The sequence below is a fragment of the Marmota marmota genome, unplaced genomic scaffold (genome assembly GCF_001458135.2).
Source record: "Marmota marmota marmota unplaced genomic scaffold, marMar, whole genome shotgun sequence".
In the NCBI taxonomy this organism is placed as follows: Eukaryota; Metazoa; Chordata; class Mammalia; order Rodentia; family Sciuridae; genus Marmota; species Marmota marmota.
Window position 1 is genome coordinate 21,319,083 of NW_025999990.1, and position 144,179 is coordinate 21,463,261.

Genomic DNA, 144,179 nt, shown 5'->3' on the forward strand with positions numbered 1-144,179 from the left:
ATGGAACCCAGTACCTTAGCATACTAGGCAAGCACTCTGCCACTGAGCTACAGCCCCAGCCCCCATTTCACTTTTTTATTTTACTGTTTGTGGTACTATGGTCAAACCCAAAGCTAGGCAAGTGCTCTATCACTGGACTACACCCCAGCCTGGCCTTTGTGGTTTCTAAAGTTTGTTTTTTGACCTCTCTCTACCATTTGATACTGTTGGTCACTATGTCACCACTAAAGGACTTTTTTCTGCTTTATTTTTCTAACTCCACACCCTCATGAAAAGCCTGGAATGAGCCCATTTTTATATGATTTAAAAGTTGCCAAGTCATATCACATACATTTCATAGATGCAGATGTACTACTGAAATCTGCACGGGAATGATAATATCTAGGTCATCTCTGGGGAACTGAAGAAATGATAGACATTGGGGAAGTCCCACAGGGAGTTCACCAAAATCTGATGCAAATATGGCCCCCAAATGGTCTGGGGTTGTGGCTCAGCAGTAGAGTACTCGCCTAGCATGTATGAGGCGCTGGGTTCCATCCTCAGCACCACATAAAAATAAATAAGTAAAATAAAGATATTGTGTCCAACTACAACTAAAAAATAAATATTTTAAAAAAATATGGTCCAAGATTCTGACAGAGCTGGGTGGTTGGTATGCAGGTATTCACTATTTTGCCCTCTATGATTCTATATGAAATATTCTGTAATAAAAATACAGGTGAAATAATGCATTTATTTCAAAATACCCAGGTAGTAGGGTAGTTGGTAGTGATACCAGTAAGATAGAATGAGTCTTGGGTTGATAAATGTTTGATGATGGATACACAGGGACTCATTATACTATTCTCTCTACTGGTGTATATTTCAAGTTTTATATTATAATTATTTTTTTGTAGTAGGGATTGAAACCGGGATGCTTTACCACTGAGCTACATCCCCAGTCCTTTCATCTCCCCACCTCCTCTTTTTAAATTTTGAGATGAGGTTTTGATAAGTTGCTGGAACTTGAGATCCATCTGTCCCAGCCTTCCAAATAGTGGAACTGAAGGTGTGCATCACTGTACCTTGCTCAAGTTTTGTATTACAAGAAGCCTAAAAAATGTAGTAGCTATGGCATTCAATGTTTTAAAAAATGTTAATACATATAATACTTACTGTTGCATAGAACATCATCCACTTTGTTGAATAGCTTGATTTTTCAAAAGTTGGCATTTGCTTATATCCCAAACACTGTTGCTTAGGCAGTGACTTTTATTTTAACTTTTTTTTATTATGGAAAAATTTAAACATACCCTAAGACAAAAAACAAGTAAGAGAGCCCCCACGTCCTCATCAACTAGCTTCAATAATTATGACAGTTTTGCTTGTCAAATTAGTAGGAGGGGAGCATGGGGGCTCTGGCAGGCTACACGGGTGGACATGTCCATAAGGCATTTGGAAATGTCTGCCGGAACTCAGGCTAGAACACTGTTGTCTCTGGTCATCATTATGTCTTACCTTCAGAACTCTATCTAGCCCTGTTTATGTTAAAATGTATCAGGATCCATTTAAGTTGTTAGTGCTGAGCTTCTTCAGTGGTGGTGGTGGGGGAGTACCCCATGAGACAATAAGCTTACAGACAATTGAAGGTTGACACTATTTAAGTCCCATCCAGTCTAAAGGATGGCTCCTTTGTCTGCATATGTGTGTACAAATAACTGTCTTTCTGTAGGTATTGGAGGCTCAAGAATGTGAACGAATAAACTTCTTCCGGAATGCACTGTGGGTACATGTGAATCAGCTGTCACAACAATGTGTCAAAAGTGATGATGTAAGTCAGAGGTTCTACGGAGGACTGTGGCTCTGTGTACTGGGTTCATTAGATGGAAAGAACCCCAGGGGCTTATTAGTTCATCCTCTCTCCCTGCTCCCGTGGAGAGAGGCAAAGTGACTTGCCCAAGGCCACACATTGACTTGATACAAGGGCCCAGAAAAACATGCAACCTGCCTGACTCCTGATCCATGACTTTCTAATTAAGACATTCAGAATTAAGGCAGGAGAGCAGAGAAGGGAACCCAAAGACAGCTTAATGGATGGAAGACAGATGTCACAGCATGAATGTGAGTCCCAGAGACTGCTGCAGTCTGTAATAAGGTCACTCAGGATAGCACCAAGTATTGCAGACTGACCTGTGCCCAGGCTGAGGGTCCCTGCAGGGCTGAAGATGTTCTTCACCTGTATTTCCATGACCATTGTCTAGGATCTACTTGTGCACAGTCATTTCAGGTCCCCAGATCTCAGAGCATCACCTCAGGTTATTGCAAACTTCTTTGCTGAGAAATAGCCATTCTTATCCTCACTTAGATGACACACTCACTTTAAAAGAATGTCTTAACACCCAGAAAACCCTTAGAATTGAATGGAAAAATTTTTCTTCAAGGTAGGCAATTGTATTTGTATGTGGTGTTGGTGTTGTATCATGGGACTTTGTATCTAGTTTTTTGTAATATAGTTTTTTTTTTAAAAAAAAACAATTTACAGCCTAAATTTTTGTCTTGACATAAAGATACATTTATTTCCTGGAATATTTTTTTAAAATTGAATAGCACATATTCACAAAAACCATTATATTAGTCTGGGACCTGGGAATGTTTTTTGTTTCTTTTCAAAATTTGGAGTCAGCCATTCATCAAACCTCTTTTTGTGTGTGTGTGCTATAGGGGCTTGAATCCAGGGGGCACTCTACTACTAAAACTACACCTCCCAGGCCTTTTTATTTTGACACATGGCCTTGCTAAATGGCCCAGACTGACCTCTAACTTGTGATCCTCCTGCCTCAGCCTCCTGAGTGACACCATGCCTGGCTCAAATCTCCTTTTCCTTTTTGGTACCAGGGATTAGAATCCAGGGGCTCTTAACCACTGAGCCACATTGCCAGCCCTTTTTCACTTTTTATTTTGAGACAGAGTCTTGTTAAGTAGCTTAGGGTCTCACTAAATTGCCGAGGCTGACTTTGAACTTGTGATCCTCCTACCTCAGCCTCCCAAGTCACTTGTATTACAGGTGTGCATCCCCCCAACCCCCAACCATGACTGGCTCAAACCTCCTTCTTAAAGGAGCTCTGCTACAATTATCACTGACCTGCTTTTATCTAAGGATTCATCTTCTTTTTGTTAGATGTATGAACAAGTTCGTAAAACTTTAGAAATGTGCAGCATTGAGAAGGACATCGAGTACTTTGTGAATCAACGCAAAACTGGACAGATTCCACCAGGTGAAGGGGGACAGGAGGCTGGGATGGGGAGAACTGTTTAAGCCATTCTGTTAGTCTTTCCTGTCAGATGTCATTGAGAATGTAAGGCACCTGCTGAGTTAGTTACTGACTGAAATAAAGGAACTTATAAGAGAAAGGGTTTATTCTGGCTCACAGTTTTGAGGTTCCAGTCCATGGTTGGTTCGCTGGTTCCTTTTGGGCTTATGGTAAGACAACACATCATGGGGGGAGCATGTGACAGAACAAGTGGCTCTCCTCCCAGCTGGGATATGAAAAAGTGAAGGAAGAGAGACCAGGGTCCACAATCTCCTCCAAGGGCACACTCTCAATGACCTCAAGGTGTCCTCCTGGGCCCCACTTCTCCCAATAGTACCAGGATGTGGACCAAGCCTGTAATATATGAGCCTTGGGGGGACATTCCAGATCCAGCCTTCAGCTTCTTAATGGTTCCTTCCTCCATGACTCTCCTAGCACCCATCATGTATGAGAATTTCTACTGCCCGCAGCGGAATGCTGCCCCACCAGGAAAGACCACAGGGCCTAACTTGGCAAGGTAACAACCAGCTACCTTTCACATGACGAAAATACTTCTAATAAATGTTTTTATTATTAATGTTCTAAAGCATAGTCTATTTTTAAAGTTTATTTTTTAATTGACAAACAGAAATGGGCGTATTTATCATGTAAAGACATGACAGTTGGAACAGATCTATCATTGCCTCTGCATAGCGAGGCTGCTAGGTTTTTAGAAACAGCGCTTTGAGCACAAGTGCTAAGTGGATTTTATTGGTCATAGTTCAAGGAGGACTATGTCTTGCCTGAATGTGATCACTATTATTCCTTTATGTATCTTATAGCAGGAGTTAGCAAACTATGACCCCTATGAGTCAAATCTGGTCTGCTTATTTTTTGGGGGATAGCAAGGATTGAACTCAGGGGCACTTGACCATTGAGCCACATCCCCAGCCCTATTTTGTATTTTATTTAGAGACAGGGTCTCACCGAGTTGCTTAGCACCTCACTTTTGCTGAGGCTGGCTTTGAACTTGTGACTCCTGCCTCAGCCTCCCAAGCCTCTGGTATTACAGGTGTGCACCACCATGCCTGGCTGATCTGTTTTTGTAGAGTCTGTGAGTTAAGTTTTTACATTTTTAAATAGCTGAAAAAAAATCAAAAGGATTCTATTTCATGACATGTGAAAATCCTATGAGATTCAAATTTCAGTGTTCATGTAGAGACACATTTTGGGACACAGCCACTCTTAGTGGGTTATATTTTGTTTATGTTTTTCCACTAGAGCTGAAGAGAGTTGTGACAGAAACAGTAAATCATTTTCTACTGGGCCCTTAACAGGAAAATTTTGCTGCCTCTCATATTATAGATCCTGAAGGAAGAGACACTTCTGTTTATATAAAGTCAGTTAGAAGTCTAAGCTGTTGAATTTTCTGTTTAAGTTGTAGGAAACATGGGGAGTGTTTGGGAGGGATTGCATGTTCACTATCGTATTTAAGAACACCAGGCACTGTTCACAATAATTAATGTGAACTAGAAGTTTTAATCCTTACAATGAGGTAGGAGCTGTTAGTATTTCTGTCTACGTAAGAAGATGCTGATGAACAAGGATACCGGTACATCTTGCCCATATAGCTGGGGTTTTAATCCTGCCAGCCTAGGTTGCAGGGGCAGGGCCCTGCATCCCTACCCACTATGCATCTGCCCCTCGGCACCATATCGTGTCTGCACCTCAGATTTCAATAGGTCAGGGCTGCAGATCATCTGCCTCATCTGAGCTTTCTTGGCCCTTTAGTGCAAAAACCTGAGCTGATTAGAGTATACTGTGCTTGTAGTATGAAGCAGGAAATTATGACAATAGCACAAACTTATGTGAAGGACTTTGGTTTTCATTTCTTACAGGAGAGGACCTCTCCCAGTTCCTAAAAGTGTACCAGGTAAGCCATCAAGAAAGGCCTTTTGAAATTCTTAGGTCAGGTTTTCTTTAAGATTGAAGAGTTAAAATTTTGAAATAAGGGGTAAGAAGGGATTAAATAGGATTGAATTCCCAAGAGGATGAACTTGTATTAGAATCTCATGGTAATACTGTTTGTCACAGAGTGAAATTTGGTAATTGGTGGTTTATTTTATAGTTTATCCAAGAGAATTTAACAACTAAAGTGACAAAAGAAACGTTTTCTTTTGAGATCTTCAAACCTGCACACAAACACTTTCACTTTGACTGTATTGCTATTACTTTCAGTACAGTGGGAAAGAGAACATCATATTGTTGCAGGAAATGTAACAAAGGCTAGAGGGTTAGGAAATATTGAGAAAAGGGAAGGTTAACATCAATGACTAGGGAGACAGAGACATTACAGTATCTGATGGCTAAAAATTAATTGTGTAATCCTGTGATTAAAATTCTCAAGCCTGATGATCAACCTGTTGGAGTTCTGATGTAGAAGCTTTCTCTAGAGGTTCTTCCACTGTATAAAAGGGCTAACAAACAATGATAAATTTTTATTAGGGTTGTGGAAAACTAGATAGAGTGAAACCATAGTTTTATTATTTGAGAATTTATAATAAATTGATATCAGAAATGAATTAAAATAGAAGCAATAATGAATGTTTAAAATATTATAAAGGACTTTTTGTCTCTTAAGAACTATAGAAATCTCTATTTTTTAAAAATAAAATAATTATAATTATAAACAATTATTATTTAGTAAATAGACCAACAAAAAGCCTAATGAATTACTGTGTACACTTGCAACCAAAAGAAACTTATTATAAGACAATTTTATCAGAGATTATTTCAACTTGGATCATGTGATACAATTCCCCCCTTTGGATTACACAGACATGTCATTTATGGAAGGTAAACATATCTGAAAGTATGTAACTTAATGTTATATATTTTGTACACTGCTCATAGTGGGATCTTTCACTGATCACACTGGTAGTCCCCTTTTTCTCTGAACTCCTAGGATTCCTCTGGAAGAACCACACATCTCAGCATTTTTTTGTTAGTTTTTTTCCCCCCCTGGATAATTACAAGATCCCTGAGGACAGGCACTTTATCTTCTCTTGAAACCCTACCTATACCTAATATAGTCCTAGGTATATAGTAGGTCCTTAAAAATATTTACTATTTAAAGGAAAAAAAGTGTTATCTACCAGCATTCAAAGGAATGAGGGAAGAAAATAACTTTGTGTTTGATGGCTCAGTAAAAAATGTAATGACTGATGAATATATAGTGCTGAAATCAAATCTTTGAATAATATATTGATTTAATTTATTTCTTGTTTTCTTATAATTACCAGTTGATTATATGGGACTTAATTTTGTATATTTTTTTGTTCTTTTTAGTTATACATGATAATAGAGTATTATTTTGTAAATTTTTGAAGATGGCTTTACTGCAGATACTAATATCTAGACTTGGATGAAGAAGTCATAATAGGGACTTCTAGAATGTTCTCTGGTTTGTAGTCATGACAGTTATAGGTTTCATTGCCAGATACATTTTCTCCTTACAAAAAGGTAGTCACCCAAATCTTTAAGTAGAGTACCTTGGTTTGAAAAGAGTTAAGATCCATCATGAAAAAACAGTTAGAATGCTGTTTTATGTTCTGTCCTCTGTAGATGACCCTGATTATTCTTTGGTTGATGACTACAGTTTGCTCTATCAATAACATAAAGGTAAGAAATTTTAATTTTCACATAGTCAAGTTGCACTGGGATTGGTGATTGTGTTTCTGAGGCCTTTGAATCCTCTTTATGACACCACCACAAACAAACCAGGCCTTGTGACAGGGCAGCACACTGGTGGGTGTGGTGTCATTTCAGCTTGACCTCTTTGGATCCTACAACCAGAAGCTGACTGGAAACACTCCTTGTGTATTTGAACAGGGCATTTCCCCTTAATTAATTATCCTATGATTCTTTCTGCTCTGGTTAAAGTCTTTCATAGCTATTACACATCTACATTTAGGCATGCTCATGAACAACACACACATGGCCCCCCTGTTTAAGTCATTTAGCTTTTAGTGTCTTCTCCTTCCCTCTAAAAGGGGGGAAAAGTCAAGTAAAGAGAAGTCACTGAAAACAATGTAAATGTCATCACACTTATTACATTCACCCTGGAGTCACAGGGGCCATCCCCCTCCAGAATGTCACTGCTCTGAACCCACAAACCACAAGGATTCTTGGAAGAGCACTAGAAAGTCAGCTGTCTCATAGTGGCTGGTTCTCCTTGGCACTCAGATGCTTAGAACAAGCCCCAAATCAAAAGCAGTCTTCACAAATGTAAAAATAAAAAAATTTAAAAAAGGGTTGGAGATATAGCTCAGTGTTAGAGCATTTCTGGGTTCAACCCCAGGACTACAAACAAACAAACAAAAAATTCAATGAAACTCCTCATAAAGGTTTTTTGTTTTTATTTTTGTTTTGGTACTGGGGATTGAACTCAGGGGCACTTGACTGATGAGGCATATCCCAGTCCTATTTTGTATTTAATTTAGAGACAGGGTCTCATTGAGTTGCTTAGTGCCTCACTTTTGCTGAGGTTGGCTTTGAACTCACCATCCTCCTGCTTCAGCCTCCCAAGCTGCTGGGATTACAGGCATGTACTACTGTGTCTGTCTTAAAGCATTTTTTTTTTTTACCCAAATGGGCTTACCTGGGCTACAACCCTATAGGCATTTAGAAGCCAAGAAAAAGTCTGAAAGGCTATATACTTGAATAGGTAGTAGTTTTCCTTTTTGTTTATCCTGTTTTCTAGTTTAGCTACAAGAAGAATGTATTACTTCTTTGATGAAAGGCTGTTTTGAAGGGTTGGTCTATTTGCATTTTCTTGATCTTGTTTTTTCTTGGGAATCATAAGAAGTAGGTCAGTGAGATACAGGAAATCATAAAAGAACTGGACAAGCCTTCCACCTTCCCTCACTGGCCTGGTATTAGTAACATTTACTGTCAATTATGAAACAAAACAGGTTGTTTTGTTTGTGGTACTGGGAATTGAACCCAGAGCCTTACACATATTAGGCAAGCACTCTACCACTGAGCTACATTTCTGGCCCTTAAAATTTATTTATTTTATTTATTATAAAATTTATATTTTGGGGGTACCGGGGATTGAACTCAGGGCTACTCGGCTACTGAGCCACATCCCCAGCCCTATTTTGTATTTTATTTAGAGAGAGGATCTCACTGAGTTGTTTAGTGCCTCACTTTTGCTGAGGCTGGCTTTGAACTCGTTATCCTCCTGTTTCAGCCTCCTGAGCCTCTGGGATTACAAGCATGTGCTATGGCTATTTTAAAATTTTGAGACAGGTTCTTACTAAGAGGCTCAGACTGGCCTTGAAATTGTGGTCCTCCTGCTTAAGTCTCCTGGGTAGCTGGGATTACAGGTGTGCACCCCATCTGACACAAAACAGGAGTTAACAGTGCTCTCAAGGGATTTCCTACGGTCTTCTATCCACTGAAAAGTGCTTGCAAGTTAGCACATCGTACATTGCTTCAGTTCCTCTAATAATACCTACTTTGTGACTTATAGTCACTTTACTGCATAGTACAGAAGCCAAATTGTCTTAATTAAATAGGAATAATTAACTAGTATCTGTTTATATTTAAATACATGTTCTTGCTTAAGAAATGTATTTCATATTTAAGCAACTTGGCTGTAAAAGTTATGGAAATTGGAGAATAAAATACTCCATTCTCTAACTAGATATATCTTTCTGGTCTACAAATAAACTGTACTCTTTACAACCCATCATCATTGCTTTTTTCTTTTATAAGCTTCCTTTTTTCTCACCGAGAGGTGCAAAGCCCTGATTAGAGACAGAGCAAGAACATGATAAATCAATCAACGACTTGGAATTCAGAGGGGAAACCTGTTCCATTTAACACTGCAGATGATGGCTATGGGGCAGGGCATTGGCAGTTCCAAGAGTTTCTTTTTATTTATTTATTTTTTATTTATTTTTTGTTTTTAGTTGTTGATGGACCTTTATTTGGTTCATTTATTTATATGCAGTGCTGGGAATGGAACCCCAGTGCCTCACACATGCAAGTCAAGTGCTTTACCACTGAGCCACAACCCCAGCCCTCTTTTTATTTTTTTAATCTTTCTTTTCTGCCCTTACCTGTTTGGGTAAAGCTTATATTCTAGTAGAATATAATAGCACTGACCCCAAACTATAGCTCCCCAGAGTTCAAGAATCTGATGTATGAGTGCAAGATGCTCGTGCCGTCACATTTACTTGAGTTCTCTCTCTTTCAAGTAATATAATTTTAATGTTTGCACCAGCTCAATGGATAGAGGCTCGATATCTACCTGTGTAATTGACCAAATTACAGAGAATCTTAAAGAAGTGAGCCTGGTTTAGTTAATAATCCAGTTAAGCAATTTATGAAACTTATTACAATACTTAAAATAGTTTTGAGTGAAACTTTGGAATGAAAATTTAAACAGAAAGATTTTGAAATTTGTGATTTGTTCTGTGGTTGTTGATTTTAGCTGCTATTCCTATTTCTCTCTCTCTCTCTCTCTGTGTGTGTGTGTGTGTGTGTGTATATTTTAAGCTGCTATGACTGATTTTAATTCTAACATGTTTAGGTAAAGACATTATAATTTTTGAATTTAAAAAAATGCATATAAAAATATAAGTACTTGTGTTATCTACCATAAAGCATTTCCATTATCATCACCTTTCATTGTTCATTGTGTGGAGTTTCCATTCCTCACCATTTCTTTTCCTTGACTAAGCAACACTTACTTTGGTTGTTACACCCTGAAGGTGATGCGAATAGGTCATTCAAGTGAGGTTTCTTTGTAATTTTCTTTCAGAAGAGGAAGCTTTCTCCAGCTAGTGCTTCTGTGGCATGAAAAGAGGCACCCAGAGCAGCAGAATCTAGAGCTTTGTCAATCATGAAGACTTTGAAGTGAACCCTTGTTGAAATTCTTGAATATTTAAAATTTATAGTAGACATCAATTCAAGTTAGTAAAGTGCTACAGTTTTTGTTTTTTTTTTTTTGACAAAGTTTACAAATTGCCCAGACTGGTAAATAATTCTTTCCCACTCATTCACTGAAGTTGCAAAGGAACTGTTTCCTGTTTGGGATTTGTATTTAAATATGTGTATTTAAATATAAACTGTTTTCTGTTTGGGAACTGTTTCCTGTTAGTGCTCCATGGGGCAGAGGGGGCTGCAGTGGAGACTGAGCTGTCAACTGCAGAAGATGCACTTTTGGCTTTGGGCTTTGGCTTTTGCTCTGTATTCTGAGCCACAGAGCAGCATGGCTTTGGAATCTCACAGCAACACACTCTCATGGTTCAAGATTTAAAGTTACCCTCCTTTTTGGCTGGAAGACTTAGAAGCCACATTCTCATTTTACAGATGAAGAAACAAGGCCCAGAAGTGTGAAATCAGTTTCCTTACAGTTCTGCCAGCAGATGAGAGATGGAACTGGACCCAGTGCGCAAGCTCATTCCACATCACTCTTACTAACTCTTCATGAAGCTGTGATGCTTAGGCTAAAATTAAAATTAAAAATGCCAAATAGTTTTGCCAGCATCTTTTTTCAATTGGGAAAATTACTAGGACTTAAATGTTAAACTTTAAAAAAAATATATGATTCACCGTGTGTACTAAATTACAGAGCAGCATATTTAACATAATCTGAGAAGCTGTAGATTGTAAATTATGCCACTATTTCATGTACCACTCCGAAGATGGGGTAGTGAAGGTGCCAATAGGTTTGTGACAGCCTGTTGACAGCCAAACCCATTTGAATTTGAGACAGTAAATTGTGACCAAAAAAAAAGTTCACAGAGTCAATGACATATGGCATTTTGATTATCTTCAATTCTGGGTCTCTACAATCTTTTGAAAACTTGCTAGACCCTGGAATCTTTCAAGAATCAGTCCTTTTACAAATATTTGGCTCTTCCTCTGTCACCCATAAGCTATGGGGTGTTATGTACCTTTCATACAACTTTTGAGCAATGAGAAAATGGTGCATTTTAGTTAAAATGAAAACAGCACTATTGCTTGTATGTTGTAAAGGTCACTACAAGGAGCAAATATTTATCTCTCCTGCCCTGTGCAATAACTTTCCTAGAACTATAGGAAAAAAAAAATGACTAAAAGAAGATTAATTATTTCCCCCTTTTAATATAAGGTACTTCTAAGCGTGACAGCTTCTTATCATAGCAGGAAACTTGCATCAGTTGAATATCCTTTTGAGAAATTCATATTTGCAAAGGACCATTGACTTCCCCAAACTGAAACAGGCTCAGGAAATTTGCCTTTGCATTCAGATCTGTTTTTAACTTTATTATTTATTGTTGGCTCCTCAGGGATTTCACTTTTCTATCAGTGTAATTGATGTAAAAGTGTTTTATGAATAGAACATGATAATTTTATTGCTCTTTAAGTTTATTTGAAGTAAAATAAAGGTTCTTGGTGATTTGGGATTTCTTTTGCATTTCTGTGTTAAAGACATCTCTCTTCCAAGCTCTATTTGACCCCTTGTCCCGTTTGCAGCTGTTAGACAACAGAAAAAGAAAATGCTGGCTAGGAAGGCTAAGTGGAGATGGTGTCATCTACCAATGTCCTTCCTGTGTCAAGAACAATGTCTCTTCCTCTAAGAGGCACTGACCCTGTCTCTAGATTAAGTTGAGTCTCACTATTGATTTCCCCTCTTTCCTTATTATTACATGATTTGCTCTTGAAAATAATTATTCCAGGTTTGTCTCTCCCCTTAACTCCATGAGAGCAGGACCCTGGTCTGTCCTTTTCCCTGCTATATCTCCAGTGCTTGACACATAGTGGTAAATGTGTTAGAATTAGTGACCTATAATAAAACATAGCTGGAGGTCAGGGTGTGGCTCAATGGTAGAGCTTGTGCCTAGCATTCAGGAGCTATAAGTTCCACTATAGCACTGCAAAAGCAGAAATAAACACAGAAACAACCCATTTGAAAAAGAAGTAAGGAATATAAAGGAAATGAATCTAGACAAAAAGGTATGCATTACATCTAGTAAATATGAGCTGCTCTGTAGATTGTTGACATATACTTCTGGTTCTTTTAGAAGCAGACTCCAAAATAAAGGGTTGAATACAAGTGCTTTTTCAGTATGGGTTGGGAGAGGTCATTTGGCCCACTGAGGCTGGAGTTGCCTCCAAAATTTCTACCAAGAAGTTCCCACAGGTAGTGTCCCAAATTGTCCCCAGCTGGGGCCTTTTGGAATTTCAAAGAAAGAAGCACTAAATACCAGGGTGATCACTCTGAAGCTTTTATTGGGAGAACTTACTTACAGGCAGCTGCAGCACCTTGGATGTTCTACCTAGGTATGGCCTCATCGAAGGGGTCATGTGCTACTGCCCATGAGTCAATGTATTTACCTTGGGCCACATCTCCCTTCACAGTAAGTTCATGACTGGCTGGATTGCATATCGCACTACTTCTTGGGAGTGCTTGTCTTCTCTGTTTTTTTGCAGTCACTTCTGAGTGGGGCTGTAGTGTGGCAGCCATCCTTGCAAAGACCAACAATAGCACACACAACTGACCTGTTGCTGAGTTTTTTCTTCCTTACCAATTGGGTTGAAGGAAATTTATAAAGGATATAAGTATGAGCTGGAGGAGAGACCCAGGTGCAACAGAGAACTGATAGGCCTGCTGCATTACCTGTTGGATACCATGCCTGGGCTTTCTGGATTCACTTTGGCCTGAATGCACTGTGCACCATATCCATTGCAGGATGGATTTCTGATGTGCCCACCTTGTCTATGACTCAGGGGATATGAAGAAAGCTGAAGTAATTTAGAAGTAACATTTTTTGCATATTCATATTTCCTTTATAATTTTTCAAAATGCATCTCTCTCTCTCTCTCTCTCTCTCGCTCTCGCTCTCGCTCTCTGTATCAAGGGTTGAACTCAGGAGCACTCAACCATTGAGTCACATCCCCAGCCCAATTTTTGTATTTTATTAGACACAGGGTCTCACTTAGAGCCTTGCCTTTGCTGAGGCTAGCTTTGAACTCGAGACCCTCCTGTCTCAGCCTCCTAAACTGCTGGAATTATAGGCGTGTGCCACTGCACCGGGCCCAAAATGCATCTCTTTATTTGCACATTTTTGTGACAGTAAGGATTGAACCCAGGAACATTCTATTATTGAGCTACATCCACCCAAGCCTTTTAATTTTATTTTTTATTTTAAGACAGTGTCTCACAAAATTGACTAAGTTGCCCAGACTGGTCTTAAATTTGCCATCTTGTGCTTCAGCCTCCTAAATAGCTGGGAGTACAGGTATGTGCTACCATTCTTGGCTTTTTGCATCTCTTTAAATGCCACCTTAGCAGCTTTCTGGTGTCCCCACTATTCTCCGAGTGACCCGAGCTTATGATTTTCTTTAGCCCGAAACAGCAATTGATAACCAACCTATTCTATTATCATTTGCCTCCATACCTTTAAAAGACATTGATTTTGGGTGAATTCCTGCCCCTGACTTATACCCCAAGCCCCACAGGGGAGGCCAGAGTTATTATGATGCTGCAGCACATATGTGATCATATTCTACTGCCAGTGACATGCTTGTCATTTGGCCAGGTGGGAATAATTGCAGAATGCTATCCTGACACTACTTCTGAGTACCATTTATGATACCAGCCATCTTACTCTGAGGTCCCCCAGAAAGAGGGACTGAGAAAAGGATTTGAGATCAAGTAGTGTACTGAGGAGGTGAACTTAGAAAACATCAATCGTGGAATGGGAAGTGAGAAAGGGAATAAAAGGAAGTAAATAGAGTATGCTATCAATCAAGTTGCTGATGTGGGAAACTGGGGCTTAATTCCCCTGGAGGACTCTGGGAAACAGCATATACTATCTGAGAACTAGTTCAGCCAAGGAAGGGGTGAGGGAACTGGGTGTTAGTATTAGTTTGCTAGAACTGTTGTATAAATTGAGTGGCTTAAATAACAGTTTTGGAGGCTGGAAGTCCTCCAAAGATAAGGTGTGGAAAAGACTGGTTTGTTCTGAGGACTGAGGGAGAATCTGTTCCAGATCTCTCTCCTCGCATTGCAGTTGGCCATCTTTTTCTCTGCGTCTTCCTGATGTCTTCCTTCTATAGGTCTCTGTGTCCAAATTGTCATTCTTTGTAAGGGCAACAGTTGTATCAGATCAAGAGCCTCCCTTATGATCTCATTTTAACTTGATTTCTCCTGTAAAGACCCAATCTCCAAATAAGGTCACATTCTGAGATACTAGGGGTTTAGGAATTTGGGAAGGGGACATAACTCAATCTGTAACTGTATTTATATGCCAACTTCCATGTGTTACTGGCTGAGGGTTGCCTCAGTTTGTATTATTTCTCTGACACTTCCATAGCAATGTTCAAAGGGAGCTCTGAGACAAAGAGATGCCAGTTGTTGGGATTTGGGGTTGCACACTCAGAAATGTGAATGTCACAGAATGTGAGTGGGGGCCCTAAAAGTATCAGATGCTTTGGGGATGCAAATGACTATTTCTTTGACTTTTCAACTTTCTTGTTCTTTTAGCAGAGACTATGAGGACAATAACAGAATAAAGGACAAATATTTTTATGCTCTCCTGTTTATAGAAACAAAATTCTGTTAATGGAAGAGACCCTATCTAAGGAAGACACTCTGCTAACAAAATGTAGGCTGGCCTTTTTTGGTATTTGCTTGTCTCACAAGTGTATTGTCTCAAGACACTGAAATAACTTAGAAGTTGCATGATTGCTTCTCAGTTTTGCAAAAATGTATTTAGTAATCAAGAATGATGAAATATTGTCTTTTACAGAATGTTGTAAAGGAAGTAATTGATTATTGTAGACTAAATGACTTCTCGGGAATCATGTTAGATGTTGCATCAATGGGGGATGGCCACCAGATGGCAACCAGAGACCATGCAATGGATTTTGTAAGCACGCGTAAGAAAGATCAACCCAGGGCTCCTTTGTGAGTCTGGCAGCTTTCACCGAACTAGTTATAAAAAATGATAAGTACTGGTCCAGATTGCGACATAGTCACATTAATTTTTGTAATGCTATAATATGAGAAATATCTTTTTATGAAAGACTAGTTCTCGTTTTTAATTGATCAGGGTTTTTCTCATGAGATTAAATAGTATTTCAAATTCTCAAAGTTGCAGTGAAAATTAACACAACCTGTTAGAGAAAAATTTGACATATATTTATCAAAATTGAAACAAGAATCAGCCTCTGAAAACATTTTCACATCTAAGAATCTATCTTATTGAAATACATATTCATAGGGCTGAGGCTGTAGCTCAGTGGCAGAGCGCTTGCCTAGCATATGTAAGGCACTTGGGTTTGATCCTTAGCACCACATAAAAATAATAAAAACAAATAAAATAAAGGCATTCTGTCCATCTACAACTATAAAAAAAATTGAAAAAAATACACATGTATAGACATATATAAGAATGATCACTTTTATAAGCATTTTTTTTATTTGTTACAGCATTGTTTTTAATAGAGAAAAAATTGCAAGCAGTTTAATGTCTATCAGAAGTCTATTTAAATAAAAATTAACTAAGGGAAAAAATGAGGTAGAATTTTCTGTTTCTGAAAAAAAAGGATATCTAAGGTTTATTAATTAAAAGGTCACAGATGATATATACATAGACGTTGAGCATTTATTTTTGTGTTATTTGTATATGGATTGAAAAAATAACACTGAACTGTTATAATAGTTAACTCTGGGAGAAGAGAATTAACTTATTGGCACATGGACGTCTGTACTGTTTGCAGACACATTTAAAAATAATTATAACTTAATCGGGTGTGGTGGTACATGCCTGTAGTTCCAGCTACTCAGGAGGTTGAGGCAGGAGGATCCTGTGGAGCCTATGAGTTCGGGACCAGCCTGGGAAACACAGGGAGACCATATTTGAAAGAACAAAAAAAATACATTATAATTTTAAGATATTATAGAAATTTTTGAAGGAAAGCAAAAGTATATAATCTCAACAACTAACAGTCAATATACTGTGACTATTATGAAGAATACAGTGTCTTTTTAAAAAATTTAACAATAGTTGTACACATTTTATGGGATACAGTGTGATAAGTCAATACATTCATACAATGTGTAATGATCAATAAGGGTAATTAGCATTTCCATTTCCTTGAATATTTATCATTTCTTTGTGTTTGGAGACTTGGAGCTTCTCTTTTCTAAGTTCTTTGTAAAATATGTAATGAATTGTTGCAAATATATTCACCCTACTGTGCGGTACAGCACCAGCACTTATCCCTCCTATCTATGACTTATCCCCTCATGTTCTTGTTCTCTAGGGAACACTATTCTTCTCTCTACTTCTGAGATTAGTTTTTTTAGCTTCCAAATATAAGTGAGAACATACATTTTTTTCAAGGCAATATTTCTAGAATGAAATATTTCTGAACCTTATCTTGGCCCCAATGTGTAAGTATAGAAAGCTGCAAATGTGGAGAAGATAAGCCTGGCTTCCTATCTTAAAAGCCTATTTATGTAGTATTACTGCCTTGGTTCAAATCCCAGCTCCACTATTTACTAACTGTGTGGCCTTAGGCAAACAATCCAACCTCTCTGAGCCTTAACTTTCTCTATGAAATGAAAACAATAAAATCATCAACTTTGTAGGGTTAGGAGAACCAAATGATTTAATATGTGAAAAGTACTCAGAACAACACCCAGAAGATAGTAAGAGCTTAGGAACTGTTGGTGATCATTACAGCACAGGGTAGCAAATCCCTTCACTAATTTGGCTCTGCTTACTCTCAAGGCAAAATTTTTAGCATCTCTGCAAACAGCAATTATAAATAGAAAAGACAATTTGTAGTTGTTTTATTTTTTGAAATTAATCTGTTAAATTATTTTGAGATTAGCTTTCAATTTCATATACACCCATACATTTAAATTTGCCAGGTCTCTTAACCAGCTAAAGCAGCCTCCTTTGAGTTGCTTTCTAAAGGACCCTCATTTCCTCCCTTCTCTTCCTTCTCCCAACCTCCTTGATTAACCCCTTTTTATATGCAGCTCACCTGCCCTCTTGTAACCTTTTTATTCCATCTTCTCAAAGTAGGTCTCTTTTCCCCACAGATAGCAACATCATGATTTATTTATGCGTTGTGTGGGCTTCCTAACTAAACTGTAAAACTGCAAAAACACGCAAGCACTGGTTCTGTCTTGCAGACCAAGTAGTGGGTAGTATATAGTAGAACTTTAAGAATGAAAAGGAATTTGAATTGGTGGAGACCAGTGAGGGTATTTCAAACTGGGAGAAATATCAGCAGAAGTTTCCAAAAGTACCTGGGCATGGTGGTGTGTACCTGTCATCCAGCTATTTAGGAAGCTGAGGCAGGAGGATTGCTTGAGCTCAGGGAGGGATGATCGGGTGGGGTGAATCAATGGGTACTTAGATAGAAGAAGTAAGTTCTGGTGTTTTACTGCATTGTAGGATGACTATAAATAATACACTGTATATTTTGAATGTGTTCACAAAAAATGATGTTTGAGAAGATAGATATTTATGTTCTTTTTGGAGCATATGTCTCTTTTCCAGCCTGGAATTTCTATGGAAATAATAATGAATAAATACCATTTGTTGAGATGCCTGTTGCTGCAGGTACCTTTCTCAATTTGCCCATTTAATACTCCTGACATCTCAAACATCAAACATCTCAAAAATCTTACCCTGATTTTTTTTCTCCTATACTGCAGATTTAACCCACTGGTACCTTACACTGAGCTTTTACATGCTCATCTCTTCTCCCCTTTTTTTTTTTTTTTTTTTGAAATAGGGTCTTACCAAGTTCCCAAGGCTGCCCTGGAACTTGTGATCCTCCTGCCTCAGTCTCCTGAGTTGCTGGGATTATAGGCAAGTGCCATCACTTCCCACACTTATCTTGATTTGAACATTACATAGTGTATATGTGTACCAAAACATAAATCTGTACACTTTTATATGTCAATTAAAAAATTAAAAATAAAGTAAAAAAGAGCATATAGGAAAATATGTAAATACAACACCATTTTATATAAGGGATTTGAGCATCCACAGATTTGGTGTCTGGGGGGGCTAAGGTGTGAAGAGTATAGAGGTCACGAGGGAAAGGGAATCCTGGAATCAATCCCCTAAGGATTTGCTTACACCAACCCTAGGATACACAAATATACATTCTGGGTGGCTTGATAACATTTTGGTTGCTGTTGAAGATTTGAAATAAAAACATAGAGAACTGGGCTGGGGATGTATCTCAGAGGTAAAGCACTTTAGTTAGATCCTCGACACCGCTACAAAACAAAACAACTCCCCACAAACTGTATTTCATATGATTAACTCACAAACAAGACATCATACAGACTGTACTCTGAAGTCCTTTCCAATTCCCATGCTATATTCCTGGATTTTTCACTCTATAGAGTGTGCTATGGATGAGTGAATTGTCTTTTTTCTCTTCCCATACAGTCTATCTCAACTGTAATTCCAACACCAGACAGAACAGGTCAGATACATTTGCTGGATTCACTGAATCTTGTCTGTGTTGACAATTTTCTAGACACCCTTGGGATACATCAAGGAATGAAAGAAAGAACCCTGCCCTTGAGGAGCTCACATTCTAAGAGGACTGCCAAGCACTAATAATAAACATAAAAACAAATTCTATAGAATTTTAAGAGGTACTAAATGCTTAGGAAAAGAGAAATCATAGAGCTAGGAGAAAGAGATGGGCCCCAATTTTTCACCTTTGGAATTTTCAAATGAAGCGAAGTATGTAAAGTGTACAATATACTTTTTAGAAAAATTTTTTTTGGGTTGTAGATGAACACAATATTTTATTTATTTTTATGTGGTGCTGAAGATCGAACCCAGTGCATCACACATGCAAGGTAAGCGCTCTACCACTGAGCTACAACCCTAGCCAGAAAATATACAATGTACTTTTATGAGTCTTATTTGTTTTATTTATGTTCTTTTTGGAGGATATGTCTTTTTTCCAGCCTGGAATTTCTATGGCAATGATAATGAATAAATACCATTTATTGAGATGCCTGTCGCTGTAGATACCTTTCGCAATTAGCCCATTGAATCCTCCTGACATCTCAAAAGGCAAGTATTACCATTCCCCCTTTTCTAAGAGCAAATTTAAGTGCACTCCCAATGGACATCAACGTTTCTTTCCTGGAGTGCAGTGAAGAGATTTTAAGTTATTTAACTGGATCTGATTATTTCAGGATAAAAAAAGAGATTGACAAGCGCCCTCCTCCGACTTCTTAAAGTCAACCAGGGCGAAGTACGCGAGAGCACCTGGGTTCCAAAGAGATCCTGGTTTCTTTGAGCCTGGTGAACACAGCGGACTCTCAGGCCAGAGAGTTTACAGCTAAGGTCCAGAACGGCCACAGTACGCGTGCGCAGGAAGGAGCCGGAGCCGGCGCAGGCTTGCCAGAACAGTGGGTGGAGCCTATGCAAGAGGAAGGGGGCGGGGCCATTCTCTCCCAGCGCAAAGGCGTCCCAGACTGGTTTGTCCCACGTTGCGGCCCTTAGAGCCTCGGAGTTGCTGCCTCCTGCCTGGGAGTGGTGGAGATTAAATCATGTGACAGCGGGGACGCCGGAACTGGCCCGGCTGTGTGAAGAACAGGGCTTTGATAAAAACAAACGGCGGCGGCGTCTTGGCTGTGTCTATGGCCGAGGCGGTGAAGCCCCAGCGCCGGGCCAAGGCCAAGGCCAGCCGGACTAAAACCAAGGTGAGGAGCCGTGCCTCCCTCCGGAGGCACCGGCAGTGCGCTGCCGCCTTTCTTTCCCTTGGGCCTCTCCAGCCAACTCTACTCCCATTCCTTGAGCCTCTGCATCCTTCGCTTCCAGCATCTGATCCCACCATTCATTGACACCGGCCCTGCACCTCCATTCCTCCTCAGCTCCGCCTGCCACACTGTCAGGAGCCCACTTCGCCTTCTCCCTCCTCTGATCTTACCCAGCTCTTGCTTTTCTGCTCTCTTCTTGACTTTTCTCACCAGGGTTTGGATTCCTGCTGTGAAACACCTCCCCACCCCCTTTTAATTGCATCTTATTTATTTCATTTTATTTTTTTGTAACGTGGGATTTTTGTTAGTCTCTCCTTGCACAAAGAGGAGAGAGACCTCTCCTCCACACTGAGACGGTATCCTCTGTCTGAGCTTTATGGGTAGCGACAGATTATAAAATAGACTGTGATGATGTGTCAGTCCTCTTCACTTTCAAAATTGAGGGTGGTACTGCTGTTTCTTCTTATCCCAGTTGTTTATGATGGACTAGAAATTAACCCCAGGCAGGACTCACATAGTAGGAACTTATTTGGGTTTTTCGAGTTTCCTGGTTTAGACTACCTCTGCTATTAATGTAGTTTTAAGTTGATTTGTTCTGTTTTTAGGTGTAAGTTTGGATTTTCATTTTGTCCCTATATATTTTTTTACACTGAATAGATTAAATGCGACTCCTAGATGGCCGGACCTAGGTAATTTGGCTTACCTGAAGCAATTTATATAAACGAAGCAAAGAGGATGATATTACAACTACAGAAAATTTTCTTTCCAAGTAGTGGGTGATGTTCCAGAGCAGGTGTAACTTAAGCATGATGCCATAATCTGATCCTCCCCACCCCATGGGAACAGGGTTTTAACAAGGTTTTTCATGGTTATCTTATTTACTGAAAATGACTTATGTGGATCACTCTCATTGTGATGTCTTCTTAAAAGTTGTAGTGGAATTAGGCACATCAGTGCATCCAGGTCTGTCAGGAGTCACTCACTGAGAAAGCCATTTTGGTACCTAATTTTAGAAATACTTTAAAGAGAAATAACTTTACATTGTAGTAGATTGGTAGAGAACTATCTACACATAAAAGAAAGAGAAAACTTATTGACCAGGCATGCATAAAGTCCCTGAAATTAAAATAGAGTAAGTAGTACATATGAACATCAGTTGTCTATAGAGAGTAGAATCTAAAATCTTAATATCTATGCTTTTTTCTCCTCAAGTAAATGATGAAACTAAATCATAGATGGTTTAAATGATAGTCCAGAGTCATTCAGTAAGCATGGAACTCAAGGTAAGTCAGAAATTCTGACTCTCAATCAGTAGCTTAATAATTATTTCATATCATATGTCTAGATGTCTCTATTTGTAGAACATTATAAATGCTTAAGACGATCAGTAAAGAGGTTTCTCAAGTTATTTTGTTTAAAACAATTTCTAAATTAAAAAAATTGAAAACTGTCTACTTTTGAATCCCTCCACAAAAGCCAATTGCTTATTTTATTGACATATTTCCTAGACAAACTTTCAATAGATTGTTTTCTTAACTGTTTATGAAGAGGAGATGGGCGCAGTGGCATATGCCGGTAATTCCAGTGACTAGGAAGGCTGAGGCAGGAGGATGGCAATTTATTGAGGCCCACAAGCAATTTAGTGATATCCTGTCTCAAAATAAAAAATAAAAAGGGCCGGAGATGTAGCTCAGTGGTTAAGCACCCCTGGGTTTAATCCCCAGTATAAAAAAAAAAATGAGGAGTAGCAGGTGTGATAGTGCATGCCTGTAATCCCAACAACTGGGAAAACTGAGGCAGGAGCATAGCAAGTTTAAGGTCAGCCTGGGCAACTTTGTAAAATCCTGTCTCAAAATGAAATTAAAGGGGGGCTGTGGATGTAGCTCAGTGGCATAGTACCCCTGGGTTCAATCTCCAGTACTGCAAAAACAAAATAATAATAAAGAGACCTTCATTTCAGAGGCATTTTTTCAAACCAGAAATCATTGTTACATACTCTTTCCTCATCCTGTAAATCTAATTAGTCACTAAATATTATCAGTTGTATTTCCCAAATATTCTTTTTATTCTGCCTATTCCTCTCTGTTCTAACTACCATGACCCTTTTCCAAAGAGGATTTCTGCTGAATTAATCTCTTCACACTCATTCTTGCTGCCCATTCTCTAAACAAGCTTGTTTGATCAAAAATTTTCCTAGGTTTCCCATCTCCCAGGGGTTAGAGTTAAAAGCATTAAAGCCATGCATGATCTGGCCTTCTTCCTCCTTAGCTTTAGTTCTATTACCACTCTCTTTTGATTCTCAACCATATGATCCTTTCCTGCTGCAGGGCCTTTGCACATTCTGTTTTTTCTTCCCTGACACCCTAATTCTAGACCCTCTTCATGTAGCCAACTAATGCTCATTTATGATGTCTCAGTTTAAATACTTACTCAGAGAAGCTTTTCCTCAGCCGATTCTCATGTTACTCTCTCCTTCAGTAACACTTTACCCCCCTTCTGTGTCCTTCATCTCACTTGTAGTTACTTTGCCACATTTATCTTCTCCTTTCTATTGTGAACTAACTGAGGGAGGGACCTGTCTTGTTCCCAGTACCCTTCACAACTCCTGAAGTCACTTGATAATTTGTGTGTGTGTTGGGGGTGGGGCTGGGTGTTTAATCCAGGGCTGCTCTACTGTTTGAGCTATACCCCTGATACCCAATTAATTTTGAGATGGGGTCTTGCTAAATTACTGAGGTTGGCCTTGAATTTGCCATCCTCCTGTCTCAGAGTCCCAAAGTGCTGGGATTACAGAGGTGCACCACCATGCCTGGTGAACAATGTTTGTAGAATGAAGAAATAAATGCCAGAATTGAAGTATACTTCTAACCTTTGTCACTCAATTTCACTCTAGTAAATTTCCTCTGATGGTATAAGAAAACAAATAGAAAAAGTCCACCACCAGCAAGACCCTCTTCCTTGTCAATTTAAGAAAACTAACTCTTCTTTTAGAATAAGATGCCTTTCTTAATGCTGATTGTGGTTCATCGTTGTTTTATAGTCCTTTATTAATGAAACCTTTCCATCTGTGATACAATTTGGCCACTGTTTACAGAGCTATAAAGTAGCTTCAAAGCACAGCTCAAGTGTATAGTGTCATGTGCTATTGTGTTTAGTTTGAGTGGCTTCTGGGTTTTACCCAGCTGCTGATCTACATTCGTCAATGTTAATCATCTGGTAGGTGACCTCATGCACTACATTGCCTTTAGGTGTATGGTGTTTTTCACCTGGTACCTTAAAGATAACATTAGATAATGTTCTAATAACATTTTCATTTCAGTATCATTCTTTGCTAAAACATCCCCCAACTCTGAGGACCCTGACTTCCTTGATCTTGGTGAATTTTGTGTCAGGAAAAGAAAATTCTTAGATTTGAACTTTAGTCTTCAGGAGTAGCAGATTTCATAATTATAGAAAGTATTTTTACAGTTAATATTAAATTCTGAATACCAACAACTCATTAATAGTAAGAGCATCTAGTAATTGCTAAGGAGTGACTGAGAGGTTTCCTGGAAAGCTGGTAGCAGACACCAGAAGATCATTAAATCCCCATCCCTTTGCTCCCTGCTTAGGCATTGAATTCTACCTCTGGTCCCTCCCCACTATGAGGGGATATGAGACTGAATTGGGGCATGCTGTGTAGTATGACTTAGTTTATTATGTGTCTCCTAATGTCCATTCACATGTTAAGCAGTTGTTGATCATCTGTTGTGTCCCAGAAATGATTTTAGGCACTTGGAGTAAAAAAAGAGAAAGAACCCAAAGAACTGGCCTTCATGAAGCTTCTATTCTTGAGGGAGAAGACAGACAAAAAGCAAAGCAAAACAAAACAAAACCTCATAAAAATTAAAATATACCAGGGCTGGGGATGTAGCTCAGTGGTAGAGTGCTTGTCCCATATGTGTGTGTGTGTGTGTGTGTATGTATACACATGCACATATACTTGTATATGTGTATATATGTGCATATATAGTATACATCACATTAGTAGGTGTAAATGCTGTGGAGAAAAGAAAAGAACAGGGTAAAGAGTTGGGGAGTACAGGTGAGGAAGTAGGATGGGATACAGTTTTAAATAGGCAGGGTAGGTCTTACTGAAGGTGACTTTTAAGTGAAGGTGTGTAAGAGATAAGAGATTTTGTCATGTGGGTTATGCATGTGAGTATTTCAGCAGAGGGAACAGCTGGAGTAAAGTTGTTACACGGTCGGGGGAGTGATGGCGATTGAGGTCAGAAGGATATAGGTCCTTGTCAGGAACAGAATCACCCTAAGTTTTGAGCAGACGAGGGATGTGACCTCATTTAAAGCTCTCAGGGATCACTGTGTTTTCTTTGCTGAGAATGGGTTGTAAGGGCTGGGGTAGAAGTACAGAGACCATCCAAGAGACTTGAAGCCAGCCAGGCAAGAGGGAATGATAACTTGGACCAGGGTAATAGTAGCTAAGGTGCAAGGAAGTGTTTCAAATCTGAGAGGCAAGAGGATTTGCTGAGGTTTGGCTGTGGCATGTGAGAAGAAACTGTCGGGAACACAGAGGGTAGAACAGGTTTTTCTGGGAAGCTTAGATGTGTTTTGGATGTGTTAATTTTCGGCATTCACCAGGAGAGTAGGGTTGGGTATGTGAATTTTACCAGAGAGAGCTTCAGGCTGAATAAAGAGATTTGCAAGTCATTAGCAAATCGATGATATTTAAAGCCAGAATCTGAATTAGGTCATTTGGAGAATGATTATAGTTAAAAACGTGACAAGAACTGAACTCAGGGACACTCCTATTTTAAGAGGTTGGGGAGAAGAGGTGCAGCCATCCTGGTAGGATGTGTTCCTGGTACCCTCTACTGAGAGTGTAGTGCCCTAGAAGCTGAGCGAAGAAAGTGTGGGAAGGAGGAGGGAGAGATCAGGCAAGCCAGATGCTGCTGATATAGGAAGTTAAGATTAGTAAGGGCAGCACTGGAGAAGTGGCAGCCCAGGAGGAGGAGTGTTCAGAGTGAAGTGTGTGGTCCCCATTCTCTGCAAGCTTTCCTACTTGGTAGCTTTCTTGTGTATCCCAAAAGGAGCTGGTGAAATTTGTCTGAGAGCATTGATGTCTGAGAGCATTGATGTGATAGTAGTAGTACTAGAGTGTCCACCCCTGCTCCCTGCTTCTTTTTGTACCAGGGATTGAACTCAGGGGCACTCAACCACTGAGCCACATCCCGAGCCCTATTTGTATTTTATTTAGAGACAGGGTCTCACTGAGTTGCTTAGTGCCTTGCTGTTGCTGAGGCTGGCTTTGAACTCGTGATCTTCCTGTCTCAGCCTCCTGAGCCACTGGAATTACAGGCATGCACCACCACACATTGCCTCTTCCCCTTTTTCTTTTCTTTTCATTTTTTAAAATACTGTCTTTAAATTTTTTTTTTGTAATTATAGATGGAGAGAATGCCTTTATTTTATTTGTTTAATTTTATGTGGTACTGAGGATCGAACCCAATGCCTCACACATGCTAGGCAAGTGCTCTACCACTGAGCTACAGCGACCCCCCCCCCCCCCCCCGCCCCNAGAGGCGTATAAAGGCAACCTATGTTTTTATCAGTGTCAACAATGTCACAATAACCATCCTTACACACAATCGAACCTCATTTTCAGATCTGTTCTGTGCCAGGCATTGTGCTAAGTCTTATGATAAAGGCATGAATGGTAGGCAGACTCTGCCCTTAAAATAATTTAGTTATAAGTATACTGTAAAATTGAACCATCATGTTGGTGAAGAAATACCTCATTGTTTTTAAGGAAGGAGTTGTAGTTCTACTTAATGCAGTTTGATGCAAGTAATAAATAGAAACTTCTCATTTGTTTTTCAGAATTTAAAAATAACTTTTAAAAATGATTACTTACAGGGCTGTGGATATAGCTCAGTTGGTAGAATGCTTTCCTTGCATGCATAAGGCCCTGGGTTCAATTCCCAGTGCCACAAAAACAAAAATAAAAAGAAAGAAAGAAAGAAAAAAGAGCTGAGGGTGTGGCTCAGTGGTAGAGCGCTCTGGGTTCGATCCCCAGCAACAACAACAACAACAACAAAATAAATAAATAAAAATGATAACTAATGACTACTTTTCTCATTGCTCACAAAAGTATGTATCAGTGTATACACTTCACACACAGAAATGTACGCCCCAGAAATGAGATGGCCAGCATTCCATGTGTTGGAGATAACTGTTGTTTAACAGTCTGTATGTTCTTCTTTAGCTCCCTGCCCCCATACACTTATATGCCAAGGTGTATTTAACTATGTTAAGAATGTTTTTTTATGTTTATCCTTGTCTCTTCTACTTCTATATTGTTTCCTGATTGTTCTTTCTCCTGTCAAATGACTTTTAAATTGTTTCTTTACCTGTATGTAACTTATGTGGAGGTCAGATGTAAAGAAGGCTAACACAGGAGAATATCGAGTTCAAAGCCATCCTCAGTAACTTAGTGAGGGCCTAAGCAATTTAGCAAGACCCTATCTACAAAATAAATAAATGTACTTATTTAGTACATAAATATTGCTGGGGATGTGGCTTAGTAGTTAAGTGCTCCTGAGTTTAATCCCTGATACCAAGAAAAAGTAAAGAAATATAGATTCTTCTTAATATCCTTGGTCATTTTTAGTTATAAGAAATGTCTTTTGCTTAGAATTATATAAGTATGGATTTGTGAACAGGTGGTTTGATAATACATTGAGTTGATACATATAGAGTTGGGATTTTATTTCACAGTTTATGATGATTATTATATATAATGTGTCCTATATCATTATCTGTTCTTAAGAAGGCAAAATAACTGGAGGCAGGTTTTCTTTTTTAAAAAAAATTTTAATGAAATACAATTTTACATTTTAAGTATAAAAATAGATTTCCACTTCAGAATGAAAGTTCTTTGTTTTGAATTTATTGAATCTTCTTTGTGCTTTCTGGAAAATCATATAAAAATGAACTTCTAAATGTGCCATAGAACATGGTTGATGTAAATATTTGTTGGATAATTCAATAATTTCATTATCCTAGAATGCCAGTACCTGGGACAGAGTCCAGCATGAGTAGGTAGTTATGAATTACAGGTCATTGCTATTATCTTAACTATTTACTGAATACAGTGTCAAAAATCAGTAGTAGATAGGTTTCAAAGAGACCTAAAATAAGTCCATGTCATGTAGATACTTGTGTTGTATTTGGGGAGTCAGAATATAAAGATAAATAACCACATGGGATATTGCAGGACCTGGGCCTGATGGTAAGGACCTGTTGCAGAAATTCCAAGGGAAGCCTGTATGGAAAGGTTTCTCTTGGGACAGAATCATAGCTGAGTCATTGAGGGCACTCAGTGCCAGAGTTGATTTGACCGTTTTTGTTTTTCAGAGTGGTGTTCTAGGGAGACCAGTCTTACAATTGTATTTGGGATGAGTTGCGGTAGAGCAGAGGCTGGAGGCTTGGAGACCATTCAGGATCTGTTTCCCTTTTTGTTCTTTGGAAAAGTAGAGTGAGCCACAGGGAGTCCTCATCATCACTCTGGAGGCACTAATGTTTGATGAAGATCATAGCAAATCCCCTTACTTTCCCTGTGTACTCCAGAGGTCATGTCCCTATCCCTGGGATCTCTGAAGGAGCAGAGTCAGGTCTTTGTCATCTGCTTAGATAGTTGTGCTTCCTGCAGTTGCCCATCCCCCTGCTATCTGTCTCCCTTGGGCTGACAGATCCATTCTTTGAATCAAAGGAATCTCCTTTTCCTGACCTTGTGTCCTGGGGCACCTCTGGTTTAATCCCCTCCTTAGACTAACTTCCTTAACTGAGGCCAAGGTGGAGTTTTCTTTGTTTCTGCTTTTGAAAGAAGTGAGTTCCACCCTCTGGGGAAATAAAAACCTAAACAAAGACTTCTGTGTTTTTCCAGGTAGAGTAGTAGGGTTAGAAAAAAATCTCTTTCTTGCTTGTCTAATTGCCTTACTGTTGCTATCAGTATGGTTATGATTATTCCCAGGAAGGTAGAGTTGCACTCTGAGGGTTAGGGAGATGGGAAGAAGTTGAAATTGTGGGGGCATCCCTGGAGCTGGGGAGAGGACGCAGCGGGGTGGGGCTGGAGTGAAGTGGTAGGGGGCCAGAGGGAAGGTAAAACTGCCTGAGGGACAGGCTAGGGGAGAAACCTTGGGGTGGCCTTGGAATTAGGGAGGTGTAGTTTTCCATACCAGAATTTTGTGACCCATCTTGTGACAGCCTCCAGGTCCCCGCCTTCTCTGTTTTTTTTTTTTTTTCCTTTAGTGTTAGTGTTTAACACCCTAAATAAAACTCCATCTGTTCAACATTTTACTCTATGCTTGCTTACTTTTCATTCACTTCTTAACTCACTTTGTTTATAACAGATTTGTTGAGATAAAATTCACTGTACTGTAAATTGGCCTGGTGGAAGTTCCTATTCAGCTGGTTTTGGAGTCACAGGGTGCAGCCAGCGCAGCCCTGCTCTCCATAGTGGCCACCTCATGTTTCATTCATTCCACCAGCAGTGTAGGAGGGTTTTAAATGTTCTGAATCTTTGCCAACATTTCCTTTTATTTGACTTTTTACAATAGTTGTCCTATATCTTGTTTTTTTTTTTTTTTTAGAGAGACGGAGAGAGAGAATTTTCTATTATTTAATTTTCAGTTTTTGGCGGACACAACATCTTTGTTTGTATGTGGTGCTGAGGATCGAACCCAGGCCGCATGTATGCCAGGCGAGCATGCTACCGCTTGAGCCACATCCCCAGCCCTATCTTGTGGTTTTGATTTGCTTTTCTCTATTGGTTAATAATGTTGAGTGCCTTTTTATATGCCATTGACATATCCTCTTTGAAGAAGTACCTATTCAGATCCTTTTACCATTTTATTTTGTTGGAACTCAGGATTGAATCCAGAGGCACTTTATCACTGAGCCACATCCCCATCCCTTTTTATTTTTTATTTTGAGACAAGGCCTCACAGTTTCTTAGAAGCTTGCTAAGTTGTTGAGGCTGGCTTCAAACTTGTGGTCCTCTTGCCTTAGCCCCCCAAGTTGCTGGAATTATGGGTGTGTGCCACTGCGCCCGGCTCTTTTCCCATTTTAAAGCTGGGTTTTATATCTTTATTACTGAGTTATAAGAATTCTTTGTATACTTAAAATATAAAGTTTTATTTGATTTGCAAACATCATCTCCTATTCTGTTGGACTGTTTCCTTTGCTTTCCTTTTAAAGTCAGACAGGAGACAAATCTCCTCTTCCTCTTCCTTTTTCTTTCTTTCTTTTTGGCTGGTGTTGCTGGGGATTAAACTCAGGGCCTTATGCACGAGGCAAGTGTTTTACCACTCAGCTACATCCTTAACTCTGGTCTGTGAATCTTTTTGATTAAGTTTTATCTGTAAGTCAGGAATCCAAAGTCATCCTTTTGCAATGAGAATACCAAGTTTCTCTAGCTCTGTTTGTTAAAAGGACTATTCTTTTCCTATTGAATGATCTTGACACTCTTGTTAAAAGTTAATTGACCATAAATGCAAGGCTTTCTTTCTGGACTTTCAGTTCTGTTCTGTTCATCTGCTTGTTTGTCCATATACTAGCACTACACCATTTTCATTGCTGTAGCTTTGTAGTAGGTTTCTTTTGTTTGTTTGGTACTTGGATTGAATCCAGGGGTGCTTAATCATTGAGCCACATCCCCAGCCCCTTTTATATTTTATTGAATAATAATTAACAGGGTCTTGCTAAATTGCTTAGGGCCTCGATAAGTTGCTGGTTACTGAGGCTGGCTTTGAACTCGATTCCTTCCTGCCTCAGCCTCCTGAACTGCTGGAATTACAGGTGTACGCCACTATGCTTGGCTCTAGTAGGTTTTGGCAAAGTATAAATTCTCCAACTTTTTTTTTTCAAGATTTTTGGGTCTATTCTGGCTTCCTTGCATTTCTGTGTGAATTTTAAGGATCAGCTTGTCAATTTCTTAAAAGAAGGCAGCTAGGATTTTGCAAGGAAGTGTGTTAAGTTTGTAGATGGACTTGAGGAGTATTGCCATCTTAATATTGCAAAAGACGTGAACTGCCTTTCCATTTAAGTATTCTTTAATTCCTTTCAATAATGTTTTGTAATTTCTGAGTACAAATATACTTTTGTTCAATTTATCCTCAAGTACTTGATTTTTTTGTGTTATTGAGAGTGAAATTTTTCTATTAATTTTATTTTCTAATTGTCCCAGTTACTAAAATTGGCCTCTGCCCTGATCAGTACACCAACATTTCTTGCACTCTAATAACCATTTTCCCTTCTAATTTTTTTCTTTTTGACCTCCCAGTCTGAGAAACTTATTTTTTTAATAAGTGTATTAAACATCACACTTGACAAAGTGAGCCAGCCTCCTTTTTCATTTTCTAATTAACACTCATATTTTCCTATTACTTGTGATTTTAGACAGCTTAACCAACTGATTTGTATCAGACACACATTGTATGGCTGATGTCTGAATCTAATATCCAGACGTTCACAGGGTGGAGTGAAGTAATTTTGGAGAGGCACTTTCAGTCTTGAATCATTACACTTGTAAATGTTTGGCAACTTTGGTCATTTTAGCAGACTGACCTCAAATTCCATTTCAAAAACATTTATCTTTTTTCCTAACATAGAAAGGCCCTACTTTTTTGACTGTTCACCTGTCAATTTTTTTTTTGTTGTTGTTGTTGTTGTTGAACATTCAGAGCACGACAATACAAAATCATTAACATTATGCTGGACACATTTGCACACACATGTAATGCCAGCAACATGGGAGGTTGCAGCAGAAGGATGGCATGTTTGTGGCCAGCCTGAGAAACTTAGTGAGACCCTATCTTAAAAAATAAAGCCAGGCACAGTGTATACACTGGTAATCTCAGCAGCTTGGGAGGCTGTGGCAGGAGGATCACAGTTTTAAAGCCAGTTTTAGCAACTTGGTGAAGCCCTAAACAATTCAAATATAAAAAAGAGCAGGAGTGTGGCTCAGTGGTGGAACACTCCGGGGTTCAATCTTTAGTACCAAAAACAAAACAAAATACTGACAACTTGTATAACTCTCTTCCTTAAAATTTCATAGCCAAAGGAAGATTTGAGTAATTTTAGTCAGGTTTTTAGTTTGTTTGAATGTAGCAACTTTTTTTTAACAGTTACTTCACATTTTTCCATAATTTTTTCTTGTTAGTCAGCTGGGCCTCCTATGTTACCTAGTTGGTGTGTTAATGCTGGAGATATTTTTTTAAACCATTGTTTTATTTTTTCAATGGTTAACATTTTTATGTTTTTTGGAGATAATTTTGGTCTTAGTGGAGAGTTGTAAATATAATACAGAGAGTCCATATGCTTTTTACACAGCATTCACTTGGGTTATTATCTTATATCACCGAATATTCTATAGCATAGAACATTTATCAAAACCAAGATATTAACTTTAGTGCAATATAGACACATTTGGATTTAAAAAATATATCCACTAAAGTCCTTTTTCTGTTCCAGGATTCAGTCCAGGATCTCAAATTGTGTTTGGTTGTTTTATCTCTAATTGCCTCTATTCTCCGACCGTTACTCAGTCTTATCTTTCATGACCGTAACACTTAAGTTATTTTGTAGATTGTCCCTTAGCTTGGGTTTTCATCTGGTATTTTCTCATGATAGATTGAGATTGTAGTAGGACATCACTGAAGCAATAGTCCTTCTTGGGATGTTTTATCAGTGAATATCTAATGGTATTACGTATTACTAGTGATGCTAACCTTGGTTATTTGGTTAAGTTTTTGTTTGCCAGAGTTTTCTATTGAAATATACCATTTTCCCTTTGTAATCACTAAATATTTGGGAGGAGATGCTTTGAGGATATGCAAATGACCTGTTCCTGGTTAAGCTCTTGCTTACTCACTTTAACATCCATTGGTCCATCTTGCAATTACTACCATTGCTATGGTTTGGACATGGTTTTATGTGTTGGAAGTTTGGTCCCTACGTGGTGATATGGGAGGTGATGCAACCTTTAAGAGGTAGGACCTAGTAGGGTATCCTTGGTGTAGTTTTTGTGGGACCCTGGTTGTTAATTAAGAGAAGGTTGTTATAAAAGGAGTGAGCCTGGCTCTGGCTTCTGGCTCACCACGTGATCTTTTGCTCTTGCTGGGGCTCCTGTTATGTGATGAGCCAGTGTGAGGTTCTCACCAGATCCAGTTTCATGCTTTTGAAGGTCTAAAACTGTCAGTTAAATAAATTATAATTACCTACTCTCTCATATTTTATTAAAGCAGTGGAAAATGGACTAATATAACCATGGTGTTCTAATGGTGATTTTCTTTTCCTTTTTTTATGGTGTTGGAGATCAAACCTAGGGTCTCACACATGCTAGGCAGTTGCTGTACCATTGAGCTTATACTTTCATTCCCTAATGGTCTTTTCCTATTTTTTTTGCATTTCTTCTATGTTTATTGATTTCTTCTATATTTATTGGAGTTCTTCTATATGGAAGAGCTTCACTTCCCACCAGTTTTGTTTACATATTTATTTATCCAGGTAATTATGTCAGTATGGGCTCATGGATATTTATTTTATTCTGTAGGTTGTAATCTAATACTGTGGTTGTTTGATTTGGTGCTTGAGTGGTCTGAGCCCTTCTGGTTGAGTTTGGAGTTAATATGTTTATGAAGATGAAGACAAACATATTGGTGGCCTAAGATAGTTGGAGACTATTTTGTTTTACTTAACCTCTAGCAGAATGGTGGACAATCCAGTTAAGACTTTCTTCTTTCATGTTTGGATCATAATTTGCGGCTTATTTTGATAGCTTTCTTTTCGGATTAAATTAGTGAATCTCCAAATTCAACTCACTCAAAATTAGGTAATATAAAAAATGAAATACATCCATTATGAAATGAATTTAGAATCTGTTTGTTAAATGATAAAATTTAGATTTTATTTTAGGCTTCAAAATTCCTTACACTAAGCACATCAATTATTGTTATAAATTATTTTACATTATAAATCTTGCTTTTAGGAAAAGAAGAAATATGAAACCTTTCGGACGGAGGAGTCTGATGAAATCTCTCTTCCAAAAACCTCCAGAGACCAGGAAATCCCTACTCTAGCTTGTGAATTCAAAGGAGACCATCTAAAGGTGTTAACTGAATCCCAGCTCAATAGTGATGCCAGTGGACAAAATGAAAGTGAAATGTTTGATGTACCTCTCACCTCCTTGACTCTAGGTAATGAAGGATCCCTGACATGTAACACACAGTCCCTTGAAGAAGGGGAAGAGTCCAGAACTTACATCAGGGATGACAATGATGAAATCAGGCTGAAGGTGAACTCAGGAGACAATGTTGGAACTAAAGTAGAAACCCCCAAGAGTGTTACAGAAGTAGAGGAAAACACGTTGGTACCATGTGGACCTTCAGAAAGCACACTGCAGTCTGATTTTTCCTGTACTCATCAGGAAGTAGAAAATATACAAATCAGAGAAACTCAGAATAGGAAAGAAGATAAACAAGCCCTGGGCTGTTCTTCAGAGATGCTTCAAAGTGTTGGTCTTCAGAGTTCTTATGAAGCCAGAGAAGTGTCTCAGCTACCCAGAGTGAAGAAACTGTATCCCCAGTTGCCAACCGAAATTGCTGGAGAGGTGCCAGCTTTGGTGGCAGTGAAACCCTTACTTTGTAGTGAGAGACTCTACCCAGAACTTCCATCTCAGCCAGAACTGGTACCATTTACTAAAGAACAGCTGAAAATCTTGGAGCCTGGTTCATGGCTAGAGAATGTTGAGTCATATTTAGAAGAATTTGACAGCTTGGCTCATCAGGACAGGCATGAATTTTATGAGTTACTTTTGAACTATTCACGATGTAGGAAGCAGTTGCTGCTGGCTGAAGCTGAGCTACTTACTCTGACGTCTGATTGCCAAAATGCTAAAAGCCGACTCTGGCACTTTAAGGAGGAACAGCTGTCTGTACAGGTATTTTACCTACTGTTCTGTACAGCTTTCAAGAGCCTGGGGAATTTGCAGTGGACCTGCTATTCTTTTGATGCCATCCGGGCCTGCAGTCTACTCATGCTGATCCTGTCTTAACCCAGAGTGTTGATAATACAGGGATCACAAGGTCACATACTACAGGGACAGATGTATAACCTGTGGGAGTGAAGCTGACTGAGTGGGACAGTGGTTACTGGGAAAGCTTGTGCCTGGTCTCAAGGGGGCAGCTGTCCTGGAGTTCTAGTTGATTGTAGCTATGAGAGTGTGATGGTCCAAGATTGCCACATCTTCACGATTTTACCAGAAAAGCTAGAAACCCACATTTTTGTGTGAAGGATCCTAATTGGCAGTGTTGGCACTTGACTAAACACATGCACATACATGCAGTCTAAGCCACGGCAAATCATGTGTCCAGGTCAGATTCAGCCCATGGACCATTAGTTTGAGATCTTTGACATAATCCCATGAACATTCAATGGGTGGAGAATATCAGGCTTGAGAGGAGCTGAGAACAGGGAAGTCCATTAGATGTAACCCTTTGGAGTCCAAGGTGTCCATAAGAAAGCCATTTCATAGTCACCTTGGAGAGATGGCAAGGAAGAGAAGACCACTCCACTCTTGACAAGCTTGACTTTGGAGGGAAGCAGGAGGAGGTACTAGGGGAGAAACAGGTGATTTCCCATTCCATAGCCCTCATTCACTGGGAGACTTGGGTAACTTTCTTTGAGGATAGGAAGGAGACTGTGGAGAGAGAAGCATTTGGAAATATTGAAAAAGAAAGGGTAGAAACAAGAACACAGCTGGAGGAGTTAGTATTGAAGAAGGAGGGTGGTTTCTTTTGAACACAAAGAAGAATGGGGCTAGATCCAGAGAGAGTTTGAGGTCAAGGGGACATCACATTGACTTCAATGTTCATTAAATAGAAGGTAAGATCATGTGAGAGTCTTAGGGACAGGCTCTATTGTTTTCTTGCACTTTTCCCCACTGACTTCTTAGGGTTACTCTGTCCGTCTCTGAACTCGTCATTGCTTTATACTCTTTGACAGATGGTCGTGTATTTGTTTGTGTTATTTTTTACACAGTATCGTTGTACCTGCACCACCATTATGAACTCTTTGAAAATGGTGCTGAAGCCTGTGTATCTTCTGCCTGCTGCCTGATTGCTTCGAATGCAGAGTAACAGTTTTCATATTTTACCCTTTAACCCACTGGTAGGGTATCTGTGCAGATCAAGTGAAAGTTTCCGGCTATCATCGCTACCAGAGAGTAGAGATGAATGAAAACGCACTGGGGGAGCTGAAGAAGCTATTTGATGCCAAATGTGAGCACCTCCACCAGACCCTGGCCCTTCATTCTTACACTTCTGTGCTCTCAAGGTTGCAAGTGGAGTCTTACATCTACTCATTGCTCAATAGCTCAGCTGTTCTGAGGTCCTTAGCAGTTCACCAGCAAGGCCGAGGTGTGTAAGTACTGGAGATCTCGCTCTTTCTTAGGTTCTAAAATGGAAAAAAGAACTGAGGAGTACAACCTGGTTGAACTGTGTGCTGATTGGTCTTAACAAGGAGGCATTTGCACTTGCAGTTTTATCTTGCCGCCTCCGGTGTAGGATGGAGACCTGTCTTAATGATATTTCTTGGGAGCAGGGCTAGGCCTCCCTTCCCCATGGCTGTCTTTCTCTGCTTCTCTGGGAGGCTAGAAAGCTCCCTCTCTACCAGTAATGTCTCTTGTGGTTCTAATCTAGTGCTTGTTATCAAGTGGAGTCCAAATAGAGCTTGATTCTAAAACTAATACTTTTTTCATTCTGTCTCTTCCACTTTGTTTTTGCTTGTCCAGTTTATTGGGTTGTTTTATTTAATTTTTAGCAGAGGATATATAATGTTCTGAATTTTTCATCTTATGTTAGGTTTTAAAAAATTAGCCATAGCCATATGATATATTAAGCATTAAATATGCTTATTGAGTTATGTAGTTTTTGTTGGGATGCCAAGAGCTGGGGGTAGGCCAGAGATCTGCTGGTTTTTAAATAGGAACTAATACATTTTGGGAGAGTTGAGTTTCCTTTGCTTTGAAATACTCAACTACTTAGTAGAAATTTTTAAATATCTTTTTTTTTTCTTTTTTTGGTGATGTGGAGATTGAACCCAGGGCCTTGCTCATCCTAGACAAGTGCTCTGCTACTGAGCTGAAGCCCCAGCCCTGAAATTAAGATCTTTTTTCATTTTGCTTTTATTAGTGCATTATAGTTATCCATATAGGTGGGTTCATTTTGACAAATTTAATTTAATTGACCCTATTTCAGTCCCCAGTGTCCCTGCTTCCCTTTTCTCTCTCTCATTCCCCTTCTTCTACTCTACTGGTCTTCCTTTTATTCATTTTTAAAATTCATTTTAATTGGTGCTTTATAGATATACATAAAGGTGGAATTCACTGTTTATCTATGCACATAGTTTAATTTTGTCAGATTTTATTGAGCATTTCCTCCTCTCCTGTTCCTCCTCCTTCCCTCTCAATCCTTCTATGCCACAGGTGTTCCCTATATCTTTATGATATCCAGCCTACCCCCACTCCTGTTCTGCTTTTTACCCTTAATTTCTTGCCCCCTGCCCTTTGCTCTAGCTTTTACATATGAGAGAGAACACTGACCCTTGATTTTTTGAGTCTGGTTTATGAAATTAAGATATTTTGATAGAATTTTTTCTTTGGATTTTTATCTGAATCAAATATTTTAAATAGTTTGGTTTGTTTTAAGCAAAGATACCAAAAATTTCTTCCCATAAAATGCCATTCATGTGGGACTCATTTAATTCTCTCTTTAATTTATAGCTTCTAAACAGATAGACAGCGTTCCTTCTGATCTGTGTCAGTTGAAGGAGTGTATTAGTGTCTTATTCATGTTCACCAGGAGAGTAAATGAAGATACTCAGTTCCATGAGGATATTCTTCTCTGGCTGCAGAAATTGGTAAGGGAACAGAAATAGACACAACAATCTTTATTTTATTTCCCTAATAACTTTTCTTTAATCATGACACGTGGTAATAAGTATTTATCTAGTGCATTATTGAGCATTTTTTTCTCTCTCATAAATGTGGTAATAAGTATTTATCTAGTGCATTATTGAGCATTTTTTTCATATATATATGTGTGTGTATGTATGTATATATATATATATATATATATATATATATATAAAATTATTATTATTTTTTTTTGTGGTGCTGGGAATTGAACCCAGGGCCTTGTGCATTCAAGGCAAGCACTCTACCAACTGAGTTCTAATCCCAGTCCCCTGTAGCTAATTCTTTTTGACATTGTATGTTTAAAATTGAAGTCATACTTAAATAACTTGTTATTTTTTTTGGTACTGGGGATTGAACCCAGGGGTCCTGTGCTGTTGAGCTGCATATCTGGCCCTTTATTATTATTTTGAGACAAGGTCTTGCTAGGTTGCCCAGGCTGGCCTTGAACTTGTGATCCTCCTGCTTCAGCCTCTTAAATAGCTGGGTTTCAGGTATGCACCATTGAAGTGGCTTAAAAAACTTCAAGAGGAAAAAAAAAAAAAACCTTCAAGAGAAAGAAGTGTATCAGGATTTGGAGCATTTAGGAATGATGTTAGGTTTATTACAGAGGGAGTGGGTATTCGTTAATTGATTCTCTTTTTCAATGGGGCTGGCTGCCTTGTGTATGGGTTTTTTAGGTTCATTCTAGAATTCTTGAAATTGAGGTGATGTTCCAAGCATATATATTTGGTTTTGAGAAACTATTACCAACTAAGAATAGATTAAATGACTTGACGTACATCAATTCACATGTGGCCAGGAATGTTAGTGATTTTTAATTTGCCAGAAAATAAAAATTAGACTGCATGGAAACTACTTAGGATGTTTTTATCATGGTGCTTATAGATTCATTGGCCTCTGGGAGAAACTCACTCAATAGTCTATCTTATGACTGGCTACTCTTTAAAGATTGCATGTACTTAGAGGCTGGGAATGTGGCTCAAGCGGTAACGAGCTTGCCTGGCATACGCAGTGCTGGGTTTGATCCTCAACGCCACATAAAAATAAAAAATAAAGACATTGTGTCCACCTAAAACTAAAAAATAAATATTAAAAAAAAAAAGATTGCGTGTACTTTAACATTGGGTGAATAACTTTGCTAGAGCTCTAGATGAATTTTTTTAAACTAGTGAAGCCATGAGTCCTTTCTTGTTTAGGTATCAGTGTTACAAAAAGTTGGCTGTCCTGGAGATCACCTCTTTCTCCTGAACCATATTCTTCGATGCCCAGCTGGAGTTAGTAAGTGGGCTGTTCCTTTCATCCAGGTATGATGTATGCCTCCTGATGCTGAGGGAGTGGGAAGGGGTCTTCTTAGACATTTTTTTCCTGAAGAAACTGCTTTAAAAGGCTATTTAGAGTTATTTATATTTAAAATAAAAATTTTAAAATAGTATATACTTGAAGGAGTTATTATGCCAAAACTTCTTGGGTCACCCACAGTTGATGTAGTTGTGATGGAATTGCAAAAGTTCAGTTGTAGCCTGGCTTGGTAGCATCAGTAGTGGTTAATTCTGTAAAACTCTTGTGCAGAAAGCATTTCAGAACTATCTTTTCTGTTGTACTCCATGCAGCTTCTTGCATTAATCCATATCACACCCTATCCTAGTTGGTGCAGGTCAAACAGAAGTCACCAGCATACTAGCAGAGATCTCAGGCTTGTGTAATCAACCCTCACTTACTTAGGAGTTAAACGTTCAGTTTATACTTTCTCCTCTCAGCTGCTTGCCTTTGGGTCATTTTATTGCTCATTGCAATAAAATGGGTAGATGGGTAGGAGCCAAAATGTATGGCAAGTTCAACTTGTCTATATTTCCTTTCCTTAAGTATTCCTAGTGGCAAGAAGTCTGAATCTTTTTAAAGAGAAGGAGGATTTTTTTTTGCATTTGTTTTGTGTCTCTTTGGATTGGAATAGTGACAAAGAATGTGGGGAAGGAATGGGTCAGCCTTAACAACTTCCAACATCCCATGTTGTTACAGCTATTTGATTCAGCTGCTCAGCTTCTTTCCTCTGAGCACAGCTGAGATGGTGCCATAACCCGTGAGCTGTGTCTGTTCTCGTGGATTGGGTGCCAGTTTCAGTTTTGTTCTCTTGACAGCAGCTTCATTGTTAGAGTGCTTGTGAACTAAGATTATGAACACTTGAATTGATTTTCTACAGTATGCTTTTTCCTTTTCCCATTTCAGATCAAAGTGTTGAATAACCCATCAGGGGTCTTTCATTTTATGCAGTCGCTTGCCCTACTGATGTCTCCTGTCAAGTAAGTGTGGAAGAACTTTGTGAAGTAGAAATTGAAAGGCTCCTTTCTGTCAAAAGACTGGCTTCCTTATCTGTCCAGATGCAAAGAAGAACTGCTAAGAGAAGTGTTAGCCTAGAACTTAACATTGCAGATTTTATTTGGGTTTGATGCCCATGGCCCCAAAATGACCCTTTTAACTGCTTATTAACCTTTTTTGGGTTCTTCTTTTGAGTGAGTTTTTCTCTTGTATGTGTCATTGTGAAAGGTCCACAGACTTTAAAAGAGATGATATATTCCTTAGAAGAAGATCTTGTGTGGGGGTGGGGGGGCACACACAAGAGATAAATGCCAAATTGGGTTGCTGCAGCAGAAACATTGAGACTAGAGCTGAGTGGAGTAGTCAAAGAGGGTTCCATGGTGGATGAGCTAAGTTGAAAGAATAGGTTGGTTTTCACTGGGAGATCTGTAAGTGAGGAGAACACTGTGAGCAAAGGCCCCTGGTCTTGTGATTGTACAGAGGACAGGCAGATCAGCTGGGCTGGGGTGAAGGCATGTGCAAGAGAAGATAATAAAAGGTAAATAACTGGGGGGCTGGGGCTGTAGCTCAGTGGCAGAGTGCTTGCCTTGCATGTGAGAGGCCCTGGGTTTGATCCTTAGCATGGCATAAAAAAATAAATAAAATGAAGGCATGATGTTCATCTGCAACTACAGTTTTTTTTAAAGGTAAATAGCTGGAGGTGGAGGTTGGAAGATAGAAGACTTTGAAATTAAGACTGAGGAATCTAGATTCAGTGTGGTCTGTCCTTTGTAGCAAGGAGGATTTTTGAGTAGGACTAAGAGCTGTATCTGAGGAAGATTAGGATGGACAGGAGTCAGAAGAAAAGTATGTGCTTCTGCTTAATTGGGTGGTTATAGACATCTGGCTCTGGGACTCAACCCACCACCATGGAGGTGTCCTTGTGTAGGTGGCCTTGAGCAGTGTTACTACTACCTGCTCTTGAGTCCTGGAAAGCCTACCTCTCTCTAGGTCTGCATCAGGGTCATGGCAGTGTGACAGAGGAGGGAAACCTAAAGGGCATCTTCCTGGGAGAGAATTTACTAGCTGATTAAACAAAGAATGTGGGGAAGGAATGAGTTAGCCATAACAACTTCCAAGTCCAGGTGACCGGGAGGGTGTAGGCAGCACTAACAGAAAATACAGAAACAGAGCTAGTTTCTAGGGACAAAAATTTGAGGTCATTGATGTGTACAGGTGGATATGAACAAGTACTTCATACTGTGGGTGGCTGGAGTCCAGGACTGGAGCTTGTCCTATTGAAAGGCCAGCACTAGGGGTGTGGAGCTGCAAGTTGTGAGAGAAAGGTTTCGTTGAAGAGGACTGAGTGAATATGCAGAGAGAGGAACAAGGGACTGAGGAGAAGAAAAGTTTTGGTTAATCTTGCTCCTCAAATGCAGCCAGCAGCCTGGGGAAGCCCAACTTTGTCTCTCACTGCCTACATGGGGGGCTGCTTCTGTATGTGGTAGTATGTTTTGGCACACAGGTGTTTCTGCATTTTTGTGTACTTTTGGGCCCTAAACAAGTTTGTAGGTTACCTGAGTGTTACCCTTTTGTGTTCAGTAAGGCATGTTTCCGACATGCATTTCCCTGGCAGCACTTTTAAGCCTGGTTTGAGTGGAGGTGCTGCAGCAGGCTTTCTGAACTGTGAGTTATGCTGCTGTAACTGCTCTTCTGCAATTGCTCATCATTGCTAATTTAGAATGGTTGTGGTGTCTCTACCAAAATCAGTGAAGTTTTAGTTTTTTTTTTGTGTGTGTGTGTGGTACTGGGAATGGGATCCAGGACTTCATGCCTCCTAGGCTAGTGCCCTGCCATTGATCTACACCCCCTTTCCTTTTTAAATTTTTATTTTGAGACAGGGTCTTGCTAAGTTGTTGAGGCTGGCCTTGAACTTGTGGTCTTCCTGCTCCGACCTCCTTAGTAGCTGGGATTACAGGCGTGTCCCTTTTGCCTGGTGGGTTTCAGTGTCTTTGATTATCAGCAGGTCTTATTTCTCATTGACTAATTTAAACTGTTTGAAGATTAGGTTAGGCTGCTGGGGTGTGGCTCAGTGGTAGAGTGCTTGTCTCCCATATGTGAGGCACTGGGTTTGATCCTCAGCACCACATAAAAGTAAATAAACAAAATAAAGATACTGCATCCATGTATAACTAAAAATATTTAAAAAAAATTAAGTTAATGCCAAGAGTTCTTTAGGGTATAAAGATGATCCAGAATGTACTTGTGGAGCTTTCTATGTTTATGTGATTGGAATAATTTCCATTGTCCTCTAGAAATCGAGCAGAGTTCATGTGCCACATGAAGCCCAGTGAGTGGAAGTCATCCTCTTCAGGGCCTGCATCTGGGACCTGGACACTCGTGGATGAGGGAGGAGAAGAGGTAACCATGTCTGCATTATTTTAATTCATCATTTTTGAATTCTTTTGTGCTAGAAATAAGCACTTTTCACATATTATTTAATTCTCCCAACAACCCTGTGAGGTAAGTACTGTTGTGATCCTCATTTTACAGATGGGGAAACTGAGGTGCATGTGGTAAAGTAACTCATCCCAGATTGAATGGTCATTAAATATGGAGCCTCCAGAGCCAGTGCTTTGAGCCCATGTACTGTACCTTCATTCTTCTCTAGAGTATCCTTCTGTTTGGATAGGAAGATCTGGAACCTGGAAATGAAATAGAGCCAGACTATGTGAAATTCATGTTAGAATTTTCTTGTATATAGTAACTGGTTCTTGGAGTTGGGAAGTTTTGCTTACAGATAATCTTGAGTCTGAATAATGAAGAGCTAAGACTCTAACTTATTATAGACAGCCTATCCAGATCTTCTCATGCGAAGGGCAGAAACTAGTTTTCTATGTTTGATGAGATTTTAAGGATCAAAATTCAGCTTCTTGAGATAATGCTTGTTAAGTTTTCATTCTGCTGTATGCATCCTTAGTGTATGTGTGAGGAATTTTTACTCCAGCTAATTTTCAGCTCTAGTGCTTCTTTGTGGTCTGAATCCTGATTTGGTGTTCTTACGTAGTAGGTCCATTGACCAGATTTACTAAATCCGTCTTTAGAGGGAGACAGGTCTACAGTGTACAATTCTCAGAATGAGAGCCATGGCAGCTGGGGATTGCGAGTGTATGTCCTCAGGTGCTCATTCAGAATGGGACTCCCCACCGTCTTCACAGTTGTTTGATTCCTGAAACTTGTAGCTGGTAGTGGTAGGTAATGTAGATGGTTACAAACACCTTTGCTAGAGACTGAAAAATCTTCTTCAAGAGGCTTCCCAGGAGCTGGTACAAATTAGTCTTTTAAGGAGTGGAGTAGAAAAAAAATTTTATATATATATATATATATATATATATATATATATACACACACACACACACACACACACATATATATATTTATAATATATAATTGTATATATTAATATTATTCTAGAGTGTTCTTTCTTAAAAGAGTAGTCTTCTTTTCTGATAGGTTTCCTGAATTTAATCTCAGAGACAGATAATGATTAAGGACCCTGCATTAATAGTTGGTTAGAACTCACTAAATGTTGAGTGAATTCAGGAATTTGTGGAGTCTATGAGAAAGTTTTGTTTAATCAGAAAAGGCTGTAGGGAGGAAGGCTCTCTGGATCATCCATAGCAGTGGTTTTTATATACTAGCTCTGTATTAGAATCACAGTCAACTTGTAAACTTTGCTCAGACCCACACTAAGACATCCAGATGTTTTAGAGCTTGCATGGTGATTATTGTATACTGCCAGAGTTGAGATCTGTTCTATGTAGAGTTTCTGAGGCTCTTATTTGTTAGCCATTTTGGACACTGTACTAGTCTGTTTTGTGATACTATAATGAAATACTTGAGGCAAGCTAGTTTTATTTAAAAACAGGTTGGAGTTTTGGAGGCTCAGTTTTGGAGGCTCAGATATCCCCTACTCTGTGTGAGCACTGTTATTTTTATCCTGCTGTCAGTAGCACTAATTGACAGCCGACTTAAGTCATCTGTAACAAATGTTAATTGTTCCCCATAAGTGTGTGAGTATTGCTGTAGACCTTGATTTTGGGAGAAAGAGAATTGTAGCTAAAATAATTTGAACTCTACTACTCGGTTCTTAAATTGATGTTGTCAAAGCACTGAGCCATGCCGTAAGGTCCCTATCTGGAGGAATTCTTTTTGGTCTTCTTTGGGATGAAAATTTAATGAGAGCTCTTTCAGCCTCTGGAGGATGGATATAACCCAGATACATATAAAATTATGCTTGTAATTTCAGAAGATTTACAGGCTACCTGTGAAATTGAGCCTGTAACTCTCTGTCCTGGAAGAAAAGTCTGTGAGGATTCAGGAGCATACTATATGTGTGCCATGGAGACCTGTCATAATTTAGCTTCTGTAACTCAAGACCACAGATCAAATTAACTGATGTGACTTTGCATCTTTTTTTCCTAGGATGAAGATCCTGAGACTAGTTGGATTCTCCTTAATGAAGATGACTTGGTTATCCTTTTTTCACAGTTTCCATTCCATGAACTCTTTCAACATCTTCTTGGGTTTAAAGCAAATGGTAGACTAACTTCTTTTGTCATAAAGAAAATATAGTAGTAGCAAGCTCAAATGTCAAGTCCTGCTTCTTTTATAGGCTCCTGATTTTACAGATTTTCCTGTGCCTGCCTAGTCCAGACTGCCCTTGTCTTGTGCTTGTAATTTCCCACTTAGTGCTTAAATGCAAGAAGGCTGGCTAGTTCACATGTTGCCCAGTTTAATGAATTGTTTTTAATTTTGTATTTTGTCTCGAGTTGCCCATTTTGTGTTGACATAGGAGCCAGAGTGATGGGATTGTTAATTCCTCCCCATCTTGGCTTTGTTTTCTTATTAAAATATTTAGACCTGTATCCTTCACCATTTTTTAAAATACCAATTACCATTTTTTCTTTTATCTGATTGACTTCCAGGAGATTATTTACCCGAAACAACAAGACCTCAAGAGATGATGAAAATTTTCGCCTTTGCCAACTCATTAGTCGAACTTCTGGCTGTGGGGTTAGAAACCTTTAACAGAGCACGCTATAGGCAGTTCGTGAAGCGGATTGGTTATATGATCAGGTAATACTGCATTTGTGCATCTGTTTGCTTTCACTCTAGTAAGACACAAGTACTGCATAGTTGGGATGATGGGCATTTTACATTTTAGCTCTTAGTTCTTACAAAAGTAAGAATTATTTTTTATTCCCTCTACCAGATGGGAATTTTATAAATGTTCCCAGTCAGAATATTTGCTTGATCTATTCATATTTGTATGTGCCTATACATTGTGTGTGTGTGTGTGCGCATGTGTGTATAAACATATGTACACACACACACACACAAACACACACACACCACATGGGCTATTATTTTTTCCACCTACTTCCCTCCAGAAAAAAAACTCCATAAAGCTGCAAAACTTCTCCCTTTTTCTCCTTTTGTTTCCAAATCAAAATTAATTTTAGTTCACTTACTTTAGATATGTAATCATCAACTCTATGAGTTTAGGTAAAGGTTGCAGAATACCTTTGAAGTATGGGCTCATTTTTCAGATGTGAAGCAAGTCTTTGGTCCAGAGTAAGGAGAATGAGACTGTGGGAAGCGGGATGACTGGTGACTTGGAGAGTAATTTCTTAAAAGCTGAAAGCCTGTCTTTACTTGTTTTTGTTAGAAATCTACCTAGTCATTCATTTTCTGATCCTTCTTGATAAATAAGGCAATAAGTAAAATTTGTTCTTCAGCTCGCATATATAACGTATGACTGCATGTCTACTATGTGCCAGGACTGTGGCTTTTTATTTTATTCTCTTAATAACTGTAGGAAAGATCTTATTATTACTGTTATAAGATCAATGTTCACTCCTTACATTATTATGCAAGTATTTCCATGTGTTATTATTGTAGGGTGTTGTGATTGTTCTTCTTTTGTTTTTCCATCTGATTACTTTTCTTTGTGTTGATTGCAGATTCCTCTCATACTTTGTAATTGCAGAATGGTTTTCTGAATGGCCCTCCGCGGTGAGGCCTCTTCAGCTCCCAGCTACCCCTTCCCTTGGCCGTCCCTCCATCTCCTGACATACCCTGTTCCCTCTCCTTCTTTATTTTTCTCAGTGCCACTTTCAACCTTGTGATAGACTCTTTCACTTTATTTTGTGGGCTGTTTGCCTTCCACTAGAGTTGGCTCCTGGAGCATAGGGGTTTCATTTTGCCCGTTATGCTACTTTCAGAATTGGAAGATAGTAGGTGCTCAATCAATATGTGCACAATCCTTCAAATGTATTATGAGGATGCTGATAGTGAGTGAATGAAAGGTACGGTCTTGTCTTTCTTCCTGCTCAGGATGACCCTTGGCTATGTAAGTGACCATTGGGCACAATATGTGAGCCACAATGGAGGCTTGGGATCAGCCTTGCAGCCCTACTCCTTGGAAAAACTACAGGTGGAATTTGATGAGCTGTTTTTGAGAGCTGTCCTACATGTGCTGAAAGCCAAAAGGTAAGACATGATACTTTATGGAACTTCCTGGCTAATAAGAAAGAGCAGAGAGAAAGTCAGTGACTAACATGGATCAATGTCTTAGTCTGTTTCATCTATTTCTTATCTTGGAGAAATTCTTGGACTTTAGTGTTCCTACCTGTAGTTTATTCCCTGTTGGTCAAAATGATATCTGCTTTAGGTTTCTTTCTCTCTTAAAATAACTCAAATCTGAATTCTGTTTTGCTATCCATGAACTTTTGGGCATCCATAAGCAGGGCAAGAATTTTACGCCTAAAGGAATTTCATTACATACCTAATATAGTGAGAGATAGTATGTGCTTAGTGCCCGTTACAAAGTATTTACTGAATTTTATTTAAGTTGTCTTACTCTAAGGGTTTTAAAATTTAGAAATGTTGCTGGATGTGGTGGCTCTTCAGTGTGTTTAAGTGCTCTAATGTTCTGAATGCAGAGGGCTCTATTTGGAAGTATGGGTCAAGCTATATTGTAGAAGCCACTGGATGTGAAAGTGAGAGGTTTCAACTTAATTTGGTAACCACTGAGGAGCCATGAATGGTTTTGATTCCTCTCACCCAGTGCCCATGTTGCTGTGTGTACATGCGTTACTGTATGCCACCTAACACACATATCCACATTAGGTAGCAGCCTGTCACCTTTGTCTTAAAAAGATCTTTGATTCAAAATGCAGCTCAGGCTTTTGTTATTCTCTCTGTGCCTTTGGAACCCCCTGTGTAAATTGGGGATAACACCAATAATTATTGCCCTGGTTTTAGTGAGGATGGAGTGAGTTGATGTTATGTGCAGATTGAGTGTCCCTAATAAAAAATCTCCCAAATCTGAAACTTTTTAGCACTGACATGTTGACCTCATGAAGTTAAATGCACCAAAAATATCATGTAAAATTACCGTTAGGGATATGTGTATAAGATACATATGAAACATAAATGAATTTCATATTTAGGTTTGGTTCTCATACCCCATATATCTTATTATGTATGTGCAGATATTCCAAAATCTGAAAAAATTAAAAATCTGAAGCACTTTTGGTCCCAAGCACTTGAGCAAGTGATATTCAAATATGTATGTATATCATATATCACATAACCTATATCAAGTGTATGATATGGCCATTAGAACAATACCTGGCATAGACTAAATGCTTGATGAGTTTTGCTGTTATTGTTATGCATCATTGAGGTGTTTATGACCATGTTAGAAAAATTGTGATAGTATGATTTAAGAATTTTTCTTTTTTCTTTATTTTTTTTCCCCTGAGAATGCTGAGGGTTTGTTTCCACTTTCTTAGTGTGGTGAAACTGAATAATATATAAAGTTATTCCTGCTCTTTTTAAAACACACAGACTTGGCATTTGGCTGTTTATGTCTGAAATGCCCTTCGGGACGCTGTCAGTTCAGATGCTCTGGAAGCTATTCTACCTCATGCACCAGGTGGAGTGTGGGAACCTGCAGCAGCTCTGCCCTGCCCTCCAGCCAGCTGAGTGCAAGAGGCAGCTCCAAGGTACAGCCTCCCCTGGGGAGGCAGCGCCAGCTCCCCGACTTCCTGCACTTCTCTGTCATTGCCTTCTAACTCTTGGGACTAAGAGAGTATTTTACTTTGTGTACTGATTGATTTTGAAATTCAAGACACTGCTTCATTGCTTGTGTCCAGGCTCTGTGCTACACACCGTGGCAGATATTCAGCCCATGCTGTGTGTGATTCCAGGCCATGCAGCAGCCTGGCCTCCCCGAGGAGCTTAGGTCCTGTGCTGGCAGTTGTCTCTCTGGACTTCAGGCTCTGGTAGCACGTTATCTTCTCTCTTACTGCCTTTTTCACCTGGCACAGAGTTACTGTGATGCAGCAAAATAGTTTCCTCTACCATATCAGGTTCTAACTTTGAGATTGTCTTTACACTTGGCCTTCCTGCTCTAATTTGCTATTTTTGCGTCTTCTCATTTGCTTAATCTTTCATGTCCCAAATTTTGTTAAGAGACTTGATTTTTACTGTGTTTATGAAAGCCTAAGATTTTTTGTTTTACCTTTTTGTTATGTTTTATAATTAATAAACATCATAAATTCTTATTCTTATTTATTTATTTTTTTGATACTGGGGATTGAATCCAGGGGTGCTTTACAACTGAGCATATCCTGTTCTTTTCTAATTTTTTATTTTGAGACAGGGTCTTGCTAAATTGTCAAGGCTGGCCTCAAACTTGGCATTCCTCCTGCCTCAGCCTGAAGTCCTGAGATTACAGGTGTGTGCTACCACACCCAGCAGAAATTATTTTTTATAGCCAATTCTTATTTGTCCTAATGGCTATAAGTGATTCTCAAGTCACAGATAATTCCTAAAGAATATATTTTTACTGTTAATTTTAACATTTTAACTAGTGGACTTTTTAGCAGGAATTGCTAAAACTTGGCTGGTTTCATTTTAACTTCTTTTTGTTTCCTTCTTTCTAGTGTGCTCAACACTATGGCCACTAGTAGAATTATATGCAAATTTGATGATAAATATAGAAATGTGTTTATGTTGTTTTCCTTAAAGTTAATGTTTTAAAAGCCAATTAGAAAGCAATTTCTCTCACCCATTTGTTATTTTTATAGAATTCTTTAAAAATGTAACGCTTTTCCCTTGTACCTTCAAACATTCTAAGTTTAAATGATTTCTAATTTTTTATTATTCTGAGAACACTCTGTATAGTAATTTCCATTATAAATCTAGTTTTGGGGACAGGAAATGAAAATTGGTTTGATAAGTGCCCCAAGGAGTTATTTGAAACTGCAGGAAATTTGGTGAACTACCTTTGATTTCTCAAATGTGCAAATATGTGAAGAGAATTGTTGGCTTTTTGCCTTCTTACTGTGAAAAGTTCCATCAGAGGAATATATTTCCTAAATGAGCTTTATTCCCTTTTCTCTGTAAATTTTCCCTTGGCAGCATCTAGACATTTCTATCATGTCTTGCAAAGTTGTTAATACTGCCTCCTAGCAACAAGATGTAACATAGCATCCACAGAAATAGCAAACATATTCTGTATTGTTTATTACATTTATGGTATTTCAGTTATGATTATAACTAATATATCTCCTTAATTTTTACTTATAAGCCCATCACTTTTATTTGTAATCTCATGTTTATGCTGAGTAGTTTCTTAATCTTAATTTTATTAGTAGTATCTTCATTTTTGTGATTGGTCATTATCCAGTAGTTTCAAGCATGCCTGTGACGTTGACAGTGTCACTTTGGTGGGCAAGAACTCTACCACTGAGCTCTGCCCCAGCCTATGTAGTATTGCTTTGGAAGGTGACTTACCTAGTGGCAGTAGTAGTGCTTTATAGTTTGTAAAGCACTTAACTGCTAGCATGTCATTTAATTTTTTAAGTAGTATTTTGAAACAGATGAGGAAACTGAGGCTTAGAGGTGATAAATGCCTCCTCTTAGTGTGCTGGAATTTTGGGGGCCATTTGTTCAGCCTTCTTTCCTGATACCTGTATAATCCATTTCAGAACAAAGAAAGACTTTTTGTATCTTTAAAGTTTTTAAATATCTTTTAATTTTATATTTTCTTTCTCTTTAGAAGAGTAATTAAACCACATGATTTTTTTTTTCTCTCTCTACTTTAATTTTCTTGACATGAATTTGCAGACCCAGAACATTTTGTGAACTTTGAGAAGTGTCTTTCTTCTATGAATAGCTCGGAAGAGATTTGTCTTCTGACTACCTTTGCTCAGATGGCTCAGGCCAGAAGAACCAACGTGGATGAAGACTTCATAAAAATTATTGTTCTGGAGATATATGAGGTTAGAATATTTATTTTTATAAATCAGCAAAATTTTTTTTGAGTTGTTTATTTGTTGATTTTTTTTTTTGTACTGGGAATTTTATTCAGGGGTGCTTAAGCACTGAGCTACATCCCTAGCCCGTTTTATTTTTTATTTTGAGACAGGGTCTCAACTAAGTTGCTTAGTGCCTTGCTAAGTTGCTGAGGCTGGTTTTGAATTTGGGATTCTCTTCCCTCAGTCTTCCAAGTTGCTGGAATTATAGGTATGTGCCACTGTGCCTGGCTTGGTGTTGCTTTTTTAAAAAATATGACTTATTGAGCTATTGTCTGCACTCAGAAGGAGATAGAGAACCAAAGGAGCTTCCTTTTGCTGTAGAGAGTTTTGAAAACATGAATTATACTCTGCCATTTTTCACTACTATCTCTTGACAGTTGATGCATGGCTTTTGATAAGGAGTAGACAATTTATCACAGCCTGGCATTTGTAGTTTTTTGTACTGTTTTCCTTACTGTTCCTCAGACTCCTTTTTTCATCCCTGCCAGTAACATGGAAACCTGGCTTCCAAGCCAATTTAAATGAGAGGGTTGAAAGAATATTGAACCTAGAATCAGAAAACCTGAGTTTTGGCTTGACCCTACTATTAATTACCCATCTTACATCAGAAAAGAAAACTACTACTCTGGGCTTTATTTTCCTCATCTGCAAAATGACAGAGTGGGATGAGATCCTTGCATTCTTTACTTTTTCTCTGAGCCATCCCTGCTGATGGAGGAGAGTGAACTTGGATTCCCTAAGAGTCTAGGGACTAACCCCAACTGGCTGCCAGTATTTCCACTGGAGATGTGTGTATATCCAAAAAGCCATGTGCATTCTGTACTTTAAGCTGTTGTGTATCTCTTTAAATAAAAAAATCATACTTTCTTCAAAGTATTCAAGTGTACTCAAGTAAAACTATATTTGGAGGAGATTGTCTGAGTTTATTATCCCCCAGTATTCCAGTTTGAGAATGGCAGACCTGGATGATTTTAAGTTCTTTCCAGAACTCTGTTCAGCTGTTCCTACATTTACACTTGTAACCAGGCATGAGGTTAAAACCAATGGATCTGGAATTCCTATCTTTATAGTCTAAAAAAATTCGAAGAGATATATTTTCACGTACATTAAATGACATTCTCGGGATCTATTGTTAACATATATTTATTCTCTTGAGTAGTGTTTTCCAGTGTTTTGACCATGAGTCACAGTAAAAACTACATTCTATATTATATTCTGACCCTAGTGTGCATTATTGAAATAACAATTAATTTTCCGGTGATATACTCTTAGATTTTTCTATTCTTTTTTATTCTTTCTATTTCATTATATAGTTTGAAAGATGTGGTTAAAGAGGAGTTAGTTTAACATTGATATTTTAAAAACTTTTGCAGTTAGGGATCTTAGGGATCTTATTTTGGAGGAGGGATTGTGTATTTCCATTAAATGCATTCTGATTTTTATCATTTTAGTGATTTCCTCAAGTTTAAGTAAGTTTTGACATAAGGGACTATTTCATTGTTACTGACAAACTTTGGGATCATCTACTTTTTTTTTAAAATTTTTAATGAGATGGGTCGAGAGCGCACTGTGTTGCCCATTCTAGACTTGAGTTCCTGGGTTCAAGTGATTCTCTTGCTTCATCCTCTGAGTAGCTAGGGCTACAGGTAAGTACCACTGAGACTGACTCAACTCTCCTTTTTAAAGGAATCCAGTACTTAAAGTCATTGTTACAAATGTTATCATTTTCAGGAATTCCCTCTCCTCCTGAGTTCCAACCTCTGGTAGATAGTTTGCTGTCTAACCTTCTGACATCTTTTTGAACAAGGTGTGAACTGAGACTCAATGTGAATTCTTTGTTTTATCTGAGAAAACTATGGAAATGTGTTTTGATTGATAATTGTTATTTAAAGTGCTAACTCTGCTCCTCCTATTTACCTTTAGGTATCTTATGTCACCCTCTCCACCAGAGAGACTTTTTCAAAGGTTGGTCGAGAGCTTTTGGGGGCCATTACAGCTGTTCATCCTGAGATAATTTCTATCCTTTTGGATCGAGTTCAAGAGACCATTGACCAGGTTGGAATGGTAAGAGCACTGGCTCTTTATTTGCTTTTATCTTGTTTTTAATCATGAAATAATGGCACATTGGCTAAAATAGGAAGGCTGTTGGATTTGACTGTGTCACTTAAGGGCATAGTAGTATGAATAGAACTAAAATTTACTGTTACTGTGTGCCAGGCTCATAATTTGTTTGCCTTTCATAATTCTTAAATTTTACTCTTGGAAGAAACAACTGTGACTAAGAAGGCCATGTTCCAATCAAACACAAAATTAGAAGTAGTAATTTAAGTTGAGCAGGACACAGATATTGCTTATTTCTGTCATTTATTGCAATCCCTTTTGTAATTTCATATAGTTTTTAAAAACAACTTTATTTGATAATTCATGTACCAGAGAGTCCACCTATTTAAAGTGTACAAGGCAGTGGGTTTTTTAGTAAATTCAGATATATATAGCTGTCACCATAGTCAACTTCAGAATTTTAATCACTTCACAAAGAAACCACCTACACTTCAGCTATCATTCTGTTCCTCCTTCCCCCTCAGCGTGAAGCAACTGCTAATCTGCTTTCTGTCTCTCAGTCTGCCTATTTTAGACATTTAATATAAGTGGGATAATAAGTATGTGGTTCATTAGGAGTGGTTTATTTCACTTAACATGGTGTCCTTAAGGTTCATCTGTGTTGTAGTCTTTGTCAGTTTCTTACCTTTTTAAGCAGGCACAATATTCCATTGTATTTATATATTACCTTTGTTTATTCATTCATCTGTTGATAGGCACCTGGGTTGCTTCTACTTTTTGGCTGTCATCAGTAATGCTGCTGTTGAACATGGATGCACAAATGTCTCTTTGAGATTTTGCTTTCAGTTCTTTTGGGTATATACCCAGAAGTAGAATTGCTGGGCCATATGGTAATTTTACTTTTAATTTTTTGAGGAACCACCATCCTCATAATGGCAATGAAAGGCGCCTTTTCCTTTTAAGAAAAGCATTGTGTCCCACAATTATATTTGTAGATGATTGTATTGCAATAAAAAGTCCTTTATGTGCTGTTCAATATAGCAGCAATTTTTTGGTTACACCTTTTTGAGTGACGATTTAATGGAATGAATTCCAGACAAATGTATAGTGAGTCATGTGTTTCTTCTTTTTTAAAAAATATTTATTTTTTAGTTGTAGTTGGACATAATAGTTTTATTTTATTTATTTATTTTTATGTGGTGCTGAGGATCGAACCCAGGGCCTCCCACATGCTAGGCAAGTGCTGTGCTGCTGAGCCACAGCTCCAGCCCCAAGTCATGTGGTTCTTTTAGTTGTATTGAGCTCATGATGGTTTTCTCTCACGTGTTTTTCTGTTTTGGGCAACATTTTCAACTTGGCCATGATACTTGTAGTAGGAAATTATGTCCATATATACTTAATTGTAAATGTAAATCTTGGAACCATATTGTTTTTTAAAGTACATTTATAAGGTGCCGCCATTGTCCGTTTATAAATGTGGTACTCTTGTGCTCTGTGAACTTGCTGAGGTTTTTGGACGGACTTATCCAAGCCACTGTGCCATCAGATAAATAGGATGGCTTTCACTTTGGGTTGATGTTAATTCATCCTCTAGCTCCAGCGACTGGGAATGAGCTATGGTTGGGGTCCTGAACTTCCACTGACACCCTTGGGGTGTGTCAGAAAATAACTTGGTGTTCTGGAGGCCTAGCCTGAGAGCACTGTGTGGAGATTGCTCTGAGTTAGGGTAATAGTTAATAAGAACCAAGCCTTTGGGACATTCTGGAGTTTCAAAGATAGGCTTACTTTAGAGGACACATTCTCTTTTTGTTAGTGAAATCTGTGTAATTCCCTAGAACCTCTTCAAGCAAAATTTGTGACTTTTTTTTTTTTATTTTCAGTGAAAGCATGAGTATATTTTAGAATATGTGATGTAAATCCTATTTTGTTGAATAAATTCTTACTACAACTTTTACTGATTTCTTATTGCTTTGACTGGAACCTTCATTACAATATTGAATGAAAGTAGAAGGGCAGACTTTCTTGTCTCAGATTCTGTAATAGGGAAGAAGAGTTCAAAAAGTTGACTTATCATGTGGAGGTTATAGCTTAGTGGTTGGAATTTGCCTAGCATGCACAAGGCTGTGTTCCAACCCTAGTGACAACAGAAGGATAACTATGAAGTATAATGAGGTTTTTCATGGATGTTCTATGTTAGGCTTGATAAGTTTCTTTTTCTAGTTTAAATCTTTTTTTCTTCCATGAGGAGGTATTCAAGGACTTTCATTTTTGTATCCATTGAACTGATCTTAGGATTTTTCTCCTTTGCTCTATTAATGCAATTAATAGATTGCATTGACTGGTACCTACAAAATTTCAAATTTTGGTTTCTCAAATGTTGAACCATCACTGTTTCATAAAATTAAAAAAACAAACCTTGATTGTACTGTATAATCTTTTCTAGATATTGCTAGGTTCACTTTGATAGTAATTTTTGCATGTATTCATGAAGGTTTGATCTGTAATTTTATTTTCTTGCTCTATCTTGATGAAGCTTTGGTTCTGGGATTATGTTAGCCTCATGAGTTGAGAAGTACTTCCTCCTCTTTTGTGATGTGGAAAAGTTTTTGCAAGATTGCTATTAATTCTCCTTTTTTTCCCTTTTTTATCATTGTTTTATTTTGAAATAATTATAGACTTCATAGGGCTTTTAAAAAGGGCCTACGAACAAAGATAGCCCGGGTACCCTTCATCCAGTTTCCTCCAATGATAACATCTTTTTTTTTCCTTCAATTAAAAAAAAATTATATTCTCCTTTGAATGTGGTAAAATTTGCCAGTGAAATCATCTGGGCAGGAGTTTTCTTTGTAGGAAGTCTTTTGATAACAAATTGAATGTCCTTAACAGAACCAGGATTATTCACATTTTATTTTTTCTTGAGTCGCTTTTTGGTAAGTTACATTTTAAAGGAATTTTCTTATTTGCTCTAACTAGTTCAATGTATCAGCATAGAATTGTTTGCAATATTTCCTTGTTAATCTTTTCATATCTCTGGAGTCTGTCATGAAAGTGATAACCCCACTTCCATTCTCGATGGGCAGATACATACTATAGCACTACTTTATGTCACTGGGATAGATGCTTTTCAGGACAGATCTCAGGGCTGTGGGCATTGTCCTATTACCACAATTTTGCTGTTTCTGCCAGATACTTGCAAAGTAAAGTAGGACTTTTGTTAGAATTGCCATTTTACCCTTTTATTCATAATATTCAAGACTTTTATTAATGAATCTTCATGAAAATTTGCACTATAGTATAGACATACACAAACAAAGATTTTTAAAAAAGGGACTAGTCTTTCTAAAATCTATTCTTTTTACTTTTCTCTCACATTTTGTTTTGTCTCCAATTTAGAGCTTGCTGATATATAGTTCTAGGACTGGAGGTGAGGCTCAGTGGTAGAGCGCTTGTCTAACATGTGTAAGGCCCTGGGTTCCCTCCCCAGCATTATAAAAACAAACCAACTAACAAATAAAGCCCCCAAGCAAGTAGTTGTAGGCTGGTGTAATCGGATATGCTAGTCACTAGGCCTTGGAACATTGCTCTAAGTGTAAATTACTTAACTGAGTTTGAAAGACAGTATGAACAAAATAATTTCATACATCTTAATAATTTTTGTGGCAATTTCATGTTGAAAATATTTTGGAGGTCCTTCCTTCCCCTCCTGTGTATGATGGAAACACCATGGCTGCGGCAGCCCAGCTCTCCCTGACACAGTTATGAAGTGGGAATCCTATATGAAAAATATTATAGACAGGTTGATACAGGCAATACTGGAAGGTTGTTGGCTTCAGATGCTGCTGCTTTTCTGAAAAAGTCAGGGCTTCCAGATTTAATACTTGGAAAGATTTGGGATTTAGCTGACATAGATGGCAAAGGCATCCTGAGCAAACAAGAATTCTTTGGGGCTTTGCATCTTGTAGCATGTGCCCAGAATGGACTGGAGGTTTCACTGAATAGCTTGAACTTGGCTGTTCCTCCACCAAGATTTCGTGATACCAGCAGTCTTTTACTAACCAGTAGAACCCCTGCAGCTGAGCTTCCATGGGCTGTTAAAAGTAAAGATAAGGCCAAATATGATGCAATTTTTGATAGTTTAAGTCCAGTGGATGGATTTTTGTCTGGTGATAAAGTGAAGCCAGTGTTGCTTAACTCAAAGTTACCTGTGGAAATCCTTGGAAGAGTTTGGGAGTTGAGTGATATTGACCATGAAGGAAAGCTTGACAGAGATGAGTTTTCAGTTGTAAGTAACTTAATGTTCTTAAAATAGAAATATCATAATGGTTTTATCATGTGAAAATTTCCCCTTTTAATTAATCCTTAAAGGAAAACTATGTTTATCAAATTGTTGGTATAAACATTTTTATCTAGAATTTATAGGTAGTTAATAAATATTTTAAAATAAATGAAAAAACAAAAGAAAATATTTTGGACATTAGTTTAAATAAAATATTAAAATTGATTTTACCTGTTTCTTTTGATTTTTTAAAAAAAATGTGACTATTAGGAAAATTAAAATTCTACATATGGCTTGCATTGTATTTCCATTGGTCAGCATTGTTGAAGACATGAAATGAATGGCTATTCTGATCTCTCTCCCTTGAAACAAACTTTATTACATGAATACAGATTTATTTAGTACACATAGATAGATCATTTAAAATAGTGCTGTAAACTTTTTATAAACAGGATTTTAAAAACTTGTTATGATGGAATATTTCAAATACAGAAAAGAGAAGAGAGAGTAGTATAATGAACCCCTGGGTATCCATTATCCAGTTTCAACAGTTATCAACTCTTTTTTTTTTCTTTAAGTTATATATGAAATTGTCAAATTCTTGATTGATCTTGTTTCATTGGTTCCCCATTCACTCCTTACCTCCCCTTCCAACTGCTTTGAAAAAAATAGCATTTTAAAATGCTACAAATGGAATAAATATTTATAGTACATTTTAAAAAATAAATTGAATGACCATCCCTTGATTTATTATTTTTAAATTTGTATCTTATTATGGTGGTTTACCTAAATTGAAGCATAACCGATTTACATATTGAGAGATTATCTTTATCAAGATTACCTTTATACTTTTGGTACATCATCAATTTTAATACTGATTTGATTTGGTTGTCTGTAATTTCAATTTTACTCATCTAAAAGTCAAATAAAACTCTGCTTCCTTTTGAAGAAAAATTTTGGCAGCATCATAATGCATTGTGATAACAGAGGATCATCCTCAAATCCTGATTTTAATTATGATTGTTTTCTTTTTAATAAGGTTTCGTTATACTTGTTTAAAGAATTGCCTTTGTATCTCTGGCGACCTTCTGCTTCGGAGCTAGCTGTGATTCGGGGTTGGTTATTGAATCACAACCTGACAGCAGTGAAGAACAAACTGGCCTGTGTTATTTTAGAAGGACTGAATTGGGGATTTTCTGAACAGGTATGTGTTAAAATCATCCCCAGAAATGGGGGATTCTATGAGCCTCAATTTCAGGGAAGCATTTTCTTAGAACAGTAACATTTCCAAATACTATACCCAAGGTCTGCACATTTTCTTTTTTCTAAGATTTTATTTTTTTAGTTGTAGTTGGACACAATACCTTTATTTATTTATTTGTTATGTGGTGCTGAGGATCAAACCTAGGGCCCTGCATGTGCTAGGCAAGCACTCTACCGCTGAGCCACAACCCCAGCCCCCTGCACATTCTTTTAGTTGTATTGGAGTCTAGGATCTTTAATTCTGTTTTGCAGAGTGAGCATCTTCTAAATGAAGATAAATATTTTCCACATGGATTCTTCCCTTTATCCTTAGAACACATGTATCTGTTGTTTTATCCCTGGCTAATTACTGCATTTACTCCTTATTGCCTCCCTGCCTCTGGTCCCTTTTTCTCCTGTAATTTCTCTTGAATGTCTTTGCCAGAGTTGTTTTCTAAAACATCATCAATTAATTAGGAGCCTGAGTTCTGAGCCAGTCTGCCTGGGTTCTAATTTCAGTTCTGCTACTTCCTCTGGTATGACACTGAGCAAGCTTCCTGCATTCTCTGGACCTTAGTTTCTCATCTGTAAACAGTGAAATTAGTAGGCCTTCCTCATAGTGTTGTTGTAAGAATTTAATGAGTAAGGACATGTAAACATTTAGGACAGTTCTTGGCACATGTTAATTACTTGATGTTGTAGTCATTATTAATAGTTTATTAGTAAGGATATCATGTCTCCAAAGATGCCACATCAAGTGATTTTGACTATTTCATAACCTTTCCTGTCTCTTTACCATAGGCTTATTAGTTAGCTCCTTGATAAAAAATATTAATATCTTAAAAGAAAAATTGGGGAGAACTCAGCCATCTACAACTCTTCACCAGCTCTGTTCTGGGCAAGTCATTTAATCCTGGCAGTTGTCTTTTGTGTTTTGCATTAATCTGATGCCTGGTATTTAGACTGAAGCCAGGGAGTTTTCCTCTCAGGGGCTCCCTGACCTCCTAGGACTGGAGAGCTAGCAGGGGCAAGCATCAGGGGCTGTTCTTCACCTTCACATTCTCCTGTTTGTGAACAGAGCCCCCAGGATCCCTTCCGCCAGAGAGCTGCATTAAGATTTCCCTGTGGGAGTCTCTTCACTCCTGCCTTAGAATTGGGAGCAACATCTTCTATGCAAGAGTTAGGAACTGACTTTTTCAAAGCTGCAAAGGAAGATGGGGTGGGAAATTTGTAGGCTACTTGAGGCTCTTGAAGCATGTTTTATCTGTGTTGTTATTATTGTTACTATTTTTGGTACTGGGAATTGAACCCAGGGGTGCTTTACCACTGAGCTCCATTCCCAGCTCCCTTTTTTATATTTATTTTTAAAATTTGAGATAGGGTTTCACTAAATTCCTGAGAACCTCATTAATTGCTGAGGTTGTCCTTGAATTTGTGATCCTCCTGCTTCAGCCTGCTAAGTCACTGGGATTATAGGATTATATGCTTTACCTATATTATTGAACATCTTATTATTATTGATAGTGGAACAAGAAAAGGGAATGTAGACTTAATTTGTTAGTTGTTTTCCTTTTTAATTAATATCAAGCATTTTCCTGGTTTGTGGCAGTGCCCTTAACTTATAACTTATACCACAGTCTTTGTAGAGATCTAGAGTCGGGTGGGGGATTAGATTAAAATACCAGTTTTAGTCTGGGGTGAGGAATGACTCAGGTTCAGACCTCTCTTGGTACAGTATAATTGCTCTTTAGATTTCAAAATTTTTCCTTTTGTCATTTATAACTTCACTGTTTTAGGGGATGTAATGCTTAGAATATTTGGTTTTTGTATCCAAGACCCTGTTTTACTATTCTGTCTGTATTTTGGGTCAAAGGTATTTTAAAAAGTCAAGTGGGTATGTTTGTGATTATTTCTCTCTTTAAAAGGGTATTCTTCATCTGGATCAAACAGTTCATTCTGAAGTGGCCTTAATGGTTCTAGAAGCTTATCAGAAGTACCTTGCGCAGAAACCATATGCTGGGCTAATTTCTGAAAGTATGAAGCAGGTATTTCTTCCTCTTTTATATTGAAGACATAAATTTTTGTTTACAAATAGACTGGGCATTTGAAGCTATAGTATTGATCCTTAGATTTTTCTAAGAACATCACTGGCAGTTTAAGATATTAACATTGATTTCTATGGTTAAAGTCTTCTTTCTTAAAAAGTCGCTCCTTTATGATCATTTTGGTATCATACAGTTTAAGTTGAGCAGCAGTGATGTATGCTGGAGCTCACTTCTACTAGCTCAGGTGAACTGACTGTTAAATTTTCAGAAACTTTGCAAGCTAGATTGTTATTTTAGTCTGCTTTTTCACTGTTGTGACCAAAAGACCTAACCAGAACAGTTAGAGGAGGGAAAATTTATTTGGGGGCCCACAGTTTCAGAGGTCCATTGATGGCTGATTCCATTCCCGGGACTCAAGGTGAGGCTGAACATCATGGCAGAAGAATGTGGTGGAGGAAAGAACCTCAGGACATGACCATCAGGAAGCAAAGAGAGCTCTGTTCAACAAAAGGGCAAAATGTATACCCCAAAGGCATGCCCCCAGGAACCCACCTCCTCCAGCCACACCCTACCTGCCTACAGTTACCATCCAGTTAATCCCTGTCTGGGAATAACTACTGATTAGGTTAAGACTCATAACCCAGGCATTTCACCTCTAAACTTTGCATTTTCTCACGGTGAGTGTTTGGGGGACACCTAATATCTAACCCATAACAATTGTTAAACTATTGGTAGCTTGAAATTGATAGTGGTTTTTATCCCACACAAATTGGCAAATGCTTTGCTTAAATAAGACCTTTCATTCTTAATTACTAAATTTAAAAAAAATTTTTAACCAGCACATGATTTCATGAATATCAAATTTTATATCACTTCTCTTTTGATCACATTCTCAAATTGACTAGCAAGGAAGTACAAATGGTTATTTGTGAGTGAGAAATTGCTTTAATGCATTACCTCAGACATTAATTGTAGGCCAGCAAATAGTATATTCTCTTTCAAAGCCACTATTGATCACAAAAAAGGATGAGTAGATGTGGTTACAGATTTAATTTGTGTGCAACTAATGTGGTTTAAAATAAATAATTGTTTTAGGTTTCATATTTGGCCAGTATTGTTCGATATGGAGAAACCCCTGAGACCTCATTTAACCAATGGGCCTGGAATTTGATCTTGAGGTTAAAACTGCACAGAAATGACTATGGAATACAGCAGAATTGCCCAACTGTTCCCTTCTGCAGCATGGTGCCTGACATGACAGAGTCACCTGCATTTCATCCTCTCTTGAAGGCTGTGAAAGCTGGCATGCCCATTGGCTGTTATCTCGCCTTATCTATGACATCTGTGGGCCACAGGTATGGTGTTTGGGTTGAACCTCTAGAGTTGCTTAACCTTATGGGTAGGAGTTCTACAATCTCATCTTCTACTTACCAAGAGCTAAGGTCTCCATTAAATCTATAGGGAGGTAAATTAGAGCTAAATAATAAGCCTGGATCAGTGGTATCAAGGTAAAGTGCTTTCCAAATATACTCAAGATCATTTACTCTCACTAAATAAATAAATGTGTGTATAGTGTATGTATGTATATATACACAAAACCACACATGTATACACACACATATACACCCACAAAATATATTAGAACATATATTTTAAATAATTCTGTAGAGCTTCCTTATAAAAGGTAAGGACTTTGTCTTGTTCATTTTTATGCCTACAGAACTTGTACTTGATATTCCACAAATGCTGGTGGATTGAATGAATGTGGGAAGGAGCATCTGGTGTCTGAGTGGGAAGGGTGAGAGGAGGGGAAGAGAGGAAATACTCCTGAATGAAGCCCATGATTCCTCATGGAGAATAAAAGAGATCACATAGTTGGTAGGGTCAAATGTTGGGAAAGATTTGAAAGCTGGGTAAGAGAGGGTAGAACTGATGAGAGAAGGATAGACTTGTTTAGCCTTTAGGAAGGTATCTTTTACATTGTTTCCAGTAGGTCTAGTGTCATAAACGGTTTTCTGAACTTTTAAGTTCCTCATCTCTAAGATGGGAATAATAAAGATAACAGACTTTATGAGTTTCAAGTGAAAAAAAAATATATCTCATATTTAGAACAGTGCCTGACATGTGAGTTCTTTGAGGACAGTCTTCTGAACTTGTTTCATGATTATTTCTCTAATTGCTAGTATCCATTCTGGGACTATAGCTCTTTAGTCCTGATATGGGTTCTCTGCAAACATGCTGATCTGTTTAGTACTGATTACTGAATCCTGAATGGAAACAAGGATGAGAATAAGTGTTTCCTTTTGAGGTTCATTACACCGTAGTCATCTGGGATGTAGATGTTCTGGAATAGAGAAATAACTTAAAAATAATCTTATGCATGAGATTGGGGTTGGGGATGGAGTAGACAGGAACATAAGTTATATATGAATATAATATTACAGTATGGAGAATAATAGCCAGAAAGTCACTCAGCATCTTTCCCATACTAGAACGTTGCTTTATTTACTGTTTATTTTTATCTAGTATTTTTCCTTTGCTCTTTTTTTTTTTTTTTACAGTTATGATGTATGTGTAATTTTGTGGCTTGTTTTTCACTTTTAATATAGTAAGTATCTCCCTCATGGTGTAGCCTTTGCATTATTGTTATTTGAAATGATTTTTTTTCCTCTAGAGGTGAAACAATGTAACTAAACTGCAGAATTAGGAAAGTGGAGGAAAAAAATCACTCACTTCTGCCACTCCAATACAGTGAATATTCTGATGTGACATCATCCCTGTTTTTCCCTCTTTATCTAATTTTTTTACTACTAGTTTTAATTACAAGTATAAATTTTTATGGGCTTTTCCTCTATTATCATTATAGTGGAAATATTTTCATGTTGTCTTTGGCCACCATATGTATTATTTAAAAGTGACCCAATAAGATTACTATTGAATAGATTTTTCTTAAATTTACTTAATTCATTTCTGTGTATAAATTTTGTAGCTATAAATAAATAAGAAAATGAATCTTAACATGGATTATCATCCACATTTTTCCCTATATTTGAGATTATTTCTTAAGTACAGAAAGAAGATTTTTATGACATATTGGTTCTAGAAGCTGGGGACAGTGATTACACGCCTGTAATCCCAGGTACTCCAGAGGCTGAGTCAGCAAGATCCCAAGTTTGAGGCCAGCCTTAGCAACTTAGTGAGACACTGTCTAAAAAATAAAATGGTCTGGGGATTAACTTAGTGGTACAGTGCCCCTGAGTTCAATCCCCAGTACTGGGAGAAAACATGGTTTTAGGAGAAATTTGCCAGGTTATATTGACAGATTGATCTCACTTTCAAATCTTTCTTTTGCTGGAGTAACTTCTAGGAATAGTCAAACAAAGAGCCCCATAGCTCTTATAAGAAGCCCTGTTTGAGAAGCTAAATAGGGGAGTGGCAATCTCTCTGAACTGGAAATTTGCAAACCTGGGTTCTCATTTTGACCCTTCCCTAGTAAATTATGCAAATTTGGGCACAATATTAATCCTTTCTCATCTATAAAACAGAAATATAGATAAACTTTTAAGTTCCTTTGTACTTCAGAGTTCTGAGTCTAGTATTTTCTTGTGAAAAATGGACATTAAAAGATATGTTGGAGACTGAGGTACTCCACAGTGTATGATCACTCACTGGAAGAACAGAATTTAAGGAACTAGCTACCTTATATGCTCATTGCCTTTTTGTTCTCCATAGCATTGAGAAGTTCTGTGCAGAAGGCATTCCACTGTTGGGAATTCTGGTCCAGTCGAGGCATTTGAGAACAGTGGTCCATGTCCTAGATAAGATTCTACCTTTGTTTTACCCTTGCCAGTATTACCTTCTGAAGAATGAGCAGTAAGTATGTTCTGTCTGCGGCAGGAGACACTTTAGAAATGGCCCAGTGAACAAATATGACTACATTTGATTTCTGAAGTAAAATGAAGAGAATGATATTTCAGCAATGTATTTTTTAGAGGCAGAAAACTTCTGCGACCCAGTTTAGTATGCAGGTTAATGAACAATGATTCTGGTAACAATTCCAATTTAGTGTCACAAAAGGCATCTCCTTCTCATTTAACTTGAACTGGCTTATTAGAATTTATTAGTATTTAAAAGAGCAGTTATTTCCTTGAGACACCTGGGAACAGTATTCTTGACATTAAGCAGCGATGGCTTTGTCATTGGAACAACAGCCAAACATGCTGTTTTTCATCGCCTACGGTGTGTATAGTGCAGTGTTGTGAATAAATAAGTAGGAAGTGGGAAGAGGACCACCTGTTCAGGAGTGGGGAGCTGAGCATCTGGCTGGGCCTCATGAAGAGTACTGAAAGGGGAGGTGAGGCCCTTTGTGGACCCCATAGTGAGGACAGGTAGTATATCCAAGGAGGGCATAAGGGGAACATTCCAGTTTTTCTGTTGCGTATTTTTTCATTCAGTGTGTCTCAGACTTGCTTGGTGATGAGAGTCACCAGAAGGGGCTTATTAAGTATGGATTTCCAGATTCCTCACTTGGAGCTCTGACTTCAGTAAGAAAGGATTAGGGTCTGGGCATCTTGGGTGCTAGGGAAGTTTGGGAATCAAATGACTTGGAACACATTGTTGTTTTTATTAGTGGAGGCGGGAGTGCAGAGGAGTTGGGATGCTTGGGGGTGTTTTTCTCTAATGCTCTTTACCCTGCATGTGTTTGTGTGTCTTGGGCCTCTTCATTAAACTTCTGTAGGCAGACAGAATTCCTTTTAGCCCACATCAAATGTGAAAAGCTTATTCTTCTGAAATTCTTGAAGATTTATCAGAACCCATAATAGAGCTTTGGTCTAAAAATGGGGCCAATTTAACATTTTTTCTTTATCCTCATGAGTAATTAACTGCTGGCAGTTCTGCTAACTCCTGATCAGAAGGTACAGTGTGTGATCTGTGTGCTCTGCAGGTTTTTGTCACACTTCCTCCTCTTCCTCCACTTGGACAGTGGTGTACCTCAGGGTGTCACGCAGCAGGTCACTCACAAGGTGGCACAGCACCTCACAGGAGCCAGCTATGGGGACAACGTGAAGCTTCTCAACAGCATGATCCAGGTCAGGGCCCTTGCAAATCCCTAAATACACTTTCCCCCATCTTCCAACCCAAAGCCTGTGGTGTGAGCACATTAATGATGTGGTCATTTAAAATAATTTGTACAGTGCTTTTGGCATAGAGAAGCCCAACTGATTGAGGCTTTAGTGGAGGTAGATGGCATTTTGTTATTGTTTTGAAAATGGGAGGCTGGTTATTACCTTTCACGTCACCCAAGCCATTTCTGCACAGGCGCACATATCTGTAAGCACGCAGCCCAATGAAGTGGGTCCTGTTGCCGTGTTGGAGTTCTGGGTTCAGGTCCTCATAAGCCAGCATCTTTGGTACCGAGAACAACCCATCCTCTTCCTCATGGACCACTTGTGTAAGACAGCCTTTCAGCTGATGCAGGAGGACTGTGTACAGAAGTTACTCTACCAGCAACATAAGGTAACCTGTTAGTTTACATTTTCATCATTGGCTAGATAATAGTTTTCTAAAAGCTTCTCCTAAATGCACAGTTATTGGTATTACCGTGTGGTCACTACTTTTTTAAAGCTTTGCTTTATGGGCGTCTTGTCTTTCCAATCATATCCATTAGCACAGATCCTATGCAACTCAAAGGAAAGGACACTCAGGAAAGGACCTCTGTAGTGCACTGCCTGGAAGAGTTGGTGCAGCTGGCTCATTTTTGAAATCTGTGTTGTATCATCATCTTTCACTCTAGTGGGATAATCACTAACACTCTTGGAAGAGTCAATGATGAAGTTTTAAAAAATCCTGTTCTGTTTGTTCCACCCCTCCTCCCTGGTGTAGAATGCTCTAGGTTACCACTGTGACCGGAGTCTGCTCTCTTCCTTGGTGAGCTGGATCGTGGCAGGCAACATCACTCCATCTTTCATAGAAGGCTTGTCCATGCCCACTCAGGTATGAAGTCCACTGAGAGGACCATTTGTGATCTTTGTCAACTTCAATGTTGTTATCATCCTTATTAATCTATTACTAATAGTCTGCAATTGCTAACATTTGTTTAGCACTTAGTACACAGAGGTATGCTTTTCCACTTGGCAGCCCTCTGCCAAGCCCTGTCTATTTTAGAGGTGTTAACAGAGGTTGGGCCAACAGCTTGACTGCTGAGAGGTTAAGAGTGGTGGCCTGGAGCCAAATGGCCCAGGTTTCAGTCTTGGTTCTTCCATTTGTTAGCTGTGTGCATTGGGCCACCTGCTTACATCTCCGTCTTCAACTGTCAAATGAGAATATGATTGCTTTAGGTAAAGCATTCAGAACCATGACTAACACATAGCACTAAGTATTGGCCCTTGTTATTGTCATCTTTATTACTGGTGGCATTATTTTCCATCACTATTACCACTTCTCAGACTGTATAATAAATCATGTCTCTATTTCATCATTTAAATCACTGAAATCAACATTTCAGTCTTACTTCCTGTTCTTCCTCATATCTCTTTTGATTGAGCAGAAACCGGCTCCTTGCTGTCACCTAGACCCATCTCTGCTTCCCCACCTCCATGCCTCTGCCTCAATTTCTCTCAGAGACCTGCTTTTCCCACCTGTCTATGCAGAGCCTTCTTTGATCCAGCCCTTTGCCTCCATGCAGTCCTCACCACTGCTCACAGTTTTGGTTACTTATATATTAGTCTTGTCTACTCTAATAGATTGGACATTTCTTAAGGACAGAGCCCATGTCTGGCCCTCTTTTCTGCCCCTCACGCATACAGAACTTGTCCAGTAAATATTGTTGGGTGAATGAACATCCTTCTTGAAGTAGACTTTCCAGATGAGTTTAACATTTTCCAGTTGTCTATTTTTGTTTTATTCTATAAATGTGACAAGAATATAGGTAGGTATTAACTATGTGTTAATTTTACAAACTAAATATTTGCTGACTGAGATTGATCATTGAAAACATTTTTTTCCCTGCAGTGCTGGGGATTGAACTCAGGCTCTAAATGCATGCTAGGCAAGTGCTCTACCATTGAGCTACAGCCCCAGCCTTAGCAAAGATTTTAACTTCAACTCAGGATGATTGTATCAGTTGAGTTAGTGGTTCATTTCCTTCCCCTTTCTCTGGTGTCATCATAGGTCTGGTTTGCATGGATTGTGCTGAACATGGAATCCATCTTTGAAGAGGACTCCCAGCTCAGAAGAGTTGTTGAAGGGGAATTGGTTATAAACTCTGCTTTTACCCCTGACCAAGCTCTGAAGGTGCAAATAGTAGTTCTGCATTCGAGTGGTGGGGTGGCTTACACTGCGGTGCTGAGGGATTTGGGATTCACCTTAACATGTGAACTTCTGTGTTTTCTTTTCTTGTGAATATTTGGAAATCCCAAACACCCAACCAGTATTTAAAACATTTGTGTAATTGAAGTGTATACTTGGCTTCCCGAAGTTCATTTAGCAACTGGCCTCATACTCAATAACTTAGAGGTGTGTTCATTGCTCAAGTGAAGGGGATTGCTGTTTTCTTGAAGCAATTGCCATTGTCTCCCAGGTGCATCAGAATCCCCTTGAAAACTTGTTAAAAATTAGATTCCTGATCCCAGCTTTTGAGAGTCTGAATTGTAACCAGGAATTTCTTTTTAACTCCCTAACTGATTCTTAGGCTCACTAATGTGTGAGAAAGACTGAAATAGGGCTTTGGATTTAAAGACCATCTTCTTTTTTTTTTTCCTTTAATTTAAATTAATGGTTTTATTTATATCGTTATCATTAAAGACTGTCTGTTTTAGATGCCATAGTATATATTTTGAGTTTGCTTTTGAGTTTCAGAGCCTCTCCAGGAATTCAGTATTCTTAGAAGTCCTTTTAAAATCTAAAATTTCAAAAGACTGATAGAGTTTGACAGTGAGATTGACTTTTGTTTGATTTTCATATCATTCTATGGCCTTGCTCTATAACATTTTTCACGCAAGAGAATTTCATAAATAGAAGTTAGTTTAGACTAGATGACTCTTAAGACCCATTTTGGTTCTGGGGTCTGTGAAATGTCTTGACAGCAAAAAGTTGCTGCATGTGCCTTGCTACCAAGGAGGTTAATGTGGCAGTGAGTGGGCTGGAGAAGTGAGTTTTGTGTGACTTTTTTTTTTTATTGAATTGAAAACAAAATGTTTAGTATTGCATTTGGGTCACTTAGAGTAAACTGTCTGTGTCCGTTTCTTAGCTAAAGCTTCTTCTTTGTTGTAGAAAGCCCAGGCCCAGCTGAAGCTCCCGATCGTCCCGTCCCTACAAAGGCTGCTGATTTATCGCTGGGCCCACCAGGCTCTGGTCACACCTTCTGATCATCCTCTTCTGCCACTCATCTGGCAGAAGTTCTTCCTCCTGTATCTTCACCGCCCAGGACCACAATATGGGTACGGTACCTGTGAGTCCATTCCTGAGACTGTGCTCTTACAGTGGAGTGTGAATCAGCATCATTCTTTGGTGACTTTAAACTAGAAGTCTTCCTCACTCTCTGTTTAAAATTTATTAGAATAGATCTTTTTTGAGTTTGAGGTATCTTGAAGCAGCTTTTCTTTACCATTCTTTGTCCCACACTCCGACTCTGTGCTTTAAACCTCTGGAGATGGTAAAGGGAAAGAAACTTCTTCAAACAGAGGCTCCGTGTGTGACCACTGTGGGACTTGGGCAAGGTCTTTTAGACAGGGTATTTTGAGTAGCTTAGGGCCTTGCTAAGTCTGGTCTCAAACTTGTGATCTTCCTGCCTTAGTCTCTGGAGTTGCTGGGATTATAGACATGAACCACCACACACACCTTCCCTGCCCTTTTTATTTTTGATTTTGAGACAGGGTCTCAGAAAGTTGCCCAGGCTGGCCTTGAACTTTTGATCCTCTTGCATCAGCAGTGCCATCATGCTGACTTTATTCTTTTTAAAAGTACTTTCATATATAGTTCCACCTTCTCTCTAGGGGATATGTTCCAAAATCCCCTGTGGGTCCTTGAAGCCATGGATAGTACTGAACAATAGATATGCTGTTTTCCTTATATACACACATACTTATGGTAAAGTTTAATTTATAAATTAGGCACAGTAAGAGAGTAACAATAACTAATAATGCATTAGGACCATTATACTGAATATATACTGAAATAAAATTCTTTTAAACCTAAGCATTTTTTATTTCTAGAATTTTCCATTTAATATTTTTGGACGAGGGTTGATTGTAGGTAATTGAATCCACTGAAAGCGAAACTATGAATGAGGAGACACTACTGTACATATCTTGTGGCATCCTCAAAATATCCTTTGAGGTAGAAGTAACAGGTATTGATTTAGTGGTGTGTGGATCCAGCCATAGTAACTTGCCTAGCTGATTGACTGCCACATAGAAAGAGGATCTTGTGTTGAAATGTTATAGATCTGTGCTTTTATTTTTTAAGGTTACCCATAGATGGTTGTATTGGAAGAAGGTTTTTTCAAAGTCCTGTTCATATCAACTTGTTGAAAGACATGAAGAGACGCCTGACTGAGGTGGCCGATTTCCACCATGCTGCGAGCAAGGCCATCCGTGTTCCAGCAGAGGGCAGTGAAGGGCTACCAGAGAGCCAGGATGTCACCCCTGGTTACCTGACTTCTCCAGAACTGCACACAGAACTCGTGAGGTGTGATGGTCATTTAGCAGTTTCCCTTTGTTGTTTGCAGCGTGGGTCCTGGGCTGGCACAGTTAGCTGTGGTTCAGTCTCTAGATGTTACTCTTACTCCTGTGAGATTGAATCCACATGCTTTGATTCATATTGGCATATTGAAATGTTTTTCCCTTATGTTCCTCAAGAGAGAAGTGATGCAGCCACTTGGATATAGCGGGAATCTGAGTGATAATCGGTGTTGACAACCTCTTCTATTTCTCCTTATTTTTTTTTTTTTTTGCCAATTTTAAATACAGTTTTATTTAAGACATTGCATTTTCCACTTACAGTGTTTATGAAGTGCAATGGTATTTTCTTTCTCTTCTGTTTCTTCATGTAAACATAGAAATAAACCAAAAGAAATTGATCACAGCAGGCACACAACTAAAGCCTTCTAGAAGAGCTCTTTAGAAATCAGTGACCCTGTTTGGGCTCTATAAATGTGGTTCATAGAGTCACCCTGTGGGATTCAGGGATCCACCTGGGGTGGTGGTAGTGGTGGGGTCAAACTTTATCAAAATGGGAGGTTGGAGAACTAGGAAGTAGGTTTGGGTTTTATTCACATTGTTCCCTCACCTTTCATCTATAAATTTAATATAAACCAAATATTAATCTTATAAATAGGATTTAATAAAAATGACTCTTAATACTTAACTCTGACTACAAAAATAGCTTGGTGGGGAAAGCCAGCATTTTATCTGGCACTGAGGCCTCAGGCTTACTTGACCTTAGCCCCTCAGGATTTGTTCTCAGCCTTCAAAATAATTTCTCCCCTTGCTTGGATGAAGGAAAACTCATTTTTTTTAAAAACCAGGCTTAATCTCTTTGAACATTTCAGATCAGCCAAAGACTTTGATACTCCTTCTGTCTCTCTTAAATCCACCCCCTGTGGTGTTTGTAAAGTGGCCATCTATCTCACTGAGTCAGAAACTGGAAGCAAGAACTACACACATACCAACCTCTTCCCTTTGGGCCCTCACAGCCCTTCCATGTCTGACTTCTAGACACCCTGCCCTGGAGGTAAAGGACCTAGTCTTCCACTTCACTGAGCATGGCCACGTGCTGATTTCTGGTCATTTGTGTGTGCCAGCTACTTTTCTAGTTCTGTTGATGGAAACAACTGCTCAGAATATCAGTGACCTTAGCTAGTGGACTTTGTGCCTTGTAAAAACAAAAATAAAGGAAACATAATTATATTTTTAAAAAAGTTTTTACTGGAAAATCAAGTTGTTGTTTTTTAAAAAAATTTTTTTTAAAGCCTGACTTTGTTTATTTCTTCTTAATGGGAACAGGGTGCACACATGGCAGTGAGTTTGATTTATAATTCCTCAAGTCAGGAGCTGGCCATGGAATCTCTGGCTGGCAAGTTCTTTCAATGCAAAAGGTCTCTGAAAGAGAAAATTTGATCATTTGAATGTTATTTTCACTTTTCCAAACACTAGGGCTTACTGTGACTGAATTGTTCAGGAAAGCAAAGCTGCAAATTCAGATTCTAGGGCTGTGGTATAATCATCTCCTTCAGTTACTTTTTCTGTACACTGTGTTTAACCCTGTGTTAATAATGGAGCTCCCAAAGACCCTTCTTTAGACCTTTTTTTTTTTTTTTTTTTTTAAAGCAATTATTGCATCAGATTTTAACGATCAGGGACAGTTCTCTACTGCTGGACCATGAGTTTTTTTGGGAGGGGTAGTGGTTGTTTGGTATATTTTCTGGATTGTGGGCTTTCTTTACCCTGATAGACTTGTGCCAGAGGTCTTAGCAATGTAAGAAACTTCATCTGAACATTTAAAAACTCACATAACTTATGTTTTTATCTTTTAGGCTCTTCAATGTATATATATTATGGCTAGAAGATGAAAATTTTCAAAAAGGAGATACCTATATCCCTTCTCTACCAAAGCATTATGATATTCACAGGCTAGCAAAAGTGATGCAGAATCAGCAGGTGAAACTATGGCATTGTCTTGTTGAGCATTTCTGAATGTCATTTGAACCAGTCATAGTTACAATCTCAGGGTGAAACCACTTATTGATATGGAAGTGGGTGGTCATGGGAATGGTCATTATTTCTGTAGGTTTTCTCAATATATAAGTGATTGTGTTGAGAGGATATTACCTTTTGAATCTCTAGCCCCACTGTGACTTCACCTGGAGGCCTAAACTCATTTTTGAGCTTTTTACAACTTCTACATAGTCTTTCTTTGACTGTTTGTATTCTTTTTTATTTTAAATTGTCAGCAGCAGAACACTTTTAAGCAATCATCTCTACCATAAAAAAGCTCAGGGAAAGTTTAAAAATATTTTTATTTTTTGCAGTTCAGGATTGAGCCCAGGCAGGACCTTATGCATACTTGGCAAATATTCTACCATCAAGCTATATACCCAGCCATTAGTGGAAAGAATTTTAAGCATTCATAAGTTACACAGGCGGTCAGTTGCAGGGAGGAGACGAGGAGCTCACCCTTGTCTTTGAAGAGGTTTATTTCTTGATGTCCTTTCTAGAACCACTTGATTCTAGTCTCTGTGTGTCCTAAGCTGTTTTCTTTCTGGCACCCAAAGATGTCTTTGATCCTTTTTCAGATCCAAACCTCTAATCTCTGGTTTCTTAAAGCTTCTGTGGCCAGCTTGAGATAGGGCTGAGGTTGGGGGAGACATGTCTGTCCTATTCTGGATCCCTTCTTCTAGAGCCTGAACTGTATTGGGCATTGACCCCAATGTTGGAATGTGATTTGAGAACCTCTAAGATTTGAGAGGCTTGCCATTGGACCCTTAAGCCTACCCACTTCCACATAATGTGTAATACTTCCTCTCCTGTTGGTTCTGCTGTTTTCTTTTCCTTCCCTTTCTCCCAGGGGTACTTACTGAGTGCCTTATACATTCCAAGAGTTTAATGTCAAAAATACAAAGAGATGTGATATACTCTCTGCTTACAAGGAGCTTCTTATCAAATGGGGGCCTAAACATGTATCACATCTGTGATCAAGACTGGGAGTGGAATGCAGGGTGCTGTGGAAGCAGAGAGGGGTGGCAGTGGTGGGAGACCTATGAAATGAGCCTTGGGGATAGATGGGTCTCTTGCAGACTAGGCAAGAGCTCTCCTGCTGAGCCACTTCAGCAGCCCTCTTCTGAAGTATTTATTTGGAGAGCTATCGAAATAACCCATCAGTGATTAAATGGATGAATTAAAAATATATTGAGGAACAATCAGTAGATTTTATGATGGGTTAATTACACAAGAACTCCAAAATTTCTAGCTTGGGCAGTTAGAAATGCTATTTACCAAGTTAGGGAATGTAGTAAGAGGAAGTGCCTATGGTTTCAGAGAGCTTCTTATTCTGCTGTATTACAAGCACTTGGCCTGGAGGGGAGATACAGATCTAGAATTCAGGAATGAGCCTGGGTGGGAAACGTGGGTTTAAGAGTGATAGAATGTTTAGATTAAGCAGAGGACTGCAGGTGGAATTCTGAGAAATAACATGTAAGGGTCCAGAGAAATAAGGCTGGGGATAGAGGAAAAGTAAATTTGAGATCATGGTGGCCTCAAATCCTTTTAGTGCTGTTCCATGCTCATCTCTTCTTTACATTCTACATCCAAAGTCCTTATGCAAACCTTTGCACAATATAGGTACTTTAAATTTTTAAAAAAAATTTACCATAGCTTTCTTGGTTCTTTCCCATTTATTCTTATTCCTTAGCATTTGCAATCAATTGCTTTTCTTTTTTTAAGTTTTTGCTTACCATTTAATATGCAACTTTTTTTTTTTTAAATCTGTAACTAAAATTCCTGGAATTGTCTTTTGCTTACCCATCAGCAACTCCCACTATTTGCTTTAATCTGTCGGTCTCTGTCAACAGTTATTTAGTGCAGAGATGGACAGGGTGACCTGGTGATGGTATTGATAGGAGATGCGTTGTCTACATAGCAGGAGGATCTGCAACAGTCCAGGTGCAGACAGGACCTGATTGGGTGCAGGATTACTTTGGAGCTTCTTCTCTGATCCTGGAATGCCTTGTCCTGTGCTTAGTTTAGAAGTAATGATTTAGTATTTGATAACAGTGGCTTATTAAGAAGCCAGTACATTTTTAGGATTAGAGGGATCCTTGGGACTGTGGAACACTTAATGAGGGGGGCAAGGAGATCATTGCCTACAAAACCATATCATGTTTGATTACTTGCTATGCTGTTTGAAGTCATCATTAGTGTGTGTTATTATCTGACATTTTTATTGTTGTTCAGGGTAGCCCACCATTCTAATATGTGACGATCCCCAAAGTAAAGAAATATAGTTCAGAATATGCAAGATAGCCCACTGAAATATGGAAAGAAAATACTAGAACTTGTTTTTTCTCATTTTATCTACTTATTTATTTTATCTTTTTTTATGAGTAAATTCTGCCATCAAGAAAAATAGAATAACGTAATAGATATGCCCTTTTCCCCCTCCCTCCATGTGTCTAGTTTTCTCTAGCCCATCTGCTCTCTCTACCATATTATCTTGGAGGTAAACTTAGAGGTCATTTGATATATAAAGGTTATTTTAAAAGATAAAGATAAAATAGCCCAATAGCATTTATGTCTAGAAAATATTAATAATTTCTTACTATCAAATATCTAGTCATCTGTTCAAACTTTTTCTTACCTCAAATGTGATAAAAATTTTAAAATTTATTTTTTGGTGCTGGTGATTGGTTGCAGTGGCACTCTGGCACCAACCTATATACCTGGTCTTTTTTTTTTCCACCCCCCTGTGGTACTGAGGATTGAAACCAGGGGCATTGTGTCACTGAGCTATACCCCCAATTATGTTTTATAATTGTGTATTTTGAGACAGGGTCTTGCTAAGTTGTCAAGGCTCACACTGAACTTGCAGTCCTCCTGCCTTGGCCTCCTGAGTCATTGGGATTGCAATCATGCACTATCACCCCTGGCAAAAAGTTATTTTTTTAATCATGGTACAGTTTTAAAAAAGAAGTTGCAAATATTGCTAACATTATTAGTGACCATTTAAAATGCAGTCTATCCTAATGCTAGAGAATTTGAAGTTGACCATCTCATATTGAAACTTACTGGTTTACTTTATAGTTAAATGTATAGTTTTATATGCGAATAATAGTTTGTCAGAATTCAAGTACTATGGTTTTATTCCAGGATCTGTGGATGGAGTATTTGAACATGGAACGTATCTATCATGAGTTCCAGGAAACTGTTGGTGTGTGGATGCAGGCCAAGCTCGAATCCCATTCCATACCCTGCAGCTTGTTGGCACAGCTGGACTTCACTGATCCTTTGTTGGGTGAGTTTTATTATCATCAGCCCCTTTAAAGACTGACTGACTGAATGAATGAATGATTGCATCAGAGTCATTGAGGATTACCTTTTCCACACTTTTATCCCTCTGGTGAGAATTGCTTTTGAGTTTAATGTTAACTTAGGACCACTAAGGACTAGGTTAGGCTGCAAATGAGAATCCAAACCAGAAATGACTTAAATTGCTTTGGGTAGAGATTTTCATTTCTCTCACATAGAAGAAGTTTGGAGGCAGGCAGTTGAGAGCAGTAGGGTGGGCTCATGACCCCTGCAAGCTTTCAAGGACCTCGTTCCTTCTTTCCTTGCTGTCCCACTGTTTGCACAGATGACATCCACTTCCAGTTCAGGATGGCTGTTTATGCTTAACTGTCCCCTTCACATTCACATTCCAATAAGCAGAACGGGAAATCTTTCTTAAAAATCTCTTTCAAGAAGCTCACAGACTTTCCAGTTATATCTCATTGCCCCAAACTGAGACACAGGGCTGAACTTAGCTGGAAAGGAAGCTGGGATGCTCATGATTCATTTCTTTTTTGATGCTTTAAAAAGAAATTTCAATTTACTTAGGAAACTATGTGTAAAATGCAACTTCAAATGTAATTATTGTAGGTTTATAGTTTTAGTATTCAAAAGTCTATTTTTCTTTTATACTTTTTTTCTGAACCCAGAACCTATACCATTCAAATGGACCACATTTCCAGAATTGTCTACTATTGTTTCTAGAGGATGTTATAAATTATCAGTTTTCTATGCTGGGCTACCAAAAGCCTATTTAACTTATAAAGTTGCTGATGTATTTCATTAACAAAATTATAGAAGATTATAGTTGACTTATACATTAATGTTAATTGCTGAATGTTTTTAAAATATAGAACATAAAAGTAAAATTGTAAATACAGTTGTTGCCCAAAATATTATAATATATAATATAATAGAATACTGAAGTGATTCAGAAAAAGGCAAAAGAAAATAAACAAAAAAAAAAAAAACCTCTCTTATTCCTCTTATTTCAGCTCTGCTTCAAACAGCTTGTTAGGTGTGTGAAAAGCAAAAACAGAACCTCTCTGGGCTTAAGCTTTGCAAAATGAAGGTGCTGACAGTGTTATCTAATACTTCAAAAAATTTCTCTCCAACATCTTTTTCCTTGAAATAATAATAATAATAATAATAATAATAATATTTTTCTTATTATAAAAGTTATGTACTCATTGGAAAAAAAAACAAAAAACAAGCCAGACATGGTGGTATGTCTGTAATCCTAGCAACTTGGGAAGCTGAGACATGAGGATTGCAAGTTCAAGGCCAGCCTTAACACCTTAATGAGGCCCTCAGCATCTTAGTGATACCCTATCTCAAATAAATTAAGGTGATGTACACCTGTAATTCCAGTGGCTCAGGAGGCTGAGACAGGAGGATTGAGAGTTCAGAGCCAACTTCAGCAAAAGTGAGGTGCTAAGCAAGACCTGTCCCTAAATAAAATACAAAAAAGGGCTAGGATGTAACTCAGCGGCTGAATGCCCCTGAGTTCAATCCTTGGTTACCCCCGCCCCTACAAAAAAATTTAAAAAGGGCTTAGGGATATATCTCAGTGGTATAGCACCCCTGGGTTTCCTTGGTACGAGAGAGAGAGAGAGAGAGAGAGAGAGAGAGAGAGAGAGAGAGAGAGAGAGAAAGAAAGAAAGAAAGAAAAGAAAAGCAAAGCAGTATAGGAAGATATATAGAGGAAGGTTTGAAAATGGCCTTCCACCTAACTATTCAGATTTTCATTTTCTACTCCTGAAAGTTAGATGAGAAGAATGAACATGTGTTTAGATCTGGAAACTAGTAAATGCTCTCTGTTCATGCCTGTGTGTCTGTAATGCTTTCATTGGTACCCCAATACTGCCCTAAAAGGCTAATTGTCTTTTCTAGAGTTAATACAATAACTTAGTTGGTTTGGGCCACTGTCCTGGTACTTTATGTGTATTAACTCAGTCCTCATATCAGTCCAGTTTGAGTATTCCTTGTTAAGCCGAGAAGCAACCCAAGTGTAGGATGGTTGTTGGGTAAGTTGCCTACATGGGCCACATCTAGGAATTCTGGCAGAGCTGTCTGGCTCCTGAGACCCTTCTGTTCACCACTTAATAATATTCCTACTTCTTGTTTCTGACCATCAGTACAGGTTGCAGTTCTAAACAAAATTGGGGCCTGTGTTTCTGAATAACAACTTTCAGGTTTTTTTCAAAGGAGAGCAGATTAGGTGATGATTGTATCAATGATTGAACTTGTTATGGTTGTAGGAAAAATTTGATGAGCATACTTATGACACTGATTTATATTTCTTGACCTATTTTCTTGGATTGAAAATTTTTCAGTTGTGGTCCAATATATGCCCTGAATTTTAATTTTTTTCTCTTTCATTTTGTATTTAAAATATTATCCTTGATTTTTCTTTCATGGTAAATTTTATTGGGTTGAAAGGGCCCCCAATTTGTCTTTTAGAGTCATGACCTGTAATGTTGTTTGAAAGAAACTCTTAACACAGATGGTTACAAGTCTTATCCAATGATGACTGTCCAGCTTTGTCACATCTGTGCAAAGAGTGGTGGTTCTAGTGGAAAAACACCAGTTACAAAGGACAGTGCTGTGCTTGATCCTTTTGGAATGTTAACTTTCATCTGTTTGGGGTATAAACAATACAAGTCTCCTTCTGCCAAGTAAAATTATGGCCATTAAATTTTCTTTGATTTTTCTCAACAAGAATAGAAAGTTGAATGTTACATCTGGAATGAGATCGGAAATCCATAGTCGTTGCTTAAGTACTGTTGACTTACTGATCTGAAGTTTCCTTGACCTCTCTCCTCTGATAACTTTACTATTACAGTTTTTATCCCCAAACTGGTGTATAACAGCAGTTTTCCTAGTGTTCTCAGTTCCACCTGCTGTTGGTATGTATATATAGCAAGGTGCAGAGAGGGAGAGGAGATAAATTTATTAGACACATACTATATATACTATTCCATATTAAGTGCAAGAAATATCAGATTTTTGAATTTTATTAATCAGTCTGGGACCATGTGTGATCTAGTGCAGAATTGCTTGGTATGGATTCACCTTTATTTCTTTTGTATGGAACTGGGCAGCTTATTTGGACTATCAGAGCATTTGCTGAGTGAGTGAATGAATAAGTGACCAACTGACTATGTGACTGCATAAACATGGGTGCTTTTGGATTTTATGCCCATGTCTTCCTTCATTTTATCTTTTATACTTCTAGCCCTGCTGTTCAAATCTTGAATTAGTTTTAGATTTTTCACTTAGTTTTATTCCATAATGTTCATTCCTCCTTCTCCTGTCCTGCAAAGTGTCTTTGGATGGTGGCATTAAGCTATTTTTTTTGCGGGGCGGGAGGGTTACTGGGGGAACTCAACCACTGAACTATATCCCCAGCCCTATTTTGTATTTTATTTAGAGACAGAGTCTCACTGAGTTGATTAGCCATTGCTGAGGCTGGCTTTGAACTCACAATCCTCCTGTCTTAGCCTCTCGAGCTGCTGGGATTAGCAGGTGTGCGCCACCGCACCCTGTGCTGTTAAACTCCTAACTGGACTACTTGCCTCTGAATCTATGCTGTTAGCCTCATCCATCGTCTAGATGGTAGCTACTGTGTCTTGAGCTTGCTTAGAGCTGCTCTCTAGATCCCTTTTACACTAACATCAAGTCCAAACAGCTTAGTATGTCATGCAAGGCTGTCACAAGTAGTAATTTAATATCATTAACTTTTGCTCTTTAGTTACCATTATATTATAAAATTTTCAAGGACAGGGATTCTATTGAATTGTAGCACATGCCCCTGCTGAGCTCCTAGCTCCTAGTAGAATGTTACTAGACTCATGTGTGCTTACTCAAAACTCACAAGAACCAGAAAATAATGATTTTTATGGCCCCTTGTGGTTTAAGGAACCAATCTGGGGATCTCTAGCATTCTTTATAAAGTAATAGAGCACAGCTTTGTACCATTTGGTATAGTACTACTTACTAGTACCCATTACCTTGTAAATATATTTTTTCTTTTAGCCAAAGAAAGGATCTTAAGTAACTTGGGGAAACACGAGGCTCCCCAACCTCCCCTTGTTCTGCATCCCATGAGGCCTCCTGTGCCAGTTATTTCCTCAACTGTCCTGCTGAGTCACAAGGAAACTACCCAGCTGGTGTGCACAGACCTGAACGTGCTGCAGCAGCAGGCCAGGTAAGACCATGTGCCCTCTGGGGTCATGCTCCCAGGCTTGGCTGCCTTGCCAGCCTGGATGATTTAGTACCTGACTGGCGTTCTCATGGGCGCTCTTACTGTGAGGTAATTTGACCAGACTGGCCCAGGCAGTTCACTTGGTGAACTGAGCCTTGACAAGTCTTTGAATTTCATGTTGAAATTATGTTTGCTTTTCTTGTGGACTGCCAATCTGACTTATTTTCTGTGGGGGCACTTCTGAGTGACAGCAGTATTGGCCAAGATTTTCTTATACTTCCCTGAGGAGACTTTCTGATACTGGAAAATGGTGTTGGAAGTGGGGATGAAAAGAGTGTTGCTTTCTTTTGTCACTGCTTTGCTCTATGAACTCTTTGTTCTTTAGAAAATTGACATAGTCACTTGGTTGACGCATGAGAAAGTCCTTCAGTGTTTTTAGTTCACACGGTAGACACGGAATACACTGTTCAAGGTTTTGATGCTAGCTTACACTCTTGTAAGGAGCGTATGTGGAGAAGTCTCTTTTATTAATAGTAAATGAGCCTTATTTTTGTTTTTGTAGATCTTTTGTTCCTTTTTATTGGCAAATTATACACAACAGTAAGATTCATTGTTATATATTTGTATGTGCACATAAATATTACAGTATAATTTGGTCAATTTCATTCTCCTAGCATCTCTCTAAATAAGCCTTATTTTTACAAATCCCATATAAATCAATTTTTGATTGATGTTTTTTTTCTTGCCTCCGTTTGATCCCAATGTTTATTGTGCACACTTTAATCCCAATGTTGTGTGCATACTTGTGCATCTGCCCATTAACATAATAATAAATACAGTTAGAACAGTATTGACATCCCCTATACATAGTTTGCTTTTTTAAGTCTTTGATATTTCAGTTTGAATTGCTAATAACTAAATGTTATTTTACTTAAAATTAAGGCATTATTTTTTAAAAAAGTTTTTTTTTCTAGTTGTAGATGGACAGAGTGCCTTGATTATTTTTTTTAAAAACATTTATTTTTTTAGAAGTAGTTGGACATACCCTTTATTTTATTTATTTATTTTTACGTGGTGCTGAGGATCGAACCCAGGGCCTTGCACGTGCTAGACGAGTGCTCTACCGCTGAGCCACAATCCCAGTCCCCTTGATTATTTTTGTTTATTTTTATGTGATGCTAAGGATTGAACCCAGTGCCTCACACACGCTAGGCAAGTGCTCTGCCACTGAGCTGTATCTCCAGCCCAAGGGCACTCCTTTAGGATGAATAAATTAGAGGTCTTCTTTGTTCTTGTATATTTCAGGATCCATTTTAAAAGCCATATTAATATACAACACATTCTAAATGGAGATTTATTTGAGTAAAAAGTTGTGCCACTTTACCAGAATGCTTTTTCCTTTTTTCTCTTGTTTCTTAACTTTCTGGTCAGTTGGTCTGCTAGGAGTTGTTTTGGCCAAGCCATGGCACATACACCTTTTGTCTTCTTGTTAATTGTTTTATGTTATAGTACCGGCTGGGGTAGCTGGAAGCCTTTATCACTTTTCATAGAACCTTCCGGAAGACTTTCTTTTACCTTCTGGTGGTGTTTTTTAGAACTGCAGCTCTTCGGGAGTCTCAGCAGGTTGCCCTGGATGGTGAGCTGTTGGATATAATGCCCAAACAGTACATGAATCGAGAAGAACAGACCACACTACATTTGGAGTGTAGAGGCAGCAGTGGTAAGAAATGCCAGGGAGCAGCAGTTGTAACAGTTCAGGTAGGATTGTTTATATTCTTTGTAATATAGAGAATTTTAATTGAGTTGCTAATATTGATACATTATTGAAAAAAATTGAAAGAACAATAGCCTATGATTTGTGCCTGAAACATTTCATAGTTTTAGGGGGAGTGAGAACACACAGAGCTAATCACACATTTCTTTGAGTACGTGAGTACTACAGGATATTCAAATATGAATTCATAGAAATGTAGAATCATTGTGAAGATGAAGATGGGCTTAAACTGATCCTTAGGAGATTTCAATGATGCTGGTTTGGATTCAGTTAGAAAATACGGGGATGGAGTTGCCATGAAGTCACTAGAGGCCAGTGACTAGATCAGTGTATTAGTAGATCAGTCCATTCCACCTGTTTTGTGGAATAGTGGAAAGGTTGGTGTGAGCTATGACAGCTCTGTGGCTGATACCAAAAACAGCAGGGAACTCCTGAGGACCAATATGGGAAGGACAGAGCCAGCAAGTCAGTTGGGTGTAGCTTGCCAACAGGCCATGAGAGACAGACATGTGACTATATGACTGAACTGTATGAACTATATGCTTCAGTTGCCTTCTTGCACTTCTTGCGCATCTTTCATTGATGCTAAAAATGAATTCAGTATTTTCTGAGCTGGAAAAGAAATATTTAGAGATAGATACTGCCTGCTGCCTGACCACATTAACACAAAATATCTCTTCTTTGTTTATTTTTGGAAATCAAGGGCAGTTTGTTTTGCTTACCTTTTTATTAGATCTGCATTTTACCTGTTGTTTACCTTACATCAATTTCCATGGGAGACTGTTTTCTCTAAAATGTTTTTCTGAAATAATCTCTCATGCTTACTGTATTTGTTATTACCTGATTTTTTTTCTTAAATCACAGTTTTATGCATTTAAAGTTAAGAAATTTGACCTGGCAGGAAAGATGAGTCCAGCTTATTTTTCTGCATTTTATTATAAACACGTGAGGCTCCTGAAATTGAGTTATCTTTGGCCAGATGCTTTGTAAAGCTAGTTTTCTTTGAGTGTAATTTTTCCCGGTTTCTAATGCTGTGGTAAGACCAAGGTGGAGGTATTTAGGAAGGATCACTTGCTAAACTAATAAAACTGAAAGAAAAGTCTTTCAACTTAGAATGGAGTTTGAGCTGGAGGGAAAAACTGAAGATATGGTTATAACACAAGGGGAGGATCTTATTACCAATTCATATCTTCACAAATACAGTGTTTTTCCACGTTTTAAAACCGCATACTGTATCTTTGCCAGGACTTTAGTTCCAGATAGAGAAGGGAATTCTCCTAAAATGTATTTTTTCAGTGACTAGTAAGATAAGTACTAATTCTGGCTGAAGAGTTGTAAATATTTGCTGCCCCAGTCAGAGAAGAATATTGGCCTAACTGTTGGTTTTCAGAGTATTCAGCGGAAAATACTACCAGGCAGGCCAAGGAGCTATATCCCCAGGCCTACCGGTGACTTGCCTTGTCTGTTTTTACAGACACACTGAAATACTTGAGTTTTCTGTTCTAGAAAGAATAATTGGCAGTTGCTAATATTGCTTGTAAAACGAGGGGAGAAAATGTAAAAAAGGACAAGAGGGATAAGGAGGGGTTTTTTTGGTTTGTTTTAATTTGAAATAATTCGAAAAATTTAGCTTGTGGTCATAAACCATTATAGATATTCAAGTTTTTTTAAAGCAAGTTTTAATTTTCTGCTGACCTTACTTTTTTGCTCAGAACTCTGACATTGACTTCAGTTTGGAAAGATCCAGAAGCTTGATAACCTTCACTGATGGACCCTAGGAGTTCAGTCTCAACAATAGTAGTATGCATCTAAAGTTAAGAAATATATTGTCCAATAATGCAGATATGCCAGAGGAATTAAAAACTTGAAGACAGTAAATAGCTTTTATATCTTAGACTTAAAAAAGATTTTTATTAACTGGTTGTAGTGGCACATACTTATAACTCCAGCTACTTGTGGCCAGACTAGACAACTTAGTGAGATTCTGTCTCAAAATAAAAAAGGCTAGGGATGTAGTTCAGAAGTAGAGTACCTCTGGGTTCAGTCCCCAGTACCAACGAGGAAGAAAAAAAAGATGTCTCTAGAAAGTTATGAAGTAATCGCTAATTGAGGCTGTCCTGGCTGTCTTGGACAGTGTTGCTGACTGATACTTCTATGAATTGAAGATAAAATTATTATTTTGTGTATTCACTAATAGCTAAGAGCAAGGTAGAAGAAAAGTTGAACGCCTCGCCATGAAGGTTGGGCATTATCTTTGCAAGTCAATTGGTGTTACTCTAATTTTGGTCAGAGATTGTACTCAGACCTAACACCACCCATTACCCAAATGGATAACTTTGGTTGTGGATAACTTAGTTTAGGGAAGCAAGGTGTTAGTGGAGAATGGGGAGGGTGAATTATGAATGTTTACAACTCATGATGAAACTATCATGTTCTATAAGAGATTTTGTTATTTTTATACATAAAAGTTTATCCCTCTATGTACACGTTTGTGTCCAATGTCCACTTCTTAGCTATATTCAGTGTTTGATTCTGTTTAATATCTATCATCTGGTGATAATGAACTTCATGAGGTCTCTTCGAGTCCTCTTAAATCACATCTCATTTTCCAGGGATTATCTTCCTCAGTTCAGCCCTTAGGTTGCCAGTTGTGCTTGGTTCTACTCCTGATACCGTTCTTCATATGCCATCATCTACTTTCATTGACTGTGCTGGTCTTTTTTTTTTTTTTTTTAGTTGTAGATGGACACAGTACTTTTATTTTTTATTTGTTTATTTTTATGTGGTGCCAGAGATTGAACCCAGTGCCTCACACAAGCTAGGCAAGTGCTCTACCACTGAGCCACAACCCCCGCCCCTGTGCTGGTCTTAATCTGAGGTCTGTGAATGGTCTGTAGCGATTTGGTGCGGTTCCTGAAAGTGAATTTTTTTTTTTTTTTTTGGAGAATTCATAGGTTCAGTAGATCCTGAGTAGTGCATGACCCTCAGAGATTAAAGATAAGTTGCCATATATTGATGATCCTGCCCAGAATTCTCTTCTGAGTTCCAGATCTTGATTTCCACCTGCCTACTTACAGTCTACCTGAACTTTCTATGGATACCTCAAATTCCATAGGTCCCTCACGAATCTTGATCACATCTTTACTCTCCAAACCTATTCTTCCTGTAACTTTGCCTACCTGATCTCCCAGATGGAGACCTAGCTTTAGTATCATCTAGTTGCTTCCCAAAATATATTGGTTCAGCTTTTGACGTGGCTTTAAATTGATTCCCTTTTCATCGTGGCCATTGCCATTGCCTCATGCTAGGCCCACCTCACTTCTCCCCTGCACTGTTGCATCAGGCTCCTGGCCCAGAGCCTCTCCTCATCTCCCTTTCCCATTCAACTCTTTAAACACAGATCACATTTCCAGGCTAAAGCCCCCCATTGGCTGTCCAGTATCTAGCAGGAACAAGACTGCAGAGCCCTTCATAACTGGTTCTTGATCTTTTGCTGTGGCACTATGTTTACTTCCCAGACATTCTATTTTCCAGCCACTTAGGCCTTCTCCATTCTCCAAACATGATATATATTGTCCTTATGCATAAGCTGCCTCTGTTCCCCTCCTACCTCATGTTCCCGACCTCCTGCTCAGCCTTCAGTACTTGGTGCAAACCCTTGAGGTCTTCCTGACTCCTCTGTTGGGTTGAGATGTTCCCTCTATGCATGGCAGCTTGTGCCATAGTGCTCTTGCAGTCTCTTGCTCTTTTTTTCCCCCCTGTCAGACCAAACTGTTTGGGAATAGGGTTTCCATGATCACTTATTTGAATATTTCTACCATCTGGCATGGTCTTGGCACATAGTAGGTGCCTTGTAACATTTCTTGAATTAATCAGTGAAAGTCACCACACACTGATTTAGGTTGTGTGGTAGCTAGTTATATATTATGATTAGTTTTACAACTGTTGCTAGATTTTGAGTTCTATGAGGTGAGGGCCCTTGTCTCAATTGTATTTGTATTGTCAGTGCCTCACGTAGTGCCACCAAATGGATGTGTTTGAAGAAATGGACAGCTATAGATTTATATCCTTTGCAGTAAGTTTCTTTATTTAAACTAGAACTTTGTAGGTATTATTTGACTGTGAAAGAAAGACATTATAGAAGTTGCAACGTTTTTCTTAGTAGAATTTAGCAGTCATTCTTCGCTTGCACTTACCTCTGGCCTATTTATACAGCATCATTCTTTTTATACAAATCTCAGCCTAAATATTACTCTACATTGCTCACTTGACTTATTTATTTTTTCCTTTATTTATTTTTATGTGGTGCTGAGGATCAAACCCAGTGCCTCACACACACTAGTCAAGTGCTCTAGCACTGAGTCACAACCCCAGCCCCTCACTTAACATTTTTACTCAATTCAAGAGTCTCCCAAGCATTGGATCTTGGAAAGCAGTAAGCATGGTCTTACTACTGCACACCACTGCCTTTTCCAGGCCTGTTCAGAGTCTTTCCTGTCACTTGCTTAGTCACTGAGTCATTGTCACTCAGATATTATGTTAGGTGTTACATTTGCTTACATTACCTTACTTGTCAAAAAATTAGCTTGAGTTCAGAGAAACAGATTCAAAGACACTTAAGAGACCTGCCAATCACATAGTTGATAGTTCAGTTTGAATTCCAACTTGCATTCCTTCTAAATTCCAGACCCATGCTTTTCCCATTAAATGTCACCACGCCATTTTACTTCAGATGCTGCTCCACTTTCTGAAAACTGGCACTGTGATTCTGAGTTAGCTGATCATGATAGTCACATATTATTTAAATGAAGATGAGTACCATTTTCTTTCTCTTTTTGATTAGAGAATGTATGACCTTAGCCAAACACTTTGGATTAGATCAGTTTTTTTTTATTAGTTGTTGATGGACCTTTATTTTATTTACTTATTTATATGTGGTGCTGAGAATCGAACCCAGTGCCTCACACATGCTAGACAAGTGCTCTACCACTGAGCCACAAACCCAGTCCCAAGATCAGTTTTTTAAAAGTAGCTTCACAGGAGATGATTTTACAAATCAAATGTAATTTTAATAGTTTATTTATCAAGATTTCACATCATTAGATTCAATCATTAGATTGCTTAATAGAATTCTTCTGAAAAGGAAAATTCTGGAAATTTCCAGCACTCTGCAGGTCTTTGAACTATGTATAGTTTGTTTTGGGTATACAAAAAGCCAAGTGTATTTTATGAGAAGTGAGACGTGCCTTTTCTGTGGTCACCCTTCCCAATGGAAGCTTTTAATACTCCAGAGATATTCCCCGAGGAAGTGGTGTGATTTATTATTGGGTTCCTTTGGCCATATTTTGGTATTGTGGGGCATACTTGTTAGACCCAGGATTGATTTATTATCATGTGAAAAATTTATCCATTCCTACAAATGAAAGATGGAAAAGACCCACTGAGGGCCTCCCATTATTGTAGAAACTTGCTGAGGAATGTACTTTGTCCAAATCTTCAATTTCTTTGTCTACTTAAAATGTCCCAAGTGGAGGGGCTTCCACCATGCTGCTTTGTTCTATTGTCTCCAACTTCTTGTCATTATGAACTGTGAGTTAGTCTTTTATACCTTTGTTCTAATAAGCAAAGAAAATGTTGAACAGTGGTGGGAAAGTAAAGACTTCTAATAATAACATTGGTGAGATTTATAGAAACGAGTCTTCATTATTTTCATGATCATTGAAAATAGGTGTGCTCAGTGGACTGTCAAGAGCTGTGCCCTGCTGGGTTCTGTGTATTGCCATTGCCTTCCAGGAACTCTTGTTAAAGAATTCATGAAAGTCACTTTTTTTTTTTTTTTTTAAATAGTGTTGGGGACGGAACCCAGGGCTTCGTACATACTAGGCAAGTTCTGTACCACTGAGCCATATCCCTAGCTCTTATGAGAGTACCTTTGACAGGGAAACAGGGAATCATTGAAATGATTTGGTGAATTAAATATTTACACTGTTACAGACAACAGATACCTGTAATCATGTAGTGGGTCTGAATACTAGGTTTGGGTAGCTGTGTATAGAGAAAATGTAAACCCACTGCTCACCCACGTGTTTGGAAGACCATCAGAGGAGAATGAGGATTTTAAACTCCTGCATTCTGAATATTCTGGCTCTTCAGCGTTCTCTGCTGTGCATATAATATAAGTTCAAACCTCCTGGTAGCTGCTATTCAGGGCCTCCCCAGGACAGCTCCTCCTGCTCCCTCGTCTGACTCTGTTGCATTCTTCAGCCTCAACCCCTGGCTGTAGCCCATGGCTTCTCCTTTTTGTCCCTTTGTTTCCCTCAACCTTCACAACTGTCACCATCACAATGGCTCTTTTTTTTCCCCCTAAGTTAAAATTTAGTAGATAAAAAATAAAAAAAGATATTTTGTTCTCGTGGCTGTCCATGGCAGCCTGGCACTAAAATGGCCCACTGTTCAACATTCTTTGCTCTCTTGGACACCAGGCCTGTTGGTATCACTTGCCAGGCTTCTAGCCAGCTGGACACACTTCCTCATGTTTGTCAGTGAACTGGGAGGCTTCCACTAGTCTGAGTCTCATGCACAGAGCAGCCAGTAGGAAGGTCACCTACAGTTGAGGGATATATTTATCACTAATGATAAAGAGGCCCCTGGATGAGATGCCTTCCTCAGCCTTTGAGACCCCATATTTCTGAGCAATGATATGCTTGGGGTGTGATACCAAGGGAATGTTCATGGGTCGCAGTCTTCTTTGTTTCTTGGGTGTGTTGATTCACACCAGATAACAGAAGTGAGAATCCACAGAAGCAACCACTTGGCAGTTGAGTGTCTTAAAATTCTAAACTCTATCACTGAAAGCAGGGATCCCTGTTGGATTCTTAAAGATGAAATCAAGAGGAATATAGAAGAACATAACGTAATTCCCTTTGTAGTCCAGATAGGCCAATATCTTTGAGCTGGCCATGTGGCATAACAACTGTGTCTTTGAACTTGGGGCAGTGTGCCCAGTTTTGGCATTTCCTCATGACATCTTGCTATCAGTAATCTCTAAGACAGAAGCTACCACATCAGGAAGAAGACCCACAGTGGTTCTGTCTTTGTGTGCCATGTGGGCCTAAGATGTCCTCTGTGTCTATCCACATCCACAAAAGGAAATGACAAATGCACAAACACAACCAATCATCATGAGGCTCACCATCAGTTAGAGAAAGCGTGGCGATACCTCCTTCAAGTAGGAAAGACATAATCTTAAAAAACAGTCTTTAGACTAAATTGAAATAAATTTAGTTTTTCTTCACTGAGAATCAGTATAAATTTTATCAGAGACAAGCTTTCAGGAATCACTGAATTGGCCTGTTGTTCCTTCTTTGGCATGCAATTGATTTGGACACCTTTCCATATTTTACCTTATTTTGTTGTTCAGTAATTATATATATTTCCTTCAAAAATGGCAGTTGTTTTGTTAACAGCATCTGTGTCACTCCTGTTTTTATGCTGGGCACACATGTTTGAAGTTGAATTGTGTGTGTGTGCTGGGTGGAGAGAACACAGGTTAAGGCGGGGACAGGGGAGGCCGTGCAGTGGGGTGTGATCAACAGAGGAGAACTCCATGTGCCACAGGGAAAGCCTCAGTGGTGGAAGCATTGAGACTGTTTCTGTTGAGGATTTGAGCAGTCAAAACATAAGTGAAATAGAATGTAACCTACAAAAGACTTTAAACCATTGATAAATTAATTCAAGATCATATCAACTTATAAGGTAATCATTTATATAGATATTGTTTTAGTCAGTTTTTTTGCTGCTGTAACCAAAAGACCCAACAAGAACTATTAGAGGAGGAAAAGTTTATTTAGGGGCTCATGGTTTCAGAGGTCTCAGTCCATAGATGACTGACTCCATTGCTTTATGCCTGAGGTGTGGTAGAACATCTTGGCAGAAGGGTGTGGCAGAGGAAAGCAGCTCAGGACATTGCACCAGGATTCAGAGAGAGACTTCTCTCACCAAGAACAAAGTATATAACCCGAAGACATGCCCCCTCCCAATGACCCACCCTATTTGCCTACAGTTACCAACCACTAAATTACTATCAGTGATTGATGCACTGATTAGTTTAAAACTCTTATCGCCCTATCATTTCACCTCTAAACTTTCATGCATTGTCTCACATGAGCTTTTGGGGGACACTTTATATCTAAATCATAAAATAAAAATTTTGACTTTTTTTTTAGAAGAAAATAATTTAAGTTTGATTCTTCATAGAAAATCTGAGAATCTTGAATAGTTTTTTGTTTGTTTTTGGTGGTACTAGGAATTGAACTCAGGGCCTCATGCATGCTAGGCAAAAACTGTACCAATGAGCTACATCCAAACCCTTTGCACATTGAGGTCTCCTCTGTTGATCACACCTCACTGTGCCCAACCCCTGCCTTAACCCTGTGGGTTTTTTTTGAGGGGGGGTAACCAGGAATTGAACTCGGGGCATTGACCACTGAGCCACATCCCCAGCCCTATTTTGTATTTTATTTAGAGATAGGGTCTCATTGAATTGCTTAGTGCCTCCACTTTTGCTGAGGCTGGCTTTGAACTCACAATCCTCCTGTCTCAGCCTCCCGAGCCACTTTGCCCAGCCTGTCAGGGTTAAGTTTTTTGACAAATTTTTTTCTCATCCTTTTCAGGATCAACTGAGTGTTTTGTGTTAAATTATAGTATTAATTGTAATAATACTCTCTTCATCATATGCCAATGTATTTATAGTAAAATATATGTTCTAGAAGCACATAGGGGGAAAAGAAGTCCATTGACTGCTTTAATTTTTGTTAGTTTGAAGGCATGTATAAGAATGAAGCAGTAAGCCAACAGCTTCACATTTTGCGAAAAGAAGTGAAACAGTTGCAAGCAGAAGCTGCTAAACCACCTGCACTGAGTATTGTGGAAGCTGCTGTACATGCAGAGAACCTAATTACGTAAGTTCTGGCAACCTCAAAATTTAAAATACTGTTTTGTTCTTATTAATAGTAATTATACATATTACACCCACCTACTACCTTAGACACCCCAGTGATTAAGTTAATAGAAAAATTAGCAAACTATGGCCTTTGGGCCAAATCTGATCTCATGCCTATTTTTATAAATAAAAATTTTATTGGAACACAGCTGTCTACATTATTTGTAATATCTATGTCTTTTGAGCTGCAACAGATAGACTTTAAGGCCCAGAAAGCATAAAATATTTACTATCTGGCCCTAGGTAGAAAGAGTTAGCAGACCCCTGAATTATGAGATGTGCATTGAAATTTAATGATGGAGGAACTTAGTGCTTAAGTTTGATATCAAAGTCATCTTTACCCAGTAAGTCACCATTGTCAACTCAGGTTTTTGAATAGTTTCCTGTGTAACTGCTTAGGGGAATTAGGGCTCTCAAGTGTAGCTATTAAATTGAGTGGTCGTGTAGTTTTTCTCTTGGAACTCTTGAGTTTCTTCCACCATCTTCTTTTTTTCCCAAAGCCACCAGGACATAGCTTGGGACAGGGGAGGTTGACTCTCTGTCTTTTACTTTCATGTGACTCCACATTTGGTAGCAGTAGACACTCTCCTTAGTAGATTGGGGTGGAGTGTGTTTGGGGACCTGGGAAGGAGGAGGATATCAGGTGAAGCAGAAGTTGATATTTTTGTCACTGGGTAGGCACTAAAAAAAGTGTGGGAATTAGAAGGAACATCTTTATTTTAGGTCTTATTGTATACCAAAATCTTTTCTTCCACCTCAGTCTGTGCTTGGATTCTAAAATTTAGGGAAACCAGGGTTCTGGTATTTAAAATATGTGTTATATAAGGAATGCAAAAAAGTTATTTTATGCACAAAATATGACCAATTTTAGTGAGTGTGAGAATGTTAATTGGTCCTTATAATGCAGCTGATCTTTGTTTTCCCTGGGAAGCATAAAGTCATAGCTGTGTTTTAAAGTTGAATTGGGTAAAGGTGTAAGTAACACATTTATCACATGAAATGTTTCCAAAGTGGCATTTGCGTGAGGCTCTCAGGACTGTGATGAATATTGTCAGATAAATGTAGAATATGAAAGAAATACTGGCAAATACAGATTCAATTATTATAGACCAGAACTGTGTCCATGTTTTCCCACAGGACCTTAGTGAATGCCTACAAGTTGCAGCCAACACCTGGATTTCAGAAGGTTGGCATTAGCCTTTTCTTTACTGTTGTGGATTATGTGAGCGATGAGACGCAGCGCCACCCCCCTACAAGACAATTCTTCACTTCATGCATTGAGATCTTGGGACAGGTAAGGTTACTATGTTATTTGCCTTGTTCAGATAAACTGAGTGCCTGCAGTGTCTTCATTGCATACGGTCATCATCAGCTTCAGACTTTATTGCAGGTTCATTCTTACCTGATTCAGAAACCCTTTGGGGATGTTGGCCTCCAAAATGTGATTAGAATTATTGGTAAATAAGGGGCTGGGGTTGTAGCTTAGTAGTAGAGCCCTTGCCTCACATGGATGAGGCACTGGGTTTGATCCTTAACACCTACATAAATAAGTAAGTAAGTAAGAAAGTAAGTAAGTAAATAAATAAAGGTATTGTGTCCATTTACAACTAAAAATATTTTTTAAAAAAAAGAATTGTTGGCAAATAAGAGATTAAATTATTCATGTTTGAAAGTCTAGAGAATCAGATTCTGTGTTATTGATATTAGCAGTAATATTACTGAAGCTCTTTATTGTTTGTAAAATACTGTCTAGTTCATTATTTTATTTGATCATCAAGGTGACTTTGTGTGATTGATTTCATTCCTGTCCTAAAGATGAGAAAACTAGACTCTAAAAGGCTAAGTGACTGGCCTAAAGAATGCATCTGGAATGCTGAGGCTGATGGGATCCTAAGGCTTCTGACAGTGTCAGTACTCGCTCCACCTCACCACAGCTGCCTCCCAGTTGCTGTTTTGGCCACTATTTATCTATCTATTTGGCTTACAGTTAAATATATGGATGTTTAAAAAGGCAAGGGCAAAGTATCCATGCAGATTTGTGAAAATGTGTCATAAAAGAAAGGAAAGCCACTATTTGATAAACCATGTACTCTCATTGAAATTTAATTGAATGATTACTTCTTTATTGGATACTTACAAGGAAGTGACATAGAATAGATATTACAATCCATTTTTTTCTAAGTTTTTTCCCCTGATCTTCAAGTAATTGTATGCTTATGGTAAGCCATATAGATAGTATAGAAAGTATAAAGAAGAAAAATTTCTCATAATCCTGATCAGCTGGAACTAGTTGCATAGCGAAAGTTTCATTATAGTTTGTCTTGTGTATATGTAAACACAGTATGTCATTTCTACCTATATAGGTGTATGTAGAGATACACACTTACAAAGGGACACATACTATTTTGTAATTTCTTTTCATTTCAACATATTTTTAGATATTATTCCATGTTAATAAATATAGACCTGTATCATCACGTAGAATTTGAATGTCTGCATAGTGTTTTATGATACAGATGTATTATAATGTGTTGAGCTAATGTTCTAGATGGATATTTAGGTGATTTGTTTTGCTACAATAAGGTTGACATAAATAGTCTCATATATCTTTGTGACTTCTGGAACTATTTTCTTTAGAATAATTTCCTCAAAGTATGATTGCTATATCAGAAGGATTTGATGTATATTATATATTTGACATGTATTGTGTAGCATTTAATGTTCTTACTTCATTGATCTGGGAAGTTTGCACTTATTTACACTATTGTTTAGCAATGTTGAAGTTTATTCTCTGTATCTTAAACAATGTTAGGAATTATCATTCTTTTATAAGTATTGATAATCTGATAAGGGAAGTGGTATATCATTTTCAAAACTTATAATTCTTGAAGTACTTTAAAGTTATGTTATATATGTGTATTATTTATATGTATGTGTATATATATATGTATATATGAGAAACATATATAGTGAATTGCTAGCTGTTGTCATTGGCACATTTTCTTTTTTTTAATTTTTAATTTTTTAAAATTTTCTCTTATTTTATTACTTGAATATATAATTTATTTAATAATTTTGAAAAGTAATTTGACACTAGCTAACAAAAATATACATTCTCTCTGACTCATTGATTGTACAATTAATGAAATTAGTTAGGACAATTAGAGATCAGCAGGAAAGGGTGTGGGAGAGAGCAACAGCCACAGACACCAAAAGTGATCTCAGATACAGAGGGTGCAGAGAGACAACTCCCTGAGTTCCTCCACTCTCCATGGAGACACCTTCTCTAGGCTTGGATTAGTAAACACTTCCCTCTGGCACATTTTCTGTTGGAATATCTTGCTACCGCCCCCGCCCCCACCGTTTTGTGGTCCTGGGGATTGAACCCAGGGCCTCATGCATGCCAGGCAAGTACTTTATTCCTGAGCCATATCTGAAGCCCCAATTTCTTGCTTTTTGATTCTTTGAAAGAGTTCCTCAAACTATTAGCCTGATATCTGGAATGTGTTACAAATATGTTTTTCTAATTTGTTATTTTTCTTTCATTTTATAATTCCTTTTGCCTTATAGAAATTAATGTTTGCGTATATCTGTTCAGACTTATCAGTCTTTTTTAAAATTTCTGCCTCATCGGAAGAGCCGGAGGAAAAGATTAACATTAAACAGAGACATGAGGTGGGAGGGAAAGGGAGAGAAAAGGGAAATTGCATGGAAATGGAAGGAGACCCTCATTGTTATACAAAATTACATATAAGAGGTTGTGAGGGGAATGGGAATAAAAACAAGGAGAGAAATGAATTACAGTAGATGAGGTAGAGAGAGAAGATGGGAGGGGAGGGGAGGGGGGGATAGTAGAGGATAGAAAAGGTAGCAGAATACAACAGTCACTAATATGGCATCATGTAAAAATGTGGATGTGTAACCGATGTGATTCTGCAATCTGTATTTGGGGTAAAAATGGGAGTTCATAACCCACTTGAATCTAATGTATGAAATATGATATGTCAAGAGCTTTGTAATGTTTTAAACAACCAATAAAAAAAAATTTCTGCCTCATCAAAGCCTTTTTGACCCTGAGATTACTTTTATCTTGATTATATTTTGTGAAAGTTAATTTTTTAAATGTATTAAAGGAATATCTCAATAAAATCTATAACCTAAAATTTTATTTTCTTTATGTTGTGCAGGACCACCATGGATTCTTTAGTAACAACACTAGGCACATTACAGACTTTTGGGTGCAGATACCCCAGTATCAACTCCATTGGAAATGATAGGCTTATCTCTGTTGATTTTAGATACCTTTTTCATTTTGTAAAATTATTTTTGCCTTATTTAATACCCCTTAAAAGTTGGTTGCTTAAATAAAAGTGGGGGAGGGGAGGATTTGATGACATTTTTCTTGTTGTTTTTTTAAGGTGTTCATCAGTGGTACTACATCAGAATGCAAAAAGGTACTTCAGACCATTCTGAAGAATAGAAGGCTCTGTTCTCTTCTGTCGCCTTTCTTCACTCCCAATGCTGCGCCTGCAGAATTCATACAACTGTATGAGAAAGTGGTGAAGTTTCTGAGTGAGGACAACAGTGATATGATTTTCATGCTGCTAACCAAGGTGCGAGGTGATTCATTCCTGATACTGTGAAACTGAGAAGTGATCATTGCTTCCCAGTCCATAGAAATGGAAGGACCTCTGGAGGTTTGATCTCGGTGACCAGAGGATAAGAGCCCCTTTGAGCAATCTGACCCCATGAGTTTCTCTTTGGGGAACGGCACACTGGTTGTGTTATGTAGGACTCTCATTCCACATAGTATTAAAAGACTCTCCTTCCCAAGCCCTTTTTTAAAACAGTATAGTTTTAAAAATATTCATAATGGTAGTTTAATAGATCCTCTTTTTAAATTTTCCTGAATTTGAGCCTAAATTGTATTTGATAAGTGAGTTGTAATATGTGAAGTCTCTTGTATTTAGAATAATTCAGCTCGAAACAAATTTTCTTTGTCCTCATTTGGAATAGACTATTTATTCTGTGAGACTAATGGATGAATTTACTTAACTAGTCAAGAATTTCAGAGCTTCACCTATTTTGCCTTCATTTGTACAATTCTCTGACATTTGTGAAGCAGTAAAACTTGGCATTTTTTAGAGCCCAGAGACTGATCTCAATCTATAGTAGAGGAGAACATGTTTTTAAGTGTGGGATTCTGGAAGGTAGTACCAACAGTCTGAATTTTTATTCACTGAGGTAGGTAACATAGAGCTCAGAAACATGGCTGTTAAGACAGTTCCATAAAGTGACTGCTTGGCTGTGGTACTGGAACCAGTGAAGGAGAACTTTTGGTCCAGGTCTTAGGGAGGAACCTTACTATAATAAAGTCAGATGGAAATGTGTGGATTTTTCAGGAACAAAATAAAATTATAAATAATAATGGTCAAGAAGATATTCATATTACAAAAAAGCCTGTTGTTAAGAAAAGTCTGCCTCTGAAATCTCAGAGCAAGGTAGAGATGGTTGCATAATGGTACCAGTGAGTGAACTTCTTATACATTCTTTCATTTGCCTGTGTGTACATTTATTTTCTATTTTTATAAAAAGATAAATGTGACTTTTAAACTAAATTTGCAAAGACCTCTCTGTACTTCATTTAATTTTCTAGTGTAAATAAATCTGCTTCTTGTTTCTTTTTCTTTTTAGTTCGATCTTAAGCAATGGTTAAACGCCACTAAACCTCCTCTGTCTGATCGTACCAGGCTTCTGGAGTCCATTCATTTGGCACTTACTGCCTGGGGCCTTGAACCAGATGAAGATATTTTGATGCCATTTAATCTTTTCTGTAAGCACTGGACTTACCTTCTTCTCTACCAGTTCCCTGACCAGTACAGTGATGTTCTCAGGCTGCTGATGCAAAGTAAGTATCTTCATTTAATTGTGATTAACTAGATCTCTGCATATATTTAATGCCACATTTACCAGGTAGCATCCAGAAATGTAAGAATAATGTAAACATAGAATTTGAAAATTACTAATCATCACTGAAAGCGCTCAACTAACAGTGCCCAAAGTTGGTATCTGTAAGAATGATCAGCCACTGTCCTGAACGCTAGAATGGGCCCAGCCTGGGCAAGGCAGCTCTCAGGCTTTGGTATTGGTGTCCCCAGTTACACAGTAACTTCTTACCTTGACTTTGCTGCTCTTGAGGTAGGGTGAAGTGGGAGAGGAGCTGCTTACTCTGCAGACAACAAATTTGGCAAGGAAGGGAGCATGTGTTTCATATGCTGTTTGGTTTCTCTGTGTTTCCAAGTGGTGGATACATTTTGGGTCATCCCACCCCACCTATTATTTTGACTTATTTTTTACTCCTGCCTTCTGTTCTTGAATGGCAGGCTGTACTTATATTTGCCAAGGAAAAGAACAACATTAAATTTGCCACATTCCCACCATTTCTATCGTCTCTTTCCTGTAATTTTCCAGAGAAGTGTTAGAGATTAAAGGAAAAATAAAAGGGTCTAGGCTTGGGCTGGGGTTATGGCCCAGTGGTGGAGCGCTTGCCTAGCACGTGCAAGGCGCTGGGTTCAATCCTTAGCACCACATAAAAATAAAATAAAGGTATTGTGCCCAACTACAACTGAAACAAAATACTTTTAAAATAAAAGGTCTAGGCTTTTTTATTTTGAAATTTCACTAGGCAGTAATTTTATTGAACTTCAGTCAATGAGATAACATTATTTTTCATTCATATGGCATACTATATTTATAAATATAAGGCAAAACTTAGTTTTGCTCTTTACCAAATCTTTGTATTGCTTAATAGAATTTGTTTAATGGACAAGTTAATGATTCATTGTATTGATTCATTGTAATGATTCATTGTTTTGAAAGATCCTTAAATATATAATCTCTCATTTTCAAAGCACTAAGCTAGAGAGGCAAGTTGCAGAGTGGATGGTGAATGGAAATACATTTGTACAAATTTTAATGAATATGTACATAGCTAATATTTATTATACATTTCAAAATTTGATCAAGTATGTATTCTGGGTTTTCCCCTGAAACCTCTCAAAGAGATTGTGACCTATACAGGCTACCACTGACTCATATTTAGCAGAAAATTTCTACTTATCATGAATTTCTACTTACCTTTAACTGAATTACTCTGATTCCATGACCTATGACCTCCTAATTTTCTTTCCCTCCCCTGCTGCCAGAGCAGTATTCCCAGGGTTCCAGCCTTTGCCCTTCCACCTGTTCATTCTTCATAGATGAGCTATTCATGGCTTTATTGCTGTCTTCTAGGTCTGCACAACTCTCATACCAGTACATTGATTCCAGGCCTCTGTCCTAGGATCCAGACTATAGGAACCCTGGGGTACCTTGCTGTCCCCTTGATGCCCCCACTTCACATATTGCAGCCAACCTCTCATCTTTCCCCTCAGACTTTCCTGTGAACTTCCATGAACCTGTTTGATTAGGGTTAGGGTTAGGGAGGTATTGTTCTGTCCTGTGGGATGGGAATGTAGGTAGTAGAATGGGAACTAGTTGGGAATACTGGCTGGTGTTCTCCATGTGCTGCCTTTAGGTCTTGGTTTAGGTTTTACCCATTGTAGGAGTAGAATTTTAGCGCTGGATGGACTCTTTCCCAGGAGGCTAGATTCTGGAGTTGCATTCTGCATCCAGTGACCCTTGTCCTGTCACTATTGTTTGTTTCACACCCATAGATAGCTATCACCCTCCGGCCAGAACAGTGGAACCTTTACCATTCTCCAGCTGGGTTGTAGGCTGGGATTCCCATCTCATTCCAGCTCTAATAGCTTTGCAGAACTCACTTCTATCTGGGTTACCAGGAACAAGGAAAGTTGAATGTTTAGCTATCAGTTTTTTCAGTAAATTTTCTTTACTTTGGTCTCTTTATCTCAGATATTCCTATGATTTCGTTTGGATTTTTATTTAATTATTATTGCTTTGGTTAAACTGAAAACCTCTAATCATGTATTCTTTGATTAAAGGTGAAAAGTGAGTTTTGGAAGGATACTGACTTGTTCTCTCTGTCTGCTCCCCAGGCTCTTCAGAGCAGTTGCTGAGCCCTGAGTGTTGGAAAGCCACTCTGCGAGCCCTGGGCTGCACTGCCCCGAGCTGCCATCAGGGGGCAGCTTCTGCTGAGGGCACTGTGCTGCACAGCTCTTCGAATGTTCTCTTGTCAGACAAGCAGGTGTGTAGCTTTTGGTGGCTGAGGTGTTTGTGTATTTCTTTTTCATTTCCCTTGCTGGTTTTTTTTTTTTTAAAAAACAATTGGAGCATATTTAAAAGTATCCAAGATGCTTTTGGATAACATCTAAAAAGCTGGCTTTTGTGCTCTATCTTTCAGAACGCAATGTTTTTCTTTGTTGTTCTTTACTACCTTCTTGTCCCCTTTGTCTGCATGTTTTTTATGTCATACTTCTGAGTCCAATTTCTGTCTGTTCCAGATGAGGCCAGGTGCTTTCCTACCTGCCTTAGCCCATCTGACTCAACCCTGAGGCCACTGGGTGGGTTTTCATACAGTGTCTCACAGTCTTGGGTTTTACCAGTTTTATTGCATGTGGGTTCATGTAAGAATTTATTTGAAAGAAGGTTCTTTTACTTTAGAGAATGAATTTGAAACCCACTGATTTATTTTCATGTTTTCTGTCTCTTTGAAACTCTATTAAAAAGTCAAAGACCTCCAGTGTGCTTATCCCAGTTAGACATATAATACTCTTAAAAGCAGATATTTCGTAAGCATTTTGATTGGTCTTTTTTTTTTTTTCCAGGTAGTGGAGACCATACAGTGGCTTTCAGACTTTTTTTATAAGCTTCGGTTATCCAAGTTGGACTTTAAAAGCTTTGGTTTATTTTCAAAATGGAATCCGTACATGGCTGATGTGAAGACACTTTTGGGCTATCTTGTGAAAAGGCTGATTGACTCAGAAATGGTCTCCTTGGCCCAAGACCCATCTGCCAGCAGCAAAACAGGTAACATGTCTTTAGTGCAATGTGGAGTAAGATGTTCTGCCCTTCCATTAGAAGACATTTGAATAGCTACATTAGGAGATTTATATCGACTGTCAAGGAGAGGAGATAGAAATTATATAGTCCAAGTGCACCCTATATCTGTGTCATGCTGTATTCATTACACATTGAATATAGGTGGCTTACTGTAGCTCATCTCTAATCCTTTGCAGGGTGTGGTGCAAAGAGATGGGTTTCTATCTCTACTTCCTTCTTTCTATAATTTATGTAGCTAAGGACAGATTCTGAATATTAAGTATTTGTCCTGGAAAAAAATGTATGTTTTAAAATTAGCCATGACATTGTGTTATAATAAAAAAAGTCTTCAACTCAAATTCATTGCAATAAACGAAGCAAACGTATCAAACATATTTAGTTGTACTAAGCATGTTGCTTATATATCAACATAGGCTTATTGAGTGTACATATACTAAGAACTAGATTTTCTATAAAATGTTACCAATGGTATTGACAAAGCATTATCTCCTAAATGTTTGCAGTTTCAGTGCTGAGATCCCTACATTCAGTAACCATCCAGCTCTTTAAGCCATGGATCTTGGTTTTAGAGGACAGTGAAAGGTAAATACTTTTTCCGATATTCAAAATTTGGGGGGACTTATTTACTTACAGTAAGTAATTAAAGGTTTTGATAAAGGTGATGATTGAAGTATTGGGCTATATTTAAATTTAGAATTTTTAAAAATAAAACTTAAGACTTAAAAGTTTATGGAATTATTAGTCTGTGTGATTAGAGATGTTGTCTTGATATTAATTTTGGAACAGAGTAGGAAAATCATTTCCAGTTTTCTACAATAAAGAAGTTGAATGCATTTTGGTACTTGATTTAAAAATAAAAAGATGCTGTTCTCCTGAGGTTCCTCTTAGGTTTTGATAACAGCACTACAAAAGATGGGACTTCCTTAATTTTCTTTACTACCTGAGTTATTTTTTGGAACTAAGTTGATTATTAAATTATTGGGTAGAATTATCCTTTAAAACATGGAAATCTGCTGTTAGATGTGAAAGCATTATTTCATGATTATTAAAAGTACTTAGAGTTATATAGCTGTCCAAATACAGTGATGAGTGGGGTGTGTGTGTGTGTGTGTGTGTGTTTCTTCCCCCTTTTGAAGCATTAATTTGATCTTGAGGCTCAGAACCTGAATGTTTTAACTCAGGTCTCCTGTCAGTTGGTTGTGTTAAAGTTGGAGCTGGAGCTCAGGTCCTTGACTCCTATTTCCAGTGCTGCTTCAAGAGCCCTTTAGGGGAAACATGAAAGATTCTAGATTTTCTCCTTGACTGATGTGAAAGCTTCAGGATTTTGTATTGACTGTACATAGACTGGCTATAGTGAAAGGCTGCCTGTTTTATCTTTGAGATGAATTAATAGAATTTATTTTGATAATTAACTTTCTGGACCAGATTCAAAATTTAAAATTTTCATCTAAAGAATTCTTTGGCCATTCCTGTCTGTTAATTTTTGGCCATCTTTTTGTTACATGGATTTTACTTTATTTTTTCATGCTTCAGGTAGAGAAAATTTTTTGTTGAAACGCACCTTAAGGTATTTTTCTAAACTGTTTGAAATGTAACTGAGATATTCAAGGGTATAAATTAGATGCAAAAAGATGTTAATTTAAGGATTAGATAGCAACTTCTGAACTTTTAATTGTACCAGAATAAAAGGTCGGAAGGAGAGAAAGTAAACTTATGTGGTTGATGTTACTCTCTACAATTTGCTGCCAGGAATTCACAGCCATTGAAGTGGTCGAGATATGTGTTAGGGGTACGTAATGCAAGATTTTCTAGGACCTGGCCAACCCTAGACTCTGGGAATTAGGGTAATTTGATCAAGGGCACTTTCATTCCTAAGCTTGTGTTTCTTTTCTTTAAAGCACCCAACAGCGACATTACCCTTGGCTGGAGAGTGATGCTGTGGTGGCCTCAGACATTGTGCAGTTGTTCGCTGACTGTGTGGATTTACTGCATGAGAGTTTTAAAGGTAGGGAGGGAGCCTGGATGTCTGGTTAGGGCTCACTTTTTCCCCAAGTTATTCAGTCATGCTTTTGCCTCTGCCTTCTTATTGTATTTTATTTTAATCGATGGGCAGTCAGCTGGGACTGAAGAAAGGCCACTAATAACTATTATGTAATGTTAAGTTTGTGACTTCTTTTTGTGTGAGGTTGCTCTGAGTTTGTCATTTGCTGGAAAATTTGCAGCCATCCCCTCTTCAGATGTTGCCTGTTGCTAGTATTTTGAAGACCTCCCCCATCTTTCTCCTTAATGGTTGTACTAATTTACATTCCCACCAACTATTTATAGGAGCTTCTTTCTCTATATCCTCTCCAGCACTCATCTTCTGTCTTTTTAATAAAAGGCAATCTAACAGGTGTGATGTAATGTTTCCTTGTGGATTTAATGGTTTCATTGCATTTCTATAATGGTAAATGATATGAGCTACTGGTCATTTGTATGTGTTTTTTTCTATTTTCTGAGAAATGTGTGGAACATTTCTTTTGAGGAATATTGAATTCCTCCAAGGTGCCAGGTGAATGAGGCACTAAATACATGAGACTAAATGAATACATGCTGAGGGCAACAGACTGTAAAAGTATATTAGAGTTAAAAGGCCATATGTCTCCACTATATCAGTTGCCCAAGTAATTAAAATACCAGTCCTTATTATTATCTGCCAGTGTTCCCCCTCCTATACATGAAAATCTTTGAAATTGGATACACATTGAGAACTTTAGATTTTAGATTTTTGGTTCAAATTCATGTTTTCTAATTTTTTTTTTTTTTTTTTTGAAAAAAGAAAAACCAACCAGAAGCAGTGGCATATGCCTAGAATCCCAGTGACTGGGGAGGCTAGGGCAGGAGAATTGCAAGTTCAGGACCAGCCTCAGCAACTTAGTGAGACCCTGTCTCAAAATAAAAAATAAAATGGGCTGGGGATGAGGCTCGGTGGTCAAGTGCCCCTGGGTTCATTCCCCAGTTTAAAAGAGAGAGAGCACGAGAGGGCACATGAGAGAGTGAGAAAGAGAGGGAAAAAAACAAGAAGAAAAAAATACCAAAGGTCCTTAGCTGTATTTTCTTTTTCAATTCTAGACAAGTTGTTGCCAGGTGATGAAGGAGCCCTTCGGTTACACCTGATGCATTATTGTGAAGCATGTACTGCACCCAAAATGCCAGAGTTCATTCTGTATGCTTTTCATAGTGCATACCAGAAACTCCAGTGGAAGGACCTGCATCCCGATCAGATGCTCATGGAGGCCTTCTTCAAAGTGAGCCCTTCACCCGTGTGTCACACCATGGAGTGGTCTGCTGCTGGGGAGCAGCCTCTTCCCCGTGGTTCTGTGCAGGGACAGTGTGTGCCAAAGAGGGCTGTGCACACATTGGGTGCCTCCTCAGTGGTACTTGTGGAAAGCAGCAGGCTGTGGAAATAATTTCTTTATGTATGTTAGTAGAGGATCGGAAAATATCTATAGAACAGCTTTTAAAACCCAGAGAAACATTGTGTCTGTAATATGTCAGTCATTTTCTAGACTTTATGTTGGGTGAGTACATAGTTTAATGACTTAGTCTTGCTCGATCTTGGTTGGTGTTTCTGTGTATATGATTTTTCTAGAATGGTGTCATTAGAACAACTTGTTAAATGCTCTATTAAAGAAGATATGAATTGGTACTCAAGCCATTAGTTTCTTTTAGCAAATAAGTGAATGACAATACTGTAGATGATAAAGTGCAGTGTAACAACGGACACTGCATCATAATTATAAAAAAACCCTGAAATGGTCTGAAAATAGTACCAGTAAGTGTGTGTGTGAGTCTGTAGTAGAAGCAATAGTTAACAAAAAACAGTACTGCAGTGTTACTTATATACCAGTCAGGCATTTGGCACAGTTTTTGTTGTTCTTACTAAGTTTCTGGTTAAAAAAAAAAAAAAAAACCACAAAAACATTTTATAATCTAGGTTTAGGTTTATAATCTTAGCTTAGGTTTTTATGATCGTTTCGGTTCATTTGTTTGTTAGTCATCATTTAATTTGTGTTGACTCTCAATGTCATATTTATCATTAAGGCACCCTAAGTGCTTTAGTTGATACATATCTATAGTTATTTTTGATAATTAGTAAATATACTACAGCCTTTTGTGCTGTGGTGAGCCCGCCCAGTGCTGCTCTTTCCCATCATTCTTGTGTAGCGAGCTCCAGGGAAGCTGAGGGTATTCGTTTTAGAGAAATATAAGATTGAAGAATGATTTTTTTTTTTAGAGAGAGAGAGAGAGAGAGAGAATTTTAATATTTATTTTTTAGTTTTCGGCGGACACAACATCTTCGTTTGTATGTGGTGCTGAGGATCGAACTCAGGCCACACGCATGCCAGGCGAGCGCGCTACCGCTTGAGCAACATCCCCAGCCCCTGAAGAATGATTTTGTAGTTGCATTTAGTAAATAGTGCACACACTAAATAGATGTTTAATCACCATTATGAACATGAGAGAAAGTTGTTTTAAAGAACTATAAGATGGAATTTTAACTAAGAAAGAGGATGACCTTCATTGTAAGACTGATTGAATAGTAAACCCATCTGACAAGGGATGCTGTAGATCCATCTATGTCTAAGGATATTATTCTGATGATAGATGGCCCTTGACCTGCCCAGAAGCTGGGAATCTTTTTACTTACTATATCTTGTTGGCATAATCAAGTATGCTTTTTTTTTTTTTAACACAAAAATGAGGCTGAGGATGGAGAACAGATTATAAAGGAGGATGAATTGTTTTCTAAGAAGGAAGAGAACTAGTAGTTAGTGTAATATAATACAGTAATGGGAAGGTGTAAATCACTGATCATGAGTTTATGAAGAGCTTTTATTCTTTATTTTGAAAGAAAAATCTTATTACTTAGCCATGTTTTGTTTTTAAATAAATTACAATTATTGAAATAGGCTTATAAAATATAACTCATATAGTTTATAGAATATATCCCCCCAAAAAACCCTACTAAGAATTTAAGCACTATGTAGTCATCAAAAATTATAAAGACCAATAATATGAAGATATTTTTAATAAATATAACATTACATTAAGTATTATATATTGCAGCAGGTCTCAGTGTATGATCCTGGGGACAGCAGCATCAGCATCAGCATCACCTGGGAACTTGTTAGCAGTGCACATTCCTGCTGCCAACCCATATGTGGGAAATTAACAGCTCTGGGGGTAGGCCCAGCCATCTGTGTTTTAAGATCCTGGTGGTTCTGATGCTCACTCAAGTTTGAGAACTACTAACTAGTAGAGCTCAATTTTCATCCTGTCTCAGCACACCTGAAGATTCTGACATACTCTTGCATCTCCAGTGACTCAGTGTGGCAAGGAATCTCCACCAGGGTTGGGGTTAGGGGAGGTGGTTCCTTGCCTGGTAGGAATTATTAGAATCCACCAGGCACAGTGGTGTGCACCTGTAGTTCCAGCATTTAGGAGGCTCATGCAGAAGGATCCTTTGAGCCCTGGAGTTAGAGACCAAGCCTGAACAACATAGTGAAACCTTGTTTCAATAAACAAAACAAAGAATTATTGAAATTTAAAAATGCATGCATGTACAACATGGAAGGAAAGATATGACAAATGTTTATCTCTGGAAGTTAGGATTATGGATGGTATGTATAATCTGGGGAAAATGTTTTTAAAAACAAATACATGAAACACTGATTTATATACATTTTAAAGATAAGTCAAACAGCATAAAGCAAAACACTGATTTTCATCTATTTCCTTGAAGGTGGAACGAGGAAGCCCCAAGAGCTGTTTCTTGTTTTTGGGAACCGTGCTTTGTGAAGTCAATTGGGTTAGTGTGCTTGCTGATGCCTGGAACCCCAACCCCCAGCCTGAAACCCGGAGCATGATTGTCTGCCTCCTTTTCATGATGATTTTACTGGCAAAGGAAGTTCAACTTATAGAACAGACAGTAAGTTTGGGGGGCTTGTGATCACACGAAGCTCTGTAGCTCCTCAGTTTCTACTGGGTCGTGGCTTTTCGGTTGTTTCCTTAGTGCCTCCCTCTGTCAGCATGAATAGGTGCGTGGCATATGAGCTGTGCCTTTAATGAGATGCTTGCTTTTCTTGGATCATCCATTGCCTAAGTCATGGAGAGAACCTCACTAAGTTAGAACACATCAATTTATTTTATTTTATATCTACTTCCTAGTTTGTGCTCTGTGCTTCAGTGTTGGCGTGTGCCACCAGAGCAGAGTTCCTTTGAAAATTGGTTCCGAATAGTTTTTTAGATCTTAATATTAGTGGGTTTTTGCCATGACTTTGGTTATTGCCATTACTAATGCTCCTAATGAGTAGATTCTTACTTGATATCTGAGATTCTGTGCTTTGATAGAACACCTTAGTAGCTTTCTTATGGAGTAGTTAGAATGACATATTTCTCAGAAGATGGGACTCTGGAACTAAAGCCATCTGTTCCATTTTTAGGATTCGCCTTTACTTAGTCTCCTTGGACAGACAAGCTCGCTCTCGTGGCACCTTGTGGACATTGTGTCGTACCAGAGCGTGCTAAGTTATTTCAGCAGTCACTACCCACCGACCATCATCCTGGCAAAGGAATCTTCTGCTGAATTGATTGTGAAGCTTCTGAAAGTGTCTGCAGGACTTTCCATTCCTACTGACAGCCAGAAACATCTTGTAAGTTGAGAGGGTGCTTTAAAAGGCAGGGCAAGGTCTTCAGGACTGGAAGTAGCATAAGTACCACTGAGGACAGTCTCAGACGTGCTGACTGCTCAGCAGAGAAGGTTGGGGGAGTGTCATTGTGTATTCATATTGGTCCCTTGCTTGGATCCTTTGGTTTGGGTTTCTCTCTTTTGCAAAGTCTTGACCTATTATCAGTGACACATGTTTACCAGAGGTCAGAAGGATTGAGAGCTGGCAGTGGGCCACTGGTTTCATTTTATGAATGTCATCAGTGGCAGGAACGGTGACGAGTATGAGCTTGAGGTCTGACAGACTCAGGACCACCTCACAAAGTATTATGAGGACTGAATTAGATAGTGAGCATGAAAGTTTTTGGAAAGATCCTGGCAGGTAATCCGTGTGTAGTTAATATGACGAATGTAGTGGAGAAGGAGGGGTGTTGTGTGGAATTGGGAGAAGGCAGGTTCTAATCTAGTTACCGCAGGTTTGCATAGCCCCAAACATGGGACCCTGGGATGCCTGGATGAGGTCCTCGTGTGGCTCCTTGATCTGTCCTCTCCACTCCTTGCCCAAGTGTTCAGAGCAGTGCTATGCTCCCGGGGAATCCTCAGTCCACACTCCTTGCTTGGATTCATTTGAGTGATCCTTTTCTTGTTTGTCAGGATATGGTTCCAAAATGCCAAGCTTTCACTCATCAGATGGTTCAATTCCTCAGCACCCTGGAACAAACTGGAAAAGTCACCTTTGCTGTCCTAGAACAGGAAATGTCTAAGCTCTTGGATGATATCATTGTCTTTAACCCGCCTGGTAAGTGACCAGTGGGAAGCCACATATTCACATAATCTATGAATTGCTGTCACAGTAAGGCATTGTGGGGTGAGGAAAACGGGCAGGACCCTGCCATTCCCGTTTCCAGAGAGACAGTGGTCAAAGAGCTGCTTAGTCAGCCCTGGAGAGAGGCGGAGTGTTAAGAACTTGAGGAGGAGCTGGCCCTGGCGATGCTGGTGTGAGGTAAAGTGGACTGGGGGTCAAGCTGGACACTCTGGATTTAGTTATTAGAAGGTAGCAGGAAGCCTGCCAGCGAGCAGCATGCCTAGGGGTTTGACTGGGAAGTAGGAGAGCACTTCAGAATCACCTGTAGAATTGTCAAGATACTTTACATGGAGAATTTCTGTTCTTCATGTTTGGTAGACTGGACGACATCCTGGCTGCCTCTCCTGCTGGGAAATCTCAGAGGCCAGAAATGAAGTAAAAGGGGGAACAAACCCTTAAAGGTAGATGAAACAAGATGGCTATCACCTGAGCCTTCTCAGAGAATAGCAGGGGTGATAAAGCACAGGGCCTGCCCGAGTTGGCAGCCTAAAAGGAGATCCCATGTGTAAGCCACAGAGTGACATCTTTCCTGCACAGATGAGCCAGAGATGCACATGCTCCTGTGAAAGGAGAGAAAAGACAATTACCTGTTCTGGCCTTGGTATGTGGCAGGGAAAGAGGTCCATTTTGAATATTGGTTAAGGACAAATTTTCTTTTATGTGTCCTCCTGTGGTGCTTAAAATCAAACCCAGGGTCTTATGCATACTAGGCAAGTGCTCTACCATAGATCCACATCCCCAGTCCCTCACATGGTTTTGAAATATGAATTCATACTGGTTAAATTGTCCCCCTGTACCCGCTACAAAAAAAGAAAAAAAGAAAAAGAAAAGTCAGTAGGTACTGGAGAAACTGTGCCACAGTTGGTCATATGTGAGTTGGCCTTGAGGTTTGAACAATAGCTGCCCGGGGAAGGGAGCTGGAAGAGTGTTTTAGGAAAATTTTAATCAGAAGAGTAACAGGATCAGATCTGGTTTTCAGGGAAATGTTTATTGCCCTGGTTGATGATGAACAGGAAGGGGAGAGGCTAGGATCTGTTATGAGGCTTATTGTAGTAATTTGTTACTATGAGTCATAATTAAAAGATAAATTAAAATTGCTTTTTAGTTGAAATTGAGACAAAGACTTAGTCACTAAGAATATTTATACCCATAGAAATATATGAAGAAAAATTCCCAGGCACATTGCTGTTTTTCTTTCTCTCAAGAGTTTTTAAGTTCTTGATTGATAAGAAGTAGATCTTACAGTTGGTAGGGTCTGTTTTACAGTGTATAAGTAGTTTGTTTTGTTGGGTGTGATGAATAAGATCTTCTAACTTTTTACCAGTCCCATGGATGCAAATACTGAATCCTGTGGCAACAAAGCCTTAAGAAAGTTTTGTTTTCTTTTTTTAAAGTACCCAACTCAAAGAGAGCTAGAAGCCATTGGTAAAAATCGTGCTTTTTAAAACTCCCAGTGACATGTATTTCTCATGCTTGAGGGTGAAGGATGCTGCCCCAGTGACCTCCCTTCATGCTTGTGAAATAGAATTTGCTCTTTTTCTGGCAGTTTTCTTTGAAAAACGTGTTTATTTTATAGTCTGTTCACTTTTCTTATTTAAAAAACAAAGAAATAGGGCATGGTAACATGTTCTTATAGGCCCAGGAGTTTGAGGCCAGCCTGAGCAACATAGATCTCTTTCTTTAAAAAAAAAAAAAAAAAAAAAAAAGGCGGGGGGAGGGGAGTAAAGGGGCGGGGGAGAAGAAATAGAAGAGCTGCTGTTAGGAATCTTTTCCATACTTTTATATTTGCTTTTAAGCTATAATAATCTTTATTCTATGTAAATCACTCTAGACTATTGATAGCTTGGCAATGGCTGTGTTGGGAGTTGGACTCGGGGGTGGAGGGTACTCTTACTAATTAGCTTATCATATCTACCCAAAGCGCAGCTAAGATTGTAGCACTGTTGTTTTCATGATCACATTCTTGTCCCTATGCCAGCGGCCTGAGAGCATGTCTGTGTTCCCCTTCAGACATGGACAGCCAGACCCGCCACATGGCCCTCAGCAGCCTCTTTATGGAAGTCCTGATGATGATGAACAATGCAACTATTCCAACGGCAGAGTTCCTCCGGGGCAGTATCCGGACCTGGATTGGCCAAAAAGTGCATGGGCTGGTGGTGCTGCCCCTGTTAACAGCAGCCTGCCAGAGCTTGGCATCCGTCCGCCACATGGCAGAGACTACAGAAGCCTGCATCTCCGCCTACTTTAAGGAAGGTTAGGGGACACGTCTTCTGTTGGTCTTTCAGGAAAGATTAAAGCTCTGTCACCAGGAAATATATTTCTAGATTCTACCATTCTAATTTCTGCTCTGTAAATGAATGTTCTGACATATCTGTATTGATGTATATCTATATATCTATATTAATATATATTTTTTTCATAAAGATCTGCAGTTAGCATATGAATCACTCATCCATATCTATTGGTGCCATCACCTATTTCAAGGGACAAAAGCTCTAACTTGTTTTACATTGGTTTTAGAGTGTATCATAAGCAAAGTCATGGTCCTCAAAATGAATATTGTACTCCAAAGTCTATATAATAATGATCACTCTGTTTATTTTCCCCTTTTTTGGGTCAGTTTTGATAAAAGGAGTTTTTATAGAAATGTTTTTTGTTTGTTTGTTTCTGGTCATGCTTTTTAAACTCTTTTGTGAAGAAATCACTCTCTCCTGTCCTTCCTTGCCTTCTTATTCCCTGCCTCTAAACTTTCAGACTCTGGATTAAGAATTGCTCAGAACAGCCCATCTCAACTCTGATATCCAAATATACATGATACTAGACAGTGGAAGAGAAAGAAGGATATCAGAGCAAGGTTCCAGAAGTGCCCATAACCTGCCATATGTCTTATCCCAACAACCCACAACATTCCATGTCCACCAGTGGAAGTGATATGCACACCACTATGCACCCTGCCCTCACTCTCTGCAGAGCTGAGAATCATTAGGATTAATACTTCTGTTTGAAATTTATTTGTATTATTAAAAAATCAACGTGTGGAGTTATGGCCTGAGCTTTGTGTGTATGTGGTTCTTGGGATCGAACCCAGGGCCTCACACATACTAGGCAGGCACTCTACCACTGAGCCATACTCAGCGCACATTTCACTTCTGTGGCTTATAGAGCCAACATAAGAGATGTTACCTTGGCATGAAGCTTAAAGTGAAAAGATTTGTTGCAGTTGTTAAGTAATTAGACTCTTTTTTATGTCTTGATGTCTTCTCTCTTTTTTTTTTTCCTTAGGCTCCCTCAATCAAAATTTAGGATGGGGTCCCATTCTGGTGTCCCTTCAAGTTCCTGAGCTCACCATAGAAGAATTTCTGCAGGAGTGCCTGGCCCTTGGCAGTTATCTGACCCTTTATGTCTACCTGCTCCAGTGTTTGAATAGTGAGCAGACTCTAAGGAATGAAATGAAGGTGCTGCTCATCCTCAGCAAGTGGTTGGAACAGGTGTATCCAAGGTGTGTTGGCTTCTGGCTGCTTTATAAAACTGGTAAGGTACTTGGTTAACTTAGAATTTAAGGATTTAGATAAGAAATTATTTAAGAAGACAGAATTAAGAAAAAACAAACAAGGCTATAAGGTACCATGACACTTGTTTGGAAAAGATTCTTTTCTTGATGGCTTAATTTTCTGAGCAAGTTTTTAATTTCCTAAAATAAGCATTTTAAGCATCAGATTGCAGCTTTCCTATGAAAATCCCTACATCCCAGGGTTGTGAACATTAAGTGAAAGCATGAAACCCAGACACAGTGTCTAGCACAGAGTAAGTAGTCACTAAACTGTAGCATTAACATTTGTTAACACCAATTAGCTTAGGGTTTTAAGGTACTAAATGTCTCCTTTACTTAAAAGTCAAATGTGGACATTCAGTGAAATGGAGTGGGGAAAAAAAAAAAAATCTCACTTCTAATTTTACTCTCTCTGGCACCTTCCCCAGCTCTGCACAGGAAGAGGCAAAGCTATTTCTATGGTGGCACCAAGTCCTGCAGCTGTCCCTGATTCAGACTGAGCAGAACGACTCAGTCCTCACGGAATCTGTTGTCCGAATTCTGCTCATGCTTCAGAGCAGGCAAAACCTCCTGGCTGAGGAGAGGCTCAGCTCTGGGATTTTGGGGGCGATTGGATTGGGCCGGAAGTCTCCCTTGTCCAACAGGTGAGGATGCACCTACCACTGCTTTCTTGGAAGGCCTCAGATATCGGCACCTATTTCAGGGTGGGACTCTGGAATAGGGTTTTTGATGTAGGAGTTACGTTTTCCAGAAAGACAAAGGGGGGAAAACACAATAACCCAAACCTTTATTACATCTTGGTATTCTAAAAAGCATATTTATTTTTTCTTGTTTGCAACAGTTTGAAGTTCAGACAGTGTATTTTAGTGTTATCTCTTCTATGTTGACTTTGTAATCTAATTACACTACTGATTTCTTTTTGGTTTGGAGCCATTGATGGTATGCGAGGTTGGTCATTTCTTAAAGCATGCTGGTACACACCTGTAATTCCAGGGACTCTGGAGGGTAGGCAGAAGGATTGCAAGTTCAAGGCCAGCCTCAGCAAGTAAGCAAGGCTCTAATCAACTTAGGGAGACCCTGTCTGAAAATAACAAATAAAAAGGGCTGGGATATAGCTCAGTGGCCAAATTCCCCTGGGTTCAATCCCCAGTACCAAAAAGAAAAGAAGGACCATTTTGTGAAAATGGAATTTTATAATATGTGGCCTCTGGTGTCTGACTTCTTTCACTTAGCATAACATTCTCAAGGTTCAGCTGTGTTGTTCATGTGTCAATTCTTCATTCCTTTATATAGCTGGATAATGTTCTATCTTATGGATCTACTACATTTTGTTTATCCATTGCCGCAGTCTGGCTGGGCACAATCAGGAGCCACTTGTCAAAAGAAACTAACTTTATTTTTAGAACCACACACGCCAAACAAAACAGCCTCTCAGGAAAAACCCTCAGAGCCTCAACTGCCACCACCGGCTTTCCACAAGCCTCTCTCTCCCACACAAGCTTCTCTCCACCTCCCACAATCCTCTTGCTCTTGAGGCCGATTGGCTGGGTCGCGTGGGCGGAGCCAAAAAAGTCCCCCAATGAGCAGCTCGGTGGTCTGAAAGGCAGGGAAACAGCCCAATGAGCCTCACTGCAGAGGAGCCAATCAGCAAGATGTTGCTGGGGCGCTGTGAGCCAATCATCAGCTGGCAGTCTGAAAGTTTGCTGGGGCCCCTTCGGCTGTGGCTCTCAACAATCCATTTATCAGCTGATAGGTAATTGAACTGTTTCAATCTTTTTGGCTTTTGTGGATAATGTTATTATGAATAGTCATGTACAGATTTTTCTTAGCACATCTGTATTCAGTTCTTTTGGATATATACCTAAGAGTGGAATTGCTGGGTCATATGGAGAGTGTATGTTTTACTTATTAAGTAAGTGCCAAAATGGTTTCCATAGTTCCTGCATCGTTTACATTCCCACCAGCAATATATGAGTGTTCCATTATTCCACATCTTTGCCAATACTTTCATTCTTGGATCTGAATTATGGGCACATTTTTATAATGAAGATTTTCCTAAATAGGCTTATTACACAGTAGATCTGGAAATATGTTTATCTTGTGTTTTAGTAGAAAATATGGTATTTATTTTTAAATGCTCACTCTAATGGTCACTTACATGTTTTTGTCTTTCCCTATCACTTCAGGTTCCGAGTGGCTGCCCGAGGCATGGCTGCCTTCCTTTCAATTCAGGTTCCTTCAGAAGATCAGATCCGATTGAAGCCTGGCTCTGAACTACATTTGACCCCAAAAGCTCAGCAGGTCAGTACAGCTAGCCTGGCTCCAGGCTGCTCCCTCTCCACTCTGCAGGATGTCTGTGCATGGTAAGAGCTGAGCCCCCTTAGCTGCTCTTCTTATGCAGCTTGATCATGTCTAAGCCAGCTGCATGCCATGTGAGATATTAAATACAAGGATCAGATGGAATAGTTGGCAGGTTCTTCACAGGGATCCCAGTTCATAAAATACCGAATACTTGTCACTCACTGCTGGAGAGCTGCTGTTGGAATGAATCCCTAGTGTTTTGCATGAAGCAGCACAGTGGGGCAGCTGAGTTCTCTGAGGGTGGGAAGTGCATTTCAATGAGGTGCATTTCAGGGTGTGTTTGAGTCTTCACCTTTCCTGTGGCCCCAAGATCTGGGGCATTGGGATGCTGCTTTAACTTCCTGAGAGTCACCTGGGCTCCCTTTGCCTGCCTTCCAGTAGACTCAAAGCATTGTCTTTCTGCATGTTCCTTACATACTTGCCATCAAGATTTTCAGACTTGAAAAATGTCGTCTTTTTATAAAAGGATTAATTTTAGGCAGCCTGTCATATTGTACCATTTTGGGGGTTAGATGTAAAAAAGGGTAGGGAGTAGGGAGAGAGAATGATTCCTCCCCCCCCCCCCGATTCCCATCCAACGCTTAAACTGTTCACACAGCTCATACCTTGGTACCAAAATCCCTAGTTTATTTTCAACACTAAGACTTTACAGCTAACCTGGTGATTGATTTCTCAGCTTCTCGGTCACTTATCCTCAAAAAGAAAATCTTCTCCCTTCATGTTTTCTGGACCAACCAAATGATTCTTAATTGATACTCTTTAGTGTCACAGTTCCCAGACATAGGAGTAGGTGGAATTGGAGGACTTCACATGGGGTGGGCGTGCCCCAGTGGGGAGAGGATACTTTCAGAACCCTGGGGTGGGGGGCCCAGCTTGTCAGCTGGAAAATAAAACTCCCCACGCTCAGGAACTACTATTCTGAAATTTTGTTTTTTCCATATACAGTCTCTTTCCCTTTCTCCTAGGAAGGAAGGAAAAATTAAAATTATGGAATAGAAGAATGTTTTCCTTATTTCTTCCTTTGAAAACAGATGTGGGGACATTTTCCTCCCTCAGTTTTGGGTCATTTGTCAGATGGAATAGGGGGAAACTTGACCTGTGCATTATGCCTGTTCACCAATTTAATGACCTTATCTTTTACCCTCAGCAGCATGTAGCAGCTGGTTTCCTTAGAATTTCATTCAGTTAGATAGTTGAATATGTCATTTTGTAACCTAAGAACAGACCCAGCAGCGAGTTACACAGGTGTCACATTAGCAAGGTGCATCTATGGGTTCTGGTTGGCTTCTACGAAGAGAGGGGCAGCTGATCTGGTGGGGACAACCCCACAGGTGGGACTGGGGAGAACGAGGACAGGGCCTACTCTGGAAATGGGTGTGGCAGGTGAGGAATCCATCGGTAAGACCGGGACGGCTGCTGCAGTGGCTCCCTGCGAGGCAGGGTTGAGAAATAACAGCACAAAATAGGGGATAAGCTTGGGTTGTGGCCACCTCTGGCTGTGTTAGTCAGCGCCTGCCTTCTGGACTCCTCATTCTGGTTCTGTGGGCTTCCCTCCCTCAAGGCTCACAGTGAGACCAGATACTGACGGTAGTGCTGTACCTGTCACAGTCAGGTGGTGTGCATCTGTGGGGTTAACCCTCTGTCTTTCATGTCTTTTAGGCTCTGACTGCTCTTGAATCCATGACACTGAGTAAGCAGTATGTTGAATACCAGGATCAGATTTTGCAAGCTGCCCAGTTTATAAAGCATCCTGGCCATTGCCTCCAAGATGGGAAAAGCTTCCTGGCTCTTCTCGTTAACTGTCTCTACCCAGAAGTGCATTATCTGGACAACATACGGTAGTAACCACGAGGCTCGTGACAAACTCCATCACTGTTTATGTTTACATTTAACTTTGCTGTTGCACAAATAACTTTGCTTACTTTCATTGCAGAGTTCAGTTTAGCCACGGGGGATGGGTGACTGGAGATGCAATTGGGAGGCATTAAGTGATTCTGTGTGTCCGTGTGTGTGTGTGTGTGTGTGTTTCACTCTCTGGGGACTTTTTAGTGTTTATGTTCATCCACAACTGAAACTTACTAAGTTCCACTTGGGTATAGAGCCACTCACAGTTGCCAACTGTCCTCATCTCATAAGACCCGCAGAGGGAATTTTCATGATATGTCTCCACCTCTGACTCCCCTGTTTTATTTAAACGTCAAGATTCCTGTGCCAGATCTGACTGCTTTGAGAGTCATATATAACCCTCACTTTGAACCCCATTTGTGTGCTTTTAGTGTGGAAAAAAATCAACCTTGAGAATTTCTGTATTTCTCAAATGTGGGGAAATACATAGCCTAAAGGTATTATGTTATTTCTCTCAGAAGGGAGATAAAAATGCTGAATTAAAGTGAGCCATGTGAAAAACTTGACACTATAGTGGACAGCAGAGATTGTGACGTGTCTGCTTCCCTCTGACTGTGTATCCTTATGGAAGAGCCTCTGTCTGAATCAACGTGTCAGGCTGGTGCTCTGTGATGAGTGTGCTGGGCACACTCGTGTTTTATTTGGTTCACATGGCAGGGGCTGCAGAGTGCGAGCCCAGAGTCGCTCCATGCCCTTGGGTCCCCTCATTCACCTCACTCCCTCGACATTGAAGTTTGAAATTCTTGATGGACACCAAGGTTGCTATCTAAAGGCCCCACTGTTGAGCAGGGGACTGGGGACTCACTTCTCCAAACCCTGCTAGCTTCTTCCCTCCATATTTAAACTCAGATAAAGCTGGTGGACCTGCTGAAACACTTGCCCATGGAAACTGGGCCAGGTCAGGAGAATTTCTGAAATCTGTCTTTTTTTTTTTTCTTCTTTGAGTCGCCTTGTGCCTTCGGCCGCCCTTGACAGTCATTCATTACCAAAGCCTGTCTACAACGTTGCCTCATTGGTGCCTTCTTCTTGCTCATGTTATTTCCCCCAGGAATTAGTCTGAAAATATTTGTCAACATAACTCTTGGCTCAAAATGGATTTTGTTGCCCAGCTTTCATAATGTGTATTTGTAGGTTTTGTGCAGCCCTACAAAAATATCCCCAAATGCCTAAATATTCACCAAAAACTCTCAGTAGAGAGAGAGGGATATAGTTAGCAGATGTAGAACTCCTACCATATCCCACATATCCCCCGCATCTGGGAGTTTGTAGGAACTTTTCTTTTTCGTTGGACAGAAAATTCCACCTCACAGACATGCCTTGGCACTCCGATAAAGAAAATCTCTGTTCAGCGTTCGAGTTTCGTAGGCCACAGAGAGTCATCTCACAGTGACATGTCTCAGCTTTCCTTGTTTTTGCTTCTCTCTGCTTTCAAAACAGTCATCTTCTTATTCTACGTATGTGAAAATTTTAGAAGCTGCAGACAGTTAAATTGGCCAATTTGGCAACAGTGATTTTATGACAGGAAATAATTTGTGTGCTGTTTTCTTTGAGGAGAATGAAATTATTGATATCCTCAAATGTGAAGTTTTTGAGTGACAGTATGCACATTCTAAAGAAAATTATGATCAAACTGTTAATTTTTGAAAGTTTATAATATTTATACCATATTTAGTTTGTAAAGATTTTAAAAAATAAAGTCAGGCTTTGGTTGTAACTTCTACGAATCTGAATTTCAGGGCTTCTTCACTAACAGAGTATATCAGAGACTGAAGTTGATGTAGATTTTTATAACTGATGTCATCTTATTTACCTGACCTTGTAACTTGAGTTGCAAAGATGGTCAATAAAACTGCTTGCACTTCTTCATGCTTCCTGTCAGAAGGTTTGCTTATCTCATAGGTATTTAAAGAACATGGCAGTGCTGCTGTCATCTCTGGGGAAGGAAGGCTCTACCTAGGCCACCCTGCCTTCTGCTTGCAGGTAACAAGCCTTTGCTTGAAAAGATAGCCAGCCTTCACAGAGCACAGGGCCACAGTCTGAGAGACAGTGGCAGGTGCTGCATGACAGCACTGGCACTGGGCAAGACCAAGGCCTGCTTGTGGGCTGAGCAGTGTGGAAGGTGCACACCCTGGATTTCTCCGCACAGTGGCTGGCCATGGCATCTGGCTCAGATAAGGACGTCTGATGCTTTTTGGGAGCAGGAAGGAGGAGACAGTGTTCTGCTCCCAATGAAAAGTGCTGCTCCCATCCTTACCTGCCCTGCAGTAGAGGTCAGAGAGACAGTTCTGTTCCCCCCATCTCCTGGCTCTACTGACTAGAACAGGTGAAGGGCAGAGAGCTGGGAGCCATGGGCCATGGAGGCAGGAAGGTGCTGATGGATGTGTCTGCACAGTGTGACACTGGCAGGTGGAGCTTGGTCCCACTGTTTCAAAGGTCCTGCACACTCACCCTCAGCTCTGACGTGTGGCCGTTTCTTGATCAGTTTCTTGGCTTAGTCTGTGAATGCCTCTGCCTCCCCAGGGTTAAGCCTGAGTCTCTGAGACTGGAGGGAATTAGTGTAGAGAATGCAAACTTATCTAACCTCCTCCAGTCAAGTGACAGTCTTGTTACTCCTGAGTAGTCACGAAAACCAGTGTGTCCATATTGTATAAGTTAATCATGTCTGTGCCTTTGTGTTTGAATGAAAGGTAGTAACACCATTTTTGTGTGTGGGGTTTTTGTTCCTAAAATTAGTTGTTTCTTCTGGAGCTGGAAGTAAATGTCTAGAATAATCAACATTTAAAAGTCAGTAGGAGCATTCACACACCGGCTGCCCACCACTCGCTCACTCAGTGGGATACTCAGCCTCCCCCACCTGGCCATTGGCCACAGGCCAGCCCTTGTAGGGCCATGCAGGCTGCTGCTGGCGGGTCACATGTGGTTCTGCTCTGACAGCGAGGTGTCTCCTGGAAAGGTTGAGGGTTGGCTGTGGACCTACCTGGCGCAGTCCAGGCTGGCTCCATCTCTTGCTCCCCTCTCAGCACACATTTCCCTTCCCGTCACACCTCTGACACCATGTGGCCCCATCTCTTAGTCCTTTCCAGACTAAATGCCCCACAATCCTTAGTTTTCTACCATGATGTCCAGAGGGCTGCCCCGGGGCACAGTATGGGACTAGGTGAGGCACCTAGAGCACAGTTGAGGAGGTTGGTAATCAACAGTGCCAGGAGAGGGCGCTCCTTCGCCTTCTCTGCCTTGGTGCCTCCCTCTCCTCATCCTGGCCCCTGCCCTGGCATGTCATGCTTGAGGTCAAGCAGTGCAGTTCACTCCTCTGGACACTTGGGCAGTATTGGCTCTAGCTGTGACGTATGGTTGGCACATTAAACACATTAAACTCGTGGCGAGTTCAAACTCTATACCTCGGTTTAATATGAGTTGCTGCTGAAGACTGGTCTCATTGCATGGGTGTGAGGCACGTCTCACAAACAAGGTGCTCCACGCTTAGTCCTTTACTGCTGTCTGCCCTCCATGTTGGAAGCGTGTCCCTTTCAAAAGAAACATTCCCCTACCCTGATCTTCCATTTGCATCTGGGTCGTGCTGGGTAAAACTCTTGACATAAGTCAGGCCCTAAGACTGACTTTGTTTCTCCACCATGATACTCATATTCTGGAGCATCCTGTGACCTGTGCAGCTGTCTCTGAAGTTCCCTTCACTTTGGATAGCTTCCTGATTTCTGATGAGAAAAACTTGAAAAAAAATTACTGATCCTATTTTGGGATAATGAACTTGCTAAGGAATGTTGTTGATTATAACTTGTTTTTAAATGTACCAATGTGATCTCTCACTGAGCACTGAGAGTTAGAATTTATTTTTCTTTCTATGGTTGAAAATCACTAAAGTTGGAGACAAATACTTCAGTGTATTCAACTTTTTCTTCCCACATGTCTAAAGTGGCCTTTAAAAACCTCTACTTTATTTTGATCATTAAATGTGCAATATTCACTTCTTATGCGTTGTTCAATGTTTTACATGCTTGTACAGAAGATGAGTTTTTATATCATGGTGAGAAACAGGAATAAATAAGAATTGATTAAGTAAAATTCTGCAAATAAACTACATTCAGAGTCAATTTACCCATGGTGGGCCTGTCTCATTGTTTTTGGCAAGATTGTTGGCAGGTCGTCTTTTTATACATACATCACATGAAGAAAAATTTTAAATTAGTTTGTAATGGCTTTTAGATCTTTACTCTGTGGTGTTTACTTCAGTGGTGAAGCCTCTAATTTCAAAAAGAATTGGCGTGAACCAGAGACTGTCAGAGAGATCAGGAGACCCCTCACAGTCTGTAATGTGGCCTAACCTCTGTAGGAGGTGGGGCTTAAGAGCTGCACTGAGGCTCCCCCTGCCTGAGTGGTGATCTGGTGTGAGGGAGGGAGCTGCCAGAAGGCGGAGCTGCCAGCAGAGGGCAGCGCCCCAGGGGTTGCTAAAAGGGTCTGCTCTGAAAATGGGCCTTCAGTATTGGAATCTCAGGAAATTTCTCCTTAATGTTAATTTTCATGGATTTGTAAGACATGCCTAGAATTGGCGGGAGGGGCTGCACATTCCACTGGGGATTATCATCAATTTGGGATTAACCAAGGATGAGGCCTTCTGGGTGTGGTGGGTCTCACATCACTCTCTGAGTTGGGCTGCTTTCCAGATAAAAACCACAGGGTTTAAGGGTTGGAAAGTGGCTCATGAGCAGACTTGTTTTCATGGGTGCTGTGCTGAGGGAACAGAAGGCTCCAGCCTGTACCCTGTACCCCTTGGGGAAGTCCAGTCATGAGAACACCAACTCATCTTGGTCATTTCTCTCCTTGACTTTGTGGCTCTAAGAGGAGAGTGGAGAGTCCCAACTGCTGACCCAGCCTGTTGCCCAGGTCTCTGGCTTTGCTTGCCAGAGGCCTGAGTGTCCTGAGAGGGCTGGAGAGGGGAGGAGGGGGAGCATGTGCTATCCCTGAGGGGTGGGGCAGAGCAGCTTCTTTATCAGGAGGCCAAGCAAGGCTGCTTGGACTATGTACAGGTTGTTAAAGGGGACTCCAGCTGTCCATGAACCTGCTCCCCATGGCCACGGTGATCTGAAACCACTCCATCAGAGTCCATTCCTGCTTCTTCCACTAAATAAGTCCTGCTGTCAAGTGAAATCCTGCAGCCAAGGGCACCAGATCATTAGCCAGCTCCCCTGTACTCCGGGATAATAATGTGAACAATGTCAGGTGCCCTGGAGAGCAAGTGACCAACTTCTGCTTGCCTAAGAGTCACCTGGAGTCATCTGGATCCTGGTTATAAATAACAAGGTCAAGCCGACATTTGGAGGACTGTTGGGGAAATCTGAATCTGGACCGTAAGGTGGCATTACTGAATTACTGTTAATTTTCTCAGGCGTGGTAATGGTAGAGGAGATGGAGGAGAATGCTCTTGTCCTTCAAAGGTGTTTAGGGTAAAGGATTGTGATGTCTGCAGCTAATTTGCAAATGGTCCAGTCAAGCGTGTACACACACACACACACACACACACAGAGAATGTGAGTAACGGAGGTAGTGATGTGTGGGTGAGCATCTCACTTTTTCAAGTTTGTTGGTGTATGTTTGAAATTGATAACAAAAGGATGGGGCAAAGCCACTTAAAGAATTTGTTTAAAATGTTAGTTCCTCTGCCCTGAGCTTGTGGTTCAGTATGTCCTGGTGGTGCTCAGACTGGGCATTTGAACAAACTCCCAGGCGTTCCTGATGCAGGTGTCCCTTGGAACTCACCAGGGAGACCCTGCTCCAGGCCCAGGGCCCAGCCCAGGATATCCAGTCTCTGAGATGGCAGCGGACAGAAAGTGAAAGCAGCCATGGCAAGTAGTACGAGGGGCTCGGTGCCACACTCACCCCCTTGTGTGCCCTGAGTCCCTTCTGCTATTCTCATGTCTTGAGGGGCAGCACCCAACACTCGGTGCCCTACCTCTTCAGCCCTGGCCACATTCTGTCCCTACCCTCTGGGTCTGGCAACTTCCAACTGCTTATACCATGTGGTATCCAATTTCCTGTTTTTGCTCCGACTGTCCTTTTGTTTATTTTTATTATTTTGTGTGTGTGTGTGTGCTGGGGACTGAATCCATGGCCTTGTACATGCAAGGAGGCAAGCGTTCTACCAACCAAGCTATATCCCAGCCCCTGTCCCTTTGTTTAGAATGTTCTTTTTTCCTACCCCCAACCTCCATTCTTCTATTTACACAGCCAACAAGTACTGTCCCCAGGTAGATTTTTCCAGAAGGCTTCCCCAAGATGGGGCCAGTTGCCTTGTTTATGTGATCCCACAGCACCCCTCCTCCACCCCCCCCACCCCCACCCCCCCGCTGTCTCTACCCACACATAATTTTCTTTCTTCTCTTCCTTGTGGTGCTGCGGATGGAACTCAGGGCTTCATGAGCACCAGGCAAGTGCTCTGCCACTGAGTTACGATAAGGCTGTGTTGCTCACTAGCTTGAGAGCTTCTGGAGTCTTACTGGGGAGTCACCTATCCTGTTCCTAAATGTCCTCCTTCCAAATTCCACATTGAGTTCTGCTGCCTGGTGTCTTTAGGGTGAACTGGGCAGGTAGTCAGTTCTGGCTAATGAACTGTGATCACCAGTGGGAGGCCCTCCAGGGGGTTCTTTTTGCCTCTGACCCAGCAGTCCTCAACATCAGAGGGGACCTGAGTCCCTGAGTAGCAACACAGGAGCAAAGACCATCTGGCAGTTCATGATAAATTCATAGCTTTGGCAAGAAACAAAGCCTTATGTTTCCAGCCACTGTGATTTTAGGGTATGTTACCACAGCACAACCTAGCCCACCTGACTGACTGAGATGCCTTTGTGCCTGTCTGTTTGTTTGTTTGTTTTAGGCAGTGGGTATTGAGCCCAGGGGCACTTGGCCACTGAGCCACATCCCCAGCCCTTTTTATTTATTTTTTTTATTTTGGGAACAGGGTCTTACTAAGTTGTCCAGAGCTTCACTAAAGTTGCTGAGGCTGGCCTCAAACTTGTGATCCTCCTTCCTCAGCCTCCTGAGCCTCTGGCATACAGGTATCACCACCATACCCAGTGCCACCTTCATTTTTAAGGTATCCCTAAACACCTTACCCAATTCATAGCACAAAACAGATACACAAGAAATAATTCCTGTCAGTTTTCCTTGGTTGTAAAACTGGCTTCAAAGACCAAGGAGGTGTTCTAATACACATCTCTCCTTTGTCCCTAACTTATTCCCTGGTGATACAGAACTTTCCATGGAGGTGCTTTTGCATCTCTGATCAACAAGATACAGATGCCGACTCTTGTGACCTCTTACTAGCTAAGAGAGGCTCCTTGGTGGATCCCACGTTACCATGAGCTGCTACCACCCACTGACCCTGGTGAAGGCTCTGGTGTGGAGGGGAGCCTGGTAATGTGCTGCTCTCAACCTTCAACCCATCTCCCTCGCCTGTGGCCCTTCCTCTTGACAGCTTACCTGGATCCCACTCCTGCTCTCTTAATAGTACCAACAAATTCACACTGTAGTGTAAATAGGGAAGGCAGCACCCTTCCCTCTTCCCCCACAAAATCATCCAGGCTGAACTGGGGCAGATGGGACAAAATTGCCATTGCTTTTGGACTTCCCACATCCTAGGAGGAAGCATGCTGTGGAGAGAGGTCAGCACTGTCATGAAGCCAGATTTAGACAGGCATCCATCTGTACAGGTAGGTAAATGGAGTCAAGTCGGATCAAGGAGGCCAATTTGAATGAGTCCCTGAAGTTGGAGACTGTCCCTCTGAAATGCCTTCCTCCACCCTATCAAGATAACCTGCCCCTGGGCCAACCTGTTGTTAAGGTAACCTGCCCCAGGAAGTGCCCTTCTCTACAGGGAGTTATAAAGTTGTTAGTTAATGTGTCCTGGGCTGCTCCATCCATCTCTTCTCCCGTCCATCTGCTTCTCACCTTTTGGCATTCCCACGGAGCACCTCCTGGCCTAGTCACCCATAAGCAGGAAGGAGAGAGATGAGGGTAAGAGAGCAGGAGAACAAAGGAAGCCTGGGACATATGAAAAAGGTAAAACCCCTCACTTCGTGGAATACCACGATACCAGCTATGACCCCCTTCTCCAACCCGGGAGAAGTCTAGGTTACCTCTTTTTAAATAAATCCTGCTTTATGTGTTTGCTTCTGCGTGTTCTCTAATGTCATTCTTCAACATGTGAAGAAGCAGGACTCGTGGATACCAGCGATATCAGTAGTTGGGTTTTTGTTTTTTTTCCTTTTATGGTACTGGGAATGGAACCCAGTGCCTTACCATGGTAGGTACGTTGCTCTATCATTGAGCTCTATCCACAGCCCTTTACTTCTTTCTTTCTTCTTCTTCTTCTTTTTTTGCCCTTTACATTTTTCAATTTTATTTTTAAAGAGTTTCACTAGGTTTAGGCCTCAAACTTGCTGTCCTGCCTCAGCCTCTGGAGTGGCTGGGGTTCCAAGCATGGGACAAGATGCTTCTTATAGCTTCTTAATTCATGGGGATCCAGAGCTTTCCTAGGGGCTTCCAGCTTTCAGTCCCTGAGACTAAAGCTTCCAGATGCTTTGAGATAACAGTCTTTGATTTCCTTTCCTTGGGGTCCCAGCTCGAGGTAGCAAGAGGTGGGCAGAGGGTGCAGGACAGTCACAGTGGTGATGGAAGAAAGTAGGACTCCAGGTCTTCCCATGCTACCAGGTTTCCAGAATTTGCTCTTCCTCTGGCCACAGTTTGCACACCCCCATCTTTTGTTTTCTCTTGTGGGCTTTGTTCCCCACAAGGCTGCTGAGAGGGCTACATTCATCCAGGAACTCTGCACATCCAAAGGCTCACACCTGAGATAGGCTCATACTCTCCAAAGTCCCATCACATCTGTTATTTCTTCAGATCTTGATAGACCTACCATTCCCGGGGTGGGGGGAAATGTGGTTTTCCCTGTTCAGCAGTGGATAAGTTGAGACCCAGTGAGTGGAAGAAAGTGCCCTGGTCCACACAGTAGTTTGGTGACAGAGCAGGATGGAGCCTGGGCCTCCAGACCCTGTGGTCGGTTTCCTGTCCTAGATAATTAAGGTTGAGGGGAGCTGTTCTGGAAGTTTCCTGCTGAGGTTCACATGTACACACACACACACTTTCAGAATGCTTGCTCCACTAGAATAAATATCACAGGGGCTCAAAGATGTTCAGTAAAGGCCACCTTGGGGGTCACCTGGCGGGGGCTGCCTGGGAACCAAACCTCATGCTGGCCTTCACTTGGTGTGCAAAATGATGCTGGTGGCTGAGGGGCTCCTCATGGGGAACATGTGGCAGCTGGTGGGCCCCTGGGGTTCATCTGGCTCAAATTTTCATAATTGGATTCTTGAGTCTGGGGCCTGCAGACAGGAGAAAGTGAACTGACCACCCAGTGAGAGGCAACTAGCAGCTAGGATCAGTCTCTACCACCTCCAAGTAGTCTTATCAGAGGCTCCACAAACCAGCTCCATGTCCCTGACCTCTATACCCTGTCTCCAAGTCCCTTCATCTTTCCACACTTCTGCTGGAGGTATCCTGGCAGGATCTCAAACCTCCAAGGCCTCCCCAGCTGCTCCTCTTCCCTATCACCTTGGTAAGAATTCCTGGGCTCAAGCTCCAACCCCGGGTGTCCTGGCTCCCTCTCTCACATGCTGCTACCCCATCCTCAGGCAAGCCCCACCTTCCATCTCCCCACCTCCACTTGTGACACCTCTGTCCACGCAGCCACACGGCCTCCTCCCTCCTTGTTCAGTTGAGGCCATTCCTGCTGAAACCATTCTCCCAGCCCATCCAGAATAGCACCTCCAGCCCCACCTGCCCACTTCACATCCATGCTCTGGCCTCACTGCCTCCCTCCTGAGTCCCAACTGTGCCTTCCCCTCGCCTTTTCCCTCCTCAGATTGCCCCATCCCCTGTCCTCCTGGCTCCAGCCTCCAGCTTCAGGTTTCCTAAGGGCCACATGCCCAGCCCATGGCCAACCTGTCTCCGAGGGCTCAGCTTCACCACTGCATCCACTTTTCACAGTCCTTATTTGTAGTCTACCATGATTTGTGTATGTGTTTATTAAAATTCTCCATTATGGAACATGAGTTCAGGGATTTTCTCTCTTTAACTTCCAAGTCAGTGCTTGCTACATAGGGGGCACTTGAATGTTTGTTAAATGATTAAACAACAGCTGGCTTCCTGATTTAAGGGACTTGGCTCAATAGTACATTAGCAAAAAAAAAAAAAAAAAAAAAAAAGGGGGAGGGGATATGTGACAGATCAACACTGCAGGAGATGCTTGAGCATTCAGCTGGAGAGGGGACTAGGCTCATCTGAGGGCCTGGAAGGACTGTACCCTACCCCCGCCAGCATCCAGCACAGGGTACCCAGTATCTAGAACTGTTTTTTTTTTTTTAATACCAGGGACTGAACCCAGGGGCACTTAACCACTGAGCCTTTTAAATATTTTGTTTAAAGATAGGGTCTCACTGAGTTACTTAGGACCTTGCTAAGTTGCTGGGGCTGGCTTTGAACTCGAGATCCTCCTGCCTCAGCCTTCCAAGCCACTGTGATTACAGGCATGCACCACTGCACCCAGCTAGAATTCAGTTCTTTCTTCCTTCAACACAGGGCTTCACTTGGGTGGACACCACAGAGGACAGCATGACCTCTGGTCAATGTCTTCCTAGCTGGGATTCCCAGATCCCTCATCTAAGCCAGATCCTAAAACCTCTAATGAAATTTTGTGTGGGAAGCCTTCAGCAGAGTGCCTGGGAGAATAAGTGTCCCCATGGTGGGATTGCCTGTTCCAGAATCCTGGGGGACTATAAGACCAAAAAGCCTGGAGGTGTCACTCCTCAGCACCATGGACAGCAGGCGGGGGGAGGGGGTGGTAGGGGAACAGCTCCCTGATCTATCCAAAGAATGGTGTGCTGTACTGAGGCAGGCTGTGAAGTAGGCCCAGACCCTGGTCGGGGACCCTGGCCCTTCCCTTAGCCTGTTCTTTCTCCTTGTGCTACGGTCTGAGAAGCTGGCACCCCCCTGGCCAGTGGGACCAGGTGGGGTGAAATATGGGAGGCAATGAGCACACTTACCGCGGAGGGGTGTCCTGGGTGACCTGGTGCTCTGTGTGGGGGAAAGAACAAGGAGTTATAAGTATGCCTGCAGCGTCCAGCCTACATGCCTACACCCACCCACCCCCCACTGCACCCCACCGTGTAGAATGGCCTCAAGGAGACACGTGGCAGACAGCAGAGGAGCAGGGTGTGCAGAGGTGACATGAAGCCCTCCACCTGAAAGAGGACCACAAGTAAAGAAGGAAAAGGACAGAGTGAGGGGCTGTTCACCAGAAAGAAAACACGATGGCTTTCTAAGCACAACCCTCCCCCCCCAAGCATGAGCATGAAATGCTTGGTGACTTTGCAGAACCAGCAAGAATGCCAGGATGGCCACAGCAAGGACAGCAGCCAGGTAACTGTGGCAAATTTTGGATTTCATCCCTACATTTGAAGGCTAGTGCTATCGATCTGGGAGGACTGAGAACCTGGGGACACAACAAATTTGTCACCCAGCACAGCAACAGCAGTGTGGCAGCTCTCTAGAGATACCTGCCAGTTCAAGTTGCCAGGCTTTTGCACATGCTGTCCCCTCTGCCAATGCACATTTTGCTCCTTGGTTTCCGAGCTCATGTGTATTTAGATTTTTTGGCTTGGCTCCCACCTCACTTCTTGGGCAAGTCCTTCCCTCCTGGCCACACCAGAATAGAACAGCATCCTTTGGCTTCTGCGGTTAGTGGCATCTAGGTGACCACTCTCACAGTGCCCTGCAAAGCTGTGCTGACAAGTCAGCTCCCGTGGGGGGCGTCCCAGCACCATGCACCCCAAAGCTGGTTCTCAGGATGCTTGTAGTAACACAATGGAATGGTGCCTACTGGGAAAGCCTGCGGCTTAAGCGCTTAAGGTGGTGGTAAAGGGGCGGCTCCAGAGCCAGACGTGGCTGAATCTCTGTATCAGTGACTCCAGGTAAAAGGCCAGGTGCTTAACCTTCCTAGCTGTGAAATCCGACTCACCCTGGCTCCCACCTCCTGGGCTCCACTAAGGGAGAAGAAAGCGAGCCTAAGCACAGGTGCAAAATGGACGTTCTGGTTGTCTCACCTGAGGGGACAGCCCCGGCCCGCCCTCTCGCACCTCCCCGGGTCATTGGCACACCCACCTAGCCGGCGGCGGGTGGCGAGAGCGGCCAGAACGCCCAGCAGCAGCAGAGCCTTCAGGCCCAGCGCACCCAGCAGGAGCGCGATCGCCGAGGCCCGGGTGGCGCCGCGGAAGCGGAACAAGTAGACGCTGGCCTCCGCGTGGCCCAGGCTGTTGGTGGCCGTACAAGTGTAGCGGCCGTCGTGGGTCAGCGCGGAGAGCTCGGCAGTCACCCGGTATCCGTGACTCTGTCCCAGCACCGCCGCGGAGTGGTTGCCCAGGGCCGGGCCGGACCAGGCAAGGGCAGGCGGCGGCTCCCCTTCAGCCGTGCAGAGCGCACGGAAGGCGTGCGCTGGGCTCGGCAGCACCGAGATGTTGACGATTCGTGGTGCGCCTGTGGGAAAGGGAAAAGGGGGACTATGTCACTGGTCAAGGAGCGGCGGCCCAGTGGAGAGGGAGAAAGCCTAGTGCAGTGACAGAGAAGCGGGCAAGAGGCACCCCTCCCTTCCGCGTGCCCTTGGGACGCCAGTACTCTAGGAGTGAGGTGCAGGGACCTCAAGGAGGACATGTGGACTCCTGGGTGCCAGGATGCCAGGCTCCCAATACAGCTGTAGCCTTGGACAAACCATTCCACTTCTCTTTGCCTCAGTTTGTCCTTGTGTAAAACGGGGATCGTCAACAGAACCTGCCTCGTGGGGTTGTTGAGATTTAGCAAATCAATACTTGTGGCGTGATTGGACTAGGGCCTGGCCTGGTAGCAAGTGCTCATTAAATGGTCATTCATTATTGTCCTAGCTCAGGGTTGGTGCCACAGTGGAGAGCTACTGATCTAGGGACGAGGACCTGCTTCAGGCATCTTTGTATGTTAATCTAGCCAAGTGCCAAGCACTTGGGGGTGGTGGTGGTCCCTGTGCACCTCTTGGGAGGAGGAATGCGGTGTCCTTCAGTGCAAATCATTGCACCACTTGTCATAGTGAAGATTATGGTTCTTCCTTTTTTCTCTTCCCCTTGTCTGCCAGTTTCTGGGGACACTCACTCTCTGAGTTGCATTACATTGCGTATTCCCGGGGTCCCACCTCAATCCTTTCTGCGAAAAAAATTTTGCATTTCTGACAAGTTCCCAGCTCGCCCTTATCCACTAAGTTTTGAGAGCCCCTGGGGTGGATGAGCGGGGACAGGTCTTGTTGCGTCCCTGTCGCAGCGGCGTGCACGGCGCAGCCGGACTGGGAAGGAGAAAACCATTTGCCCCCATGTGNGCAGCCAGACCCCGTGGCGGCTCTCGTAGCGGTCGTGGACGTCCCCGGAGAACTCGATGCGGCAGAAGTAGCGGCCATCGTCGGCCAGCGCGAGGCGCTCGACGCGCAGCGACAGGTCGTTGTGGCGTGGGTTGCCCAGCAGGCGGAAGCGGCCGTGCAGGCTCAGCGCTGTCTGGCAGAGCTCGCTGCCGCGGGCCGCCGCGCACCGGAACACCTGCGGGCCCGCGTAGGGCTCGCCCGCGCGCCAGATGGCGGTCAGCGGCCCGTCATAATGGCGGTGCGGGTGCGTGAAGGTGCAGGGCAGCACTGCTGCATCGCCCGCCACTGCGCTCACCTCCGAGGGCACCTGCATGGACCAGCGCTGCGCTGGCGGGCCTGCGGACCGTGGGGAGCGTCAGGGTGGCCTGGGGACCCATCCCCAGTCTGCAGAGCATCTCTACGCGCCAGGCCCTGGAACCCCAGGACTCAGGAAGCACCTTCCCCTCCCCAGGGAACCTGGCACCCCATTTCCTGATTTGAGAGGAATCTCCCCAGCCTGTACTTCCATGACAGGGACCCCCACCCTCTTCCTGGGATCATCTGCCTCATTCGTGGAGGTCTCCACCTCGGCCATAGGCCCAGTGCCTCTGTACTCTTCCCTTTAGCTTTTCCCTGACACCTGCTCCGTTGTGGAAGTCCTGGTTCTCCGAGGTTCCTACGGAGTTGCAAGATCCCCAAGATGGTGATAAGAGAAAAAGCACTTACTGTGCCCCTCAGTGTGGAGTAAATTCCCCGTAGTATCTCTTTTAGTTCTCATGAGTGATCCTAGAGGTAAGCATGATCATCCCTGTTACATGTTGTTAAACTGAGGCACAGAGAGGTTAACTGAGGTCACACAGCTAAGCAAAGTTGGCATTCACACTTGGGACTTTCTTGCTCCACAATGTGCACTGTAGTTCACTAGAGGCTTGGGGGACATCTGAGTACACCAACACTCCCTGGGAGGTCACTGCAGCCCTTGACACATTTACCCTTCTGGAGTCTCATTCACTCCTTCTCCTCTTTCCTTTGTCTGCCAGTGTTTTGATGGGTTGAGCCAGTGGACAGTATTCCTCTAGAATTCAGGTCAACCTGGTGGACTGTGCTCTGACTGACTTCCCAAAAGGCTAGTCCCCAGGCAGGGAGCAGAGAGGCTGGAGTAGCAGCTGCTCTATTGACTCATGGCCCTGTGCATGTGCTTTTGGACTGTTTTCCCACCTCCCATCTTAAGAACACTGAAGAATGTAGAGCTGAGCTCTGTCCCCAGCTGAACCAGGACTGGAGAGTCCCAGGGCCATGTGTTGAGGATCAGGTCAGGGGTGGTGCCTCCGTTAGGAGGGAGGGAGGGAGGGAGGGAGGTAATCCTGCCCAGCTAGTGCCCTGGGGTGTGGCACACAAAAGGGACCTTTAGAAGGAGTGGTATTGGGCATTGCAGTTTACACAGCTCTTTCACATATACCTTGCGCGTGACCCTCAAAGCACCCTGGGGGAGAAAGGGGAGGAAGATTCTGTTATAGTCACAGAGGTAGCAAGTGGGAGAAACCTAGTTTTTCAGACTCCAAACCCAGTGCTCTTTGCTCTTCGATGTAATTTAGCACCACTCACTCCTTGGTCAGAAATTTCCTCAGCCCACTCGTTGCAGACCACCCACCAATGAGTAACCTAGAGGTGAAGACATTCTTCCTGCACAGAACCAACATCTATATTCACCCTCAGGGCCGCCATTGCTGTTTGGAGCCTGCACATCTCCCCCTGGGATCCCACCCCAGCCATCCTGTATCCATTGTGCCTTCTCTTTTCTGGTGGAAAAGTCCCAGTCCTTCACCTGCCCCTCAAGGAGTCGCCCTTCCTTGAGTACAGCGTCCTGACCCAGGTGGCTGCCGGGCTGTGCACCTGCACAGTGATGTAAACCCCACAGTGTGGCCTCAGGCTGTGGGAGCTGTGCCTTCAAGAAACCCTGTGGGCTCACACCGACTCACCATCAAGTACAACCACAGTGCTTCTTCACGGAACCTGTTTGGGGGCCTAATCGCTTTCGTTCTGGACTAGGGGAATTATATTTTTTCATCCACGTGGAGGATTTGACATTGATCCCTAGAAAGAGCTTGTTTGCTTAGTGGTTCATAATCAAAGGGCTGTGCCTGCTGCAGAAAGTGTCTCCCTAGTCTTAAGGCTCTGGGCTGTCTCAGTTCCCTATCAACTGCCCACTCCCTGTGATCTCAGCCTCTTCTGATCTCTTGCATCTTGCAGGCATTGAGGATCCAGGCACAATCCCCTCTGTATTGTTTGCTGAACATTTACCAGTTCAGTGAACATTTGCCAATTCGGCAAACATTTATTGAATACTTTCCCACTCCATGTCAGGCACTGGAATATGAGCTGCGGTGCCAAAGATGAACAAGAGACCTTGTCAGCCTGCTGGAGCTCAGAAAAGGAGACAGATCTGTGAGCACGTAATTAATTCCACGAGCCTGCCAGGTGTTCCATGGTGAACCTGAACAATATTCCTGCTGTCTGAACGTGGTTCCTGGCCCATTATCACGCATCCTCAGTTTTTGCTGAGTTGTCCCTGCAGAAGGAGAACTTTCCTGAGCCCAGACCTGGCTCTGGTGTCTTTCCCTGTGCCTCAGGGCTGGCATGGACACTTTCTCAACCTAGACATTGCCTGTGTGTGTTTAATGCCTGGCTCTGTGATGCCTGCAAGAAGCTGTGGAAGGGCAGGATCCATGTCCCTGTGGTCTTGTTTGTGTCACTGTGGTCCAGCATGTGGTTCTCCATGCTGAACTGAATTGCTATGACTGAGCAGAAGGGAGGGGGGCCATGGTGGAAGGAGTGGGTGAGGCAGTGGAGAGGGGTATGCAGATGCTGGGTTGGAAGGGATTGGAGAATCCATGAGAGAGGAGTTGTGTGTTTGCAGAGCCTAGAGAAAGGAGGGCATGTCCCTGTGCCTGGGGGTGGCATTCTAGGAACAGGGAACAGTGAAGCAAAGCTACAAGGCACGGGCATCCTAGGGACACAGAGTTTGCAGGCAGGAGAGGGTAAGGAGGCCAGACAGCTGAAGAGCGGGGAAATGTTGGGAGATACTCCTCACTTGTTTAAAATACACAGCTGCCCCATGAGATGCCATGATCAGCCCCTTTTTAGAGAAGGGGGAACTGGGGCTTTCCGAGCCTGAGTTACTTGGCAAAGTTATTTCACCAACTGGTAGCAGAGCTATGGCTCGCCCCTGGGAAGCTCTGTCCCCTTGTTCACATTCTTGCCTTAATCCCTGCATCCCGTTGCTCAAGGCCTGGTTTGAAAACACTCTGCAATGTGGCAGGCCTGGGCCCGCCCTCCTGGCTGGGTTTTGCTCCAGGAGTGGAAGGGGAACACAGAGGCCCTTTCACCACTGGTTCTGACCTTGGCTCCTGGTAGATGTGTGCTTGGTGTTTGCCTGCTCACAGGGTCCAGAGAGGCGGTGCCTGTGCTGCCTCTTACACAGAGAACTTTGGATGAGCCTGCCCCAGAGATTCGAAGGGAGGGCGGAAAGGCCCCAGCTGAATTACCTGGGGAACAGAGGCATTTGCTTTAGCAGGAACCCAAGCCTCCAGCATCTGGTGACATTTAACAATGCCTCGGGCAGCTCATGCCAGCTGCTAAAACAGGGCAGGGGGGATTACTCATTTGGAAACTTATCGTAAGGGACCATATAATCTGTCTGCCTCATGTCTGTCAACCTCCAGGGGTCAACGGGAGACCCACATTCTCCCAGTTGTCTAAAATACAGCCTCTCTGTGGTGGGCCAAATGGATGGTGGGGATCAGGACAGCTCTGGCACAGCTAGACCTAGGTGACCATCCTCCCTCTGGCCATTCTTTCATCAAACTTTTATCAAGCACCTGATCTGTGCCTGGCACTGGTCTGGGCTCCTTCAGGTACTGGGTAATCACTAGGCAAGTTCCTGAAACCCAGGTTAGGGTCCCTCTGCTGCAAAGTGGGGGACATAGCAGCATCCTCAGAGGACGAAGAACTGAATAAAACCACCTGGGTAGATCACCTGCTTTGTCTGTCTGACACGGCCAGGGTGTTAGTTCCTTTCCCTCACTGGAGAGTGTGCAAAGGAGTGTGAACAGAGTGGGGAAGGGCTGCTAAGCAGAGACGTGCCCAGGTGATGCATGAGGTTCAAAGACTCAGTCCCCACCTTGTCCTAGAACAGCTAGAGTGAACAGCCTGGTCCTCATCCTGCGCTCACCTGCAAACTGGTTATATAGTCAATCAATTATCTACTCCATCACATTTATTGAGAGTTTACTGTCAAACATACTGTGCAGGGTGTAAGGGATACAGCTGCCATGGCAATGCCCTCCTTAGTATGTTGACAGTACTCTCTGCCACTGCTTGTTTTTAATGTATACACAATTCTAACTAGTTTATTTACGTTTCCAGCCCAGAGAAGTAGAAACTGAGAAGCTGGAAGGTGGTTTTGGTTTGTAGCAACAAACCAAACCATTGAAGGCAGCAAGACAGGATGTTGCCACTCACTCAGAGAGTAGGGGGTCAGTCAAAATAATGAAAAGATAGCCTGGGACAGAAATGATAATGTACAGTGTCAAAGGACTGTTGGAGATGAGCCCGAGTCACTATGACACTGCAGAAGGCTACTGAAACTGGTGCATACGTGATGACCTGAGTCACTATGGGAAAGTTTATTGTCACAATATGCCTTGCCTTAGTTGTGTGTCCCTTTGATGGAGTGTCAGGGCTTTGACTGAGGCTCTGAAGCTGTCTTTGGGGACCTTAGCTATGTTGCTGTAGCCCTCTGCCTCAGAAGACCCATTCATGCAATGAAGTTTCTAGATGTTTAATAAAGTAACTTTCAAGTCTAAAAATCTGTCTGAAAGCCAAATCTGGATAAAATGACAAGGAAGCACATAAAATATTTTAGAAATATGTCTACATAAAATAAAGACTTTTAGGTACTTAAAAATAAGCCACTATTGGCTGGGCACTAATCCCAGCAATTTGGGAGGTTGAGGCAGAAGGATCATGAGTTCAAAGCCAGCCTCAGCAACTTAGTGAGGCCCTAAGCAACTCAGTGAGACCCTGTCTCTAAATGAAACACAAAAAAGGGCTGGGAATGTGACTTAGTGTTTAAGTGTCCCCAGGTTCAATCTCCAGTACCAAAAAAAAAAAAAAAAAAAAAAAAAAGCCACTAACTAGCCAGAAAACTCAGCTTCCCAGAAAGATGCACTCACGCTCACACTCACGCTCACGCCTCGATAGTCCTTCATAGCCATTTACTAAACACTCCATGTGGCTCCCTGTGTGTCTCCTCCTGACACCTGGTTAAACAGGAACAGAGCTCCCACATAATCACAATGGTTATTCACCTAGGGAAGAGTTGGTCAGAGCCCAGAGCCCTGCACCAGAGGTAAGAAGGAACTCACCTCTGGAGGAAAAAAGAACACAGCTACAGAAAGGGAATGGGGGAGAGCCACAACTGGAAGGGATCAGAAATAGAAGCCTTGGTTTGGGCCACAGCTGACTAAAGATTTCCACCAGTCCCTGGATGAGGAAGGAGGCAGGAATTTGCCTCTCTGTGGCTCACCTGTGGGGTGGCAAATGTAGTCACACTTCCATTAACTACAGAGGAAGCTGCTTATTGGTTTCATGGCAAAGTGGAGTCAGGCAATGTCCATGCATCTTTTGATTTTTTTTTCTTTTTTAGTACTGGGAATTGGACCTCTTGCTAATTTGCCCAGGCTGACCTTGAACTTACAATCCTCCTGTCTCAGCCTCTTGAGTAGGTGTATGACCTGGCACCCTGCTCTTTTGATGTTTTCATAGTGTCTAGCATTGAAGAACCTCCCTAGGATATCACAGAGAGGAAAGTGAGCCCCATGGTGGTCACTGTGGGACAATGGCTAGAGCAGTGGGTGTCCTCATAGAATGACGCTATAACAAGAATTAGGTCTGCTGGGGTGGGCTTTATAGCACAGTTTTCTGGAAGGAGCAAGTTATGGATTTTGAGGGCAGGGGCGGGATAAGGCCAGGTGGAAGTCACTGACTGTGACTCCAGGAGAGATGGTGTCCTGGTACTCAGAATCAGAGCCCCTCAACAGCCTTCTGTGCTTCAGTGCTACTACCCCATGGTTGACTTTACCCAATATGACAAGCTTGACTATCTGTAAGTGTCCATCCTTCTTGAGGTTACCTGGGCAGCCAATGGGTATTCTGGGGAGTAGATTTAGTGGTGGCTTCTCAGACATTGTAGGGTCTGGAGGGCGAGGAGAAGCGTTTTGGGGTAAGGATCCTTGATCATTCTGGCCATCAGTATTCAGTGTGGGTCCCTGGGGCATATGATCTTTCATTCTATTTCTTCCTGTCCCTCAGTTTGCTCTCAGTGATTCTCTCCTGGGCTTATGGCTTGTCAGGATAGGTTATCAGTGGAGAGAAGGTGAGAGAGACTGAAATAGAGACCAGAGAGAAGAGGAAGGGGAAGCAAGAATTCCATCCTTCAGTGTAAACCAGACCCAGGAAGGAGCTAGTGTGAGGGAGTGGGAGTGAAAGCCCTGGCATGTCCCGACGGCCCCCAGGGTGAGCCATTGAACTCCCCTTGAACTCTGGAATCTCTAGCCATTTGGTTATGGACATGGGTGTGGCCTGCTACATGAGCTGGTGGAGATGCAGTCACAGGCTGCCCGCATCCTGCAGCCAGTGCCACCACAGTGCTGCCCTTCAGAGTTCTGAAGGGAGGCCCTGCTCTTCTTCCCTCCTCTGCCTCCCGGGTAGGACTCCTCAGTTGAGCAAACCTGTCCACAGTTGCTTTGGGAGCAGAAGAGCCTCAGTTCATTCAACCCTCCCATTTCCTCCTGGCCGCATGACAGCAGCCCATCTCCTCCCTGACCTTTCTCTGCCTCCCAAATAAGCACCACCAGGTCCTTGGATGCCTGCTGCTATTTCTTTTGCCATTTTGATTTGTTTTTCTGTACTAATTCAGAGCTGGTAAAGTAAATAGCTCTTAGAACCAGGCTTTATCCAACCCCGGCTCCCAGGTAGGTGGCAGGATAGCTTGAGGAGCTGGGTGTGTCCCGAAAGGACTCCCTTCACATTCAGGCTGTGATGTTCCAGCAAAGTCACTTTGGTTTGCCAAGATGCCCTGAAACAGGAACAAGGCTCCTCTCCTTGCAGGTCATGACAAAAAGAAAATGAGCTGTTCGTCAGTAACCTGGCACCAGGGGTCCCTGAGGATGGCAGTACCACACCTGCATATCACAGGCTTGTGAACCCCTGAGGCCTCCAAGCTCACCGAGGTGGTCACAGCTGCCCCCTACCCTGAACTGCCTCACCTCTCCAGTTTTCTAAAATGAATTTGGTGGAAGTGAGAGGGGCAAAGACAAGGGAGGTGATGTGGGAGCCCGTGGAGGTTAGGGTGTGGGTGGAGAAGGGTATGGAAAGTGGGATTCCTCCTGCTTCTCTTTCATCAAGGTTCTACCCCACTCTCCCAGACATGGACAGGGCAGTGTCTGTGACCAGCAGGCCCATGTTAGCATAGGAGCTCAGTGGCTTAGCACGTGGCAGTGGAGACATGGCCTGTGTCCTCTAGCTGAGGCACGTGGGGAGCTCACAGGTGAACAACACAAGGACTTCAGGAAATGCAGTTCCTGGGCCACCCTGGTTCACTGACCTCATGGTTCTAACAGCGCAGTGGCTGCTGGTCTGTAGAGGAAAGGGTTCTCCTCAGCCCAGCCGGCTATGGGCGTGGGCGGCCTGGCCTGGCTCCCCCTCTCTCCACATAGCTAGAGCCTACTTAAGGTTTGGTTTTTGTTCTTGAACACATAGCTGCCCTATCTGTGCTTCCTCTAAGTATTTTTGTCTTTAACTGATTCACGGCAGCTGACCCTCAGCAGGAGAAAAATAACCAAACTGGAGCCCAAAGCCCCGCCTCCCTCTTGCGCTGTGGCCTCTCCCCCTTTTCGCTGCTGCTCATTGTGCAACTGCTGGGCCCAGGCGCTGCATGGGGCCTTCATTCTGGATCCAGTTATCCTGCTTTGCACCACCATGAAGTGGCAGGGACCCAATTCCACGGGGCCCAGGAAAGTTAGACCACCTGCCACAACTCACCACTGCTGAATGGCAGAGCCAGGATTCTAAGTGGTGCCTGACATCAACACCTGTGTGCTTAACAGTGCTCCCGTCTGCCAGTCAGGTGTGAGCAGGGACGCCTCCTCCACCTCCAACCTCTTAGTGGGACCATCCCTAAATCATCCCAGAAAGATGACTGAGTTAGGTCAGCTTGGGGAAAGATAGTCCCTTTCCTGTCTCTATCCCTGTCATGGGACAGGGACAGCATTTGTGAGTGGGGAGAGGGCCCAGAGCCACGCACACCTGGGTTTCTATCCTGGCTCCACCCAGCCTTTCTGTGCTTGTTTCTTCAACTGTGAAAAGGGAACATAAATAGCTTGTTTCTCACAGGGTCACGAGGCTCATGGGAGTTACTGAAGCAAGCACCCAGAACTTCCTAAGAATCACACATCAGACCAGAACTGGACTCCACAGTGTTAAATGCTAGAGGAAGGCACAGGAGCTTAAGGCCTGGGAATTTATCATCAGTTGTGAGACAAGACCCCATACCAGGAATGTTGATTGACAGCTTAGAACATCACGATACCAGGATGTGGCACTTGACGGCCATACACACAATAGCACACAGCTAAGTCCAGGAGCATAGTGATGGGAGGGGCATCCCAGGTTGGGGCTGGGGAAAGGATTAGGCGTGGAGAGAGGGGCTCACGAGAATGGCCTTTGCTATTTATCTCCTCAACTGCAGGCATCAGAATCATTCAAGAAGGTGGCTGCCAATGCAGATTCCCAGGCCCTGCTGTCTGATATTCTGATTCTGCAGTTTTGGGAGGAGCCAGAGAATCTGTATTTTAAGTAATGCCCCTCCCCTGGGATTCTGATGTAGAGGGTTCCTGTACCCTTTGAGGAGCAGTTCCCAGGGACATCAATTTACAGAGCTAAGTGACATTGCTACCTCAGCCTGCCAAAGGAGCTCCCACTTACCTCTTGGTGTTCCTGCTGGGGAGTCAGGGTGGCCTCCATCACTGGCCCAATTCCCCACATAAAATCATCCTTCTTACTCCACACTTCCCCAAACAGCCACGAGCTCTCCTCCCCCTGTCCTCGGGGCTGTGCCCAATAGGACATAAAACACTTGGATGACAGCAACATCCAAAGTTTGTTCAGCTCCGTCTTCCCCATTCCAGGCCCATTATTCCCCCATGGCAACGTGTGGTATAGGTGGCCTTTGTTCCTGGGGGGGGACACCGAGGCCCAGAAAGTCGGGGGACTGCCTCGAGTCACCAGAAAACCTAAGGCAAAGCCCTGACTTGAACAACTTCTCTGCAGACCTAGAGGCTCTGGGCAAACCCAGCTGCCCTTCAAGCTTAAAGGGAGAAGAGCACAGCTAAGACTGACTACTCTGGACCCGAAAGATAAGTGCAAACTCACCCACTGGGACAGCAAATACCAAGCAAGCCAGGAGTTGGAGGGACCCTTCCATGTTGCAGCATCTGGAGACTCAGCAGCCCCACACCCAGCCAGGCCCCCAGTGAGAACCTGCTTGGCTCAGGTGTGGCCACAGTAGGTGGGGATGGGCACGGGGCTGCAGGCCCGGCTGGCTCTGGGAGCTGGAGGAACTGGGATGAAGCAGCCAGGCAGCCGGGGGTGTGATTAGACTGGACCCGTGCAGTTTAGTCATGTGGAAAACCAAGAGGGGAACCACTGGATGGTTTTCCAGCCCAGGAAACAGGGAAGTGTATGGGGAAGCAGGGGTCCTATGGCACCAGCCTGGGCCTTTTCTTCTTTCCTGCCCTCTGTGCCTATATTTTAGTGTACCATATGGGTTTCATCTCCCTCCATCTTCTTTTTTCTCCTTTTTCACTACCAGAGAGATTTGGGCAAATTATCAAAAAAGGGGAGGAGCCTGCTAACATAATAATTCAGTGACCTGAAGCTAGGGAAAGTTGTCGGTATTTACAAGGGAAAAAAACAGTCTAGGTGATGATTCATGTTCGTGACCAGGGCCCCCTTGGAGGGTCTTCAGTCCTAGAACAGCACTTCTAAAACTTTAATGGTAATAGGGATCCTTTGGGGATCATGTTAAAATGCAGATTCAGATCCAGGTGGTCTGAGGCAGCAGGTAACTTGCATCTCTAAGTCCAAGGTGATGCCTAAGCTGGGGTCCTCTAGAGCCCTACTTCTGCAGCCACAGCTAGGAGACTCCCATCCTGGGAACCACGGGGTGGCATTATCAAGAGGACATCAAGACCCCAGTGGGGGGACAGGAGGAAGTTCTGGAGGCTTACTGTGTGGGTTTGAGACTGGAGTGGGGATTGGACCCATAGTGAGATCCCATGAGGACTGAAACTGTATTTGGATTTGGATTTGGCCTGTCTGGTAGATGACTTCTTTACTGGCAATGAACTGGATTGGACCCTTTCACGCTATGTCGCATGGCTCCTCCTGTGGGTTGGACAGTAGTGGAGTTTGCAACCTCGAGGGCTAAGAGATAAAACGAGATGTGGTTTTTCAAGATTGTGAAATGCACTTAAGACAAAGGCCGTTGCTCTTTCAAACCAGCCCTGTCAGGGTGGCAATGCCCTTCAGAGACTCAAGTAGTGTGCTCCTCAGAGACTGCAGTCATGGTGAGTTACAGTTTCTTCAAAAGTATTTTAAGTATTTTAAGTAATGTGAGTTACAGTTTTTTTCAAGAGTGAATGGGGCCCCGTTCCCCCAAATTTACCTGTAAGAGCTGGGAGATGGAGTCTCCTCAGTGATGGTGCAGCTGGGCTAAGTTGCTCCTTTCTGGACATCCTTTCCATTTCCAATCTTGGAGGTGCCCTCAGTGCATAGTCTTGTTCCCAGCTGGAGTTCTAAGGAAGGTGATCTTTGGGAAATCGAAATCTGTGGTGTTAGTTCTGAAAGCAAAGCTGGGACCCGGGGAGGGGACTTGGAGGGTAGCAATCATCTTGCCAGACAGGGGGACACACCCTCCACCCTAGGCTTTATAGTTACACATACAAATCTCTCCCCCTCTTCCCTCCCTCTCCTTGTACCCCTTCTACCCTCCAGTGTTACCAAGATAAGTTAGTCCAAGTTGCCCAAGTTCAAAGGCCAGGATTCAAGACAAGAGCTGTCGGAGGGAGTCAGGTTAACTCAACGGCCAGCCCTGAAGAAGATAGGATGGCTACTGACCTGGAAACTCCATCAGGGGACTCAGGAGCACCATCAGGGGACTCAGGAGCACCATCAGGGGACTTAGGAGCATCATCAGGGGACTCAGGAGCACCAAGGGCTTTTTTTTTTTTAGTTGTAGTTGGAGATGATACCTTTATTTTATTTATTTATTTATTTATTTTTATGCTGTGCTGAGGATTGAAGCCAGTGCCTCACATGTGCTAGGCAAGTGCTCTATCACTGAGCTACAACCCCAGGCCACAGAGGACTTTTATAGGGTGGGGAAGGGGGAGCAGGGCAGGAAGGCTACATGCTGAGCAGGGTCTTCACCATTGAGGACATGTGTCTTCTTTCTCTGGAACATGACAATGGACCATGGCCTCCTGGGTCATCTGGGGCTAGCTTCTATAAAATGTCTCTCATTTTAGAAAGACATATTGCTTTTCTGTAAGTTAAACCCCATAGCAATTTATATGCTTTCTGTTAATTGGTGTCTAGAACTAAAACTCATTTAATTGAGCCATTACTATGTATATATACTGTGTGTGTGTGCATCTATATCTCCATACATACACAAAGCTGGACACTGAAGACCCAGCCCAAGCTTTAACATCCCATCTTGATTCACCTTCTTAGTCGGCCAGGTATATCTTATAAAAGTGTTCAAAAGTCATCAGATATTCTGGGTTCTGTAAATCTAAAGATTATTTAGCAGTTAACACCTTAATCATTTAGGTGGGGCTTCTCTCTAGAACTTAGAATGCTGGGGAAAAGGGAGGAGATGACGTAAGAGGAATAGGGAGGTGCAAAACCTTGGGCAAGGGAAGGGCAAAGGGAATGACTTTGCCAAGACAACTCCCCAGAGGAGCGGCCCTGTCACACCAGGGCTTCTCTTATCACAGTCGGGCCAGGCTCTGGTTTACAACAAGTATTCTTGAAGAGGATAATAGAATAGAAGTTTCACCTGCAGACTAAGCTAGTGAATCAGTGTCCCACATTCTCAAAGCTTGGCTGGACTTAAGTGCCCAGCTTCTGTGTGTGTGTGTGTGTGTGTGTGTGTATGGAAATACATAAGTGTATACACACACCCTGATGTTTCTGTTTGTATTATTGAATGGGAAGCTGATGTTCCTTCTCCCAGTCTCCCTGTATTAATGGATTAAGGTCTGTTTTGCTTACTGCTCAAAGACCAATATTCAAGAGATGAGTGGTATGGGGAGCAGGTTGTACCTTGTTCTGAGCTGGAACATATAAACCTAGCCCGGAGCTACTCCATTTTGAGTACAAGTGCTAAGGAAGAGTGATTTGGTAACTTGTTTGGGTAAATAGATAATCACCAGATGTTGGACGCACAGAACTTATCAAAAGGAATAACTCCCATTTACACAGTACAATCATAAGACACAAACTGATAAATTAATAAAAAAAAATGACCACCTATTAACTTATGGAAGTAAATCAGAAGTACATGGATATATGAGTATAACAAATCATATCAGAAAAAGCAGGCCCATGCACTTATCAGTCTCACTAGATACAACCCCCTTACCTGTAATCCATATGAGTAGAAGCACCCCAAGACTACTTAGGGTGGCACACACTGACCCTTAAGCAGGCCGTCTGGTGAACATGTCACGAGATCAACAGGCAACAAACCTCTGACTCTTTGTCCCTGGGCTTCAGCTTAGCTTGACTTCCCTTGACACGGTCCATTTCAAACTGTCTGTCGTCTGGACCCTGGAAGAGAAGTTCTTTGCTGTCTGCACTGTGTCCAGGACAAGTTCTCTGCTAGTTCATGATCTTATCTGATCACCTGCAGTGACTCTCTTTCCTGTTTGTCTCTGCTCTCTGCCTTTTTTGGCCTTGCATCCTGAAGCCTTGTCTTGTGACTGATACCACCTTTTCTTAACCTTTCTGGATATATATATATAATTTTTTTCCTGTGAAGTATGATGTGTGACTTGAGTATTGTAGACATTAGTAATTAACATTGGAATAAAAGAACTTGTGAGTCTGAGATGGCCTGGCTTATGGCTACCAAGTGACCCACAAATACCAGTGAATTGCAGCCAATGAAAATGATGTCTTTTGTGAATTTATTGTTATTTAATAGATTCAGACAGTGTGGAAGACACAAATGTTAATGGCACAGCTTGCTCATGACATGAGAGTCCATAGAAAGGAGTCATGTTTATTCAAGGTCTGGCCCTGAAGAAGATGGAGTGGCTGTCAATCTCAGAGCTCCATCCTGGGGGGCTCAGGAGCACAAACGGCTTCAGAGGGAGGGGAAGGAGGGGCAGGGCAGGAGGGTTACATGCTGAGCAGGGTCTTCATCATTCAGGACACATGTCTTCTTCTCTGGAACATGACAAGGGGCCATGGCCTCCTGGGGTCATCTGGGGCTAGCTCTTGAAATTCTTTTTAGATAGATATATTACTTTTCTGCAAGTTAAATCATTTTAAAATTTTTTTATTTGTTCTAATTAGTTATACATGACAGTAGAATGCATTTTGACATATCATACATATATGGAGTGTAACAATCATTCTGGTTGTACATGATGTAGAGTTACACGGATCATGTAATCGTATATGCACATAGGGTAATAACGCCCAATTCATTCCACCATCTGCAAGTTAAATTATTACTAGGGAAAAACCTTAAATAAAAAACCTTAAATAAACCCTTAAGTTTTACTTGCCCTTAGTTTACTTAAAAATCACCGATTTTGGAGGTCACCACTATTAGCCTCCCGCTAACTTTGTAGGTATAACCTCTAACGTGTGGATTATGGTAGTAACAGTTGCCTAGGTTACTCTTCAGGGACCTGAGGACTGCTTTTGCAACCTGACTCTTCACTTAGGCCTGCTGATGTCCTATGGGTGGCTGAAATGGGATCAAAAGGCTTGGCATCTCTGTCTTTATATTGTATCTGTCTCCTTTGTTGCCTTAACTTTTGGGTCAGATTTTACTTAACTCTGCAGTAGACCTGTTGAACATTTGAGAAATATATTGTCCAGAACAATAAATAGAGTTAACTTGATTTTATTTGCCTAGCCTCCACCTCCACGCCCCCATTAAGGCTAAAGACACGTACCAACTACCATGGTTGGAAAAAGCAGAGTGAAAGTCAGGAAGAGGTAGGTAGCACCCGAGTTCCTGGAAGACCTCTGCCTATTCTCAGAAAAGACAGTGAACTCCTTCCCTTTCTTAGCCTCTCCCTCTCCCTCACTACTCCTCCTCTATCTGTAACCCCCTGACCCCTGGAGTTGAGCAGTCCATTTGAGAGCAAGGGCTCCCACTTCTCTGTTTTTTGGCCTTTGAATAAAGCCTTTCTTTCTCCCCAACACTAGACTCTTGGGCATTGGTTTTTCCTTGGAATGAGCTTCTGAACCAGGCGGTAACATACCTCACACCAATTTCTGTGCTTTGTGTTAGTTGATGCACAAAACTAAACACTAAGGAGGGGTGTTACAAAGGTCGCCAGATCTACGCAAGAATACTGGGTTCTGTAAATCTGAAGAAAGATTATTTAGCAGTTAACATCTTAACCATTTAGGTGGGGCTTCTCTGTAGAACACAGAATGGTGTACAAAAGGGATTTGCCAAAGGATTAGGGGAGGGCGGAAGGGCAAAGGGAGATGGAAGCCAAGTAACTCTGCCAGGGACAATTTGCCAGAGGAGCGGTCCTGTTACACCTGGGCAGGCCCTTTTGGTGCTTTATAAATGTGACTGTATAACTAACTATCCAAATCAGGACACTTTTGCCTAGACAGGTGCTAAAGTCTTGGGACACCAGTATAATAGTCATGACCTAGGACTATCCTGGGCACGCCACAAGTGGATGCCTTTTTTTTTTTTTTTTTTTTTAAGAAACATCCTGTACCATGAACTTCTTGCAGATGTCTCAAATGCTTTATTGATCCATGCAGGAATACTGGGGGTATTCATGGAGCTGGCAGGAAGCCCAAGTAGAGCCTGTCCAATTATGATGGTTTTACTTGCATCCTTTTGATCTTGACAATGGTGTGAAAGTGATATACAGTTGGTAGAGCTGTTGCTGGAGTCCGAGGCCAGAGATCTGACTCTAGAGAGAGGAAATCAGGTCCAGCCACACATCCCAAGAACCAAACAGGAGGGGTAATGGTGAAAAACAGGAGAGGAACTTCAATCTGTAGCTATGTCAGGAAACAAGGGGGCCTGTGTCCTTATGCCCATCTTTGAGGGGGTGACAATGACTTAGAGGTTTTATAAAAAGGAGAACAGGGTAAGGATTAGGGGCTTTGCACAGCTGCCACAATAGGTGCTCTTGATCAGGTGTGACCTGTCCATCATCATCTCAGGATTGGTCAGATAGGGCCTTGTCTGAGAGAAGGCAGTAGCTGCCACCTGGGGGATGGCATTGACTCATCTCAAAATATTTATCTATTAGCACTTGTTCCTGGAATCCCATTTGACTCAAAGCCAAGGAGAAGAATGCAAAATGGAGATAGAGATGCCAAGACTTAATCAAGCTTCTGGTTACCTTCGGCTATTTGGAGGTAAAAGTGAAGAGTCTAAGTTCTTGTTACAGAAACTACTTCAAAATTTGAACTTCAGTCTTTCCCCAGGCAGTGGGGGATGTGCAGTATGATCCTCTTTCAAGATGCTGGGCAGCCCTAGCAAACCGCAGCCCTCTTCAGCCACAAGGTGACCAGGGTTAACAGCTGACACTATGGTGTCCTGTGTGGCTAAGCTGTGATGTCTTGGGAGTTAGGTATGTTAAATGCATTTTCATCTTCTGATGGGCCTATGAGGGCAAACCCCACCATAAGTGAGGAGCACCTGGATTCTCAGCTATCCGAACAGAGCTTGCCCTTTCCTTCTAACTTCCTTGGCACTGTTGAGATGTATGTGCACAGGGTCTCTGGGGGTGAGCTGTAAATTGATGCTGGGGTTCCATGGTTGAGAAGACGTTCCTCCACACATGTTCTCTCCATTTCCTCCTCTCTGAAAAGCCTGGTTATTTTCAGTCTTCCGTAACATTTTCCCCTCACTCTATAAATCACAGGGGAAAGGCCGCAGTGCATCCAGGCAGGAGCACAGCTTCTGTGCCAATCAATGGGAGTGGAGGCCTAGCTTTGCCACTATCTACCAAGACTCTAGGCAACAGCTTGTTTTCTGTGTAAAGTGTGGGTGAGCACCATGGCCTCCCTGCAGTGTTGTTGCAAGGTAGGTGAGCTGACAAATGCTGATGACCAGGGCCTGGCTCATAGTAAGAACTCAAGTAATCATCAGAAAAATGCAATGTAATCCTTTTATTTTGGGTCCCATCTGCTTGGAATATGAATAGATTCAGATCCTTTTTAAAATTAAAAAAAAAAAAATTTTTGGCACCAGTGATTGAAACACTGAGCCACATCCCTAGCCCTTTTTTGTATTTTATTTTAAGACAGGGTTTCGCTGAGTTGCTTTAGGACCTTGCTAACTTGCTGAGGTTGGCTTTGAACTGTGTTTCTCCTGCCTCAGCCTCCCTGGGATTATAGGCGTGTGACACTATGCCTGGCCGTAGATTCAGATTCTGATGAAAAATCAACATGAGCTCAAGAGTTACAGGTTGTAGTGAAAATAGATACCT

At 40.9% G+C, this 144,179-nt stretch overlaps 3 protein-coding genes and 1 pseudogene across 6 annotated transcripts in view; 2 read left to right on the forward strand and 2 right to left on the reverse strand.

Annotated features, from left to right (window-relative positions):
* The window catches only part of Pstpip2 (proline-serine-threonine phosphatase interacting protein 2), a 66,556-nt gene extending 54,825 nt beyond the window's left edge, over positions 1-11,731 (forward strand). For all 4 annotated transcript variants that reach the window (XM_048806288.1, XM_048806286.1, XM_015482416.2 and 1 more), the window contains 6 exons: positions 1,712-1,810; positions 3,158-3,254; positions 3,726-3,807; positions 5,168-5,202; positions 6,894-6,950; positions 10,102-11,731. In XM_048806288.1, coding sequence (XP_048662245.1) covers positions 1,712-1,810; positions 3,158-3,254; positions 3,726-3,807; positions 5,168-5,202; positions 6,894-6,943 — 363 coding nt within the window. In that variant the 3' untranslated portion in view covers positions 6,944-6,950; positions 10,102-11,731. The remainder of the gene's footprint in view (positions 1-1,711; positions 1,811-3,157; positions 3,255-3,725; positions 3,808-5,167; positions 5,203-6,893; positions 6,951-10,101) is intronic.
* Positions 11,732-19,534: 7,803 nt separating this feature from the next.
* Epg5 (ectopic P-granules 5 autophagy tethering factor) lies at positions 19,535-117,974 on the forward strand. The gene is made up of 44 exons (XM_048806289.1): positions 19,535-20,031; positions 33,134-34,084; positions 35,318-35,561; positions 36,926-37,062; positions 38,317-38,424; positions 39,344-39,417; positions 41,728-41,833; positions 43,898-44,012; positions 44,401-44,551; positions 45,812-45,967; positions 47,330-47,487; positions 49,616-49,770; positions 51,730-51,870; positions 57,183-57,347; positions 59,311-59,430; positions 60,526-60,785; positions 63,163-63,303; positions 64,376-64,520; positions 64,750-64,947; positions 65,314-65,424; positions 66,601-66,723; positions 67,702-67,868; positions 68,896-69,117; positions 70,964-71,087; positions 74,292-74,436; positions 78,507-78,678; positions 80,271-80,433; positions 89,267-89,409; positions 90,588-90,744; positions 93,869-94,063; positions 95,145-95,358; positions 97,508-97,656; positions 98,237-98,438; positions 98,975-99,053; positions 100,370-100,476; positions 101,583-101,758; positions 104,257-104,442; positions 104,957-105,166; positions 105,835-105,979; positions 108,056-108,298; positions 109,328-109,544; positions 110,024-110,239; positions 111,782-111,896; positions 113,616-117,974. Exons 1-44 carry the CDS (start codon positions 19,969-19,971, stop codon positions 113,796-113,798), a joined length of 7,752 nt encoding a protein of 2,583 aa, XP_048662246.1. The 5' UTR covers positions 19,535-19,968; the 3' UTR covers positions 113,799-117,974.
* Positions 86,903-87,476, reverse strand: LOC107139529 (annotated as a pseudogene).
* Positions 117,975-122,990: 5,016 nt separating the features above from the next.
* On the reverse strand, positions 122,991-137,442 carry Siglec15 (sialic acid binding Ig like lectin 15). The gene is given in 7 exon segments (XM_048806290.1): positions 122,991-123,197; positions 123,199-123,253; positions 124,973-125,003; positions 126,090-126,470; positions 127,321-127,698; positions 128,068-128,127; positions 136,834-137,442. Coding segments are annotated over 7 exon segments (1,068 nt in total). The 5' UTR covers positions 136,886-137,442; the 3' UTR covers positions 122,991-123,086.
* Between the last annotated feature and the right edge of the window lie 6,737 nt (positions 137,443-144,179).

What these genes read in the sequence shown, in the direction of transcription:
- Epg5 (XM_048806289.1), top strand. Translation starts at nt 19,969, where the DNA reads ATGGCCGAGGCGGTGAAGCCCCAGCGCCGGGCCAAGGCCAAGGCCAGC. An exon ending in CCATTGACCAGGTTGGAATG is followed by an intron (nt 51,871 to 57,182) that starts GTAAGAGCACTG and finishes CTTTTTAATAAG; the next exon opens with GTTTCGTTATACTTGTTTAA. An exon ending in CCCCTGACCAAGCTCTGAAG is followed by an intron (nt 66,724 to 67,701) that starts GTGCAAATAGTA and finishes TCTTTGTTGTAG; the next exon opens with AAAGCCCAGGCCCAGCTGAA.